General features: G+C 41.0%; 12 protein-coding genes and 2 long non-coding RNA genes across 35 annotated transcripts in view; 7 read left to right on the top strand and 7 right to left on the bottom strand.

The window, feature by feature from the left end:
* The window catches only part of LOC124953743 (Y+L amino acid transporter 2), a 2949-nt gene extending 2148 nt beyond the window's left edge, over positions 1 to 801 (bottom strand). The window contains exons 1-3 of one of the 3 annotated variants that reach the window (XM_047505574.1): positions 670 to 801; positions 155 to 343; positions 1 to 66 (exon numbers count right to left, since the gene is read on the bottom strand). The exon at positions 1 to 66 is cut by the window's left edge and continues 157 nt beyond it. In XM_047505574.1, coding sequence (XP_047361530.1) covers positions 1 to 66; positions 155 to 323 — 235 coding nt within the window. In that variant the 5' untranslated portion in view covers positions 324 to 343; positions 670 to 801. Of the gene's footprint in view, positions 67 to 154; positions 344 to 508 lie in introns of all 3 variants that reach the window. The other 2 variants (XM_047505576.1, XM_047505575.1) reach the window with 2 other exon arrangements.
* A 431-nt stretch (positions 802 to 1232) lies between these two features.
* LOC124953642 (SNF-related serine/threonine-protein kinase) lies at positions 1233 to 16481 on the top strand. 6 transcript variants are annotated; one of them, XM_047505323.1, is made up of 9 exons: positions 1233 to 2505; positions 7748 to 7949; positions 8370 to 8522; positions 8741 to 8987; positions 9083 to 9434; positions 9536 to 9664; positions 9853 to 9958; positions 10035 to 10460; positions 10539 to 16481. In XM_047505323.1, the coding sequence occupies exons 2-9, from the start codon at positions 7755 to 7757 to the stop codon at positions 12246 to 12248; spliced, it is 3318 nt and encodes a 1105-aa protein (XP_047361279.1). In that variant the 5' UTR covers positions 1233 to 2505; positions 7748 to 7754; the 3' UTR covers positions 12249 to 16481. The 6 variants fall into 6 exon arrangements, with proteins under 6 accessions (XP_047361279.1, XP_047361277.1, XP_047361275.1 ...); XM_047505321.1 differs by having other exon boundaries at positions 1234 to 2505; positions 9856 to 9958; positions 10077 to 16481; XM_047505319.1 differs by having other exon boundaries at positions 1234 to 2505; positions 9856 to 9958; positions 10035 to 16481.
* Positions 16482 to 17076: 595 nt separating this feature from the next.
* Positions 17077 to 24423, bottom strand: LOC124953646 (choline transporter-like protein 1). Of its 4 annotated transcripts, none has more exons than XM_047505335.1 (17): positions 23928 to 24423; positions 20803 to 20921; positions 20072 to 20185; positions 19792 to 19940; positions 19613 to 19690; positions 19446 to 19536; positions 19303 to 19366; positions 19032 to 19140; positions 18814 to 18937; positions 18613 to 18732; positions 18402 to 18524; positions 18229 to 18335; positions 17898 to 18154; positions 17627 to 17793; positions 17463 to 17555; positions 17301 to 17393; positions 17077 to 17192 (listed from the first exon to the last, which is right to left on the bottom strand). In XM_047505335.1, exons 2-17 carry the CDS (start codon positions 20851 to 20853, stop codon positions 17139 to 17141), a joined length of 1794 nt encoding a protein of 597 aa, XP_047361291.1. In that variant the 5' UTR covers positions 20854 to 20921; positions 23928 to 24423; the 3' UTR covers positions 17077 to 17138. The 4 variants fall into 4 exon arrangements, with proteins under 4 accessions (XP_047361291.1, XP_047361292.1, XP_047361290.1 ...); XM_047505336.1 differs by lacking the exon at positions 23928 to 24423 and adding an exon at positions 22269 to 22365; XM_047505334.1 differs by lacking the exon at positions 23928 to 24423 and adding an exon at positions 21784 to 22242 and having other exon boundaries at positions 17463 to 17552.
* Positions 24424 to 27939: 3516 nt separating this feature from the next.
* LOC124953649 (cell adhesion molecule 3-like) lies at positions 27940 to 40675 on the bottom strand. 2 transcript variants are annotated; one of them, XM_047505344.1, is made up of 7 exons: positions 39669 to 40675; positions 35870 to 36078; positions 31895 to 32030; positions 31174 to 31307; positions 30245 to 30636; positions 28612 to 30041; positions 27940 to 28368 (listed from the first exon to the last, which is right to left on the bottom strand). In XM_047505344.1, the coding sequence occupies exons 1-5, from the start codon at positions 39703 to 39705 to the stop codon at positions 30274 to 30276; spliced, it is 879 nt and encodes a 292-aa protein (XP_047361300.1). In that variant the 5' UTR covers positions 39706 to 40675; the 3' UTR covers positions 27940 to 28368; positions 28612 to 30041; positions 30245 to 30273. The 2 variants fall into 2 exon arrangements, with proteins under 2 accessions (XP_047361300.1, XP_047361299.1); XM_047505343.1 differs by having other exon boundaries at positions 30330 to 30636; positions 39669 to 40668.
* Positions 40676 to 48057: 7382 nt separating this feature from the next.
* On the top strand, positions 48058 to 58564 carry LOC124953643 (probable Na(+)/H(+) antiporter nhx-9). Of its 5 annotated transcripts, none has more exons than XM_047505326.1 (20): positions 48058 to 48254; positions 48320 to 48914; positions 48986 to 49682; positions 50126 to 50389; positions 50959 to 51155; positions 51427 to 51683; positions 52085 to 52302; positions 53206 to 53408; positions 53504 to 53593; positions 53916 to 53986; positions 54212 to 54427; positions 54575 to 54731; positions 54882 to 55022; positions 55192 to 55261; positions 55332 to 55436; positions 55544 to 55621; positions 55705 to 55869; positions 55971 to 56159; positions 56275 to 56433; positions 56688 to 58564. In XM_047505326.1, the coding sequence occupies exons 3-20, from the start codon at positions 49229 to 49231 to the stop codon at positions 56921 to 56923; spliced, it is 3270 nt and encodes a 1089-aa protein (XP_047361282.1). In that variant the 5' UTR covers positions 48058 to 48254; positions 48320 to 48914; positions 48986 to 49228; the 3' UTR covers positions 56924 to 58564. The 5 variants fall into 5 exon arrangements, with proteins under 5 accessions (XP_047361282.1, XP_047361280.1, XP_047361283.1 ...); XM_047505324.1 differs by having other exon boundaries at positions 48059 to 48254; positions 55523 to 55621; XM_047505327.1 differs by having other exon boundaries at positions 48060 to 48254; positions 55523 to 55621; positions 56275 to 56493; positions 56688 to 56831.
* A 127-nt stretch (positions 58565 to 58691) lies between these two features.
* Positions 58692 to 65220, top strand: LOC124953645. Its single transcript, XM_047505331.1, has 12 exons — positions 58692 to 59190; positions 59267 to 59344; positions 59411 to 59505; positions 59594 to 59671; positions 59737 to 59883; positions 60009 to 60084; positions 60174 to 60361; positions 60445 to 60589; positions 60660 to 60875; positions 60944 to 61062; positions 61129 to 61261; positions 61353 to 65220. Exons 1-12 carry the CDS (start codon positions 58849 to 58851, stop codon positions 61665 to 61667), a joined length of 1932 nt encoding a protein of 643 aa, XP_047361287.1. The 5' UTR covers positions 58692 to 58848; the 3' UTR covers positions 61668 to 65220.
* Positions 61773 to 66273, bottom strand: LOC124953647 (uridine-cytidine kinase-like 1). 2 transcript variants are annotated; one of them, XM_047505337.1, is made up of 11 exons: positions 66114 to 66273; positions 64827 to 65092; positions 64626 to 64726; positions 63993 to 64163; positions 63805 to 63911; positions 63544 to 63714; positions 63379 to 63450; positions 62940 to 63191; positions 62650 to 62859; positions 62385 to 62570; positions 61773 to 62315 (listed from the first exon to the last, which is right to left on the bottom strand). In XM_047505337.1, the coding sequence occupies exons 2-11, from the start codon at positions 64877 to 64879 to the stop codon at positions 61998 to 62000; spliced, it is 1641 nt and encodes a 546-aa protein (XP_047361293.1). In that variant the 5' UTR covers positions 64880 to 65092; positions 66114 to 66273; the 3' UTR covers positions 61773 to 61997. The 2 variants fall into 2 exon arrangements, with proteins under 2 accessions (XP_047361293.1, XP_047361294.1); XM_047505338.1 differs by having other exon boundaries at positions 62038 to 62290; positions 66114 to 66271.
* Positions 65205 to 68118, top strand: LOC124953650 (ras-related protein Rab-10). 2 transcript variants are annotated; one of them, XM_047505345.1, is made up of 5 exons: positions 65641 to 66417; positions 66538 to 66598; positions 66668 to 66806; positions 66920 to 67009; positions 67095 to 68118. In XM_047505345.1, the coding sequence occupies exons 1-5, from the start codon at positions 66291 to 66293 to the stop codon at positions 67278 to 67280; spliced, it is 603 nt and encodes a 200-aa protein (XP_047361301.1). In that variant the 5' UTR covers positions 65641 to 66290; the 3' UTR covers positions 67281 to 68118. The 2 variants fall into 2 exon arrangements, with proteins under 2 accessions (XP_047361302.1, XP_047361301.1); XM_047505346.1 differs by lacking the exon at positions 66920 to 67009 and having other exon boundaries at positions 65205 to 66417.
* On the bottom strand, positions 67614 to 72529 carry LOC124953648 (protein lifeguard 1-like). Of its 3 annotated transcripts, none has more exons than XM_047505340.1 (6): positions 72414 to 72529; positions 71074 to 71139; positions 70303 to 70389; positions 70045 to 70228; positions 69685 to 69955; positions 67614 to 69584 (listed from the first exon to the last, which is right to left on the bottom strand). In XM_047505340.1, the coding sequence occupies exons 2-6, from the start codon at positions 71120 to 71122 to the stop codon at positions 69225 to 69227; spliced, it is 951 nt and encodes a 316-aa protein (XP_047361296.1). In that variant the 5' UTR covers positions 71123 to 71139; positions 72414 to 72529; the 3' UTR covers positions 67614 to 69224. The 3 variants fall into 3 exon arrangements, with proteins under 3 accessions (XP_047361296.1, XP_047361295.1, XP_047361297.1); XM_047505339.1 differs by lacking the exon at positions 72414 to 72529 and adding an exon at positions 72048 to 72200; XM_047505341.1 differs by lacking the exon at positions 72414 to 72529 and adding an exon at positions 71278 to 71299.
* A 91-nt stretch (positions 72530 to 72620) lies between these two features.
* On the top strand, positions 72621 to 75337 carry LOC124953644 (U3 small nucleolar RNA-associated protein 4 homolog). Its single transcript, XM_047505330.1, has 4 exons — positions 72621 to 73007; positions 73079 to 74618; positions 74731 to 75033; positions 75115 to 75337. The coding sequence occupies exons 1-4, from the start codon at positions 72904 to 72906 to the stop codon at positions 75229 to 75231; spliced, it is 2064 nt and encodes a 687-aa protein (XP_047361286.1). The 5' UTR covers positions 72621 to 72903; the 3' UTR covers positions 75232 to 75337.
* Positions 72842 to 90000, bottom strand: LOC124953651 (uncharacterized protein C20orf85 homolog). The gene is made up of 10 exons (XM_047505347.1): positions 89537 to 90000; positions 88253 to 88373; positions 84881 to 85504; positions 83982 to 84789; positions 82836 to 83913; positions 80055 to 82442; positions 77606 to 79616; positions 76046 to 77432; positions 75870 to 75954; positions 72842 to 75788 (listed from the first exon to the last, which is right to left on the bottom strand). Exons 8-10 carry the CDS (start codon positions 76147 to 76149, stop codon positions 75516 to 75518), a joined length of 462 nt encoding a protein of 153 aa, XP_047361303.1. The 5' UTR covers positions 76150 to 77432; positions 77606 to 79616; positions 80055 to 82442; positions 82836 to 83913; positions 83982 to 84789; positions 84881 to 85504; positions 88253 to 88373; positions 89537 to 90000; the 3' UTR covers positions 72842 to 75515.
* An 11985-nt stretch (positions 90001 to 101985) lies between these two features.
* LOC124953702 lies at positions 101986 to 108225 on the top strand. 3 transcript variants are annotated; one of them, XR_007102308.1, is made up of 5 exons: positions 101986 to 102367; positions 103345 to 104020; positions 104206 to 105073; positions 105152 to 106024; positions 107957 to 108225. It is a non-coding gene; the product is annotated as an uncharacterized LOC124953702 (long non-coding RNA). The 3 variants fall into 3 exon arrangements; XR_007102309.1 differs by having other exon boundaries at positions 101987 to 102367; positions 104206 to 105014; XR_007102307.1 differs by having other exon boundaries at positions 104206 to 106024.
* Positions 108226 to 109013: 788 nt separating this feature from the next.
* The window catches only part of LOC124953806 (AF4/FMR2 family member lilli-like), a 52092-nt gene continuing 36105 nt past the window's right edge, over positions 109014 to 125000 (top strand). The window contains exon 1 of the mRNA XM_047505742.1: positions 109014 to 109748. Within this exon, the coding sequence (XP_047361698.1) occupies positions 109466 to 109748 (283 nt within the window). The 5' untranslated portion in view covers positions 109014 to 109465. The remainder of the gene's footprint in view (positions 109749 to 125000) is intronic.
* Positions 114940 to 123847, bottom strand: LOC124953821. The gene is made up of 2 exons (XR_007102349.1): positions 122257 to 123847; positions 114940 to 122194 (listed from the first exon to the last, which is right to left on the bottom strand). It is a non-coding gene; the product is annotated as an uncharacterized LOC124953821 (long non-coding RNA).

Raw genomic sequence — 125000 nt, 5'->3', positions numbered from 1 at the left:
ATATAATCAAGGAAACTCCTACGCTTCCGACCTCTTGTATTACACCTTTCGGGGATACAAATATGCCTACGGAAAGTTTTGAAACGTTTATATAGACAAATTCAATTTCCTTATATTATCCTTTACAATTTTCAATAATAGAGAAGGATTTTACCCGAGCCAAATATGATTCCTAAAATAATGGCAACACCTTCCAATAGTCCCAATTCTTTTCTCAGTCTTATTTTTTCAACATTGTTATATTCCTCTTTGGCATCTGTATCGTCTACAGAATTAATCAACTGCATTTCTCTTGGTGAATTGTCAAATATACCAGTTGTCATTTTATTTCACGTATCAATGGCTGTTGAAGTGATTACAATTCAAAAATTATTAAAAGTGTTAATAGTTAAATCTATTGTCGCGTAGGTGTGCAGATTTTGAAGAGGGAAGGAAAAAAAAAGAAAAAAAAAAAAGGAAAAAATCCGCACTAACAAGTGTAATTAATATAGAATTCTACTCGCGCTACCATTAAAGCATCCAAACATAGACAAAACATAGGGATTAATAATAACCCTACATCAGACACTTAGAAATATTCGCGAATATTGCTTTCTCAAACGAGTGGAAAACAACTACAACAGAATTAAACAGTTTATAACGTAGTCTTATTTAATGCATTCTTAATACCCGTTAAATATCTCTTTCTATCTATCTTCTACAAACTATTTATAGATCTGTTAGTTAATAATACATTTTAGGTTAAAATCCTACTACGTGCACGTGCACCGAAAGGATACACAGCGTGAGCGCCAGTATGACGCAATATGTCTTGACCCCTTCCCCCCCCCCCCCCCCCCCGCCGCCCCTTTGCTTGCTTCGATAAGATCAAAGACTTATCGATAATATGTATCGATAATTATAGTTTCGTTAAAGCGCAACTATTATTGGTCGAAACGTTGCATCGATTATATAAGCATTCTCAACGGTCCAATGAGTTTTCGTATATATCGTCGCATGATTTAAATTAACCAATCACGACGAGGTAGAAAATGGAAAAAGTATCGGGGAAATTTTCAAAATACTATCGACTATAGAAATCTCTCATTGCCGCTTTCGAAATAAATCGTATCGTTGAAAAAGTTTCAGTCGTTTTTAAAGCAGGCAACTTAAAGAAAGGAAATAATTGATTCTCGATGCGCCATCTGTACATTGAAGGGGAAACTTTCGTATACGCAACTCTCCTTCGGCTTCTTTCTTATTTCGCCGTTCTAGGAGGAAGCTCTAAGTTAACTTTTCAACGCGTAAATAGTTCGCGGCGAGGCGAGCTCGCTGCGCGAGTCTGTTTCGCGTCTGAAGACTTTTGATTGCGCATTTACCTCGAATTTCCAACAGATATCGTATTCTCGGACGAAGTATTTCCGATACAAAACGACAGTCGTCTCTATCGTTCTCGCGAATCTTTTGGCACGACGAATAAGCTCTGCCAGGCGAATAGAAATTTCAATAAATATCTCCATCGTCGAAGAGTGTTTAGTGTGCGTGCGTTTCAATTTTTCGCGTGTATGCGTGCGTATTTGTCTCCCTCGCGTGCACGAGACCGGAAGAGTCGGCCCAGAATCGGCCGAAAGAGAGAGAGACGGAACAACGCGCGTGTATGTGTGTTCGGCGGCGGAGAGCGTGTCTCGTCTCCTGGTATATGAGCGCGCGCGCGCGCGCGCGCGTTTCTGCTTGCTACGATTGGAAGTAAAAGAGAAAGAGAGGGATAGGCGATGCGAGAAGGACCGCTGACAAAGTTAGAGGAGAGAAAAAGAAAGATATAGAAAACGTTAAAAAGGTAGCTGGGTTGTAGCACGCGCGCGCGCACGACGGAGAGAGAAGTGTGTCGCGACGTCCTAAGGAGTAGAAGAGCTTTCTTTTTCCTCCTTTGTAAGAGGAATTTGTAAGAGGATCGAAGTAAAGAAGACGAAGACGAAGGAGGAAAGAGATAGAGAGAAAGCACGACTGGGTGGGGGTGTCGAAGCCGTAGAGGCGTGCGAGAGGGAGAGAGAGAGAGAGAGAGAGAGAGAATACCGAGCGGAAGAGTAGTGGAAGGATGCAAACGGTGCTGTGTAAACACGCGTCCTGGGTTGCGTCTGGGTTGCAGTTGGACGTACGAGAATCCTGAGTTCGATCCGTTTCTCTCTTAGGTTGTACCGAGGCACACCACAAAAGAAGGGAAAACGGTGAAAAGGAAAAGCGAAAAGTAACGGTGAAACGGGATAATAAAGGAGGAAGAAGAAAGAGGCGGAGGAGGAGGAAGAGGGAGTGGGAGAGGGAGAAGTCGGCCGAGCAACGGCGTCAGGTGACGCGCATTGCTCCATACAGCGAGTAAGCGCGCCTATATATGAATTCGTTTTACAAATGACGGTGTATCGTGGCGAACGACTTTGCTGTTGTTGTTGCTGCTGCTGCTGCTGCTGCTGCTGCTGTCGCTGGCTGGATAATTGGTCGTCGTCGTCTACTTAGCTGAGATCGTAAAAGCCTGTACGTATGATAATCGTTTAAGCGTGTGCGCGTAAGCGCGTGTCTGCCTTTGCTTCCATCCGTGTATATATAGATCTCAACCCTTTCATCTCGTTCCTCCCTTTTCTAAGGTTTAATAGACTCTTCTGTAAACATGGCTCCTGAAGCTGCCTTGGACCTGGTGAGAAAGACTTGTCCTCTCTTGTCCTTTCACCGAATTTTATTCTTTCTTTTGCTTTGATGATACTTTTAGATCCTTCTCACTTTTGCTAAGATTTGATAGGAGAGGAGAGGAAGATATCAATAGAAATGTTTTTCGCATGCGTTCACATGCACCGGACGATTGTTTCGTTCTCTCTCCCTCCTTCCCTCCCTCCCTCCCTCCCTCTCTCTCTCTCTCTCTCTGTGTCTCCTTCTCCTTCTGTCCATTTTCTACGATATGCCGTCTTTACACGAGTACGCGTGCACGAGGGTGACGCTTCGATTCACATTTGGAATAATATTTCTCCTTGCGAGTATGCGAACTCATCGACCGAAGGAAGAAAGAGAAAAGAAAGAGAAACCCTCTTTTTCTTTGTAGTTAACTCCAGAATATCGTTACCGCCATGTTTACTCCTGACAGGAGACTAACAGTCATTTAACCTTTTCGCGCCGAATATATCTTGGTAAGTCGTATTCTTGAAAAATGTTCTTTATGATCTCTTTTTCTCTCTTTCTTTCACTCACTCTCTCTTTCCTTTCTCTTGTCCGATGAGAAACATCGGTTGATACCTTTCTTCCGAGACGTATCGTATCAATAAACGTTCTCCACTTTTATAGACGCTCCTTTGACTTCCTGAAAAGCATGGAAAGACGAGTCTACGTCGTCGCGAATCAATGCGAACGATTTCGATGACGAAGAAGATTGGTAGATACAAAGATGGAAGCTTCAGCATTCTTAGAAAGAAATTTTTCTCAGCTTTTCTGGCAAAGGCCAAGTAAAGAAGAGATAGATAGATGGATAGATAGATAGAGAGAGAGGGAGAGAGAGAGAGAGAGAGAGAGGGGGGGGAGAGAAGAAGGAACATTTGATCTTTCTCCGAGAAGACGCTAACGCCTCGTTACGTCATCGTCTATCGACGAACCGAGGAAAAAGAAAAATGGTATGCAGAATAAGAGAGAGAAGAATAACAGAGAATCTTTGATTTCATGGACCACTTTCGTTGATCGCGTCTTATTATTCATTAGTTCCATGGCGCACGTACAGAGAAAACGCAAACGCACGTGCATGTATTCCCGTCACGAATGGTCACCTTTGACATTGAGAAAAAATTGCTCTAATCGTTTCTAATCGTTAGTGCGGCTTTAAGCCAGCTTAAACGGAACATCTTTAACTCTTCCACTCTTTTAATGCTTTATTGTGCGCCCTCTCTCTCTCTCTCTCTCTCTCTCTCTCTCGCTCTCTCTCTCTCTATTGTTACTTTTTGGTTTTCCAAAAAAATAACATTGATTTAGGAAAACGTTGACTTGAAATAATTAGAGTATTAGCGTGTAACGTTATACTCGTGCATTGTACTAAGGCCGGTTTCTCTTCCCATGTCCGTTCTTGTACAAGGTGTCCCGTTAAAATAGCCACACCCGTTAATCCATTCTACAGAAGAGGGAAATCGAAAATAATGTTTCGAAGGAGAGGAAAAAGGATCTCGCGAGAACGTGTACGTACGTGTACGCTAGTCTAACATATTACATAACTTTTCTCTCAGGGCAGTGCAAAGTAAGAGCAATAGGATTTTACTATCTCATTACTGTCAACGAGGCTACGCACATCCTCTGTCTGAGTAAAAAAAGCTTTTTTTTTTTTTCAAAGCTTTCCTACGTTTACCTGCGATATTTTTTTCTTTTTTTCTTTTTATTCCCCCCCCCCCCCCCCCCCCCTCCATCTCGAACTCACCTTCGAGAGAAAAAAGAAAAGAAGAAACATGGTAAACGATATACCTCAAGCTCGTATATCTTTCGCGCCTGAAAGAAACGAGAAATCTTTGTAACGGTACGCATCCACTATCTATTAAATGCTTACTGTGCGTTATTTTCAAACACGGCACACCTTACTTTGTATCTTGTAATTATTTTGAATCTCAAACGAATTGTCATTTTCGTTCGAAATCTCCTTTATCCTAGGATAATCAAATGACGACAATTATAAACGAAGAGAAATAATAGAATTCTTAAAGAATATAATGATATGATAAATGGTCGAACGTTATGCGAATAACTCGAGGATATAATTATATATCCGGTTGATAATTCATGCGATAATTTCACTTTTGTCGATGTTAATGTCACATAGGTTGCGAAATGAATTTGAATGATCATCGATGAGCATGCATACTCTATCGCTTTATATATTTTACTATCATATTACGTTATTTATCTTTGGACTTTCTTATTTATTCCGTCTCTTCTGATCTTTTCGTTATTAATTTTCTCTCTCTCTCTCTCTCTCTCTCCCCCCCCCTCCCTCCTTAATCACGAAGAAGGATAAAATAGTCTCCTCCGGAAGTTGTAGCAAATCGAGCAATCAACGTCGCCAATCCTGGTAATAGCAAGAGCTGCAAATTAATTTAACCCATGGACGAGAAGGAAATTTAGCTTCTTCTTCCATTTTCCCAAGGATATCCGATCAAATCTTATCGTAGAACTCCATCCGGGAGGAGAGACGAGAAAAAACGTTCACTATCGTCCAAATAAATATTTCTATGAAGCATCTTGATAGGATTCGCTTATATCGATAATCGAATTTGTTCGTTGTTTCGAAAGGATCGTGTCCGTGCTTATAGAATCGCATAGATGCGCATATATTTATAATGTGCCACCTAATCGAATTAATTTGCGTAATCCTACGTGATCCTATCGTCGTTGTCGTCATGACAGGATTAAACATATCTGTGTACCAAGTATGTGGATATACACATATCCGCAGATCCAATTTAACTTCTTTATCGTTATCCGTTTGCATTAGAACTCTGTTTGAATATCGACCTCATTGTAAAGTAATATAATTGAAAGAAAAGAAAAGAAGGAAAATAAAGCAATGAAAAGGATCGTGCACGTTTACGCGAAGATTAGTAGTTTTGTTTCGTTTCACGAATTCTTTTAATGTCGCATCGACGACGCTGATAGTAAAGTGACTTTTTTCGCGTTATATTATTCGCGCTTGTTGCACGCGGTACATCTGTATGTACTGATGGCAATGCTTCCCGTTGTAGTATGTACGTATATGTATATTCGATGTAAATATCAATGGCCGAGGCAAATGTTATCGACGAAGTGTCAAGCTTCTCCGATCGACCTTCTATCTAGATACTCGAAAACGATCGAGATTCACCACGACAGCTTTGCCACCGGCTTGTCCGGCTTAAAATCCCCTTGATATCACAATCTTTTTTTTTCTTTCTTTTTTTTTTTTTTTTTTTTTTTTTTTTAATTTAACATTTTTTTATTTTTTTTTTTTTTTTTATTATTATTTCTTTTTTCGCTACTGTTATTTTTTTGTTTTCGGCGCGTGACGCCTCGTCGCACACACGCGCAGAAAGAGATATCCGCGAAAGAGCTTACTCGACTCGACCGAGAAATTTCCATTCCACTCTCCCAGTTTCCTAATGCTTTTGCCACGTCTAGATAGCTATACATTCTCAAGAACGAAGTTATCGTAAGGGCACTAGTGGGTAGTAGCATTCATGCAACTTTGTTACTCGACCTCGAGAGACGAGATGCGCCCTCAGCCTTTACTCGATGATGCACCCTCTCGCTTTTATTAGACTCGGTTCTTTTGTCGTCCGCGTCCTCGAAAGCAGCACGAAATTCTCCTCTGGCACATACGTACTACGTGTCTATGGATGCTGAATATTACGCCTTTATATATGGCGTATATTATTCTTTCTCGCTCGCTCGACATCGTTCCGATGCCGGTCCAGCTCGGTCTCATCGTCCAAGATGAAGAGCTTCGAATCTGCCTGCCGGTGGTCTTTTGTTGGCACCAGCTATTTAACGTCTCTACATTTATTTAACGCTCGATTGGCGATCCTTCGAAATATCGCGAATTGAACGAAGCTTTTCTATGTAATACTCGACAGCGATCGTGATCTATGGGCCGTGGGCTTAAAATTGGGTCGTCCGCGTTATTTCGAACGGATCGCCAAGGATGTCTGCAAAATTCGACTATCGTATCTTTCTTCGCGCATTGCACGTGATCGTGACGATATTTCGCTTGAATGAACGACGATAAACGTAATACGCGCATTCGTTATTACGAATTTGTAATCGTATAGTTGAAAGTTTCGATTCTACATAATCGATCATCGTAGTGTATCGTGACGCGAGGGCGCTATATAACGTTTGACATCGGGAGCTGGTTGATCGGCCAACGACGTTCTAAGAGGTTCGAAGGTAATCTCCCCTTTCGCCCACGTTCTCTCTCTCTCTCTCTCTCTCTCTCTCTCTCTCTGTCGGTATAGAAAAAAGAAATTGCACGTTATGCGCATTGGGCGCATTAAACGCGACCCCTTTACTCCAACATACGTTCGCGTTTGACGTAAGCAAGCCACTTCGAGTATCGTGCGAACCGGAATTGGCTTTAAGACGATTTCAATCCATTGGAAATCTCGTCGTTTCCATCTTATTAATCTTTTTCAGAGGACATTTTTAGTTAGCACTTTCGAAAGGAATTTCTACATTCCTTCGATCAAATATCGTGCCCAATGTCCGAACGTGTTAAATGGCGCGGAATACAAATCTGCCCTTTCGAAATTCTTTGCGGCACTGAGATCGTAAATACGACTTGGTTATTCGCCATTGACCCTCGGTCGGCTGGTAAAGCCTAATTAATTATTGCCTTGGTGAGTTAAAAATAATCCCCGTGACCCCTCCGTCGATAGAGGCGAACTCGAGGACGCCGTTAGACATTTCCTCTTGAAATGATCGATTTTACCTATCTCGATGACTATTTTTTTCCTTTTTAACTTTTCCTTCTCTCTTATCGAACGAACGCGGACAGTCTGCCCCGCGCGCGTTCCATCTCGATCTATAGGACAACAAAATTTGGATTGTTTTCAGCCGATCGGCTTTATCGTCCGTTCGAAAGGCTATTAAAACTTATTTTAATTTGTAATATAAAGCGTTACACCAAAATTCATCGCTCGTTGTCTTTTATTTATTTATTTTTCTTGTAGTTGTTGTCTAAAAATGACGAATAAAATGTTATTATTTCTTAATTGTCTCTTTGCAGCGGCGAGATGCATCGTAGGGTGGGATACAGCAACTACGATGGCAAGATCGCGGGCCTTTACGACCTGGAAGAGACTCTTGGTCGTGGACATTTTGCTGTGGTTAAGCTAGCTCGACATGTCTTTACCGGGGAGAAGGTTGCAGTGAAGGTCATAGACAAGAGCAAACTCGACGAGATATCTAGGGCGCATCTTTTCCAAGAGGTGAGGAAAAAACGCCTCCAATTGATGCTTTTTCTCCCTGTCTTCCTTTCAACTTCTTTTTCCTTTTTTTCTTCTTTCTTTTTTTTTTCTTTTTTTCTTTTTCTTTTTCTTTTTTTTTTTTTTTTTTTTGTTTACCTTGTGTAAGCGCGAAATGTAGGAATGAAAAACATTTCAATGAGTAGACTAGACGGAAAGAAATCGAGATTGAATTAACGAGTGTATCCTGTCGACGAAGATTTACGATCTCCGTCAAGTTATGGATCTAGTTAAGATCAACGAGATAATCGTGTGGAAAGAGATAAGAGGTCGATGACCCCTCTCCCTTCCTTTTTCTCTCTCTCTCTCTCTCTCTCTCTCTCTCTCTCTTTCTCTCTCTGGCTCTTTCTCTACGGTTTCCAACAGTGTCGGTCGATTTAATAGGTGCGATGCATGAAACTGGTGCAACACCCGAACGTGGTGAGACTGTACGAGGTGATAGATACGCAGACGAAGCTGTACCTGATCTTGGAGCTGGGCGATGGCGGTGACCTTTACGACTACATCATGCGCCACGACAGTGGACTCAGCGAAGAGGTACGAATTATACAATACTTTCTTGCGATCTTCTTAAATTAGTATCTCGAGGATGTAGTTGCAAAGCTGCCAAACTTGTGTGCATTTCTATACTCATAAGAGAGACAGCTGTTTCCTCATGATTCACCTTTCGATTAAATGCGAAAGTTTCGACAGTTTAAACAAAGTTTCCCTTTTGTTGATAAGTTCTATCGATGAAAAGCTCTTTCGTTCAACAGGTGGCCAGGACGTATTTTCGACAGATAGTCCGTGCTATATCTTATTGTCATCGGCTGCACGTCGTTCACAGGGATCTCAAGCCGGAGAACGTTGTCTTCTTTGAGAAACTTGGTACTGTCAAACTCACAGACTTTGGTTTTAGCAATAGATTTTGTCCTGGTCAAAAGCTCGAAACTTCCTGCGGTTCTTTGGCTTACTCGGCACCCGAAATACTTCTCGGCGACAGCTACGATGCTCCTGCAGTTGGTACGTTGTCCTTATGTTTTTTTGTTTTTTTCTTTTTTTTCCTTTTTTCCCCATTCGTTCTTCAATCATTTCTCAAAATTTGAACGATCGTTTAGATGTCTGGTCGCTCGGAGTGATACTTTACATGCTGGTCTGCGGGCAAGCACCGTTTCAAGAGGCAAACGACAGTGAGACATTGACCATGATCATGGATTGCAAGTATTCCATTCCAGCACACGTCTCCGAAGATTGTAAACGTTTGATCGCTAGAATGTTAGTTAGAGAGCCCGAAGGAAGAGCCTCTCTCGAAGAGATAGCCTCTGATACTTGGTTAGCTATAGGATTGGACACGGATTCCGTGGAAGCGTTACCTCTAGTTTCTCGTCAACAAGTATCCGACGATCATCATAATCTTATTATTACTAAAATGGTTAACGGTAACATTGCCACCAAGGAAGAAATATTAGAGTGAGTATAAATCGCAAGGATCCGAATCGTATCCTACTCGCGTTGATCGTTACCATGAATTCCTCGAATAATCGTTCCTCTCTTTCTCTCCTTTCTTAAAGAGCGTTAGACAAGAACGAGTATAATCACATAACGGCGACGTATTTCCTGCTGGCCGAGAGAAAATTGCGAGCTCATAGACAGGAACAGGTGCAGAAGGCGCGCCCCGAGATACTTGATGTTTCTCCCAGGTATATATTATATCATCGTATCATATATATAGATGTGTGTGTGTGTGTGTGTGTGTGTGTGTGTTTATATATATATATATATGTATATATATGTATATATATATGTATGTATGTATGTATGTGTAGATAGATAAAGATCGAGCGACAGTTAATATCAAACAGCCTCATTTTCCTCGATTCGATTTCAGCAGACAAGAGGAGGCAACGACGAATCTTCACGCTAATCAAAATTTACTTGGTACGGTGAATCAATCGTTGCTGAGTGTTCCACGCACGCCTGGTGACGTACCTCAGGTACGTATCGCATGACTGCCATCTTGCCAAACATCGTGATTAACGTTCGAACGTACAAGTGACCTCCTTAGCTTAGCTTTCCTGCCGTAGGAAAAAAAGATTCCTATTCTCGTTGCAGAACGTACGTACGAGAAAGTGCAGCATCGTGCAAGAGGAGGAAGACGAGGACGACGTTTCCTCGTGTTCCGGAAGAGAAGAACGTGGTAGCAACTCGACCTTGAACTCGTTCAATCGTCGTGGCTCTCGTTCGGAAGGGAAGCTCTCTCATATTCTGCAGGAAAGGCTGGGACAACTCCCAGAGAAACATCCTGGGCACAAAGTAGTAGCGACAGCCAGGCTCGCGACTCAACAAGATTCCTCGAGCAATGCCGCTGTGCCTGATCGAGAAGAATCAAAGTTAAAGTCGTTTACGAAGGACGCCAAATTTGCCGATGCATCCTCGAATCGTCGTTCGAACGTAACCGTCGTTGTACAGCAGGACGACAACGTGGTATTCGAAAAAGTAATACCTGGTGCGACGAAAGTATCCTCGATCTTCGATGAAAGTTTAAAGTCTAAATTTAGTACCTCGATCGTTCAGTCGCCAGGTTGGTCGAAAAAGCCAGGGAGCGTCGAGAGTAGACCGAAATCCGTGACCGAATGTACGAGACCTTTAGGGCCTGTTCCAGCGAATAAATGGAGAATGGGTGCACAGCATAGATCGACAGGACATAATTTGGAAGCGTCCGCGATGTCGCCAGCTGTCTCTAGACCGTCTGATTTAATTTCCACGACGACGACAACGATTCTAACGGAATCGTCGACGGTCTCGATTCCTCTTCGTTCGAGCACGCACGACGATCATCAATCCTCAATGCCAAAATATAAGACGATGCCGTCGCCTGGTAGTACAGGCTCCATGTCACCGCCGCAATTAACGTTGAACGAGATACTTGAGGACGGAGACGCGATGCAGGCTACGGTGGGTTCGAGCGAGTGCACCAACAACAACGCTTCTGCCGCCAAGTGTAGGGTAGTAAGACGGACGGGATACGAGCAGAGAAGGAGCAAGTTCCATAAAACTAGAACGGCTTCGTGTTCGAGCTCGGACGCGAGCGACGACGACAGCGAGAGTAGAAAGAAGAGAGCGCATAAGCTCGGCGCGACGACGGAGAAGCCTCTGCCACCTAGGCGAGATAGTCACGACGATTCTAGCGATTCTCAGGATCCTGGAGGGAGCGGAGGTGGGGGCGGAGGAGGAGGAGGAGGTAGCGGCATTGGAAATGGGGAACATACTACGAGCGAAGCGCCATCGAGTACAACCGATACTAATCGTAACGATGGTGGTGGCACTACGAACACGACAACTAGCAATACGACGGCCGGCGGAAGGCACAGATCAACGGAAAATCAAGTGGCCTTCGGGAGAAGACATCGGGCAGGTAGAAGAAGAGCAGGCGAAACACGTTTGAGAGAAAGCCAGTCGTTGAATCGAATAACGGAGGTGCAAGAAGCCGAGGGCCCATCGGCGGCCTGTCACAATCATTCTCACGTATCTCGCAACTCGACGATTTTAAACGTCCAAAACGTTTCAACCTCGTCCTCCTCGATATCCCAAAGTAGCACCGGATCTCACGGTATTAATCAACCGTTATCGCACGCTGCTACGACCGTACAAAAAGCTAAGGGCTTTGGCGCTAGACTTTTGCAGGGTTGGTCCCTCGGTAAATCTAGTTTGTCGCAAGCTGTGAGTAGGCAGCAAGCGGATAGCAATTCCACTGCTAGAGAAATCAACAGAATGGATCAACGAACAAAGTGTCAGACTGTCGAAAGTTGTAACGACGATAGAAGAAAGGATCTAAATGGTGGTTTGATCAATAATCAAACAGCTCCGAACGAAAAGGAAAATCGTGGGGCCTCGGTAAACAGGAACGACTGCAAAAGTAGAAAAATTCGTTTGCTCAGCCGTTACTTTGCGGTTCACAAGAAGCTCTGCGTACCTCTACCGGGTCTCTTCGGGAAGGGTCGACTTTACAAGGCTCGTTCTTGCGGTAACATCGCACGCGATCGTGTCAGTCCGCCCTCACCAAAGTCGGTGCTACTATGTGCCGCCTCGGACGACAAATGGCGAGAACGTCATCAGTGGTGCGACACGAAGCATCAGCATCGTGGCAGCGACGGTGATATCAATCAGAATCTTGGTCTTGCTCATCTCGTGCAGGAAAGAGTAGTTGGTAAAGGCTGTACCGGTATGCCAGCCGTATGTCATATTCATTTGGGCGACGCCTCCAAATGTTGCAGTCTTTGTTGATGAACGCTCGATCGAGACGAGCTAGAAATTCCCAGTGTGATTTTTTTTTATTCTTCCTGACGGTAGGATTTTAATCTCAGGAGGAACCAGTTTGTTCGTTCTATCGCCGCACCCCATCCACAAACATCCACCCAAACATACACACAAATGTGCGCGCGCGAATCGCGAGTCCTTTTTCTACAAGGACCCTTCGTCGTTGCTGATGAATGATTACGTTGCTTCGACATTTTTAAACACACTTTGTTCGAACGTTCCAGAAATTTCTCAAATGACGAAGAACGTAAGATATATACGCAAACACATACACACACATGCGCACACACACACACACACACACACACACACAAGCATGTATATCTATATTTTTCCTCCCTCGTGGTGGTGACCCACGTAAAATAATGGCGGTTACGTTTACGACGCCAAACATCTATATCCAATCGTTCCTGAATTATCTTGATACGCGAATATAGCTGAACGTTGCTGTTAGCGTTGAGAAGAGAAGGATAAGAAAAAGAACAAAGAAAAAGAAAAGAAATAATGATTATCGAGCGTTTATCGCGCTCGATCCCTTCGTGGGAAGTGTATCTAGTCCGTGTGAACAAGCCTGTATTAAATATTGCAGAGTTTATTATTATTATTTTTATTATATATTAAATATTATATTATATTATTATAATAATAATAATTATTATTATTATTTGATATAGATGAACAACGTGGATATTAACTCGTATCGAGACGGCACGGTGTTCGAGAATAAATGAAAACAAATATTAAAGAAGAAGAAAAAGAAATATTCGTATAGCTTCGGTACGTTTTGAGTCTCGGCAATTCTCGAGGGTCTTCCTTCGTCTTTTCATTTTACACGTCTCACGTCCATTTTCCTATACCGTTATACGCCTTCTTTCCCTATTACATTCTCTCTCTTCTCCTTCTGTCGAGCTCGAATCGCAATTTAAATTTTCCCTTCCTCCTTTTTATCTTTTCCTATGTTATTTCGAGAGAAGAGAACCGAATCGGAAAGATAATGTTTTCTTAACCAAAGCAGGACCTTGAATTATAAAGCTGTCGTATTCAAGGGCAGGGGGGAGAGGGGAGGGGAAAACAAAAAAAGAAAAACATAACAATTATAGAAAAGTACGTGCGTTACAATTATTTCATTGGTGATGGCTATAACGACGCGCTCGAAATTGATTCTATGTTTGTTTTAATTTAAAAAAAAAAGAAAAAAAAAAAAAAAAAAAGAAAAAAATACAAATAATAAAAATTCGTAATTGTAGATATGCTTGCCGGCCAAGCACATTAGCGCAATAGTGTCTAGGTTTTCCTTTTTTGTTTCTTTTTTCATTGATCTTTCTTTCTAAACGACACTCGTAGCCGTCGTTATTGTTATCGCATTTTCGTGCTACGATCGGTTAAAAATTCCCGACGACGTGCTTACGATTCGATCGGCAACAGCCACATAGAAAACAATGCATAGATGATTAAGCTGCATTCACACCTAAAATGTTATATTAGATGTATCCCCGGCTCCCCTCTTGTGTCCTTTAGGCGCAATCGTGTAAAATGTATTTGTTTAGAAAGAAAGAGAGAGCATGCGCGGTGCTTCGAGTACGTAATTTGTACATACATATATATATATATATATATATATATATATATATATATATATATATATATGTGCCGAAGGCGAGGCCGATTTAAAATTTTTTATTAATTGACATTAATTTTTGCAAGGTGTCACCCGATACACACACACACACACAGAGACACACAGAGGACACACAGACACACCCATCGAGAGACGAGCTTGAAAAAATTGTATAACCATTCGCTTGAATTATCGAATGCTGGCCATTCGATTCAAAGGATCGAAATACAGACTCTTTGCTTATTCCAAGGGATAATATTATATAGTATATATGCATATATATGCGCATAATCAATTTTACAATCCTTCTAAACATAGTCACACATACACACGAACATTTATTATGTACAAGGAATAGTTGTTTTCCTTTTTATATATTTATCACGGAATGATCTGCAATGCTTATCTTTTTTAGATCGAAAATGTTTGCGTCTATTCCATTTTTATCGAGCGTGCGAATTTCTGGAATAGAGAAAGAGATTAGAATACAACAAAATTTGGATCTATTATCAAAAATGAACACACGAATCGTTTCTTATTTTGGCTCGAAGATCTCTCTAGTTTTTCCTTGTATAATTTCGATTAATGTACACATATATACGTATACATATACACACATATACTTACCAACTATGTACGTCAAATATTAACTTGGAAATATGCGCAAAATTATTCAACTTCCTAACGACTAAGACTGATGCTTTACGAGTTACTTCGAATTGTTTATTAATTTACAACATGTACATTTGTAGTATGTCGTGCGACGACCATGGCTCGATTGACGAAATCAATAAAAAAGAAAATATAGAGAGAAAGAGAGAAAGCGAACAAGAGTAGCGTCAAACGCTGAGTGCAATTTATCCATCAGAGGACGAAGAGCGTTCTTCTTAGTCGTTAATTTAGAGTTCCTTGGCCAAGAAAAAGAACAAAAAATTCGGTCTCGCAGAATTTTCCGGCCGAAGAAATTGTGGCCACCTCAGATCGACCAAGCAATGTGACTGGATATTAAAATATCGTTTATATAACTAATGAATACGTAGAGAAGACGATCTTTGCGAATCTCAAAGTTTTTTTTTCTTTCTTTTTTTTTTTTTTTTTTTTTTTTTTTTTTTTTTTTCTTCTTTTCCCTTTTTCATTGCATCGAGGAAAAAAGATTCCTCCCAAGAGAATTACTTAGTATTTTATTTATTTCTTTTTTTCTTCATTTCCATACGTCTCTCGTTTCGCAGCTGTGAAAAATCGCGAAATATTCTTTGAATTTACGAATAAAAACCTTAAATATATCGGACAAAAGTAATAATGAAAAAAGAAAACACAAGATAGAAAAACGTGTATTTTTGGTGTTGTCAAAATCGTGACAATATTTTAATGTTGTATGCACGTATGAAAAATTCAATGGAAACGATTTTCCAATGTTTTATTTCTTAAATTTTTATAATCCCTTCGACTTTTCAAAAGGAAACAAACAGCCTTTATCTCGTTCGTTCTCGTGCAGACATATTTTTTTCTAATTTTTCTTTCCACCGCGGGAGGACAAAATTGTTTTCCTCGCGCAGTTTTAACTTTTCCGTATTTACACAGATATGCGTTTTTTCTTCCGAGTTCGAACGAAAAGCTTTTCACTTGTTTATTATTTTTCGAGAGATCGAAAATCGTGTAAATCACGAACGTTCCTTTTTCCTATTTTTCTCTCTTTTTGTAACAGCAGATAGTGTTAAATCGTTCGAGATTTAAAGACGAATAAGAGGTGTTAATTAATCTACGCCCACGCGAAATAAACCTTCACGGATTAATGTCGACCCGACTCTTACTGCCAGCTTTATCATTGTAAAACGGATCCACTTACATGCGTGTACCGCTAAAAGCTGTAAAACACAACCCGGTATTCTCGTAATTCATACATACATACATGCAATAATTGTGTGCCCGAATCGAATGGAATAAAAGAAAATAAAAGAAAAGATACAAAAAAAAAAAAAAAAAAAAAAGGGAATAAATAAACCAATAAAAATGTTAGCTTTTATGCTAATATAATACGTTCAAGTACATATGCGCGTGTCCTATTGTCTCTTCGTTCGTTCCTCCTTTATTCTTTTTTTTTTTCTCTCTCTATCAATTCAATATCTTCACTCTCCTACAATTAAAAAAAGTCTTTGGATATTCATATTAATCGAGGAAAGAAAACGTACACGTGAGTATAGAAACAAATCGTATAGAATTGTATTTTCCTAAACGTACAATAATAATAGACGGCACTAACAGTAGTAGCTGTAACTCTATAAAGTATAAATAATAACATTCTCTCAATATGCTCGTACGATTCCAGAGTCTCAATGTCGTATTCTCACCCATGAACATGCAGATGCAATGCAAGAAGAATTATACCAATTTATTCTTTTATATTGTAGTATCTAGATTCATGGAATATTATTTATTTACAATGCAATCTGTATGATCACAATGGGCTGTTTGTTATTAAACATATACTTAAATGTAATATAACGAGCATAAAATACTCTCGCGGTAATACCTTGCGAATAACGAGGTAATCGATTTCGCTTTAACGAATGCCTATTTAATTTGAGGAAGGAAAAAAGAGGAAATATAAATATATATATAAATATAAATATATATATATATATATATATATATATATATATATATATATATAAAAGACATATCCAAAACATTTGCGCGCTTTTAAAGTTAATGGAAAAAGTATTGCGTTTGTGAAGATTGTAACTTTGTCGTATAAAAATGTGATTCATTTTTTTTTCTTTTGTTTCTTCCTTTCACTGATTCCGGTTTTGGTTTCGATCTCTTCTCTTACGTTGTACGTAATATGTTTAGGAACAAGAATCGATGTTTTGTACCTAATCTATGTTCGTTGATGTGCGAGTTAAGAAATTAGCACTGAACGAGATCTCAACGAAATCTCGCGAAGCGTCGAACGTGACAGAAATTCGAGGAATTAATTTGCAGTCTTTTTAGCATTGAAAGAAATCTCTTGTGACTCTGTTCGATGATTTATAACATTTGCATTGTCCGTACTTCTTTCATTTTAACTTATTTCCAAAAAATTCCTAGAACTCTCGACACGATTAAAGAAAAAAGAAAATAATCTATTTTATCAGTATTGGAATACGTCGCAGACATTTCATTCTTTTCCTGTTTTTCATTTTGGTTGTCTCAAAGAAGAAAAAGCAATTGAAAAGCGAGAAATCACGATGAACGTTGTTTCATTGAGTTTCGTCCAACTGACGTAACGCCTTCTTGCTATTTTCCACAAACTCCTGTAATAAAAAGAACCAAAAAAAAAAAAAAAAAAGAAAAAAAAACAAGAATAAACATATTATTTAAAAAGAGAACGATTAAAAATTTAACGTAAGAAATAATTTTACCATCAGTCCACGGCTCATGAAGTACGGCCTACTAATGCCGTCATTTTTCGCACAATCCTCGCAAAAACAAAGGAATATGGAGTCTATGATCATCTGAAATAAATCGATTAGTCAAGTTTCACGGTAACGTCTCGAAATGTTTCTAATCTTTGTTAATCTTACTTCGTAAATCGAAATGAAGCAATGCGAAACGAGAAAAGCCAATACCCCAGCCAGGGCAATTGGCACCCAGGGATGTTGCAATCCTTCCTTCTTCTATGCAAATAAATACGTGAGAGAAGGGAGCATAGAAAAAAGAACAGTTCGAACGAATGACAAAAATGTACCTGTATCAAATAAATTCCAGTGATAACAGTCAACACAACTACCAATACTTTTCCCAAGAACAAAACGAAATCTCCAACGCTGTTAATAGCTGCGACCCTCAAAATATTACTCGAGAGTGCTTGGAAAGCCTTTTTCCCGCCGGAACAAAAGTTACATCCGTATATAGCTGGAAAGGAAGAAAGAAAAAAAAAAAAAAAAAACAACACGATGTACAAGACTTTGAAAAATGTTGATAAGAAGAAACGTTTAATAAAAGTGAACAGAAAGTACCTGTCTCGATATAAGCATTTCTAGTAAGAAACTTGAGAGCACACTCGAAGCACCAAAGGCAACATTGACAACACCAAAGAATTCCTCTCACTAGGTCGTTGTCGAACTTCTTCAAACGATTCTGTACGAAGGAGATCATAGCTCTGACCAAACGAACGATTCCGATTATCAGAGCACCAAAAGCTATTGTACCCAAATGATATCTTATGAGATATCCAAATCCTTTAGTCACAGTCAACGATAGTCTCTTCTTATCTCTATTCAAAATATATCAATCCATTAAAACTGTGTTCGGTTTTGTTAGTTGGAGAAGCGAGTTGGAGAAGTTCACCTTGTAAAAAACCAACGGGCTACAGCGAGCGCCACGACCATGTGCTGACAACCAAGGAAAAACTCACACATGACGAAGAAAACAAAGAGATTGTACCATCTGGCAGCCTGAAAATTATTATTATATTAAAAGGTCCTTTATTCTAGAATAGTTCAGAATGACACGTTACTTACTATCAAAAGAGCATCCTTCCTAAAGTGAATCCCCGTTTTATTTTTATAAATGGTACCGGCGCTTTCGATCCAGAGCATGCAATAAATAAAAGCGAACATGCTCAGACCAATGAGCAGGTACGTCTGTCGAAATGATGATTTTTTTTTCAGTGTCTCAATTTCGGTGACTCATAAAAATTGATAAAACAGAAACGTCTACGAATATATTTACATAGATTGGTTGAAGAAGTAGAGCGGGCATCGAATAAACTGCCTTTCCTGCTTCACGAAAGAGCTGCATCACCAAAGCGATCCTTTTTCTCATTACTAAAACGATCAATAGAGTGATCACCTACGAGGAAAAAATAGGAATACTTTTTCTTTTTCGTTTTTGCAACAACGTCTTCGACGGTAAAATATCGCGAGGACTGACCGTGACAACTGACATGACGATGGCGTAAACGAAATATGCTTGCAGACTCGAGTCTTCTTCAAAGTTTTCTTTCTCCGACGTATTTTTCGAGTCCAATTCTTTTTTCTCTTGATACCAGGCCATCCTGAATAGAAAAAAAAGAAAGAAAGAAAAAAAAAAAAAAAGAAAAAAGGAATTCCATGAGAATAAGATTCCGGTAGAAGGACGATTGGACTCACCAGAGATAAGTTGTACCGCCGATACAGGCAACGATTACACCAATTAAAACTATGTAAACGATCCATTGTACCATATAACGGAAGGCTATCAGAATACCGAGAGAAAATGCTGAAAACGATTGAATAATTAATGAATCGTCGAGCGATATTTCAGAGATTGAGTTTGAGACGATGACAGCAATGATATATTAATGACTATGATGATTGATGGCTGACGATGATGATAATGAACGATAAGGACGATGACGATGTCGTTGATGATGTCACTAACCAAGCGCAATTAAACAGAGATACATCAGCTCTCTCCAAGCTACTCTGAGATCAGTCGATACTTCCTAAAATACCAATGAAAAATCCAATGAATCATGTCTCAGAATCGTATTGCAACGTTAAATATGTATGTCAATTAGTTACTTTATAGAAATTTTCTAATCCGAGACGTTTAATCAGAGATATGGCGGTGTCTGTTAGTTTTTTTGGTATACAACGATTTAGAAAGAATATTCTGCAATGTAGAAAACATTAGTTGGGATGATCCTTTCTTCTTTCATCCGTGTTACGTCGTTGAAAGTTCTACTTACTGATACTCCAGGTCGTCGCATTTGGCGACACATCGCCGAGTTTTTGTACCGTTTAATTCGATCTGCATTTGTAGGTACCTACGAGTGTTAAAGGAATGATGCTACGATTGCATGCTCTGTCACGTGATTTCTTGTCTTGTCTTTTCTTTTCTTTTTTTTTTTTTTTTCATTCTACTTACGGAAGATTTTTGTAGTCGCCACCCTTGCAACTCAACGCTGGATCGGTTTCCCTTGGCGTGATACGACCGCAAACGTTACCGCAGTTATCGTATCCATATATTATACGATATATGTCTCCATTTTTTACCGCATTTGTTATTATAAATGCCTTTTGTTTTTGTTTTTTTTTTTTTTTTTTTTTTTTTGGAAAATTGCAACAAAGATACAATAAAATTAACGTGTCTGATTCTATTAATAGTATACGTACGTAGCGTTATATGAACGCGAAGTTACACTTACGAAACCTCCGAGCAATGCAATTAGTATAATTAGAGTTATTAAATCGGTACAGGATCGATCGATCACGAATATTCTCTCGGATCTCCTCGCTGCCATCTCTTCGTTTTCCGGAGTCTGAAAATAATTTCAATTTTAGATTTAAAAACGTAAAGGTAAACGACAAAGAGAGAAAAATGAAAAATGTAAAATAAAAGAGGTTAAAATTTATTAAAATAATTGATGGAGAGTAGCGAATTTCGAATAAGCTCCGCTTATTATTTTCTTTTTTTTTTTTCTTTTTTTTTTTTTTTTGCTATTGAATTTCTCAATAAACTTTTCGTTTAATTTCATTTCCCTTTTGGAAATACGAAATGCATGAGATAGCAGTCTGGTCACGTTTATAAATCGACATTGACCAGAGGCTTTAAGAAAGGGATCTCGCGTCGTGGATATTTTACTTTTCATATCCGCTCGCGACTTTCACGTCTTGATGGAATCAAAAGGCATTCTTGCGACAGGAACGTGCCAGCCGATAATAATCCTGTTAGATTAATGAAATGACTTAATTAAATTCTCTCATTAGCCGTGTCCGAATAATACGTATGTGTATAGCGAGTGATGCATTAACTTTATTATAAGATATTATCGTCGTTGATTATATATGATAGGAGCATGTAACTAATATGAAAAATGCTTCGTTAAGAAAAATATAAATGAAAAGCGTAAGATAATAGTATTTGTTTGTGACTCACTCCGGGCTCCACCTTGGAGGAGACCTCGTCCGAACACCCGCAGCAGCCCATCCTGGACGAATCGATCGAGTCACCCACGTGTGCTCTTGCTATTTGGTGACGAGCGCCTGTCTCGTTACCTTTTCATTCGAAAAAAAAAAAACAAAAAAAAGAAAAGAAAACAACAATTTTCTTCTCATTTATTACATAGAGATTTGACGTAACAAATAATCGCATCGTTTCTTCCTTTGTATTTTCATTTAATCTCGCATATCGTTCCATGTATGTACGCTTTAGAGAAAAATTTCTTTCGAAGAAAACAATAGGAAAGTTATCGAGCGACACGTATGAAAGTGGGTTATTGGTTCAGCAGATAAGAATGCTTTTCCACCTATATATGGTAATACGTGTAAAAAGGGGCAAGCATCGAATTCTATCGCGTCGAGTCACTTGCAATTTCTACGAGACAATAGAATAGAATTTAATCGATCGACGAAACGGAAAGATGCGAATTAACGGTACGTAAAAATGTAGAAATTTTAGCGGAATGAAATTCGAGGCACGCCGACCGTAATGCATCGAGAAGAAGAAAGTTCGATTTTTAAACGCAAACGACCGTTTGCGGAAAACGCAGAAAAGAGGGGCTGGGGTGCGAGAGAGAGAGAGAGAGAGAGAGAGAGAGAGAAAGATAAAAAAGCAATGAGATCTCAATGACATTTCTATGGCACGTGACTCGCGTTATCGATCGATTTTCCAAGTAAGTGCAGTTTATCGCGGTTATCTCGTTATCCTAGCGCCTAGCGCAAATTCCTAGATCAAATTTTGCAACTCCCAAACTCATTTCTTATATTTTCTTGACAATTTTATATCGGACGAGACACGGTCAGAGTTCGTAACATGGTAAACGATAGAGTCAAGGGAAACTTTACCAGCTGGTACACAGAACGCACTAATTATACTCGAACTCGTGCAACAACGAATCCCTCGGTATTTCTGACTCACCGTTGTGCGTCGTCTGCATGGTCGTCGAAAATTCCAGACGAGAAGAAGCAGAAGAAGGAAGAAGAGGAGGAGAAGAAAAAAAAGTTGAAAAACGAAAGAAACTATATCACTGTTCACTTTTCGAAAATCATTCCCCGATTTTTTTCTTGCTATCAAAAACAGAGTGGCCGTTCAGAGTTGCGCCCCTAGACGATCGCGATCCAATTCGGTTTATATCGTTGAATAAGAAGTTTTTATCTACGAGCATACCGACGCGTAGAATTGCGTCCGAATGGAAGAAAGGTGATAGCTACGTTTGAGAAAACCGAGCGATAAGAGAAATCGATCGATCGTCTCTTGATCTATCAGAGAGGAGGGAACCGATGGTAAACATTTCTTGAAAAATATCAATGCGCGTTTATTCGAGGAGGAAAGTAATGGCCAAGAGAGGTTTGAAAGAAGACCGCAGGTAAACTGTGCACTGTCGTTCTACGAGTTTAACGTACCTGGATGGATCCAGGTTAAGCACGGCCATCACAATCGGCTCCCCTCCAAAGCCCTTTTCTACCTTTTACGAGCTAAACCCTCTTATTCCGTAAGAGGCTCCGAGGAGAGAGCGACGAGAGGGAAAGAAGAAGAACGAAAAAAAAAATATATATATATATATATATATATATATATATATATATATAGCTCTCGAGATAAAAGACGTTTCCGGGTCATTCGTTTTTGCGAAGATCGAAGAGCGTCGATCGATCGATCGATCGATCGAACGAACGAGGAAATGAAATACGCAAGCCATGTTATTAGTCGGTCCCGTAAACAGGGCCGACCGAGCAAGCGTTGATCCGATTAGAGGATGCGTTTACCGCTGGAACAAGTGCCCCTTGATGAATCAATATCACATCGACTCTAACACACCCAACGTCTAACAAATTGGAGTGGCTTTCTCTAGATGACGAGCGTTATCCTCGTCGCACGTCAATTGGACGAATATTTATTTATTATTATTTAAAAAATGAAAGAAAGAAAAGAAAAGAAAAAAGGAAAGAGGAAATTGTGCGCGACTCAACGATTCTGTAATCAGGGAATCGTACGAACGGACCTCGTAATCAGGTTGCGCAACGATCCCCTCTCCCCCCTCCCCCCCCCCTCCTCTCTCTCTTTCTCGCATTGTCATTGAAAAGAAACAAGCCGCACCGTAGGTAGTCCACTCGTGTAGAGTGAAAATAATTAACGTTTAAAACAAAGGATCATTGTCGGTCTACTCGCTTTTAAGTGGGCGTACGAAACGCGCGTGGAATACACGAGCATGGATTATTTCAACGAGTAACTCGGCAAAAGGCGTGCCACCGACAACCTGTCGCTCTCATTGGAGCAGAGGTACTCAACTTTGCCCTTGGGACAGGATTAGAAAAGAGCCGCAAAGAGTCTCCATCGTATCCCAACGAAAAGGATCATGAAATTGCTTTCGAAGCACGCGAGCCCTAAAGTTTCTAATAAATTTCAATGAGGAAACTATAGGGATAGGGTAGAAAGTGTAATTTCGATTAGACAAAGAAGAAGCAGGGCTTCTCAACTCTCATGATCTAGATCATCGAGAGAATTCCATTAACGAGAGAGAGAGAGAGAGAGAACGAATCGACGATCGAAATATAAAGAGAAACTCTCCAATAGGTTTTCGGTTTATGGCCAACAATGGAAATTATATCGTTTCGTCTCCTCTATACTACTGATCAATCGAACGGCAGAAATACTCTTCTTCTCTTTTCAATTCTCGCAATAAAACACGCAAAACGATCTTATCACTTCGTGGAGTATTCGTTCGCTCGAGTAAAAGTCATACTAATCCTTTTATTTTTCTTTCGATTTATCGTATCGACGAGTAGTAAATTTCAACGATCGAAGGATCCGAGAAATCGATCGAGATTTCGTCCTTCTTCGGCGAGCCCCACGATGTAAGAACGATGTTACGATTTTGTAATTTACTCGAACGAGGTGATTTTCGATAAGGAAAACAGAGAGAGAGAAAAAAAAAAGAACATTCGATATAATCACTCACTTTGATATCCTATCAAAGATTACATAAAACGTACGAGTTCCTCGATCGACCGACCGATCGATCGGTCGGTCGATCGGTCGATCGATCGATCGTTCGTACTAACCTTAAAAAGTTGTATCTCCCGCGTAGAACGTCGCCATTGTTTATTATTGACAGTTTTCACGATCACGTGACTTTGTATTTTCCTTTGTATTTTCTTCGAAGGCGCATCCGAGCTGCGTCAGTTTTACGTTGAAAAAGGATAACGACGTTGAATTTTTCTAAAACGATTAAAAACTTTGACTCGATACTTTAGTACGGAAAGGAAGAAGCGTTCTCGGTCGAGTACATTCGCGACACTAACCGCGGGAGAAAGAGAGTATATACAAGCTGAAAAACGATGCCACTCTCTTTCCCACTCTTTCTTGTCGATGTTTTTCTTTCTCTCCCTCTCTCTCTCTCTCTCTCTCTCTCTCTCTCTCTCTCTCTTTATCCCTACTAGATGAGACACGCAGGCCTGTGCCTTTATACGTTGACACGACTCCTTCCTTATTTCTCTTCTTTCTTCTCTTGGCTTTATCTCTGTTAGCTTCTATTCTCCTTGCACGCGATTATCTTTCCAGTCAGCAGAACACTGTTGATTATTCAAGGTTCCTCGTATTCCATCTATACGCCTATATGCGGTTACATATGTATCTATATAAGCTTTCAAGATAATCGTCCGACATCGCTTGGGATTCCATTAACGGATGTCCGACAATATGATTACTTTGTTCGCAAATTCGTTATATTATTCGTTAGAGCACCGATATGTATTTTCTGTCCTAGATTTTCTCACGCGAGAGACCGCGAATACTTTGTTATAATGAAATACCAATAGCAATTTAATACTATCGATTAAATTCGTAATATTACTCGACGAGTAATAAATAATACCGAAGGAAAGTCAGGTCGGACAATAAAATAAAGTCTTTCATTTCGATAAACGTCGACGTTCGACGATAACGTGTATGTTCGTTCCATTGTGGTTATAACCGTTCGCGTCTAACTATACCAATGAATATCATTCCAAAGGAACGATACTTTAACGCAAAACGCGGTTCATCGACCCAAGTCCAAACAAGTTTTATCTATTAGCCGTAGGATCTAGCCTCATGCGTGACATATGCCGACGATCGGTAGTATCCTTATGAATCTTTTATTTCGATCGTGCACGCATGCACTCTTCAAACGACGCGCTCCATACACTTTGGTAATGACATTTTACCTCTTTCGATTTTAAAACCACATCGATAATATCATTTCGAACGAACGATATAAGAAAATATCCTTTCGATGCGCGAATTCGCACGGACTTTGAGGTTAGTTCGGAGATCGCTTATGACTTTATACGCGTAGCTTTCTCAGACAGAGATCATTAGTTTTTTCTTTCTTTTCTTTTTTTTCTTCAACGAGAAAAAATTTGTTCGTAAAATTTGTTCGATATCTTTTTGGATCGCGTGGATTATCGTTTCTCTCTCTCTCTCTCTCTCTCTACACGTTCTACTCGTTGGGTCTTCTTCGAAGACCGATAAAAATCTATCTTTCCTTTATTAATGCTTTTCGTTGCAGCAACAACGTCGAAACCGTCAAACTGTACGTTTGACGTACCATATGGCTCATAGCCAAAGTTAGCTGGTCGAAAATTAGAACGTTTGAGATTGGAATCGTCGACGCAACGAGTACTTGCTACGAGTACGCGCATTTATCTTATTCTTACGATCATCATCTTTACGAGTTTAGAGATCGATCCGTTGTTGTTCGTGACGGCTCTGCGAGAAATAACGTTACGTACCATCTACTTTTATATTATTATGATTTTAACGAAGAGAAGGCATTATTGTAAAATATTCAAATCGCCGTTTACGTGGATAACTATGCAGCAGCTAAACGACATTTATCGATTCCGTCTCGGGCCATGCTTCGTACGTTTTACAACGATGATAACCATCTTAATTGTAACGCGATTCCATCGTCGCTGTCTCATATTCGAGGGAATTATTATTTGTCGATCACGATCGATAAGCGTGCATACTACACACCGTATATCGACACTTTCGAGAAGAACGATAACGTGCCTTGACATTTGCTAAGCCAACGATCAACGTTAAGAATCTCCAAATCAAAAATCATATCGAACGCGCAATTTCGAACAAAATTAATCTAATAACGATCGAATACGAGAAGGATCTAAAGAGTAGGAATAAAGAAAACTTATAAAATTTTCGACTCGTACTGCGACCTAGCGGAGAAATTTTGTAACATTGCTCGAAATTTCTTCCACCGGTCGATAAAGTCAACGCATTTTCGATTCTCTATTTATCCATCGCGTAAGAGAATACTCGTGGCTCGAAAATGTGGAAGCCATAGTTCAGGGGTACATGCCAAGAGTACTATTGCTGCGCAAAACCGTTCCCTTTCGTCGATGCCAAAGAAATATCGTCGGTTCGATTTATTTACAAATCTAACGGCATAGAATTTATAGGAAAGAAATAATGCTCGGTGAGACTTCATGTTCGCACTTACTGTTCGTTAAAGTCATCTCCATGGTGAATCGGGTAAGCTCCCTCTCTTTCTCCCTCTCTCTCTCTCTCTCTCTCCGTCTCTCTCTCTCTCTCTCTCTCTCTCTCTTCTCCCTTCCCTCTTCCTCTCGAGGACGAAAGAATAAGAAGAAAAACGTATTTTCTATTCACTCCCTTTTTATGGACATCCTCTCGATAATTCGATTCTTCCTGACAGATACGAGAGAATTTGCTTTTCACGTAATCGCGTTTGGCGATTGGCGGAACGACCGCGTATCCGTAAAAATAAATAGTTACGGGAAGGGTCGAATCGAAAAGAAAGACTCTTCTCAACCGTTTGCCCCTCGCTGGACCGTGAGAACATGCTCAGCTTCACGAAATGTATTTCTCACGATACCAGCGCGGTTCTTCCTACGATATATCGATTCGAACACGACTACGAGTTTCCTTCTTCTTACCTTTCGACGTATCTTTCCTTATATTATTCGATCACGTATAACGACTTGGAAATAATTAAAGAGCGACGAATTATTGATATAGGAAAAGGAAAGAACGTGTAATTAATCTTGGAAAAAATCAATCGCTCCTCGACTTGCCGTTTGTTTTTCCTAGTTGTTGGATAGGAAAAAAAAAAAAGAGAACAAAAGAAAAGAATGAAAAAGAAGAAAGAACATAAGTTATTAATATCAGAGGAAAGATTCGATAGCGCGTAACTCTCTCTCTCTCTCTCTCTCTCTCTCTCTCTCTCTCTCTCTCTCTCTCTCTCTCTCTCTCTTCTCGTCGAGGCCTTGCGCTACGACGAAAGAATTGAATCGCTGCCAATTAATCTATAGCGAAGTGATGAGTTGCGTCAGGAATTTTGGTCGGTCCTCACCGATTCGTACTGGAAATTTGCGGAGGAAAACGTAATCTTTACGTAAGAGCAAACTTTTCGATACGAAACTGCGCAAGGAAGACGCAACGGAGATACAAAGATAGACATGAGGATCTTAAAAAGCGCGCGTGCATGTGCGCGAGAGAGAAAGAGATTAGAGTTTACGGAGCTTACTTAACAAGATCGAAGGAAAATCTTATTGGTTAGGTTCGACGCGAAACGGATGGCTACTGGAAGGAGCTACGAATTTTCGTCTATATGTATTTGTTCTTCTCTCTCTCTCTCTCTCTCTCTCTCTCTCTCTCTCTCTCTCTCTCTCTCTCTCTCTCTCTCTCTCTCTCTCCCACCCAGCTATCCTCGTTTTTCTCGTCTCCAAGCAACAAACGAACGGATGAGCGCGCGCGCGCGCGCGCGCTCTCTCATCATCAATCGATATTGCAAACAGCGTTTAACGCAACGCAGACTCCAACGAGCCGACTGGACCAAATCTCCGAAATTATCTTCGTCCGTTTAGGTGGCGTTGATTCTTCTTTCCTTTATACTATCGACTCCGATTGAATCCTTTAGGATGCGGGATCATAGATTTACGACGGGATATAAAAAATTATTATAAAAAAACAATGTCGAGGATGAAGAAGGAAGAGAGCATGATGAAAAACCCCTGAGGTATTTTCGTTCGGAAGAGAAGAATGAAAAAACGATCACACTTTGAAGATTATTATATTAATTATATTCAGTCGTTGCAATCACCTTATTAATCACGTTAATCATTTTTATTCAGTTTGTCTTTAAACGTATGTGTGTGTGCGCGCGATCGGCACACGTGTAGCTTCTCTTTCATTTTCTTTATCATTTTTGCCTTTCCGCTTCGTCAATTTTTCTTCTTTCGCATTCGTTCCGTCGCTTTTCCCTGCTAATTTCGCTGCAATCTTCCTCGTTGAAAAAAATATATGCGTATGCTAGAAACAAAGCCGGCACGAAACGTTTTCTCTCTTTCTCGAAAAATTTAAATCATCTTCTCTCGTCCTCGGCTTTTACTCGTCGTCGAACCTCGAAAGCGGTCGTCGATCCTTCATCTCTTCTCCTTCCCCTCATCTTATTATATTTTCGTTCCTTTAACGCGTGAACGCCTATATAATAATAATAATTAAAAATAGTTTGATAATACGTTAACATGGTAACATCGTTACTGAATCGCCATTGTTAAAGTTAGAATATTTCAATCTGAGAGTGCAGAGGAATCGAATCGGGCGACAATGCCGGCTAATTTAAAGGACGCGAACCGAACGCGAAATAACGTTCATTTCTATCGTAACTCAACGATAATGACAATAATAATATATTAATGCTAATAATAATAATCGTATACGTACGAGTACGTGAGGACGTTTGAAATTGAAACGAAACGCGAAAGTTGCTTCGTTCGGAATGAACGGAAGAGTTTATCAAACGTCGAAGCGTCCGTGTCGTGCGGAATGTACGAAAAGCCAGTTTCAGCTTGCTCCTCTTTTTCCTCTCCTCCTCGGTCTCTCTCTCTCTCTCTCTCTCTCTCTCTCTCTTCCTCTTGGTTCTTCATCGACGTTGTTCGTAATTTTTATCATATCGACAAGCGTTTTTTAAGAGAATACTTAGTTCGCTAAATTCGTCACAGAAAACACAAAAATATTTCCGTCGAACATCCGCTTCAGGTACAATCTTACGTCGCATTAACGGTGTTAATCGATTAATTACGTGCCTCTTCTTTCATACTTGTTCCTCTTTTCTTTTCTTTTTTTTTTTTTTTTTCTTTTTTATTTATTTTTGCCACTTCTTCCCTTTCGCATACCATCGAGATAATCGTACGGAGAAAGAGTACATTGTATACGTGAATGCTCGAGTGTGAACGTTGTGTGTCGTTATATGTATATAATATATGTTGTATACGTACATAGCTATATACACACACACATATACGTACCGATACATGTATATGTATACGTATGCATAGAGCCACGCTAATTTTAATAAGTTATAGTCCCTCTTTTTGTAGTTTTATAAAAGTACGAAAAAAAACTATATCGATTTCACATACGACCGCGGCGTTAACGATCACGCAAAACTACACCTACGTATTCGCGGAGACATACGTTTTTGGATCTCACCGAAAGGAAGCAAGTACGGAGTCTAATAAAATACATTGTTTCATTATGTCTTTTTCTTTCTTTTTTTCTTTTTCCTTTTTTTTTTTTTTCTCTCTTTTATCTCTTTTTCCTTTCTATATACTTTTTCCTCTTTGCTCTTTCAGTTGTCTTCTCGTTTCGAGAATTCGACGAACCAAAACAAGCCGCAGCACCATCTTCGGACGTTCGTCGATCGAATCAATCAATTTCAGAAGATATCTCTTTCTCTACGTCTTTGCCGAGGACGGCGATTTCATAATTTTCATTTTCACAAATCCCTTCTTCTATTTTTTTTAGGCCTTTCCGACGTGTCCAGAGATTTCGTTATGTGCGCCCGAATCTTTTGCACCTGTCCCACTCTCTCACGACAGGAGAGAAGTCGCGGATTATGGTTGCCACTAAGCACAATCCACGTTTCTCTTTACAAGCACGTCGAATATTTTCTTTTTTTTTTTTTCTTTCTTTCTTTCTTTCTTTTTTTTTTTTTTTTTTTTGTCTTTTCTTTTTCTTTATATATAAAGAGCTCCAAAGCGCGCGCTTAATATCATACGGTTAACGAATGGCAATTAGGAGAAACACGAACAATTCCAAAAGTATTCGGAGACTCGACGAGGATCCCAGTGCCATCGCCGACGAGCCGAGTACTGCAATGAAAAGTGCGATATCTAAATGAATTTATGAAAATATCGTGTATCTCGGTTTTATTAAGTTTTAATATAAACTTTCAAGAGCGCGACCATTTATACGTGTGAATTTATTTTAAAAAGTCGTTTTGAAAACGTCAAAGTGACACTTAACGTCGTTTTAATGTTTTAAGGATCGAGAAGGAGGATTTAAATGTTCGTACCTTAAAGTATGTCGTTTGTTAATGCAACGTCATACGTACTTCCTTCGAACCGCAGAAAGGTATAACAACAAAGAGTAAAAGTCACCTTTCACGCCGACTTGACCATCGGGCTTCCTCTGGCCGGTTTGAAAATTCGGAGGTGGCTGAAGATAGTTGATACCAACTATAGTCGCCGCGGGTTCATAGTGTATAACCCTTGGGCGATCCTCCTCGGCGCTCACTTCCGTGCTCTGCCAATAAATGTCGTATATCGAGGCGCTGCAACGTATTTTCAGCTTGCCGTTCACGAAGTGGTCGTGCGTCACGAGAAATTGAAGGCCGATCTGGGACACCTGCCATTCGGACTCGTTCGTGTCCAACGGACTGTACGTTTTCACGTGGGATGGAATCGGCTGCAACGAGATAGAGAGAGAGAGAGAGAGAGGGAGAGAGAGAGAGAGAAAGAACAATATTTCTTTTTACTCGAAGATAAATGTATGAACGAAGAAGAGCATCGCATTGATAAACACGCGTTATACGCACGGGACCATTCTATCTTTAAAGCTTACGAGAGGAATAAGCTCTCGCGTATTACGCCCTATCGTAAAGAAGGCGTACGACTAGATAGTAGCCTAGTAATAACGAACGTTCGCGATATCTAGTCGAGGATTTAAGCTTTTTCTATTTTCTCATGCATTGCTAAACAATCTCTTCCCCCACCCAACTTTGTTGGATCGCGAAAGAGCTTTAAATCACGTTTATATGCTTTTTGATACTCCAATCAAACTTGATATCTACTACTTGATATCTACGATAGAGAATACGTGTATATTCGCGGGGAATATAGAAAAATTTCAAACCGAAATAGATATCGTCGATATAAGTGTTATCCAGGTCGCCAGAGAACAATGTCGCACGAAGATCGAAGACCGACATTGACTACCGCATACCTGTCGATCGTTGATGTACCAGGTGAGATTGGCCGCCGGCTTGCTACGTCCGGATGTGCAGTTCAAACGAAGTCTATCGTCGATCCGGTATTTCCTCCTTAGTCCGTGTATCGAAGGCCTTTGAGAGGGTAATTCTACAAAGCAAACGAACCAACGTCTACATGTATGTACGTATGTATGGCAAGTATGCGAAGCACGTTTGAAACGTAGCTTTGACGTTAGCCAAAGTCTTGAGACTCGAGCCACCCCTACATACCATCTATCCATCCATCCATCCATCCATCCATCCATCCATCCATCCATCCATCCACCTATCCATCCATCCATCCATTTCTCTCTTTCTCTTACACGCAACCCACTCCCGTGCGATTTAACTTTTTCGAAACTGAAGCGAGAGCGCACGATATAGGAACAAGTAGAAAAGATTTTTCCCTTATTACTCGACGCATCGATGCGTCTGCATCGATATTTCGAAATACCTATAAACGATATTGGATGCACCGGAGCATCTCTTCTCTCTCTCTCTCTCTCTCTCTCTCTCTCTCTCTCTCTCTCTCTATCTCTTCTCTTCGTATTCCTTTTTCTTTATTAAGAGTAACGCCAAACATTAAGCTCTAGTCAAATTGTACAAACGAGGTTTGTTGGCTCGTTTAAACGGGGATCGAAAGTTGCCGGGATTTGCAGTTGGGGATTAAGAGAAACTTTGAATATTTATGCTTACCGACGACGTTCATGGTGGCCGAAATCATGGCCGTGTGGAAGGAAGGTGCATCCGCGGATACCTCGCAGCTGTACAAGCCTGCAGCATCCAGCTCGAGATTGGTCAATGCTACTTGCGTCGCGTTGCTCTCCGATTTCTGCGAAATAAAGGAAAACAGAATTTCGATGGCACTTTAGAAAAATAAAAAGGTATTTCAGACGATACGCGCGCGCGTGCCCCCCCCCTCCTAATTACACCCTTTCTCTCTCTCTCTCTCTCTCTGATTTCTCTAAAGGCGGGAAATTCAAAAAGAAAAAGAAACGTTTATCTCTGCAGACGACACATTTATCTCCGTCAATTACACGCTTTAACGCGTACGACCAGCCCCTTTATTACTTGGAGAACTTTAAACGGCCTTTCTAATGGCGCTCGTTTCAACCCTTTCCTCCCTCCCTCTTCTCGTACTTCTTTCATCGTCGAATTAAATTAATACGAACCTTTGAAATCATCTCTTAAAGTTCAATCTCACCCTTTTGAGAGTTCGATCTACCGATCTACTTCTCTTTTCAACTTTTCTTTCTATTTCTCTTTCTTTTCGTGGCCGTTACATTAATTACCTTCTACCTTAGTCTGCTCATTAATTTATCTCGCACGAATATCTCTAGGAAGACTTTCTTCCTCTCTCTCTCTCTCTCTCTCTCTCTCTCTCTCTCTCTCTCTCTCTCTCTCTCTCTCTTTCCTTTTTTCATTTTCTTACACATACAGACACACGCACATACGAACCATTGAACACGAGCTTTTGTACGAAAAGTCCCAGACTCTGCTCGGAGCTTATTTTTTCAAGCGCTTCCGAAGCACGAGCGTGTCATTAAAGTCAAGAGATTGTGGCCTAGCTGGAGGGAAGCTCAGGGTGAAAACGCTAGTACGAAAGTACGGGGAATATTAAATAGCGTTTTCATCGATTTTCTTTGCTTAAAACGTAACTTTAAAGAGGGAACGATTAGACAGTAGTAGAGTGTGTGTGTGTGTGAGAGAGAAAGACATATCTGCCGATGAAGTTGAAAGTACGACAGTAATCTGCATAAAATATTTTCCTAACAACTTTCGGACAGGTGCTTTAGCAACGAGTGCTCCCTTGGCGCCCTTAAACCTCTTGTCAAAGTGGAAAATCTTTCACGATCATTGAGAAAACATCGAAAGAATTTTTAACGACGCTCAGATATACCACAAAACGCTTGCCACGACTAAACGTTTTCGCACGAACTTTCCTATTCCCTTTGCGAGTAATTTTTTTTCTGAAATAAAAAATCAACAAACTCGGTAGTCCAGAAACGATCATTTCGTAATCGAAATACAATCAATGTCGAAATAGATTATTAAAAATTGCAAGCGTAGAATTCTGACCCTTTCTAATTCGCGTGTTCGACAAACAATATAATATCCATATAAATTTAATCTGGCTTTTACGTTTAATAATATTCCCCGGGGATTGCATCGATCCCGAGCCGACCACCGTCAGACTCGAAGCAGAGAGAGAGAGAGAGAGAGAGAGAGAGAGAGAGAGAGAGAGAGAGAGAGAGAGAGAACTGGATCATACGGGCTTCTTTCTCTTGTCTTTCTTTCTATTGCGAATAATATCGACCGACGTAGGAGACGGTGTCTTCTAGATGCAACGTTTTATGTTTATTCGTCGTAGACGATATCGTTTATGGGATGCGTTACGTGCAACACGGAGGAGCCAAGGTTGAAAGAGAGGATGGCATCGAAACATTCTGATTTAAACGTTACACAAGAGTCCTTTTGTTTTTCGCAAGCTCGATAAAATTCAATCGAGTGCTTTCGAGAATTTCCCCGTGTAGAAAAGAGAGAAAAAGAGAATGCGCGCGCGGAGAGAGAAAGGGAGAGAAGGGCGAAGAAAAAGGAGTAGATTAAATGCACGCGATCAAAGTTATCAGTTATTTGGGCACGTAGTTAGATAGATCTTTTGTTATCAGCTCGATAACGCGCCAACAATTTCGGCCCAATTGTTCTCGAGCTTCGATACGTGCGCGCATAGGTTTACCAAAAATATTCCCTATAATCGTCTCGAAAAATGATCGCCCTTTGCAAATATTCTCTTTTAGTAAGAATGGCCATTTTTTGTAGGACACGCGTTCAAATCTGTTCGAAACAATGACGTGAATTATTTAATGACTCAAAGGGATGTTTTTTCCTTTGCGAATGTAACTTAATATTTTGCTTTCGCTCGACAAAAGCGATTACAAAAAAGTCTCTCCTCTCTAAGGTTACGAGAGTTACAGCGGATAAAAATGAAATCGATCCCCTTTCGTCACCGAATAGAGTGATAACACAAAAAGAAAAGGAAAAGAGAAGAAAACTAAAATAAAACAAAAGCAAAAGAGAAGAAGAACTCGCGACAAAAATATCTCTCGCGTAATTTTATCGCAGATATTGTTATTCCTGTTCGTGAGAAAAGTAGAAAAAGAAAAAAAGAAGAAGCAAGAGAAGAAGCGTATTGCCTCGTGAAACGTTTCGTGGAAAAGGTTTCCCTTAGAGTCGCGGTACCGTGGTATTAAACGAAGCTTGCGGTGAGAGAGGTTGCGAGAAGGGTTGGAAACGACAGAAGAATAAGAAAAAAAGAAAAAAAAAAAAAAAAAAAAAAAAAAAAAAAAAAAAAAAAAAAAAAAAAAAAGAAAATAAAGGAATAATAATCAACTCTCGTCGTTCGGGGAAAAGCTTCATCGGGAAAGTGTCGAGAATAATTTTATAATACGTTTCGCCCTAAGATAAGATATTTTTCTGTCAATGAACTCGTTCTCAGAGCAATCTTACGTACATAGCTATGCCGAGTTTCCTTTTCTTTTTTTTCCTTTCTTCTTTTTTCTTTTTTCCCTTTTTCCCTATACAGGATTCACTATTGAAAGAAAATTGTAAGGAGGAACGTGCCAACGACGACAGAAAGTTCACTTTTAAGTGTAGCGCAAAGTGGCCCCGATCGCTCGAGCAATTAATTTACAACATCCATTAGACTTCAACAAGGAAAACTCTTCGAGTATCGCCGAGAAAGAGGACGACGACAGTATATACATATGTATATGTATGTGCAGACTGGCCCATGGTGTAAAGCGTTACAAACTATGCATAGTTCCATCGAGATCGTTATGAACGGTGTTGATTTATAATAAATGAGAAATAGAAAATAGACAAAAGGTATTATAACAATATATTTTTACATTAAACAGACTCGTAGAGCTACGATTCAATTTATGACCAAATTCGAGAGACTGTGTTACGTGGACGATACAGTTGAATAAAAATTGTAGACTTTCTCCCTGGGGAGAGAAGGAAGAGATAGAAATTGAAAAAAAAAAAAAGAAAAAGAAAGAAAAATAGAAAAAAAGGGAGCGAATAAAATTAATCGTATCCTTCGTCGACAACAAAAAAAAAAAGAAAAAAAAAAAAAAAAGAATTACATAGGTACATACGCGTGCACGTATATATACAATCGAGATATCGCGTAAATCAAAAGCTCGCTAAATCATTGGACCGTGTCGTGTAAAACTACCCTCGTAGACCAAGCTACGATCCTCCTAAGGGCCATACCTTTTCCTTTCAAGGTCTTACGAGAAGAGAAGGACCCAAGAGGAGAACAGTTGCTCTCTCCAATTCGAAAACTTGTTCGCGAAATATCTCGATGCCATATTTTACTGGGTTCGATTATTGTTCTTCATCCAACTTCTCTCTCTCTCTCTCTCTCTCTCTCTCTTTCTCTCTTTTTAGGACGATAAATCCTCCAGGAGGTTTGCTCCTTCGGGATATACCTGCTTTTTCCTTTCTTTCCTTTTTTTTTTGTTTTTCTACTTTCGCGAAAAAGAGCTGTTTCTCGAGATTACGCGAGAGTGAGAGATAAAAAGGTGTCGGTAAGTCGATTCGGTGCAAAGTAAATGGGAGAGATATAGGCTAACTAGAAAAGCATAGGCGGTGTTGCAAACTCACCTTTACCGTCAAGTTTCCATTGGGAAATGTCTTGACGACTGGGTTCTCGTTCGGAGCATAACGATAAAACTCTCGACCCCCTTTGTACCACTTGACTGCATACAACGGGTCTTGTTCTATATCATACCAACAATTCAGCAAGGCTGTGTCTCCTTTCCTTACGGCCGTCGGTATCTGGACACGGACCTCTCGCAGACCAGAACAGATTCCTGACGATAATGAGAAAGAATATTAATATTTTTCTTATAATTGGCTTGACTTTATCGTTAATTATTGATTTGTATTATTTTTCTGTAGTACAAATTTGTTTACGGAATTGAATCCGATAGCGTCAAGTATATGCGGATAAATGTGAACTTTGACTTTCCTGTGTCAATGAAACCGGGCCAAAGATGGGATGGGAAGTGGGATAAGTGAGGAGTCGTTAAAATTTGAACTCGGCGCGTTTCGACGAATGGAATCTCTCGCGTAATTAGATCAACGCGATTAAGTGTCGGAGCGGGGAGAAGAGAAGCGATTAACGCGATGCGACTCGATCGCGTTTCCAAGCACTTGCCACGGAGGAACGTTCGCACGCTCGCGATCGGTGTCGTTAAAGCGCACTGCGATTACCTCAAGGATTTCATAAATTACCTCAACTCCTCCGGTATTTCCTTTTAGAGTCCGGCACTATGCCTGTTCTGTGTTCTTTTTACTTTGCGACCTTGAAACTCGTACAACATTAGAATATTTCTATTACGCATTAAAAAGTCTATTAACGCGTCTCACGTCAGATCGCACAGATACGTAGACTCTTTCGAAGGTGAAAAGAGCTCGGTATGTGGTCGCAGCCATCGTTGGAATTTTAACGCTGATCATGAATAAGATTTCTTTTGATATTCTTCGGGCCGCAACGGCGGAAAAATTTTTGCTCGTCCTTGAGAACGAAGACGAAGAAATCGTTCTCGCACGAAAAGGAGAATGGTCTTTGGAATAAATCGGGTCGCTTGCCACGGAGAATTACACTACGTTCTCGTTATAAAAAGGCGACTCGAGTTTTAAAGCGACGGTCTATTCAAGACGTTCTTGCGGATAGGACAAAAAAAGAAAAGAGAATGAAAAAATAAACGGACGAATCCAGACGGGACGAACACCGCGCAACAGAATGAAAAATGACACGAAGGCATCGACGTGGTTTGAAGGGGGAAAAAAAAGGAGAGAAAAAAGAAAAAAAAAAAAGAACAGGGATGAACATTAACGCAAGCCCAAACGAAAAGCTTCAAGTATTTGCAGCCTGTGTCGTGTTTCTCACGAGTAAGCTCGCGTGCTTCGATCCTTAACACCTGTGCTACTGCGTGCATTTTTCATCTGTGCAACGAGAGCGCAAAGGTGCTACTCGTCCGAAGAATAAGGTGAAAAAAATAGAGAGAGAGAGAGAGAGAGAGAGAGAGAGGGGGGAGAGGGAGAGGGAGAGGGGGAGGGGGAGGAGAAATTCAATTCGTTCTGAAATACGAGTACAGGGTACACCCGTTTCGATTCAACGCTTTAACGTCTCCGTTGGAATAGCGATATCTATGATCAATCGTATTTCGCCGTGCATTTCTCCTCTTAACATGTAAGTCGATTAATGACGAGCGACATTTAAAATGATTAATGCAACGATAATCCTTTTTATGTACAAACCTCGTGGGATCGTAGCAACGGAATCGACAGTTCAATGACGCACGATACTCGCATTTTATACTCGCGTAGGAAGGAACGAGTACGTTGCTTTTTCTCCAATTAAGAAAATAAAAGCATATTACAAGAGGGAAGGGGAGGGTGAGAGTAAAAGAAAATAACGTCTGCTCGACGATAAAAATTTCCCTCTCACTCGATACGATTTATTAGAACGCTCGAATCGAAACGAGAGACAACGAAACTCATGCTGTTTGCGTATCGTACGAGAGATTAGATCTTCTCAGAGAGAAAGAAACCACTGAGACGTTATAAAAACCCCTCTTTTTATTCTCTTTGCATTCTCTTTTCCATTTGTATTCGACGTTCGTATTATCCAGAAGTATGTGCACGAAATGTAAAAAAAAAAAAAGAAGATGCTCTTGGCAGTCATGCCTAGAATGAAAAAAGACGTTAAGGCCGAGTATATTAAGTTTTTGTTAAAAAAAAGCTCGTGTTATCGACGATACGATCAAAGCTACCATCTTCTTTTTATTTCTTTTATCCCTATGATACTCTCTCTCTCTCTCTCTCTCTCTCTCTCCCTCTCTTGATTTTTCCTTTTTTGTTTGAAGAAAGTACGCTTACAGAAAGACCGTCTAGAAAATAAATCCCCGCGGTCTGTAAGCCGAGCCGAAAGCTCTGTTTGTCCGTCTTAAAACCAAAGCCGGGAATCCTTCTATCGTAGCAACGTTCTCGAGTTCGGTCGATGAAATACACAAGAGATGGAAAAAGAATAGAGACAGATAGATAACCGATATCCGTGATCGAGTTCGACGTCTTTGTTGGCGGATATTTCCTTTTATCCCGCTCTAAAGGAGGAACGTTTCGAAATTAAGAGATGGCTGATGAATATTTATGGAAAAAAAAAAAAAAAAAAAGAAAAAAAGAAAATAAAAAAAGGAAAACGTAAAAGAAAATGTTACGATCAGGAACGACGAATCGAACAATGTGCCAGTATCGAGGATTTAAGAACGTCCGGTTCGAATCCCTCCGGATGCAGCAGGGAATGTAACTCAAAGGCGCCAAGGATCTTCCGCATCGCTGGTAATTTTAACGTAACGATAACGATTGTTCTACTCGGTTTCTCTTATCGGAAAGGGAGGTCTGCACGTTTCTAACTATTACGTATGTGCACGTTGGAAAATGAGAGAACAAATACGTAGCATCCACTAAATACGTAGCAGGATTACGTAATTACGTAAAAAACAGATCGGCCTTTGAAAATAATAAATTTATTAATTAAAATTATGATCGATACGCTACACGGATAAACCCGTTTATCGATTTTAAAAAGAAAGATAAAGTTTCGTAGATGCAAAGTGTACGTCAAAAACGCTATTTAATTAGAGAAACGATGGCTAATGGTTTCTGTTATCATCAGAGATACTATCTTCACATCTTCTTCGTCGTGTAAGAAGGACTTAATGAGCGCCACGTGGAACGGCCCTAGTATTCATCTTTCTCCGATCGCACGTTCTATGCTTGCTTCCCTTTTTTTCCAATCCTCCTTGCATAAATAACGAGAGAGAAAAAAAAAATAAAGAAATAAAATATATAATAAAGTTTATAACGAACGAATCAATGTAAATGCAAGGAGTAAGATTTGGCATGATCGATCTCGTCTCGAAAGGCGAACTCGTTTCTCGCGAATCTTGGCACGATCCTCGCGAATGCTAATAAAAGGATCGTTCACCTCCTTTCTTTGGCTCATCCCGTTCGCAAGAGCATCCTCCAAGAGAGAAGATAAATTCAAGAAAATCCTTGCCAACTGCGAGAGGAGGGAGAGAAAGAGATACAAGCAGAAAATAAGACGCACGAAAGAAAGAAGAGACAAAAGGAAAAGACAGAGAATGAAAAGCTTTTATATCAATGTGTTTAAATTCGAAGCAAGGAACGAAACGAGTGCAAGGAACTCGGCTAATCCATACAGGATACAGGGGCAATGGCCCGGAGGGAGAAAACAAGGGAAGAAAGAGAGAGAGAGAGAGAGAAAGTGGGACAGAGGGATGCTGAGAGAGCAACAAAAATCGAAGATCGGGGAGAAAAAGAATTTAACGATAAAAAGAAAAAATATAAAAGAAATAGAATAATTCGCACTCACCCAAAATATGAGCGAGGATGAGAATTTTTCGATCCATCGAAGGAGGAGTATCCTCGGCAGAGTCCCACAGACCGCATTCACGTCCACTTCTCTTATTCTCGGTATCTGCTCGATCGTCGTCGTTGCTCTCGTCTCGCGTCCACCGTGTCTCTTCGCATATCGTTGCGAGAGGAGGAGTGAGTGTTTGCGAGAGAGAGAGAGAGAGAGAGAGAAAGAGTGAGAGATTCGAGATCCTCTCAACTTCCTTATTCTCAATCTTCTTGACACTCGGACGAAGAAGAAGAAGATAGTCTCTCTTGGTGATTTTGATTATCGTCGAACTCGAAAACACACGACGTTGGTGGACGATAGGGTAACATCCCCTTACATAATAGCGATCGAGTCACTTGAATGTGATTGGTTAAGAGAGAGAGAGAGAAAGAGAGAGAGAGAGAGAGAGAGAGAGAGAGGAAGAGATTATGTGTGAGGGAGAGAGAGAGAGAGAGGGAGTGGGAGGATATATATAGAAAGATCTTTCGGAGGATTTTCTTGAACGAAGGAAAAGAGGGAGAATATGTCGATGTGAGATCGTCGATCGTCCTCGAAAGAGTGTCGTCCTTTCGTGCTCCGAGTTTGTCTCTGTGTCAGCGTGCGAAGACCCCCGGCTCGTCGGTGGCTCGTTCTCCCTCTTGCTTTATCTCTCTCTCTCTCTCTCTCGCTCTCTGGGTATTCCTCTTTCGCGCAGAATCAATTTTCTCGCAAAACGACGTCGACGTCGACGCCGAGCCGAGCCGAGCCGAGCCGCCAATGCGCTCGCGCACAGAGTTAGAGGCACGCGCTTGCGCATTTCTAGTCAGCTACTATCGCGAACCATTCTTCTCCCTTTAGCTTCTTCTCATCCTTATACTCTACCACTATTACTACTACTACTACTACTACTACTACTACTATTACTACTACTACTACTACTACTACTACTACTACTACTACTACTGTGTACTCGGATAGATGGTGCTCCGCTTGAAGGGTAGAAAACGCACAGGGGGTTGCGTCGGCTCGCAAGCGTTTGCCTTCTTCTTCTTCTTCTTCTTCTTCTTCTTCTTCTTCTATGAGAGCGAGCGAAATCTGCTCTTGTGCATCTCTTACTGCAATTTTTCCAGGAGAAATTTAACCTTCTTCTTTTCTTTTTCCATTCGTATGTAGTCACGTAGGTACTCACTACGTTCCTATCCTTTTGCTTTTTCTCCTCGAGAGATTTGGGAATATGGCTTCGGTCGATGGCTAATTAATTGGTTTAACGTCGAGCTAATCGTACGAGAATCGATATATCGATTTCTTTTTTCAAGAATCTTGACAATGTCTCGTGTAAGATTGAAAATGTCTTAACAAATTCATACTCGATCAACGCTTAATTAAGGTATTACCTCTTAATCATCTATCTCAACATTTTTCTTTTTCTTCCCTTTTCAAATATAAAACACAGCCATCGAGCAACGTATTCTTTCCTATATTTTCTTTCTACAATATTCTCACTTGCCTCACGAATTAGTCTTCGATAGTCGGTTAATTAACGTCCTTTCTCCCCCCCCCCCCCTCTCTCTCCCTCTATGGAAAACAGCAAGTCATGAATATCTGACGAGTTCCACGGCGAGATCGAAGGGTGTAATTAATGGAAAAATTATTAAAGTCGGAAAAGAAGATCGACTCGAACCCTTCCCATACTTTCTCGACTAGCGTCGTTAACGATTCCTTTTCGAGGCTTCTTTTCTTCTTTCAAAGCCACCTCCTTTCTCTCTTCGGAGTTGGACGTACCTATAGACGGTGTATTTTATTCGTATCTTGTATCCCGGACGACCGCCGTTGCGTTTGATATTCCCGAAATAATTCCGGACGGAAACGCATTAAATCGATCGATGACGTAGTAGACGAGGACATATAACCGGAGAGCGTACGGCAGCCTGCAACAAATCCAATACTCCAACTAGAAACGAAATTCACGCGGCTTCCGATCGATCCTGCCAGGCTTTTATATCTGCCGATATGAAATTTATAACGCAATTCAGCAAGAGAGTAACAGCAGAAATAGTAGCAATAGCAAAGGCAAAAGCGGTAACAATGTCAACGTGCCCCGAGCTCGATTAAGTTCGTTTCTCCAACGATCGAGATTGAATCGTGCCGGTTCGCGGCTTAATATCCTTCCTTGTTTCCTTATCTTCGCGAGATATCGACGTTTCTTCCGTGCTGGCTGAACCTTAAGCGAGCCCTTTCCCTTCTCTCTTTCTCAACCCCTCTATCGAAGGAAACACGATTTTATCGCACGACGTTTCAGATCGTAAGATTATGTATATGCGAAGGGTGTCGAGGAATTTCTAGGCGTATACCGTTCCTTCGAACCAAGAGCATGCTCGTAATTGATAAGCTTTCGCGTTGGCTTTGATTTTTAGATAGGCGATCGCTTAATTATTTTTATTGTACGAATTATACGTAAGCATAAATCGTTTAAAACTCACTAAAAAGTCGGTGGAAAATATTTTGTCAGAATTTGTAGGAAGAATAGCACTGATAACGTAGAAATAAAAATCTCACTAATCGCAAAACAATTTTCAGCAATTGCATTTAGTTTCTTTTTTTTTTCTTTTTCATTCGCGATCTTCTCTGAATGATGGAAGAGAGAGAGAGAGAGAGAGAGAGAGAGAGATCGACGAACAAAGAGAAAACTCTCGGACGACTGAGAGAGAAAGAAAGCGTTTAAACCTCGATAAGTCTAGAGTGCCTGTAAGTTTGTCGCGCGAGAGCGCCTTCCAACTCGTAATTGCGAGCATTTTAGACAATTGTTAAGTTCTTCGTAACACGATGAATCAGTCCTCTTTTTGTCTCTCTCTCTCTCTCTCTCTCTCTCTCTCTCCCTTTCTGTCTCTCTCTCTCTCTCCCTCTAACCGTGCATATGAACATTTGTGGGTCTTCTTCTCAGGCATCCGACGAGAATGACGAACGGAAGTAACGATTTCTCTCTTGTCTCATCTTTTGTTTTTCTCGTTATGACAAAAGTTACCTCGTTATGACGAAGAAAGATAAAGAGAAAGAGAGAAAATGCAATCTACGATGATCCTAAAGGTGAAGATGAAGAAGAGGAGGTAAGTACTAAAAGAGGGAAACGCTTTCATCAATTCGTTTCATCTCCGACGGATCGATCGTACCAGTTTATCCGTAGATGTAGGACCAGACTAATGGCATGGCTCATCCGAGGACACGAAAGGATAATAGAGACGTCGCTCTGACTGGCTTTCACCGTCGCAACGACGTAAATGTTATTGAGGGCTGCTAATTTGGAAACGTTATGTCGCCATGCTACAGCACGTCCTTTCGTTGAGCTTTCGACTTGGAGAATGTCTCAAACGAACAGGGATTCGTCGAACCCCCTATTGAGTTTCTACGATCCTTTAACAAATCTTGGATACATCGAATGCAGTTCTCCAATGTATATCTTCTTTCCTTTACAATGGATTTTAGTTCCTGACGATGATGGAAACGAACGATTTCATTTATTTGCTAATGCAAGAAAATGCTTTTCGCTCGCTTAAACGAAGATATTGTTCAGATTTATTCCAATAGAACGGATTAGAATTAAATAATCTTCTTTTTTTTTTTTTATTTATAAAATATTTTTCTCTCAATGTACCGTCCAATTCCATTCGACGCGTCGATCGAAAGTATCATCGAAATACATTAGTAAAACTATTCTCAGAAGCATTCTCTTCCTTTCCCACTTTCGTGTGAATTCGAGGAAAGCGGTCCACGCCTCTCGAGATCACGAAAATGCCCATTATTCACTGAAGAGCCCCGAACAAATCCGGAAACGTCGAGTTACCTTCTCAATTTTTATTACCATTGTACGCCATACCTCCTCTCTCTCTCTCTCTCTCTCTCTCTCTATATATATATATATATATATATATATATATATATATCTATATATATCTATCTATCTTCTATCTATCTCTCCGTCTATCCTATTTTGTCACGTGTCGTTTCATTGTTAACGAGTAAAAGTTTAAAAAGATAAGCGATAAACGAATAGAATCGTCAAGTGCCAAGGACAAATAATAATTTTGGAAAAGATATATTCTTTTGTAACCGAGTCCCGTTTATTTCCGTTATCTTTTTTTCTCTCTCAGTTAATTCCCTACTATAAACGATAAAAACAATAATTTCACGGGTGTAAGCTCTGATTTATGAAAATATTCGAGTAACGAGTCACGGATAAAAGCCGAATTAAAACTCATTCGGCAAAGGTTTACCACTTTATTCTGGTTTTGTCGTTTCCACCCTCGTTTCCAGCACCGGCCTGGCACGGCCGTGAACAGGCACCCTCTTTTCGTGCGCGGCCGTCTCGCGACTCTTTGTCGTCGGTAAGCGAATGCCTCGGAGATAACGAGGGTTCTTCGGGTTTATTTCAAGTCGCCAAAGTGCGATTGCTTCGTGCTAATGCCTGCAATTTATTCGCAAGATCCAAATGTATGTGTTCCCTTAAATACCAACGTGCAGACCATTAGATACGATCTAATCTCTTTCTATCGTCAAACAACACGTTCCGAGTAAAATTAATCGATGGTGAATATATTAAAGAAGTGAATATATTTCGATTCGTTTGTGTTAAGATTTCGTTTAAACGAACGAATTAACTTAATATCGTTCATTGAAAATCGAAACTAATAAAGCATCGTAGAATTAACGTACCACGAGAGAAAACTCTCTTTCGAGCAACCCCCCAGAGATTTAGAATCTCGTCACCCTTCTCGTATCGCTCCCATTCTTATCCACATTTCAGCCCTCTCTCTTCCCAACGACGACGACGACGACGACGACGACGACGACGACGACGACGAACCATGGACCATCCCCGTATCGAGCGTCTCGAGAGCGGGGAGAAAAGGGTGTACTCGATGACGTGTCCTTCTCAGCGAGACGAGCCATCTCAAGAAGATGCGATTGCACGAGGGAGTTGTGTGGTGGCTTGTATCCCGTAACAACCGCATGACGAAGTAAATGTTTTTCAAGAGGGTTGCGTTGCTTCGCAATACGATTCGATCCACGCCTCGCAACGCGATCCGACACGGTGCGTCGATGAATTATCGTCTTGCGCGGGCGCAATCGCTTTACAATTTCAATACCCTCTAAATGATTCAGGAATAGCGCTCGGACCGATGGAAAATCGCTTGGCTGTATAATATGGACGGTACGGTTTATGCACGATGCATAATTTAAACGGGTATGCCAATGACCCAGACTAGTTTCATTGATTACTTCGCGGGCGTGCGTTCGTGTTTCCCTTGTATTCAGTACGATCCACCCTCTCTATCGACGTTCTCGTCGATCGCTCCGATTCACCGACGATGCTCTATCTTTTTCTATGCGAAGGAAAATTGCTAAGCAAAATAAAAGGCAAATTTACATTGAAATCGTTCCTAACATTATTCTTCGTTACTTTTGAAAGTCTCGTTGTAATGTTAATTCATAAGGACAATCGAACGAGTGGACATGACCAGGAACGTTCGACGTAGTCGTTGGTACGCTCGTGTGATTTCTACCGGTATAGAGAATTACGTCGCCGAAAGTAATTACCTTTCGACAAATGCTCGAAAGGTAATCGATCCTCTGTGTGCCGTTTCTACGTATACAGCGACATAACGATGCTACAAAATAGAAGCAAAGGTAATTACCAAAGAGAGGTTCGTTTGATTAGTAGGAAAATATCGTTTGGATTAAATACGTCGATGAGTCTACGTCAATATTCATCGAGTGAATCGATATGCCATGATTTTTTCGAAACGTAACAATGTTACAAAGAGAAAAAGAAAGAGAAAGAGGAAGAGAGAGAGAGAGAGAGAGAGAGAGAGAGAGAGAGAGAGAGCATATAATTATTATCGACTTTTGAACGTGTTAAAAATGGGAAAAGTGCCAAGGCTTTCGATTAGGCAACCTGGCGAACTCGAACGTTTCGTGTATGAAAATCCGATAAATTATACAGATATTTCCAATAAAATTGAACAATTTCAAGAGTGTCCTTCTCTTCGTCGAAATTCCATCGGATACGATCAAAAATGCCACTTCTCTTTTCTTTTAGAGAACATTTATTTTTACGATTTAATATGATTTATGGAAAAAGCGATGTACACACGAAAAATTTTCACCTCTCGGCCCCGTCGTTTAAACTCCATCTCTCTCTTGGTTCTGATTAAAGAGTACCAGGCATTACGAGTTTAGGTATTAAAGAAGCGAGCTTCGTTTTAAAGAAAGCTTTGAACTTCGAAATGGGAGCACCTTATAAGAAGAGCAGTATAAAAGAAAAAAGTTTTGCGCCTGATCGTTTATATCGCTCGTTAACGAAGTTAAGCCGAGGCAATGATTCTGGATATAAAAGATGATTGAAATTTTCTGAACATTTTTCTAATTTTCCTATTCCAATTCTACTATTGACAATGTCAAATCCAAATCTATTTGCAAAGAAAGCTGCATATAGATCTAGCCATATTTCTAGCCGTATTTCTAATCGTATGCATTAATATTTTTAATGAAGACTTTGAAAGCATACTTAAACGCTATGAAGGACTAACCGCGTAAATCCTTTTTATCCTTCGAGCAACACCAATCTTAGAAAGACGAGAGAAGGAAAGGAAAGCGTTTCACGGCACTTCGACCCAATTTGCTTGCGTAAATCCTTCGAACCTGTAAATCGCGGAATGGTTTTAATACACTCCACAGGAATAGAGATAGAGAATTTCGTCGTAACATGCGTCTCTTGAGAGAAACGGAGAGGGAAATGGCATTACGTTGTAAGTTATTCTCTCTATCTCTCTGTACGTGTTAAAGATACACTCTCAGAAGGGCCAAGAAAATTTCCATAAAAGTATCGTTACCTGAACGTTTTACTGCCTGTTTACAAGCAAGCACTCGGAAAAGAATAACTCCGCGAGAATTTTTACATGAAAATTTTCAAATTTTCTTTCACCTACCCATATCTGGCTTTAAAATCGTAAGTAGTAGAAGATAAGTCGAATCGTTTCGAGGATAAACTATATTGGTTGTGTATGAAAGGCAAAGAAATCTTTGAGACATCAACTACGATAAAGTTTCCTTGGAAATTAAGGATGAGGGGGTTTTGTATATAAGGTACGTCGTAATATCAACGGCCAATGAGCCATGCTCGATAGAATTCTTAGTCATTAAAGTGCCATTAGCCTGTACATGTCCGTCATGAAAATTAATGGCAGTTTGTGCGTATCGGACGAGACCTCCACACCATTCCCCGATTCCTCTTTTCTCTTCCTCCCTCCCTCCCGTGTTTACGACTTGAGTTTTCCCCAAAACGAGGACACGTTCAGCGAAGCGTCCTTCTGGTATAACTTATTTCGAGCGAGAGTAGCCATGCAAGAGTTATAATACTACTTGCTGACGACAGTAGCAAGAAAAGATATAGATAAAGAATGCCAATATAATTAAAAATATTTATTATATTTATATGAATTGATTCAAATGAGATTTTACTCTCTATATTTGATTTTCGCACCAAGAAAAAAAGAAATATTCGTCGAGATTAAAAGATCGGTGGAAATAGAAAAAGAGAAAGATAAGGAGATACGAAAAGCTACGATGAGCTTTCGATGGGAACGACGATGAGTTCTCAAGATTCTTCGAGCGAGTCTTACGGTTAGTAAAACGGTTATAAGGGCAGTCGAGCATTTTGCTGGCGCATCGACGACAAGGTCAAGGGTAAAAGGTGTCTCCAAGATCCGGCGACGTGACGCTGCCGCTTTAAGGTCGCTCTCGGCCAAACTCCGTGACCTCTGATATATCACATACTATACTCGTGATAAGATATTGATAGGCCATATTGAAGCATTTTCGAATTCTCTCACAGCGGCTGAGAAATTTGAAAAATTCAGAGTCTATTATTTGGAAGAGTATAAACGTTTTAACGTCGAACGAATTAAAGGACGAACGATCGAGGGAAATGTCGTCGAGAGGCGGTGTAGCAGGCGAGGAGCCGGCTACGTGCGTGTATATATATACATATATATATATATATACACACATATATATATATATATATATATGCACATGATGAACAATTAATACATCGGCACCTTAATACCGAAATACTCGCGAGAAAAAAGGTGGAGTAGAGCGATCTAAAAAAAGAACTTTAAGAATGACTCTTCTTGGAAAAATCCTCCTTGATTCTCAAATAAATGTCTCACCCTGTATATGTCTAGGCGTCGCGACGCTTGCGCGAGTTTCAGCAACGATCAGCTGGCTGGAAGCTTCTAGCTGGCGAGGGAAAGCGAGAGAGAGAGAGAGAGAGAGAGAGAGAGAGAGAGAAAGATGGAGCTATATACGTAGGGGTAGAGAGAAAGAGAAAGAAGGGGGAAGAGAGAGAGAGAGAGAGAGAGAGAGAGAGAGAGAGCACGCGCGTACACCCGTTTAAAACACATCAGTAGAGAAGCTGAGGGCGGACTAGTCGGGAGAGCTAGGCACGTTTTTGGCATTGTCCTCGAGCATTTCAACTCGTCTTCCTCCACCGGCAATACTCCTCTACAGTTAAAAGCGGTAAATCTTCTTTACAATGTTTGGTTGAACATCGTATTTATAAGTCTGGTTTACGTTCAACATAGATCGTGATCATCTCGTGGAAGTGGTAGTTGATCGTGCAGTGCTGCCGTGACGGTCGATCGAAACACGCCACAAGGTGGGTCGTATTCTTTAACGAACCCTGTTCACTTTGGGACACGATGCCGCAACGCCGACCTCGTCATCGTCGATATCTACCGTCCTTCTCTTATATCTCATCCTCTTTTTCGTCATCGTCACCGTCGTCGTTCTTCTACTACTCGTCGTCGTCGTCGTCGTCGTCGTCGTCGTCGTCGTCGTCGTCGTCGTCGTCGTCGCCGTCGTCGCCGTCGTCGCCGTCGTCGGCCATCTCAGCGCGACTCCCAGCATCTAAGAAAATTGTCTATCGGCCTGGACCGGCGTGAACCTGTCAAGATTTCCCTCGAAGATCATCGGCGAATTTTCTGACACGACATTTATTTGGTGTATCGTTCGATTTTTGTCCTTTTTTCTTATTTATCCGTTGTGTTGATTCATTCGCCCGTAAATTTCGTTCGAGTGCCTGAAGACAGACAATCGTACGGTGCGTTGAGTGTTCATCGGTAGCCTTCCTTGAAGAACCCAGCATTATACCGTACCGGGAAAGGAGTGATATTAGAGGTAAGATATTTTCTACCGCGTTCTCCTTGAACAATATACCGACTGCTTTAACTATATCGATCCTATTACAGTCTTACGAAAAACAAAATCGGAAGATGAGTATCACAGAGACAATGAAGTTCCTAAAGGCGTTCCTTCTCAAGTTTATGTCATCCGTTATTTTTTAATAAAAAGAAAAAGAAAATACAAGGTCTGGCTCGTCGTTCGCTTCTGATGGTAAAACAACCGAGTGAAAAAAAGTACGCGGGCGGAAATAGTGGCACGTCGACAGCATCAGGATCGACGTCGTTCGAAAAGAGACCATCAAAAGACCCATGGATTCGTCAAGAAGCCTATCGTTCGCTCGCCTCCTTGTCGCTCTTCTACTCCTTCTAAATTGTCCCGAGGAAAGTCAGGCTGGTATTATAAATCTGGCCAAACGGGATGTACAAAATCAAAGGAGTAGAATACCGAACGATCGATACGCCATGCACGGACCGATCGTCGACGACGAGGAACTCCCGAGAAACCTGCACGAACCCTATCCTGGAAGTAGTTTCGGTCCAATGGGGCCACTCTACGAGTTCTCGCCCGATGAAGTCTCAACAAGGAGTCTCTCGGTATCCAATACGGCCAATATCGACTCCTCTTCGCCTTCTGAAGACGATCGAGGAGTCGATAAACCAAAGTCTGAAGTAGAGTACCACATCATGTCGGTCGAGTTCCATCGCGTGGAGACACCCTTCGTTATTGGCATCTGGATATTTTTCGCTAGTATCGCGAAAATTGGTAAGAAAATAGACATCGATGAAAATCAATCTTTCGATCCTCTTTGGGTACCTTTCGAACGTAGGGGGCTTGACCGTGTTCTATTTGACTCGACGCGTCACATTATATTTTTAGTATACGAATTCTTCCTACGAATACAGTATGAACAAAAGCGATCGACTGAGCTGACTCTGCCAAGTAGAGACCGATGCCATTTATTTCCTTTGGAATTCCTTCAAATTTCCGAAAAACAAGTACGAATGAGTCGCGAGAGTATAACGTCGCGAATTAGTGACCTCTGTCCGCTTTGTTTTGTTTGCCGATTCGCAGAGTTCACTGATCGCTGAGCCGGCGTTAAGTAATAGCCAAGACATTATGCCAGTATGAATATAGAGAACCGTAAGTTCGTTGGCACGTTTTAAGGATCAATATATAATAAATAAATTTCTTTTTCCTCGGTGCAGGTTTTCACATGGCACCGAAACTGAACAAAATCTTTCCGGAGTCCTGTTTGTTGATCGTCGTTGGAGTCGTCGTCGGACTCCTCCTGTTCCAGGCCAGCAGCGTCCACGTATCGCCTCTGACACCCGATACCTTTTTTCTCTACATGCTGCCACCGATCATTCTAGATGCTGGTTATTTTATGCCGAATCGATTATTTTTCGATCATCTCGGCACGATTCTCCTTTTTGCAGTGGTCGGAACCATTTTTAACACCCTCTCGATAGGTTGGTGCTTCGAATAATTCTTTCTTATAAGCCGCACGAGAAGAAGAAATTAAAAATAAGCATCTCTCCGCGCATAATATCTAGAGAATAGAGAGGACCGTGAAAACACGTGTAAAAATAGACGCTCGCACGCGTGCGCACTTTCCTAGGGCGCCAAGAGACGAACGGCCTCTCGAGATACGACCTTTCTGTGTCTACGTTCTCTCAGAAACTTAGCAAAGCGAACTTAGGCGAATCTTCGTAACCGACAATAGTTCCTGTTATAAATATAAACGAGATGAAACAAAATCATGTAGAAAAATATCGAAATCGTATATACTGATTAGATCTATGGGAGAACGTTTATGATTCGTGACAATTCTGGCTCTGGTCCATTAGTTCGACGTTGAAGCATCCGAAGAAACAATTAAGATGATTAACGAGACTTCAATTAGAGAAAGATGATAGGGCTCTTCCGAGAAGTCAACGATGTCGCATCTCGTTTTATTTATCCGAATGATTCGTGCATACGATCGAGCGTGAAGTAAGCGTCCTCGTCGATCATCGCACGTGTGATATTTTTGTAACAGGTGCATCCTTATGGGTCGCTGGGAAATTAAATATCTTCGGCTGCGAGACACCTCTCCTCGACATGTTCCTTTTTTCGGCATTGATCAGTGCCGTCGATCCTGTCGCCGTGTTGGCCGTCTTTGAGGAGATACACGTCAACGAGATACTCTACATCGTCGTCTTTGGGGAGAGCCTTCTCAACGATGCTGTCACTGTTGTAAGTATTCCTCATCTTGGAAATAATGTATTTCGATTCATTTTCGAAAAATTATTACAATTGACATTTTGTTCGACTTTTAAGAGAGGAAAAATGCTTTAGGAAAACAATGAAAAGGAACGAATGCTTGAAAAGAAATTCGAAGAAAGTAGAGCGCGCAAATGATATATCTTCTACGGTCTAACTAACTCTTATCGCTTGAATTTCCTCGATATATTTCATTGACTCTCATCGAGGAGCAGAGTAACAGGAAATTTGCTCTTCTCTCTAGGTACTGTATCACATGTTCGAGACGTACAGCGAGATGGGACCTTCAAGAATCGTATATACGGACATACTTTCGGGTCTAGCCTCGTTTCTCGTCGTAGCGATCGGTGGCACGATAATAGGAGTTATATGGGGATTCGCCACAGGATTCGTTACTAGATTCACAAATCATGTCCGCGTGATCGAACCTATCTTCATATTCGTCATGGCTTACTTGGCTTACCTTAACGCCGAGATCTTTCACATGTCCGGGATATTGGCGTAAGTAAGAATGCTTTCTCGTTCGAATCTATTTATTTCTTGTTCTTTTTCTTTTTTTTTTCTTTTTTTTTTTTTTTTTTTTTTTTAGCACCCTCGCTCATAACTCGTTAAAATATTAAAGTGACTTACGGTAAACATACCATGTCGATGCTATTAATGTTAATTTAATGTTAAACGGTGTCTTGAAGTAATTTCCGGAAATAATCCGTACTCGAGTAAATGATCGATCGGAAAGCCCTCCTGGTCTTCTGTTTTGCTTTGAAATAGCTATTTTAAAAAGAAATTCTTTTGCTAAATATACGAGTGTCCGATACTGAATGACGCAATTAAACCCATACATATACATGTACACTTTGATCCATACTCCATAAATCGCGATCAAGGAGAACAATTCATTACAGGATCACCTTCTGCGGTATCACCATGAAGAATTACGTCGAGGCGAATATATCGCACAAGTCTCACACTACGGTGAAGTATACAATGAAAATGCTATCAAGCAGCTCGGAGACGATCATATTTATGTTCCTCGGTGTGGCTACGGTGAACAATAAACACAATTGGAACACATGGTTCGTCGTGATGACAATAGTCTTCTGTTCTGTCTACCGGATTGTGGGTGAGTTATGGCTTTAATGAAACAACCGATAGAGATTAGGACAGAACATTTCAAAATATTCAACTGTTCCAATGTTTTATCTTGCAAGATGATGCAACTAGTCCACTCTCTCTCTCTCTCTCTCTCTCTCTCTCTGCCAGCATGCCCATTATAGTATATCAAATTCTCCATATAAATTCCAATGTTCCATATAACGTAATACGGAAACGATTGGTTGATGCTTAAATAGATAGTCCGATAGAAAAAGGTTTACGATAGTAATATTTAAGTCATTCTTTATTTTTTAAACATCATAAAGGCTCTACCATCTTGTATGACGTTAGTAAAAGTCACTTGCCCATGATATCGCATTATAAAGGAAAATCAATCGAGTAGATCGTTTTCTCTTTTTTATGCGCTGCAACATTGATCAACCAAGCTGAAATTCAATTTGAAAGAGATAACGAGCAAAGACGAGCGATGTGTTAACACTTACAGAAATGATCCGAGAGCTAAATAAAGAAAAATGCAGAACATAAAGAGAGAGAGAGAGAGAGAGAGAGAGAGAGAGAGAAAGATGGGCATTACGAAACGACATTTATTTCATTTCTTCTCTCTCGGTGAACGTTATGTCACTTTGGCTTAATGTCACGCGCTTACGGCTTCCCGTTTTAACGATAGCTTAATAGATTCGATTGTTCGGAAATTCTAATCCATAATCGGCTCCTTATGCAACCAGTGTGTCAAACTGCGAGACTTTCCAAGCTCCACGAACAACGTGGAATTGGTTTAAACCGATTGGAGTCTTTTAAAGTTAATCGCTCGCTGCGTTCGATTAGTCGAGTCAAATTAAACCGAAATTTGTCTGAAAAAGAAAGGGCATCCAGCGTCGGAAGCGTTAGACGTTCTCTCGTTGATATTTAGGGGTCATTGTCCTGACTGCACTGGCTAATCAGTTCCGTCTGCATAAACTGGACAAGGTGGAGAAATTCGTCATGTCCTATGGTGGATTGCGAGGTGCCGTGGCCTTTGCTCTTGTCTTGCTAATAGATCCAAAACACGTGAAATTGCAACCAATGTTCGTTACGACCACTATCGCTGTCATATACTTCACCGTGTTCATACAGGTAAGTCTCTGTAAGGGAAGCACAAAGAGCTTTAACGTTCTAATCATAAATTACAAAGCGTAGTATACGGGATTACCTTGATCATTCGTTTTTAGGGAATCACCATTAAACCCCTCGTTAAGATACTGAATGTGAAGAGAGCGGAGAGGAGGAAGCCTACGATGAACGAGAGAATCCATGAAAGGGTGAGGACGACATTGGGTTATATCAAAGAATTTTTTGCGTTCCCTTAATAATAATAAGTAATATCATAAGAAATTGAAGAGTTGCTCGTTGGTTTCGCCCCATTGATCGATGTTCCTTTAGCCTTGAGCGAATTTCCACGCGAAGGTCGAGAGCCGACGGATCGTACTTTTAGATACGCGCCATAAAAATAATCCTTCAATTTTCAAACCTTCGTGAGTCATGTTCATTAGCTACACAAAAACGCGTGTCAATGCAAATATTCTGCCAAAGGATGACCAGCACAAACTTTTATCCTTCCTTTTACTGGCCTTTTTTATGCAGATAATGGATCACGTGATGGCTGGAATCGAGGACATCTTGGGGAAACACGGCAATTATCACGTGCGAGACAAGTAAGTGGAATGTGAAAGGCGAGTATATACGCAGGAAATTTTATTTTTGAAAGTGGCACGAGTCCAAATACATTTTTCTATAAAAAGAATGAGACATTAATCTTTCCTTATTCTTTTAAATTCGACTTCCAACGCTTTGAAAAATAAATTTGCTTCGATCGATTTACAAACACATGATCCGATCGATGAGCAAAGGGGAAAAAAGAATGCATGATATTTTTTTAGATTCAAACGATTCGACAACAAATTTATTCGACCGTATCTCGTGCGAAATCATTATGGCGCCGAGCCGAAGATTTTGGAGACCTACTCAAAGCTAGCGATGAAGGATGCCATGGACTACATAAGACGAAACGCTTCGACGATCGGTAATATCAGTGGCACCGAGAGTATGTCCGCCATATTTCGAAATTACAGCAACACCGGACAATTCAACGGAAGGTAAAAGAATAAATTCGATTCATATCATCGTAGATACGATATCGAAGCCCCGATTGTTGCTCATCGTAATCGAGGCAGCAGCAAGGGGTTGGGTATAATAGTATCTATCTCGAATTAGAAAGAACAGTTCGTAATCATAAAACGCAGTCTCGTTCTTCCTCGTTCCAGTCCGAGTTGCAGCCAGCTCGAGACCGGCTGGAATATCGATCTCCAGGAACTCGAGTACAATCCATCGAAGAAAGATTTGACAGACGCGAGGATACATCATCTTCTGGCGGAAGAACTCTGCAAGCCTTACAAACGGGTGAGCCTCGCGAAAAAGAAAGGCGCGTGCGCGAAAAATAGTGAAAAAATATAGAGACGAAAAAACGAAACGACCGCCTTGCGACGCTGTAGGGTAGCTGTAAGAAGGGATAGCCGATTTTAATTAAACTGTAAAACGTTACCGTCGCAGCACCGACGATTGAGTTACAGTAGACACGCGGTCAACGATCGGGATCTATCGACCCAAGTCAATTATAAAATGCATATGAACATACGACGTATGATGGGGGAGCACAAGCATCGGCACAAACGTAGCAAGAAGTTACTCAAAGTAAGCTAAAAGATTATATATACGAACTCCTTCATACTAAAGTATTAATATTTACCATGCACGCCTATTTCGCTCCTCCTCCTTCTTTCTCTCTCTCTCTCTCTCCTCCCTCCCTCCCCCCCCCCTCTCTCTCTCTCTCTCTCTCTCTCTCTTCGCAATTTTCGCGCAGGACGGTAAGCAGAATCACGTGAGTTTCCCAGAGTTCCAACAAAACGGTTCGACAAAATTATTCACGCAAGGTACGTATGAAACACGATCGATAAACGACTTCCGAAGAAGTAACTTAAAGCTGCTCATACCTCCTTACAGACTACATGAATGGCGTGCTGTACGAATTGGAGAACGGGGACACCTCGAAACCTTCGAGCAAGGAAGACTGGGACTCAGCTATAACTTTCACGGCTCGTACTTCCGGTAAAAATGTCGTTCCCCCTTCATCGACCACTTTTTAATATTTCTACCGATGTTCCTTTCGATCATTGACTTCGTTACCTTGTTAGATTCGTCGAATGCTAATCCAGACGCGCATCACGCCACGGCTACTACCTCGATGGATACCATAAACACCGAAGATGCCGATATGAAGTTCGCGCGTGACGGTAGGTAATCTGAAAAAAAGAAAAGACGAAAGAACGACGTCAAAGAAAGGTATTTCATAAGGATGTTCTTTTACGCCTAATAGGCGAAAGTTATAGGGTAACGACGCCAACGGCGACGGAAACCGTGTTACCTTGGAAGCGCGAGGACGATTACGATTCGGGACATCCATTGAAACAAAACGAATTTCCTGCTTGGTGCGCCAATAAGGAATATCTCCCGTACAGCTCGCCATCCGCTACCTTCTTAGGTACACTCTTCTTTTTTATCTCTCGACTATCTCTTCTCTATTATCGTCCTAGATGGTATAGTGCGCGAAGAGAAAACAAACGAAAAACTTGATTTCCAAAGGTGCAATAGAGCAGCCGAAAGTACAATCGGTGATCGGTCTGTTTCGACGCGAGAGCGTCGGCACGCCGGATCACATCGATCGTCAGGAAACGGTGTTGCCTTGGAAGCGCGACGACGACTATGAATCCGGACATCCGTTGAAACAAAACGAGTACCTCCCGTACAGCTCGCCTTCCGCCACCTTGCTTGGTACGTTTCCCGACGCAACCCTTAATAGCTCCCGATCTATTTGTTTACGATCTATAGATTGACGAATAAAATAGGTTGAAGAATAACCTTCAGGAAAAAAATTTCATTCTCAAAGGTACGATAAAGCAGCCAAAAGTACAATCCGTGATCGGTCTGTTTCGACGCGAGAGCGTCGGTACGCCGGATCACATCGATCGTCAGGAAACCGTCGACGAGTGCGACGAGTACACGGTTACCGGGATGGAAGAGTTTTCCACGCCCACGAGAAACACAGGTAAAACGGAAGAATCGAAAAGTTAACACGTTCGAGCCGGGGACTGATGTTAGGCAAAAGGTAGGCAGTCGATTATCATTTTCGAGCACGACACTTTTAAATTCGTTCTTTTTTTTTCTCTCTCTCTCTCTCTCTCTCTTTTTCTTCAATTAACGAGCTTTTCTCACCAAAACTTACTCTCTTTCTTTATTTATTTCCTTCATTCCTTTTAATCTGACTATACTCATATTCATCTCTCAAATGATCTCTCGCAGATAGTAGCAGCAAGAGTTCTGTGCGAAGAGTGTCGATGATGGAACTAGGGACGATGGAGAGAACATTGGAGAGAAACGAGGATGGTTCTCGTTCGCTTCCAGAATGCTGGAATCCTCATAGACTAAGAATGTCGTCGTACATCTGTTCGGCCCAACTGCCAAGCCTCTCGACAGCCCTGATAACGTCCTCTTCGGAATCTTCGGAGGAGATCGACGAGGAAGAAGAGAGAGCTTGACCCTTGCAGAGGATCGAGAAATAGGCTTCGTCCTACGAAGACGTGCACCGTTGTTTACGTCGTCCTTGGCGACGACAAGCACGTCCTCGTTCCCTCCTGTCGTCTCTATTACGACGACCCAGCACACCGCTATGAGAAAATAACGGAACCTCGGTCTAGATTTTATTTCATCGATTTGCCTTAGTTCGTCCAAACGCTATTGGACAAGTTCAATCCTGGGATGATTGCGAAAGAATTGAAAGAAACGAAATTATCGAGGATGCTCTACGGGCTTTCTTTCGAATGAAAAGAGAAATTAAATTTTCTTAGAAAAACTTGGTCCTACGAGATTTCGATACTTTTCCGTTAAGAAAACAAATGTTCCTTTCGACGACATACTATAAGGTTCCCATAGAACAGGGGAGAAGAATGATCTTCCAAATCTTCCGAGAGCAAATAAGTCGCGCTCGCTTATTGATCTTATAGATCTCATGGATCTATAGGCATCGATTAGGACCAGAGCAAGCGGTCCAGCTAATTACAAGGGATAAGCGTGTGTACAAAATTGCGATCTTTCGCACTCCGAACGCTGCTGTTGCTGCTGCTGCTGCTGCTGTTGCTACACGAAGGATCGAAAAAGAAAATGCGTTTATCTTCTCGTGTAATGGCCTTAAACAATTCATGTTGATAGTGAGAGAAATAACCGTGAAAACCTCGTACGTGAGTTGGCACTTCGCCGTGGTATGTAAGTACTTGCACGAAGAATTATATCTTATATAATATCTGTGTGTGCGTGTGCGTGTGCGTGTACATAAGAAAAGTTAAAATAATTCTTAGGAATCAAAGTAGAAACGCTGTCGTTACGATCATATTATATCATATGAATGATGGAAGCTGTAAAATGGTTAAACAAACGAGCGAGGGGATTGTCCCTCGAATTGTCCGACATTCAGATTTCTTCGGATTTCGAAGCAATGAGAGACGAACGATAACGACGATAGAATACGATGGCTATTATGGAATTGAATTTGAATTGGTTCGATTAGTTGTTTTTTCTTTTCACCATAATAATAAATGCGCCACGGTATATGAAATTTGTGAAATAAAACAAGAGCAAAATGTCTGTTAGTTAATATTTAAGGTTTCACGCATATAGAGACGATTGATCTCTGATAAAATCGAATATATCGTTCGTGCTTCGTTCACCCTTTAATATAAACCCGCAAGAACCTTTCGATAAGAGAAAATATATATATATATATATATATATATATATATATATATATATGTATATATATATACATATATATTAAGCGCAATAGCATATTTTATTCGCGTCGTGTGTTCCAAATGCCGACGCTTATCTTGCGTATCGTGTTTAGACTTTAGATTCAATGATCGAGCTGTTGATCTGATCTTCTTATTCGCTAACCAAGAGGATGACTCTAGTCCAATTTTCATTGATGATAATTCGTAGAAAACGAATTCAGGACTTCCCCTCGCACGAAAAATTATTCCTCGCGGCCTCTAGCTCTCTAGACAAACAAAAGAAAAGGAACAAATACAAAGCGAAAACGTCGGAGACTACTTGTCTGTAGGCGTTAGTCTGTACGCTGTTGATTTGTTAATGGAAAAATAAAATAAATGTTTATTTCGTAAAAATATGAAAAAAAGAACTGACGCAACCTTTCCTCCTTCCATCCTCCTGTCCCTGTTTTCTAAACTGTTTTCTCGATCAAAAATCACGTTGTAATCACGTTCTGGAAAGTCACAGACGTTCGTTCTCTCCATTAAGATTCAAATAACAAAACGATTAACGTTTGGCTAATTAAGTTTGTACCTACGTCCGAGAAACTCGAATGTCTCCGTAGAGAAAGAGAGATTCTTTCGAACGGACGCGAAATTCGACTCTTAGTAGCGCGCGCGAGATCGTACACACTATCAAAATGCCCGGTGGTGTAGTATTTTTAGTGTGCATTCCTACTTTGAGTTACGAGCACGAACTAGTTTTTGGTATCCCCGTGAAACCCCCGAAAAAATCTGAAGAACTTACTCCCTCTGTCGCCGGGCCTAAAGTCGATTTACGATTGAAAGAAGTGAAAACTAAAGCACAGCTACTCACGCTCGACAACAACGACGATGACGACGACGACGACGACGACGACCTGGAGAACGAGGTTGCGCTCGTTGGCGACGATGACACTGATTTGGACATTTCATCGCGAAAATATTCACGTGCTCGGGCTGCTCTTCGTTCAAAGACACCTATCTTCGTTTCCATGGAAACGGTCAACTTTAGATATTTACTCTAATTACTAATTAATATATTTCTTTATAATATTTTTCTTAAATTCGTTCTGGCAGGTGTTGACGGAATTGCTAAAGAAACTCAAAGTGGAGCACGTTGTATGGTGCAAAGACAAGGAGAACATGTACTACGAGGTAAAACAATGAATGTTCTTCTATTTATATTGAATTGCATCTCTATTTTCCTCTCTATCGGATTAGGTCATATTCCCAGTTCCTGCTGGCGATGCATGTGAAAACTGTATACATTGTCTTACAGAGATGGGCATAGGAGTCAAAATGAATTCCATCGTCAGGTAAAATGCATCTACGGCGCAAAGAAAAAGAAAAGAAAAGAAAAACACCAATAGATAGTAAAATAAAATAGTGAATTGATATTTTCAGTGTAATACCGACTCAGTGTACCTATAATAGCGTGGGATCTAACGGATCGGCAATGATCAAGGACGAAATAGCTCGCAGGTAATTTCGAACTGACGAGCCCTCTTTATTACTTCGTTACCGTCGTAACTCGCTTGGCGTTTCAGGAAAAAAGAAGCTCAGGATCGGAAGGATGCTTGGACTGATTTCGTAGATTCTATACGTTCAAAGTTGACGGTCAAGCAAGTGGTGGATGGTGTTCGAAGTGGCGGCGATCTTTCTTTCGATTACGTTCTACTGGTGTTAACGGCAGAGTAAGTAAAAGTATTTCGTATTATTGTACGATACAATGAATTTTTTTTTTCTTTCTTTTTTTCTTTTTCTTTTTTTTTTTTTTTTTCTTTTTTTTATGAAATAATAAAAAGTACAAAATCTTTAGTTGTTTAGCTGCGTTGGGTCTTGTTGAAAACAGTGCAACCAATGTGGTAGCAGCCATGTTGGTATCACCTTTGATGGTAAGAGAGATTCGTTGTTTGACGAACAGACAACGCGCACAAAGTACATATTTAGTTTCTTTCAACCCCTTGACTTTATTTGAATAAAGGGACCCGTTATGTCTTTGACCTTTGGCACGATAATAGCAGACAGAAGTCTTCAATTGATTGGATTGAAGAGTCTCTTGTTAGGTATATTCTTGTCTATACTTTTTGGATTTATATTTGGCCTTATCCTTGGCACGACAGAAATGCCTTGGGGTTTCAACGATTGGCCGACCGACGAAATGAAAGGCAGGTAAGCTGTCATTGATAGAATGAAATGAAATTACTCGAGTGAGAAAACAATCTCTAGTCTAAATAACGAAATATCTTCCATAGAGGTAACTACAGATCTCTTTGGATGGGTGTACTGTGGGCACTTCCTTCGGGTACAGGTGTAGCCGTAGCCTTGTTGCAAGGTAGTAATGGTCCTTTGATCGGTGTTGCTATATCCGCTTCGTTGTTACCACCGGTTGTTAATTGCGTAAGTAAATACTCAAACGAAATACGATATAATCGAATTGCATATTAACGTAAGTCATCACTTTTCATAGGGCTTGTTTTGGGCTCTTGGATGCATCTGGTTGATATATCGGCCTATCAAAATGCCACACATAAAAGGAGAATCTTATACCGATTTCAATAGTTCTTACGTATACGTTTATACAGATTATCTGCCCGTGGAGTTCTTTTGCAATGGGATTATCAGTGCATGCTTGACCTTTATTAATGTAATGTGTATTTTCATCACGGCGATAATAGTTCTCAAGGTAATCCACTCGAAGACCCATATTCGTATTATTCATCGTATTATCTATCTTTTATAATGTTATTTTAGATTAAGGAAGTAGCCGCGCCGTATACTTCTACACCGGAATTAAGACGATTCTGGGAACATGATATACGTTTGGTTCGTGATAAAAATATTTCCAGAGATAACAGTTCTCTTGATTCAAGGTGAGTGAGCGTGTAATCAAATGATACAGACAGATAACATTATATAAATGAATAATGATGTAACAGCTATTATGACGGGTTGAGTAAAACTAAACAAAAAGTATTAGAACGAACTCTAAACGAAGCCGTACGCGAGGCAATCGACGACGAGACCTTTAGAAAAGTTCAAAGAATGAGTTATGGGCATGGGGCAGAAGAGGTGAATGATGAAAATTTGTTAAAAAATATAATTAAACGTCAGCAGATCGCGGTCCAACGAATCAAAATGATGAGAAATAATTAATTTATAGATCACTCCGAAACTTGGCCTTCCTATGCACGTTGCCGTCAATAACGGAGATGGAAGGTCAAGGGACGAAATAATTGATCGTTCCACGAGCGTTGATCGTCCATCAAACGGTTTACCAGATTCTACAAGTACCAACGAAGACCTCGAGGCTCTTGATAGACTGATCACATATCTTCTGGGTCAACCAATTAGTACTGCTAACAATAACTTGGATACATGGCGCCGATCGCGTCAAGCGAGCGCTAGAGGTTACAGACAACTATATGGAACTGGTGCAGCCGCTGAAGCTGGTAACATTGGTACAACACCTTTCTAAACAATTCAATAAAGTGTATATGTGTGTGTGGGTGTATGCACACATGTACGCACGCACGCACGCACGCACGCACGCACGCACGCACACACATCATAAAAGATAAAATACCAATGTGATTAGAATTTATTACAAACTTATCTTCGACAAAGAAATCACGTAACAGGGAGATGATTAAGAAATCACTGTAACTGTACAACTCTCCGAACAGGGGAGAAATTGAAAACTTAAATAATAAGTTGTACGAGAGAAATGATTGTACGCGCTATCACAATAACGGAGGCAAGAAATCAGTAAGATTACAAACGATCGGTTGTAACAACATAAAATTCGTTAATCGTCTATGGAAGATGGCTCGGTACCGAAATATCTATCACCAAAATTACCGATACCTGGTAGTACGTAAAATTTATTATTTATCTCTGGATCCAAAGCGGAAGTAACTATTTTCACTTTTGGAAAAGCATAGGCGATAGAATGGACACCTGATTCCGCCATAAGTAAAGAGACTAGTAAAACATTTTCTTCCGCTACGTCGTGATCGAGAAGAATTCTAATGGCCATCATAGCAGCAGCACCGGTTGCTACCGTAGCATCCATTAATATGACTCTGTAATCCTTGATATCTTTCGGAAGACGCAAATAATACAGCTATGAAAGAAGAATTGCATCAAAATTTAAGAACAGCTTCGAAATGACGTTTACTAATATAATAAATACCTCAGGTTCACCAGTCTGTTGATTCGTTTGTATTAAAATTTTTCCTATCCTTATGTCTTTACATACATCTCGAACCGCCTGTTCCATCGTTTCTCCAGCTCGTAATATAGACACGCCACAGATCTTGTCTGTCGCACCACGTTTCCCTTGATAAGGTATTCCTTGCGGTGTCTCCACCGTGACTTCCTTCGTTATTAAACGATTTGGACGAATTATTACTCTTTCCCTTACCTTTATTTATTTAAATTTTCTTTCGTCGCCTTACCTCGAACGGTAACAGAGACAATGCGTACTCTATCACCAAGCGTATCAAACGTTTCGAATAAAATATAAATTCATCTCTATAGGTATCCTTGTTTCTTATAAACGTATGTAGACCTTTAATTTGTGGTGTATCAGGTAGTAAATACAAAGACGTTGGCAATGGTTGACCTATGTAAGAATGGGCTAATTGTTCTCTAAGCTTAAATCCTCTCTAAAATCAAGAGAACATAATTGCGCTTAAAGGAATTTGATATTCAGATCACGACAATAATGACATATACAAATGCATACCAATTGCAATTGCGTATGCACATGTTGTACAATAAGTTCTATAGCAACTTCATTTTCTCCGCCGCGAGGTACAATAATATCGGCATGGACCATAAGCGGTGCTATGTAATAATAAAAGGCAGGTTGTACCATAGTACAATATTGTTTCAGGACACCTTCCAGGTCTCTTCCTCTTTGCGATATATCTCTACGTAATCTTCGTGCAAGTCGTACGTCGGCATCGGTATCAACGAATATCTTCATATCGCACATCTTTGCGATGATTATGGAAATAAAAAAAAAAAAAAAAAAAAAAAAAAAAGAAAAAAAAAAGAAAAAAAAAGGAAAAAAAAAAAGAAAAAAAAGAGAAGGAAAAATTCAACATACGGACTCTTACTTTCTGTTTCAAGATTTAAGATATTCTGACATCACCTAATTAAACACTTCATTAATTACTTACCTTCAATACGTCCACATTATAAAAGGTAAATATTCCCTCAAATATAATGACATTGGCGCCATACATTGTTTTCTTATAAAAAGAAAACAAAGAGCATGTTACATTATAGGAAGTAGCACTGAAGAATGGGTTCGCATACTAGTCCTATTTAATTTAACAACTTACAGTCCTACTTTCTCTACGATGCGTTACAAAATTATAAATAGGAACTTCCACCATTCTTCCCTCTTTTAATCGTTGCAACGTAGTCTTAAGAAGTTCTATATCAAACGCATCCGGATGATCGAAGTTATATTCGTTGCGTGCCGCCATTTCATGCTGTTTTTCATTTAATACCTACACATCATTTAATTTAATATTAATTTAATTTAATTTAAATACTTTCCCTTTAATTAAAAATGGAAATATTAATTGTATACTGCATACTTTGTAAAACGAATCCATACTGAGAAGAGTAACCCATTGTACGCTCAACGATTCTATTATTTTTGTAGCTACTGTAGTTTTTCCCGAAGCACTACCACCGCATATTCCTAAAACACATTTATCGCTGTTTTCATATGAACTTTAGTTTATATGAACTATATTCTACTAGGACACGAAAAATTCCTTACCAATTACGAAGGGTTCTACCTGCTGTCCCGCGGAATTATACCAAGGCGGTCTACCAGCCGTATATATGGTTCCTCTCTTACTTCTAATGATAGATTCCGCGGATGTCTTTTTACTAGATTGCGTCATACTTGTAGTACGTTGTCTTCTCGAGCGTGGTGATTTTTGCAAATCTGTTGTATCAAATATCGTACGATTTACATCGATACAGGTTTGTGTCCTTAATAAATGGTGAAATTACCAATGATAATCATTTTATAATCGTACGGTAAATAAGGAAAGAGGAAAATAATAGAGGAGGGGAAACGGGAAAAGGAAGGCATTAGTACTTGTAGTGGAAAAAGCTGTCTTCTTCGAGAAGGTAAAGATATCTGTTTGGAATAAATGATCATCCGATTGTTACCATATGCGAGTACTCCATATTTCTTTGAAGGAAACTCTTTCGCAACCTTAAACGTTAAAAAATAAACGAGATAACGAGATCACACGGATAAATCGGAGACATACTGTTGAGGGAGGACGGATAGAAGAAGTGTTATTACTTACAATGTAAGAGGATGAATTCATCGTAAAGACTTTATCTTTGAAAGAAGATAAAGGATAAGAAAAACAAAAATAAGAGAATACGTTCGTACCAGTGGAAGGTGGTCTTGGCGATTGGGACGTGGGTGTCGCTTCGTCGCAAATTTCATCGACGAGACATTCACAATCGTCCGAATAAATTTCTTCATCCTCGCTAGATAAACGAAGCAAAGAATCAAAAAAAGGATAAACAACGTTTGTTGATTCGAAGACATGGAAGAAAGGAATTAAAAAGGAACGTTTGAAGAATTTACCTCTCTGAACTCGCCGAGCTGAACGGGTCGTAATGTTTTACCTTCGCAGCCATGTTCTCTCGTCACGTGTCGTCTTAAACCACGGTGCCCGGTGCAAAAGAGAAAGACGATATTTTTCAACGTATCCGTTGGAAATCCATCGACGATAAAACCCCCATACAGCTCGAGGAAACTGCATACTACGTTGTTGCGGGACAACAAATGACGACTAGCGTTCATAGCGCCGCCTTACGACGACATTCCGAAGCTTCTGCCCTTGTCCCTCGCTTGCGAGAAGAGAGACACGCAAAAAAAAACTCGTACACGTATTTCTTACGTCCTGTGCGACATTCGTATGCGTTCTTCGTCGATTACACCGTACTATATACTATAGGCTATAGAGGAGAACGATGGATGAAATTCAACGCGAAATCGATCGTTTCTATAGTATAGTATAGTATCGTGATTATAAAGTTAGCGTGCATTTGCAACAAAGGCGTAATATACTTTCCTATCGCGTTCCTTCGTCGCGAATCCCCATTCTCCTCGAATCTCTACAAGAATATAAACGAGAAAAATTCCAGAAAGTAACATAATTGATCTGCGATTAAATCGAATGACGCAAAATTAGAGAGAGAGAGAGAGAGAGGGAGACGACGACGACGACAACAACGTTGATGTTACTGGCAAAAGAAAACGAAGGAAAAACTCGACTCTATTTTTACGCTTTTTCTATGTAATTGTCAAACATGTGGATCGAACGAACGGGGTGACAAAAAAAGAACACAGATCGCTTTGTGCTCGGGAGGAGAGAGAGAGAGAGAGAGAGGGGGGAAGACCGTTGTTTAAGTTCCAAGATAAAAAAGATGAATAGTATGAGAATTGCTAGTGACATCCCGTGGTAACCAAAAGGATCTTTCTACGAACGATCGTTGAGACGCATCATTCGTACTTATACACATAGATAATACATAAATATGATAGGGGAAGTTGTATAATGCGTTAAAAAACATACACGTCGTCGTCGCCGTCGTCGTCGTCGTCGTCGTCGTCGTCGTCGTCGTCGCCGTCGCCGTCGTCGTCGTCATCGTCGACGAAACATGTCGCTTGAAAAAACGATATAGATATAATCGTATTCCGACGATCTTAGGAAAAGCAAATTCGTCATCGTTTCGCGAGCGCAAAACACGAAGTCACCCCAATGCCTTTCATTGCTCGCCGCATCGTCGTGCGTCGTCGCGTCGTCTTTTAATAGTTCTCCCTGTGACCGGTTTTCCCGTCGTTTTACCGTCGAGACACTCATTTTACCTCGAAGACGCGCCCTCGTTCGACCTTGAAATTCTTCTATATCGGCACGTAAGCGTTCGATGTTCGAAACATCCTCGATCCTCAGGATATCCTCTTCCTTTTGTGCACTATTACGAGCAGTCGTTCTTTTCCCCCTCTTCAATTCGAAGTATTCTTAACGAGAAGCAGCTCCGTGAAATGGCGAAAAAGACGTACGACCTGTTGTTCAAGTTACTCCTCATCGGTGATTCCGGAGTCGGCAAGACTTGTATACTCTTCAGATTTTCCGATGACGCTTTCTCTACGACCTTCATATCTACCATAGGTGAGATTTAAAGCGATTAATCACCTTCGATCAGTCGTTCTTTTTTCCATTCGATTGTTTCCCAGAATGATTTTTCTTCGATCATTTAGGTTAGACTTTAATCGTCATATTTTTTTACAGGTATTGATTTCAAAATCAAGACCGTCGAGTTGAAAGGGAAAAAGATCAAATTACAGATATGGTAAGAAACGTCGTAACTTGTTATACAATCCCTTTATACAATCCCTTTTAAATGGAGATCTCTTTGTAGGGATACCGCTGGCCAAGAAAGATTTCATACTATCACGACGTCCTATTACAGAGGTGCCATGGGTATAATGCTTGTTTATGACATAACAAATGAAAAAACATTTGAGAATATAGTTAAATGGTTAAGAAATATCGATGAGGTAAATATTCTTTTCCAAAGTTTTTTTCTCTCTCTCTCTCTCTCTCTCTCCTTTATAACGCAACATCAATTATTTCTCAATCCTGTCATATTTCATAATCAATACTCTTGCAGCATGCAAATGAAGATGTAGAAAAAATGATACTTGGTAACAAAAGTGATATGGAAGATAAACGTGTTGTTAGTACTGAGAAAGGGGAAGCAGTAAGATAAATATTATATACTTTAATCAATACCAATAGCATTCTAACAGTCATGTTGCTAACAAAAAAAAAATTATTTCTTTCAGATAGCAAGAGAGCATGGTATTAGATTTATGGAAACATCGGCGAAAGCTAACATTAATATTGATCGGGCATTCAGTGAATTAGCAGAAGCAATTTTGGAAAAAATTCAGGGAAAAGAACCGCAGGATGCTCCGGATAGAGTAACTGTCGATAGAAGGGTGGAGAGAAGTTCCAATCGGTGCTGCTAATTTTATATTATTTATTTAATGGCGCATAATAAACTATCTATATCTATCTATCTCTATACACATATATACATACATATATATATATATATGTATATATATGTATATATATGTATATATATATATGTATGTGTATACACACACACACACACACACACACACAAATATATATATATATAAACGCGTGCCACTTGAAATAGATTTGTGGATAGATATAGAACATAATTTAAAATATAATAGCATAATTAAACTCTTTGTGACACTGCCTGATCAAAACTGATTCAGTTAATTGGATGTCAATTGTGGTAATAACATTGAGTACAATTTAATGAAAGGTTGTCTACAAATTATCCAACTTTATTTTTCAATGTAAAATTCTTTCATTATAATCCACAGGCTTCGGAGAATGAACTGTAAAGGCTATTTTATGCATACATAAATATATTTGTAAGTGTGTCTAATGCACGTATACAGACTGAACCACCGTTGATGAAGAAAGCTAATATAAAATATCTATAAATATTAGCTTTATCGATAAGGCTTCATTTTTTCATACGAAAATATGCATTAGTGGTCGAACAAAGTTATATCATATCGTTTGTTACAAAGCAAAAATTTGTTACCATAAGAAGCATGAGAATGAATGCTAACATTTTAAACATTTTTATCTCTATTATCTATCTAAACATTAATGCTTTTTCATATGAATGTTGCACATCATATGGCTTCTTTACAATTAAGTTCCAATTGGATCCTTTTTAAGTTTAAATTAAACCAAAAGCTTTTATCCTATTTGTGTAAGAACAATTTACTATAAATATAAATATTCAAGATTTCGAAATTATTCTATTATTGCTCTATGATCCTTTCAGTACTAATATCATATATTATATTTCGATAAATCGAATTATGCGCTTTTTTACGAAATACTTAACAAATACGAATGAAGTCTTTACCGTATACAAATACAATGAAAAATAAAATAATAATTATTTTGTATCTGTAACTTTTATTATTCAAACATGAACAAAGATTAAACATATTGAGAAATATCTATATAAATACATAAAGAGTCTAGAATTTTCTATTAATCGCTAGACTGCATGTAATACTTACATATAATATATAATATTTTCCTTATTAAAGTAAGAAGTAATAGTATTAATAGCATCAGCAATTGTATCATTCAATTATAAGTCCTATATAAGGTGCATAACAGTAATATTACGAGTACCCGAAGGAACGGGCCGTGAAGGTAACTTGGTATCGGGGGGCGGGGGAGGGAAAAAAGAAAATACAAGTAGAGGTAGTTTCTAATTAAAATTTTCAACGGGTAAAAATTGAATTGTCAGAGATGAAAGTCGTCCCTGAGAGATGACATTTCTCACTTTGCAAGAGAATAAATAATCGGGTGGGGGGGGGGCGGGGGGAAGAAAGACTAATCGAAACGAATTAATTAATAAAACTGAAAATCATTTGCACGTTTTATACGAAATGACCTCATCTAAATAATCTTTATCTTTAACTTGATTGAAATTATAATAATGATTGAATGCGCAACAACTAAATTAACGAGGATAAAATAATTACCGATGATATTCATATCAAAGATCGAAAAGAATTACATAATACACATAATTTCAAGGTAACAACAAGATAATAAGAAATATTTTTCACTAAAGTGAAAGACTTTAAAACATAAAAAAAATTCAGTCAGATGGTAACCAATCTTTGTGTTCTTTCTGTTGTCCATGAATAGGAAAATATGTAAAATTCTCTTTAGACAATAAAGATTCGCTTTACACTTCTCCCTTCCCTCACCTGTGAATGTACTCTCTAAGAAAGGGTATATAGAGAGTCAAAGCGAGGTGACGATAAATTAAAGCCTACTAGCCGCATTTAGTAGAAAAGTTTAATACAGCGGAATGCTCAAGTATTTTCTTTACATTAATCCCGAGACGCGCCAATGATAGTAAGAATGTCCAAGAAAATGTTAATAACATCTAGATACAAATTCAATGCCGCAAAAATGTACTCTTCAGGAGAAGTCGAATACTTGTGTTTACCTCCGATTATCATTTGAGTATCATAAATCAAATAGAATGAAAAAATAAGGGCACCTAACGATGCGTAAACAAGCTGCATGATCTTACTAGGCCAGATCATTGCAATAATACCGAATATAAGTAAGACGATGACGGCTATGAATAAAATGGTATGACAGCTGGTAAAATCGTATTTCGTTTGAAACGCAAAAATTGTTAGCGCTAAACAAATAGCTGCTGTTATTCCGACTGCCATCAATACCTGCGAAGAGAAAAGATCGCATATTAATAATATATAATTAACTAGTACTAATAACTAGTTCTATGATAAAGGATAATTTCCTTCTTAAAATGTAACTTACTTCTTCTGATTTGTAAGTAGACGCAGCCATCGCTAATAAGACTCCCTCCGCTAACGTAAATAAGAAAAGAAAGATGAAATTCATCGGAGCCTTACGTCTAACAGTGGTACAACAAGCCATACAAATGATCAAAATTATTGTCGCGGCAAAACAAATCCAAAATATTTCTCGATGTTGCATCGCCCATCTCTGTGTTGGTTTATGATACAGAAATGTAGCTATCAATGATAAAGTAATCAATAGCTGAACCATTAAAATGGAATATACTTTTCTGTAAATAAAGAAAAAAGTAATTATTTCATTCCATGAATCATGATCGACAAGAACGCTGATCAATGGTTTAAATATTAAGATTAATACCTAATAAATCCATTTCGTATTGTTTTGTCGCTAAATTCAAATCCCTTTACATCGTCTTGTAAAGGATCTTCTGCGTAACTTGAACCATACATTCCTGGCTGTGGAGTTACACCAAATGGTGTTCCAGTGGTAGGTGGAACGTGACCGTAAGGTGGTATCCCTGGTGGTGGTACAAATCCTGGTGCTAAAATAATAGAAAATATAATGTAACAAATATAATCGTTTAGGCAACTTGTCTATTAAACGAAGTTTCTTTACGTGGCGGAACGTTTCCTCCGGAATACGGAGGTGGATATCCTTCCTGTGGCGGTGGATAACCAGGATTTTGTGGTGGGAAAGGAAAACCTATATAACAAATATTGAAAAACATGAATGAAAATATTCCAATAATATCCTCTATATTATGATATAAGCATGCATTATTGTGAAGAATTATTATTACACGATTGTGATAAACATTAATACATTGCCTGCCACATTATACAGAAGATATGAATGACATATTTCTTTCTTGCAGGACCACGTCAGTCATATATCTATGATAAATGTCGTTTACTAATCGCCCAAAATACTATGCCTTTACAGAGAAACTGTATTTGATTAGATTGATACGGAGAAACTTTTGGCACATATTGCATTAATATCTTTAATCTATATTTCCTACGGGGTCACAAGATGCTGGCATATTTTATATGCACATATATACACATATGTGTGTGTGTGTGTGTATATATATATATATATATATATATATATATATATATATATATATATATATATGCATATATGTATATATACAGATTATGAGTAATAAAAAACAAATGTAACAACTTCTTTGATGATATTCGTTAATCTTAATGAATACGGGATTATATATATAAATATCATAAAGATGAGATGAAACGACAAATGCCGCCTGAAGCATTATTGTAGTGCATTCTGCAGGTTGTGTTTATATGCTGTATTAATACAACAAATTAATATAAAAATGGAGTATAATTTTTGTTAACGTAAAAAAAATATTAAGACCTTGTTGCCCTGGATAGTATCCTGCACCTGGTGTGTTCCAAGTGGTCATCTTTTTGTTTGTATTAACTGAAAAAGAATCTATCATTATAACCAGTTGATATTGTGTAATATAATAAGAAAACGGCAGCATAAGAATGTATCAGCAACCTTAAAGACGTAAGGTAATAACACGCTAATAATATATAAACATATATATCGTCTTACATTATAATCGTGTGTGTGTGTGTGTGTGCAAGCGAATGTAGCTGAATAATAGAGTTAAAAAAACGATGAATACAGCTAAATTCTTCGAATAATGTACATCTATCTTATCTATAATAAAATCTTTTGTTATTATTTGATAGAGATAACAATTACTAACATATATACGATAGAATACGTCGTCCTAAGGCTTATTATTACTATAGATGCATTATAACCGTTAACTATAACAATTCGATGTTACGAAGAAAATACGTTCGTCGAAATGTTAAAAGGGAAAAAATAATTAATTAATTATTTGCTAATAAACAACGAAGAAGAATTCGTAAATAAACGAGGACAAGGACAATTATCCAAATGTTTAACATTCAAATCGATATTTACAAATCATAGACAAATCTATGTATTAGAGATATAAGACGTAGTTTTTTAATAATTAAAACGAAGCTTAAGGTAAGACGTCAATTTCAGATATTTTCTGGTTATTTCGGTTTTTCCGTGAAATTGTCGAGATAAGTCGAATCAGATACGGAAACAGTACGAGATAAGTATATTATGTGTACCGCTCGATCGTTACAACACTTTGGGCAATAATATACTTTTGTAAAATTCGATAAATATATTATAAAATGTTGATCGAACGCATACGTTAGCAAAATGATAGCAAGTACATGTCAATTGGATGTATTAGCTTCTAGAAGGTATCTTCTAGAAATAGTTATAATCAATAATAAGGCACATACGTGCGACGAATGCGATTTGTATTTATTTACCTTATGACTTTGCTTTTGACAACTCTTTCCCGTGAAAGAATAAGATGTAAAAGACCGAAAACTCGTAACTTGTACGAAGAAAAGTCTTCGACTCGATGAAAAGCCAATTTTAAACTGTTCTCACGCAATTCAATTGTTAATATATATATATATATATATGTGTGTATATATATATATATATATATATGTATATATATATGTCTTCCAACGTAGCAGAATGAACAACGCACTTCGGCAAGTTTTAATGCTTTTCTAACCAAAAGTAATTGATATCAAGTAGGATGAACTACAGGGGCGTGACGTTGGTTTCTTTTAGGTTAGGCGCCTGCGCGAAATGGATTTACCAACAAGAGAAAAGATACCTACCTTATTATATTTAGGTCATATATCCATAGAATCGAAGATTAACAATTAAAGAGTTTTCGAGCTGAAGGGTCTTCATCTCATTAATAAAAAAGAAAATCGATAAGAAGAAGTATTTCCAAATATTTCCAAGTAGCGACAATCTCTTTCTGTAATAGCTCTGTTCTGATTGGCTAACGAGTCGCGTCGAACTATTAGCACAATTATTCATTTATATAGTTTATGTTCGATCGATATCTCCTCGATCAATTAATTATTAAATATTATTATTATTAATTAATTGTCGTTTCGTTTTGTTAAAATAAATCAATGATAAAAATGAAGAGAAGAAATCTTCCTTTTCATTGGTTCTTCGGATGAAGATCTTACGCTACGCTAGTAATAACACCATTGTAGATTGGCGTAATAGTTCGAATACCACGTGTCTCTGATATTTTGTTTGAATTTAAAGTCTTTTTATAAATGAATGAAAAGTAAGATATTTTAATGAAACATGACAACGTTTAAAATACATAATGTTAGATTTTATAATCTTGAGCCTAAATCTGCTACTTGCTTGTGTCACGAACCAAAAACGAAGAAATTAGCACTTGCCAGGTTAGTTCGTTATATAGTTAAATGTCGTATGAAAATGTTTCTTACATATATTATTCTCTTGTTATTCGTAGAAACGATAATTCGATAGAGGTATGGAACGTTGGGAATGCACCGTTTGTCGAGTGTACAATCCTTGGTCATTCTGAAAATTCTGTGGAAAGCATTCTTTGGATCGGTTCAAGACTTTTCTCGACTGGTCTTCATGGTCTAATCGTGGAATATAATTTAATCACATTGGGAATGAAATATAAGGTAGCGGTCACAGGTGGAGCAGCATGGTGTATGGACGTTAATCAGCAAAAAACACTTATTGCCGTTGGTACAGAGGATGGATACATTAATACGTTTTCCATCGCAGAAGATACATTAATTTATGAACGGATATTTGACAAACAAAAAGGTAGAATTCTATGTATTAAATGGGACAACACAGGAGAAATGATATATACTGGATCCACGGATACCATTAGAGTTTGGAGCGCTGTTTCAGGCCATGCAATTCATAAAATGACTACTTCTAGAACGGAAGCGAAAAAAGAAACTATCGTATGGTGTCTCGCGGTGACAGACGATAATCTAATTATTTCTGGGGACTCTCGTGGTTATTTGTCCTTTTGGGATCCTCATATGGGTACTTTAATCGAGTCCCATGAAAGTCATACCGCCGACATATTGGCAGTGACATTGTCTCATGAAAAAAATGTTGTTTATTGTGCGGGAGTTGATCCTGTCGTACGAAGTTTCTGTAAAGTTACTTTAAAATCTAGTGGAAAACCACAGTGGGTAAAGGGTATCGAAAGGAGATTACATTCTCATGACGTTAGAGCATTGGTAGAGGCAGATGGTAAATTATATTCTGCCGGAGTAGATGGTTATTTAGCTCAGTCGAGTTATCCTCCAAAAATATTAGTGAAATATCCACCTTTACTTCAGCCACCTTCCGTTATTCTATGTAAGAGGTCTAGATGTGTATTGTTGTGTTATACCAATTATCTTGAATTATGGAGACTCGGATCGTCGGTCAAAGCTTCTTCAGAATCTGTAAAAGTGGGCACGTTACACCAATTAGATGAAGAACCTATAAAATTATTAGAACTTAAAACAAAAGGAGTTGAAAGTATTTTATCTTGTGCCATTAGTAAAGATTCAAAAACAATTGTCTATTCAACGGATACCCATGTCAGAGTATTCAATTTTGACGTAGTAGAGGGAGACGCTCTCTTATTAAGAAATGATACCGATATATCTGCGAACAGAATACAGAAAATGTTGTTCAGCCATAATGGTAAACTATTAGCGACAATTAACAACGATGGGAAAGAGAACGTAGTAACATTATACAAGTTGAATAAGAAAAGCTTGAGGCACATTGGATCATTCCAAACAACGAATGAATCTATTGTAAATGTTAGCCTTGTATGTTTTTCACCAGATAGTAAATATTTAATATGTGCGGATCGCCGAAGCAGTATTGCAGTATATAAAGTCGATGGAGATCTTACGCAAGAATCTCTTCAACCGTGGCAGCTACCTAAGTACAGTTGTCCACCAACAGCTATGGCCGTGCAAAAAGGTACACTAAACCTCGTCATTGTATACTCCGATCATAAGGTAAGAAAAATAAACTATAAAATGTGACACAGGATTACAGTCCTATATACATGGACTACAAGCTTTATATGACATATAAATTTAACTTTAATATATCGTGTTATATTTTTAGATCGTCGAATATAATATACCCAGAAAACAGTACACCCAATTTTCAAATAGCTTGCAAAGTCGTATTCCGAAACAATGGTTGGCACGTCCGTTTCCAATAATAAATATTTGTTTTGATCCATACAATGAGAACATTATAATAATGCATGATGATTCTACGGTATATATAATAAATAAAGCGAATGAATTGCCAGAAAAAGAGGCGAAAATACCAAAATGTGAAAATGGCGATATCACGGAAGATAGCAGCTCTGCATTAAGTTTGCAATCGCAACATGCTTTCAAAGTTGCCAAAAAGTATAAGGTAATTTTTAATATTCATCCCCGATTTATATCTCTTATCATTTATTCTTCTACAAGAAATTATATTATGTGGATTCTATAGCACCTTGTCTATTTGAGCTGGTTGAACAATGAAGAAATGGTCGCGGTCGAAGTTAATCCAATTGCATTGACAGAGAAATTACCACCGACTTTAAAACAGAAGTGGTTCAGCGTATAAACGGGGAAAAAACCGACGATACAGTACAATTGAAAACGTCATTTTTTATAAGGTTTTTCGACATTTTAAAATGCATTTACACATTAAACGAATCGTGAGAGTCGTACCCGCATTTAAAATCCTATATCATTATATCTGTAATACTTACCGTTACATCTTCATTTTAATTGATATTAATTGAAATTTATGTGTGTATGTAATACGCACATATACAGATATGTATATATGTATATATGTATATATGCATATATGATATATATACACACACACACACACACACACATTCAACCGAGAAAAATGAATCTCTGTTGGGCCAGATAATTTTCTATATCCGTGGACGAACGAACGGTCAATTTTGGTGAAATATATATAGGGCCGGTGAACTCTAGATTGTATTCCATGCGAGAAGATCTCCAGCCGACCATTGCGGACGCCGTTCTGGGAACGGTCGGCGAAGGTTTCAAGGGAATTGGTGAACATTTAGTCGGGTCTTCCGGCGGTTTTCGCTTGAAAGTATCCGCCGGAAGTGCTGCTTTTCTGCATTCTTCTGCCAGCACCTGCGGTCAGTGGCATTGGAACTCGTTGAAATTCGTGACCGGTCGGCCGCACGATTGTACGCACGAGTATTTTTATGGTACCTTTTGAAAATATTCTCTGGACAAACATTCGTATCTCGCCAACCATTTCCGTTCTGCCTCTCGTTCGGCTTTTATCACCTCTTTACTAAAATTCACAAAAATGTCAAGATATTTTATTTATTTATTTCTCCTTTAAAAAAGAAAAAAAAAAGTACAACCTAAACACGTCAACGTACCTAATCCTGTCGAAAATCACTGGATTTTTTATGTTATTATAACGTTTTATGCCAAGCGTTCTATCGACTTTCTTGCTCTCCTTGTAGTCTTGATTTTTCTCCATTATTTTTTATTCTTTAAAACGTCTCATTAATTAATTAATTAATTATTAAAGCGACTCTCTTTCTAACTCACCAACGAACATATTCTATCTATATTGTTTGTTCAATATAGTTACCACGTTAGGCGTTGCCAACGTAGAATTTGTCACGAGATTTAAATCCTATTCTTAATATTTTATACCAGGTCGAGTAATCGATGAAAAAAAGAAAAAGAAGAAATTTTTATATTCTCCTTTCACAAAGAAAATATCTTTTTTTCTCTCTGGGAAGCACGAAGACATCAGTTGTTTACATCGAATATCGACCAATAGTGAGAGCTAAATATAGATGAATCAAGCCATGTTCCTTAAGAAAAGCCGAAGGCTAAGGGATACCGCGGACTCGTAAATCGAGAAAGCGTTTAATCTTCGCCGCGGTTGTAACCCGTTGATAGCAGCGAGGCGAGCGAGGGCGTAGACTTGGCTTAAGCCTCTAGGAAATAATCAAAGCGGCGATATAAGCACCGACTAAGCTGGGTATGTGTATGTGTTGGAAGTTACGAGACTCGGTGTTATATCGGTGCGACTTCGTCGTGTAACACACGAAGGAAGCACGAGGAAGGTCGCAAAGGAGGAGAAGGAGACGTCGATAGAGTTCTCTCTCTCTCTCTCTCTCTCTCTCTCTCTCTCTCTCTCTCTCTCTCTCTTTCTCACGACGAACATAAATGGTGAGAGGAAGAGAGAGGAAGAGGAGAAGTGGATCTGCAGAGTGCAATGCGCCGAGATTACGACTAATCTGCGCCCGAGACCGCTCGGAAGCGTAGTTTCTGTAAGTTACATTGCTTAAAGCGTCAGCTCGTTGAACCCCTCGAACTTCGACGACGGCTACAACCTCCGAGCTTCCTCCTTTAACTCTCCTCTTCTTAGTAAGTATAACTTTCTCTCTCTCTCTCTCTCTCTCTCGCTCTCTTACTCTCTTCTCTGTTCGACTTTATGGTCGCCATGGCATTAGCGAGGACCGATTCCTCTGGGAAAATTGCGTTCTCGAAACTCACCAAGTTCGACGTCGTACGCACCTGACTCGTGTTCTTCCTTCCTACCTTTCTTCCTTAATTCTTGCCTCTCCCGAGTCCCGGCCGGAGAAACTTTGTGTTCTCTCCCTTTCTTACTCTAGGTACTTGGAGGTGGACAAGAGAGTTTCTTTGAAGGTCGAGTCTAAGGCGATTCGGTCGGTTTAATCTCGTAACGATACCGTCTGAGAAAGTGCGTGCTCTTTTCGTGGTCCCCAAGAGCTAAAAGTTACGATCCTGTTAACAAACACCATCCCAGAGTGAAATTTTCCAAGGAATTCAATTATTTTCTAAAACGATCAAATGGGACCGAACTCTAATTAAATTTAAAGAAACGACGACTAAAAGTTCTCATCAAGAGCATCGCGTAAAAGATTTATTTATTAGAATCTGAATCAATCCAAACTGACCACGATTGGTGGTTGCATCTTAGCGTGATAACAACAAAGTTGTATAACTATATCTTGTGGGGTGAGTTTACACAGGAAGACTAGCTAGATAGGAGAGAGTGTAACGAGACGGACCAAGATGGAGAAGAAGAGAAGGAGAGGAAGTTGGTAGGTTAGAGCGAGCGTAGAAAGACACGGTGGGGCTTGCTGTAAATTACAAGCAGTGCGCCAAGCTGCCTACAGTCTATCTCTCTCTCCCTCTCCCTCTCCCTCTCACTCTCTCTCTCTCTCTCTCTCTCTTTTCTCTGGTGTGGCGCAGGGGTGTCTAGACGTATAGATAATGCCGAGTTTGTGCGGGGCAGCGCAAGCTAGACGGTCCCTGGTTCATCCAGCCAGCCAGCCAGCCAGCCAGCCAGCCAGCCAGCCAGCCAGCCAACCGGGCTAGGCTAGACACATCGACCATGCTCCGTTTCTCTCTCCTCTTTCTCTCTCACACATATACGCATTCTAGCTCTATCTTTCCTCCCTCTTCCTCCTTCTCCTTTCGTTCCATCTCTTTTCCCTCCACGAGAGCTCGTCGTATTCGCGCATCCGCGAATATATGCCCAACCGGATTTACCATCGTCCTCGTTGCACCAGCACTACTAGCAGCAGCAACAGCAGCACGAACCAAGTTCCTCTGGCATTCGGCACAGACAGGAGATGTAAATCCTCCAATAGCATCGCCCGGGAGATCCGAGATCCCATTGGCAGCGATCGTGACGTGGATGATTCACGAGCCTTTCGTCTCTCACTCTTTCTACTTCCTTATTCTTCGTTTCTTCTTCTTCTCTTTAAGTATTCACCGAACGATTTGTTGCTATATCACTTTTTACCAGATTATTCTACTCTTTCTACGGCACACGAGATGCTAAAGAAAAATGTGAAAATTACTAATTAGAAAGAAAAACAATTCATTGATACCTGCCGATGACCAGACTCTACGGAAGTATAGTGCCTATATGTATATAATCGGTTTGAGGATTTTTACGAGTCCCGAGTTTCCAGTCGTGGTGAAAAAGATGGGAAGGGTGAGGGGTAGACTGTTTATCAGAGCAAGCTATTATGAAGGATTAAGGGTATCGTGCACTCCGCCAACCCTCTCGTCCTTGTCGGCTCTAGTCGCCACCGCTTCTCTCTCTCTCTCTCTCTCTCTCTCTCTCTTTCTCTCTCTGTTTCCCTCTCCATTTCTATCTCACTTCCACTCATAGCACCCAAACCTCATCGCCACCCTTTCGCTTGGTCCTCTACCACGCTCTCCCTACCCCCCTCTCCCTAACCACCGTAGTGTTTTAATCGGCAGACTGCAATGCATAAATCCCCGTTAAATAATACGGCAGTTAACAGTGCCATTAAGCCGTTCGAGATACCGCAAAACCGGTAGGGCGCCGCTATGCGCGAAGTCTGTATTTATCGGCGACCGGCGCGACGGTGCTAGGAAATATTGTTCACCGTTCGTTTTCCACGTTCGTTTTCTATGGTACTCGATTCGTTCTCCGCGATTGGGTTTAAAGAGAACGCAAAAATTTGATCCCATGTGTACATGGATGTTTGTCTATAGGAGATAAGTCTAGCCATCGTCTAATCTATTCTTTTTTCTATTTTTCTATCGTCTAGTCTAGCTAGACGCCATCTTCGATATATTCCATGTATGTGTCTGTGTATGCTTTAAGAAGACCTGGCGTACGCTGTAGACATTCTCTCCTTCTTCCTTTTTTTTTCTTCCTTCAACGAAGAAAGTCACCGGATTTAAGCACCTCTTTTACAACTTCGCAACCTCGCTTTATATGTTTCAAAGCGGAAAGGGGAAAGTATGTGTAATGAGCGCGAGGATTCCTTTGATACGCGTAACCAGGGCTTTGGAATATTTCAGAGAAATCTCTTAAGGCTTCAGACGGGATACAAATAAAAGAACGCGAAGGAGAGAGAGAGAGGGGGGGGGGGGAGAGAGAGAGAGAGGGAGAGGGAAATATATTTCCAATCTTCAAGTTCGCTGAAAAATAAAGAAGAAAAAACAAAGAAGTTAATTGGAAATTTGTGGTAACGACTGTAGAAAATCAGTCGGTATTTTAATCACTGGAACCTTAATTTACGTTTTTTAATTAAACTTCCTGTTAATTTTCGATATGTTTAAAATACAGGTACGTTCACTGTACGTGCGTATAAGAGAGAGAGAGAGAGAGAGAAGGAGAAAGAATTTAAACGTTAAGTTCGATCTATGCGCGCTAATGGAAGTATCCAATCATTGTCCGAAACGCATCAAGAAGGGTGCATACAAATGGAAAGCCATGCAGAATGCGTTTTTCTCTGACGCGACTCTGACGCAGTGTATTCAATTTGACGTTTACATTTCTAACATATTTTATCTATACTTTCAATTAGAAAATTCTCTCTCTCTCTCTCTCTCTCTCTCTCTCTTCTTTTTACTCACTTTTGATTAGGTAAGAAATAACACCAGTCCTTGTTTTCTTTGCCTCTTCCCAAGGCTCTTTCTCTAGTCTTGCCTCTGTTTACTCGACGCTCCTCTCAGACGCCGGCGGGTACACGTGCTAATTGCTACGGTATTCGGCCTACTAAATCACTTAATTAAGCAAATTTCTAATTAATTAACTGGCGCCGTGATGATACTTTGATTTAATCATCGAATACTATACTTGGAATTCCTCGATTTAAGACAAAAGCACTTTGTCGCTATCGTTGTTGTTGTATTGGTAATTATCGACGACAGAGAGACAGCGATTCACTCGATTGGTGCACGTAATGCCGGTATGCTTGTCGGCTCTTAAATCCCTCTAATTAACTCATCCGCCTATTACGATGCTCCTAACGGTTATCTATCGCCCACGCGTTACCTCGACGACTTTCATTGCTTTCTCTTTTCTCCTACCCAGTAAACAAAAAAAATTGCCAAGTGAAGTCGTAAATTATTAGATACAAAAAGAGAGATCCCTTTGAACATCTGCTTCGTGACAATGAATGAAATATCCATTGAAAAGATCTAAATGTTTATTTATTTATTTGTTTTTTTGACCGCGTGTCATAAATCGTTCAAGTCGCAAGCGCTGAAATACTAAATTAAATCGTTAACACAATTTTCAAAAGTAAAAATGATTTCAAGTAATTATAAGACGTTTTATTAAACACATCTAATTAGTCAATTTCTATTTAGGTATTCAATGTTTCTACCTACGTTCGAATACTTTTCCTCCTTTTAATGAGCGTAAAGACGAGTAGACGCAGCGATATATCGTCGCGAGTACTCATCTCACGACCCAATCTCGAAGAAGAAACTTTTTACGAGGAGAGAAACGCGAAGACGGCGAGTGTCTCTTTCACTGCAGATTACGTAGAAATGGCAGCTCCCTTCCAGGGACATTTTTCTCGTTGTGGGATATCACGAAATGAATCACCATTTCCTTCGAGCTCCTACTGTGAAACGTAACTGCTCGTGGTCCATTACTCTTATTTAGAGATGCGTTAGAAAAAGTATAACAGATCGGTATACTTAATCCAACTTGCCTAGGGAACGATCAAGATCGATCTTTGAGAAAATCACATAAAACGTAAAGTTTTGAAAAAAAAAGCGAGCGAGGAAATTTCAAACAAGCTGTGTCTTTTATTTACCAAGCAGCGTGAAGGAAAAGCCTAGACTTTACACTACGAGTACCTCTATCTCTTTCTGCAAGCTTTGTGGTACACACGAAACACGAGCAAACACACTTACACAAAGTGTAAGTATACACGTGCTCGAGGTTGCGACAAAACCTCATGGCACGCACGTTGCAGTATCGAGTCTGGATATATGGAGTATAGACGCGACTGTGTGCGAATGCATGTAGGGACCTGTATCTGTGTACAAGTTTGAGAGAGAGAGAGAGAGAGAGAGAGAGAGGAGCGTGCAGACGGGTCGAGCCGATGGTAGCGAAGCAAACAAGGCATCCAGGTCAGACCGTCTGCTCGCTGGCTGTGTCATCGACTGCTATGAAGCGCCTTCCGCGGGTACACATATCGACGTCTCGGTGTTTTGTCAACACCGGCTGCTACTACCTTTGGATATATCGTCTCGTCAACAACGTCTTTCTACGCTTTCCTTCGACTCCGACCAACCGTCGCTTTGCATCTCCTTCTCTTTCTTCTCCTCTCTCTCTTTCTCACCCCGTCTGAAGACGGTGTAAAGTGTACACGTTGTTCGCACTGTCGGGAAACGCCAGAGCGTTCATTTCTCCTCCTGCAAACTCAAACACCTATCTCTCGAGAGTTTTACATTGACGTTATGCAAAGACATGATTCACCTAGAAACTAATTCGATATGGGACCAATCCTTTCTATTTCGTTACACCATTATTCCACTTGTGTCTTTTGATCGACAGTTACGGTGAACCCATGAAGTCTCTCTTTTTCCACGAGTCTTTAAAAGAGTTTAGATTCGTTACTTTATATATATTTTCCAATATTGGTAATTGCGAGACACTGTAAGACACTTAACGTTTTTACCTCCTGGACGGATTTTAACGAGAATTTGTACAGGGAGGAATAACGGAATCGTAAGAAACACGATAGAAACGAAGTGGCTGCTTCGTCTCGTAAAACATACCGAAGAAAGAGAAAGAGACGGTCTCTCCCGTTTGTTCTTTCTTTCGTTCGTTCGTTCATTCGTTCGTGCTACGATAAAAGTTTCTTGGTAGATACGGACGAGATCGTAATTTGTAGCTCGTTCTTCTTTCCACATTCGCATTTGAATTTTTTAATCCAGCGTAGACACGCAAAGCTCCTCGCCATTGTCATCATCGTTATCCGTGTCAAACGACCCTTGTTGTTTCTGTTACAGAGTAAAATAGAAATGATAAAGAACGAGGTGAAAAAATGAAAAATGTTGAAAATGACGGGAGAATCGTAGACGCAACCTGGGCGTGATTTCATTCTCGAAGCGAGTCGAGCGCGATGAAAGGGTGGTCGGGGGCGGGAGGGGGGGGGGAGGTATGGGTAGAAAAGTTTTCCACGGTAACGCAATGAGAGAAACTGGTAGAATACGTGGGAGGAAAGATAAAAAAAAAGGGGGGAAGATAGGTGAGGACTGGAAGGGAGAAGGAAGAAGGAATGGATAACGCAGGCAGCAGACGGGCGCGGTCATGGCGAACGGCATTTTAATAGGTTCCCGTGGTTTCGACGAAAAAGTTGGGAAACAAAATAAAATCGGCGAAAGCGACGGTACCTCCTGGCTTGACTTCGTTCTTCGTTCGTACGTAGTTACGACGTTGGCTGGCTAGCTCGGTTGGCTAGTTCGGCTGGCCAAGCCAGTCGGGTCATGCATATTCACGCGTGCCATTCGTACGCACGGAATTAAGCGTCCAGGGAATTAAAACGCTTTTTGGTTCGCGAGCGTAACATCCCGTTTGCCTCCCTCTCCAACCGCCAACCTATTCCACGGCCGATTACGTTGGGGACTTTTCTGCAAGGACAGAACTTTTCTGCATTCGTAAAGAGGACAAAATTCTCATGGATTTCCACAGTCATTTCTCTTTTCTCTGAGATTTGCGAGATCACTGATATTCCTCGATGAATTTACGAGTTGTCAATAAAAACGGTGGGAAAGGGCATTGGAATCGCGAATTGGCAACGCGAGAGAGAGAGAGAGAGGCCTCAACGCGAACGTTTTGAACGTATCGCTATCAAGTAGAAAGCTGGGCATTGTTTTTAGATCATATTTTGTTATCTTTCAAAATTCCTTTTTTTTCTGCATCGATATATAGATTGCCTAGGCGAGAGGAGAAGAAGACGAGAAAAGGAGACGTCGGAATAAAGGCCGCGAAACCTCAAACCTCTAGGAATCTCCAGCAGCGTAGTATCGCGCGTCTGTTCCCTTCGGCACCGCACCCTCTGCCAGTGCAGGACCGTAACGACACCCCTTCCGCCCCTCTCCGAACCCAGCTACCGTTTTCATCTCTCCTTTCACCCTTCCTCCTACTCTTCCTTTTCCTCCCGTCTCGTCTCCAACTCTCCTCCTCCCTCTCTTCCTCGTCTCCAGCCCTACGAAGCCAGCATTCGCCTATCCGCCCTTCTCTCCTTCCCTACTTCCCTCACACACCCCCCAATTGCGTCTCCTGAAACTCGTCGGCACTCCAGACGACGGCGGCTCCGGTAACGGAGACCCCTTGAAAAGCCGAACGAGCGCGTTACGCCCGTTTTCTCCTAGACGATCGCATTAAGCTATATACTCGTCGCCGACCGCTGGACGAGAGTTTGACCTTTCGATCCCTTTTACTCACCTTCCCACCTTGCAATTTTGATTTCTGAAAGAAAAGAATATGTGGCCTCTCTGCAAAGGAAAAATAAATAAAACGCAGGATGGGGTAGCTACCTGACACGAATGAATAGAGATGAAACTTTATGCAGTAGGATGGATGGCGGGTCGATTCGAGTTGACGCAACCGTGACATTGAAACGTTACGTCAAAGTCTGCGTGCACTCTCTTTGGTAGAACGTCGGCCGTCACCGTTGTCGTCGTCGTCATCGTCGTCGTTGTCGTCGTCGGACAGACGGCTGAACGATTAGACAAGAGGGCTGACGTCATGACTCTTCGCTGCTTCCCCTACCTACGGTCGGCGAGGTTCACTCCCTTCTGCCCCTCGGCAGCTTTACTCTCGACGACAGAGCGCTACAACTCGCGGACCCCTTCGTTTTTGATGCACGACGATGGCCCTTCAGAATGCAACTTTATTCACCGTATCGAGAATCGAACAATGAACGAATTCAAAGTGTTAACGTTGCCCCTCGAGGCGTCGAAAACGTACAACAGAGTTACTCTTTTCTCAATTTTTCAAAATCAGTCTTCAAGTTTGATAAAAAAGAAAAAAAAAAAAAAAAAAAAAAGAAAATATTAAAAAGGGTGAACGAGTTCTGGATTCGGTCAGAAGGAAACGAAAACGCGCGAAAACTCTTGCATGATCCGTCCTATCTCGGACCGATGGAACCAGTCCAAGTGGAACGTTTCCAATTCATGCCCTCGCACGGTACCGCTTTGCAGGAAAATATCGCATAAATTATTCTCCAGTCGCATAGTTTTCCGCTTGCTCGAATCGATCCTTGAATGTCTTCCTTCCTTTCTTCTCTCGCATTCCGAGAGCTTGCTCGACCAAGAGATATTCATCTTTTAGATCTACATCCTGCTGTAGGATAAACCGTGCGTTAAATGATCTTCTTGGAGCGCAAACTGATCAACTAGATGAAATGAAAAGTAGCTAAGATTCAAATAATTACATGTTAATGCTGATGAGATAGATAGATAGAGAGAGCATTATTCAGTTACATCTCGTAGACGAGGTGTTACGCCTTGAGACAAGGGGTCAGCAGCTCGCTCGCGTTATATTCCTCCCGGATCTCGGGAATGTTCACTTTCGTATGCGAAAAGGGGGAGGAACAATGGCGTAAGTGGCATGCACGACCGCACAAGCGGACAGACGGCCCTGCGGGAAATTGCATTGCACGCATCGGGCGAACACGAAACTGTACCCTCTCTCTCTCTCTCTCTCTCTCTCTCTCTCTCTCTCTCTCTCTCTCTCTTTGACTTGTAAGCGAACAAGCTAGTCCATCCGTCTGTCTCTCGCCCCTCGTCAGAGCCCGGGTGTCCTTCCTGCCCACTTAGGATCGTCGAAGAGCCACCTGTCCCTGCATATCCTATCCATCCGTCCAACCATCCGTTCGTTCGTTCGCCAGACAGCCGACGCTTCGCACTTCCGGAGACTCGAGTAGCGTTCTCGCGATGCTTCGAATCGACGATATCGAGTTGACGCCATTGGCAAATCGGTTAAATTCACTTCAAGAAGTTCGAAATGAGCGATTAAACATCTTGATCTATCTGATCTATCTATTCTATCCATGATTCTGAAACAAGGTAAAACGGTATAATAAAAATCAAGGAAGTTTATAGATAGTATTCTGAATAAGGTAGACACGTTAGACGTGTTTCCAAGTCGGTGCTTGTCTTGACAAAGACCGAGAGAAAGAGAGAAATAGGTTGCTTTTATTCGTCGAGCTTCCGCGTAATCGGTGCCAAAGATGGTTTCAGGGCCCGTAACTGATACTAGGTATCGAGGCAGTTTTAACGAGAAAAAAGACATGTCCTTCTGTGGTGGTAAAGACGAGAACGCAAGCGAAAAAGGAGGGAGAGAGAGGGAGAGCCACGTAAGGCGGTGGCAAAGCAACGAAGGAGTCGGCAGGACTTATCTATAAGGAGGCAAAGAGAACGGCAGACGCCCGCTCGTCTAGACTCGCCTCGACTCGACTCGACTCGACTCGACTCGACTCGACTCGACTCGACTCAACTCTCTGCAGTCACTCGATAAAAAACAGTCCGCCGCTTTCCTGGCCGTCCAATCCATTGGCGTAAAGTATAGTGGCATCCTATACCTCTTTTTTTTCAACTTTCACATGTATTGAATCCTATATATCAATTTGGAAGAAATTGTCATTGAAGATTTTTTAAGAAAATTTTCTCGGAAATTTTTTTAATATTTCTTAACTGCAATGATTATTTGCAACGATGAGATTGCCGGGACAATATTTTCCAGGACTTTTGCGAATAGATGAAATAAAAAGGATAAGAAAGAAGACGAAAAAAAATGAAATAAAAATGTAGAGTAAGTGAGGGAAAATCATTTTGACCAACGAGGTTTGAGTCAATTTCTCACGGTCCGTTCGCGATCGACGTCAAAGAAGCGAGGAGACGGAAGGTGGTCTCTATCGGTCGTTTTCTTGTTCGCATCGAGCACGTAATCGGTACACGTGCGCGTCTGGCTAGTCGTCGGCAGGTGCCAGCTGTGGTAGGGCTTGCTCGATGACCTTTCCGAAAAGAGGGAGAGAGAGAGAGAGAGAGAGAGAGAGGCGGAGAAATATATATATATATGTGTATATATATATATATATATATATAGATTCTCTCTGTGTTCCCCCACCTTTGGAAAAGAGCTTCACGCGCACGAGCCGGCAGCTGCAAGTAGAATCGCAAAGTTTCCTCTTTGGTGTCGACGCCAATGCAGAAATTACCCCCTGCGACCCCCTGGACCGTCTGAGCGGTGTCTAGCCAGCGCCCCCTACCTCGAACACCGTGGTAGGAGTCTCCGCCCTCTCTCGCTCCGGTCTGCATCCCTTCTCACCCCTCCGAGCCAAGCCTCGAACCACGTCGACCTTCCCCCTCCGCCTACACTCGACGGGGGTGCAGTCTAGCCAGTGACTATAGTCCTCCAGCCATGCCAACGTTATATCGTGCGTCAGACCGAAGACTACATGGCATTCTCCCTCGAACCTGGACTATATAGCGTTTTAGCGAAAGCCCGAAAGCCCATCGACGAGACGTCGTCGTCGTCGTCGTAGTCGTCGTCATCGTCGTCGTCGTCGTCGTCGTCGTCGTCGTCGTCGTCGTCGTCGTCGTCGTCGTCGTCGTCGTCGTCGTCGTCGTCATCGTACTTCTGTTCGTCACCAAGCAAGAGAAGCAGGAAGAAGGTAGAAAGGTGGAAATTTTCTATATCATCTTCCTCGAATTTCTCAAAGACGTCTGGAATACTATTGAGATATGCAAATTATTGGAGACTTGTAGCTTCGAGAATGTTCCTTGCTCGACAATTTTCTTTCTTTTTCTTCCTACCAGTCAATTGCATTTGAATAAAAGTTTTTCTAATGTTTTGAGATTATTATAAAAATTTAACTACTTTAATCGTTGATATCGTGTGACTCTATTTGTCCTTTCCACTCGTTCTCTTCCTGTAGCTCCTCGTAGCGTGACTGAAAGCGATTAGAGCGAGCTCTACCATGGGAGAGGGAAGAAGTTTAGTCTCGATTTGATTGGGGTAGGTCTCAGACGTATAGTCGACGCTATAATATGGCTCCTTCCACAAAGAGTGGTGGCAAGGTCAGTGACGAGGGACTTGCCGTTAATTAACGTCTTGCCATTAAATCATTTCGAAGAATCTTCAGGGAGATGACCAACCGTGAAGCGACGATTCTATGCTCCCCGTTCATCATTGTCTCTTTCTCGCCATCGTCGTTAGCTAGCCCTTATCAAGAAACTCGATATTTTATGATCAGCTTCACGATGAACTCTATTAACGCATTTACACGCATTTCTGGGACAAATGAATAACGACCGGCTCTTATTCTTCTTGATTTAAGAAGAAAATTTAACGGATTTAAGAAGAGACCCAAAGAGCCAACGGTAAAATGTCAACAATAAATTTCTCAACAAGATGTCTTGATACGTCAGCTTCGTGTTTTCCAACGATTAAGCTATTTAGATATCGCTAAGCGCGATGTCGCTTGAAAAGTTCTTTTCCGGTTTTTATCGTATCTATTAGAATCTTGACTTATCGGGGCTATTACGAGTGCCTATCGTACCTCGATAAGATAAAAATGAGATAAAATATTTTTTTTCTTTCGATCGTGATTCCTTCCTTTTTTTACATTTTTTTTTCTTGACTTGAAAATTTACTGAAAAATATCGGAACAAACGGATGAAATAATAACCGTAATAGGCGAGACACGCCTGGCGATGATAATTATTCGCATTGAAATGGCGTACGGATATCTAAAGTAATTACTATTCATTTTGCGTTGAAAAGGATCGAAAGTACAACGAACCGACGGGGAAGCTTATGGAAAATCCCACAGGAGTACCATGGTGACACAATGTTCCAGACGTCGCGTTGTGTTTCCAAATCCTCGCGATGCCGATATCGAATTCATTTAGTTATCCAGCGATCTGTGAAAAATACACCGTCGTTAATCAAATTTCTATCGTATCTTGCTCGATATCATAAATGAACGTACGATCGAACGTACGTTCGAAAACGAAAAAACTGAGGAGGATGCGAGCTGGCAAAGGCTGGTCCCGTTAACAAGGTGGACAAGGGAAAACTTACGTTCTCGGGAGACTTTGGAATCGAGCTCCACCCCTATTACGTGTGCCACGATTAGTCGAGGGCCAGACCGGGCCAGATGGTTGTCGTAGGTTAGTAATCGATAAAAACTTATTTTCCGCCTACGTGAACGATGTAGCCGAGCTCGATTCTCCTACGAGCCATTCGAATGAATCATGCTTCTTATCGAAAATGCATGCTAATACAATTTAAATCCTTATCATAAGCCGAAACGTGACGTTACACTTTTTGAATTTCCGTCAATTTGAAATTGTCGCGCCTTGGCGATCCCTCCAACCATTCCGCAAGTAGTAATACGCAAATTTGTGACGTCATTCGCTCGTACTCGTCCGTAATCGCGTGCACGCGTGCACGTGAAAACGTAAACTTATTTCCCTTACGCACGCGCTTCTCTTCGTTTCTCTTTCTCGCTTGCTTCGTGGTATGCGCAGCCGAACGAACGAAAACATGCCACTTTCCAAAAATAACGGCCGCGTGAGTCAACCGTGGAGTCTAAATAGGAGCTCCGCTACATTTAGAGCTCCTATCTGAATTGTATGTGGTGCTCAACGCGCCAAATAATCCCGATAATACGTATTCGTCCGAGTACGACGAGGAAAAAAGCGCGCGCGCGTGTGAGAGAGAGAGAGAGAGAGAGAGAGAGAGAGAGAGAGAGAGAGAGAGAGACGTCACCATTTCGATACAATATATATTCATCGATCGAACGTATTCTATCGTCAACGAGCAACTCTTTTCCTTTTTTTTCATGTCGAAACATGAAGAAAAAGGAAGAACGTAGAAAAGAAAGAAAAAGAGATGAAAAAAGAAAATGCGTGCGACCTTGTACGCACGAGGTATACGCTCGAGTCACGTCACAACATCGTTTAGGTTTATGAGATACTAATATGCAAAAAAGGCGTCACGGCATGTCGCCGTTTTTTGAAGGTTATTGCATCTTTCCATGAAAGACATGATTATCGTGTTATCATGAGATATTGTACGGTACCTATGAATTTCCCATGTTTTCGAAGGCATCGATTCGTAAAGTCGGCTGTCCATAGAAATTTGAGGTTAACAACATATCGATGCGTTTGTACTTCGTACCTGATGCATTTCGTACTGATCGGCACGTGCCTGGCTGACCGACCAATGAGAGAGAGGAATAGGCTCAAGAACGCAACTTGGAACAGCCTCCTTCCGTTACATAAGAATTCGATATTAAAGTCGTGTATATATGTATGCATCTTTGAAAATAACCACGATAAGATATTTTCTAAAATTCTTGGATGATGACCAATAATGAATATTATTGCAAAACAACAAACGCCCGAAGTTTACGTCGTAAAATGTGAAAAGATTTCCCGTGCTATAAAGTAAGAAAGAGACAGAGATAAAACAAATATATATATATATGCGTATAGAGGGCAAGAGAGGAAGAAAAACATGCAAATAAAAAGGAAGAGTAGTAGGAAGGAATAGAAAAGGGAGATAAAGAAGGAGAAAGAGAAAGAGAAAGAGAGAGAGTTATACCTGTCCCTGAGGAAAACTCAATTCGCGGCCACTTTGACGCACCCTCCCATTTGGATGGATACGCACTATTACAAGTATACAAGGTATATATTCCTCTGCATCCTCTCTCTCTCTCTCGTCTTTGTCTCTCCTTCCTTCCCAGACTCTCTCTCTCTCTCTCTCTCTCTCTCTCTGTCTGTCTGTCTGTCTGTCTGTCTGTCTGCCTGTCTGTCTCTCTCGCACTCTACGAAGATACACGAGCAAGCGACACGAACACAGAGAAAGTCTGGCGCACACAGACAGGCGGATATCGCGACGGTGGTGGCGGCAGCAGACACGTGCGCGTGGGACCGGCAACAATTCCTGACCAAAAAGCCGGAGTCACCCTCGCTGGCCCCCCTCGTCCTCCTCTTTCCCCGGCACGCAGGAGTGTCTGGCTCCGACGACCGTCATCAGCGTGGCATCGACGGAACCGAGGGGCTCGGAACACCCGGCGCATTGGCGTGCGCGCACCGCATCGGGGGAACGCCGCCGACATTACAGGGAGGAGAGGACAGAGAAAGAGAGAGAACGAGGGAGAGAGAGAGAGAGAGAGAGAGAGAGAGAGAGAGAAGCGGCCTGGACGAGGCTACGTACTCGTGACGTTGCGTCTAGACGCCCCCTCTACCTCAACCCGAAACGACGCCCACACAACGAACCCAGCGCCGAGGGAACTTTTCTCTCTCTCTCTCTCTCTCTCTCTCTCTCTCTCTGTCTCCCTCTCTCTGTCGTGCAGCATGCACGTAAATCACCGACCGTCGGACCTCTTTGTTTCTAACTCATCTCCACAGATGGCGACGCAGGCGTTCGGCGCTCTTTCCAAGTAAACGCGCGAATTTGCCCCGAGCAATGTAATGTCCTCCGACTTGATTTTCCGCCGTTTCTTCGACGATCCTTCTAATCATACGTATATTTTTTTATTTCCTCTCAGACGACGTAGTGACAGAGAAGCAAAAGAGCAAAGAATGGGACGAGTAAAATGAAAACATATATATGATGCAGGTAAACAGATTAGTTAGCATTTTTGGTTAACTTTGCATCGCAAGATCGATGCAAAGTTAATCTTTTATACGAAGATTAATGTCTATTTTATTAAGACGATAGTGGTACGCCTTAACGAGTCGATCTTTATTAGCGACGTCGTTTGCTTTTATGCTCGATTTTGCTATTAAGGGCGATCTCGTTAGAAGGTTAGAATGCTCGATATCGAGTGTCATTTTCGTTAAACGTTTTTATCGCTTTCTTTATGTCAATGCTTCTCGACTAAACCACGATCTATATATATAATATATATATATATATATATATATATATATATATATATATATATATATATATGTATGTATGCGTAACGACCGACCCTTGAGGACGGTCGTAAATAATAAAGCACTTTTTGTAAATGTTTTTCATGTAGACGACGTCATGCGACAAGCTAATAGACGATAAGATGAACAAGTATTTGAAAATATTATTGAAAGTATTAGAATAGAAACCCGTTGAACCGGTATCGATCGTAATCAGGTAAGATTGATCATAGACAATAGAAATAACCTCACATTGATTATTTTGCGACGTGTCGCCTTTCAATGCGAAATTTGTTCACCCTCGAGAGCGAGAAAAGGAAGAAAGGAAGGATGGATGGATGGAAGAAAGGAAAAAAGAAGGAAGAAATTTGCGACGCATTTTCAGCGACCTTGAAGATCGCCAACGGGCGGTCCTTCCTTTCGAGGAAAGTAATTTTGCTCGAAGGTGAAGTAAAGTTTGGTAAGGGGAAGTGCGTAGTTTCCTTGGCGGTAAGCACGCGGGCTAATTAAATTTCATCGAGCTTGGCTCGATACGCTACCACCAGCACGGCAGTTCGTCGTGGAAAACAGGAAAGGAGTTTTAAATACCCTTTGTCATTAAAGCGCAAGGTAAAGTTCGTAATGGGAACTCGTGAAGCGAGGATTACGAGATTACCAGATAGACTCGTCGAAAGAACGACCATTGAACGGTATGCCGTTTCAAAATTATTTCTCTTTTATGCACACCATTTCTATGGAGCTTAGCGACTTCGAGAGAAAAAACTAATTTTCTATTTGAATTTACTTTTCCTATCGATACGAGTTTTCTCCTATTTTAGCTCGAAATACAAGGCGCCATGAAACGTTTAGCTTAACGATCGTCAGTCTCGTAATTCGATGATCGGTTCGTTCGACGTACACATACCCGAAGCATCAGGCACGAAGGAGACTGGCACGAACACGAGACAAAGTGTCTCATGAGCTTTGTTGACTTTGTCTTCCTCCTTCTCTTCTTCTTCTTCTTCTTCTTCTTCTTCGTAGTCTTTTCCTGTTCGTCTCGTCTTGCTTCAACAACTATGTTGTCTAATAACGATCGAATCAACGTCGTCGAGCGCGTATTTATGACGATCTCTCGCGGTGTGCATGCTCGTAAAAGAACGACCGTCCTCCAAAGGCCACGTCTCACCCTCTCTTTCCTCTTCCTTTTGCTCCTCTAAATGCTTCTCCTTCGTTCTCCTTAATAAATAAGACGACGTCGAGAGCTCGTACTCTTCCTTTCCTTCATCCTTTTTTTTTTAGCGAGAGAAAAGTGTGTGCGTCTTGTGAGACGCGCGGTCAGTATATGTATTTTCTTTTCTTTCTATTTATTTATCTCGTACTCATGATCGTTCAAACAAACGTTAATAATAAACTATTTTACTTTTCGGCAACGAGTTCAAAAATGATCATCTCCTTTCCGCAAGACGATAACCAGCAAATGTTCAACCTTCGACTACCTATGTAGTATGATCTCAAAGCGACAACTTGAAAACATGTAATGTTCTTACTTTATCTCTTCTTTATATATATGTATATATATATATATATATATCCAGAGATGAGCTACGCGGTGTCGTTTCATGCGTGCTGCGGTGAGACACGTATTTTGATGATCTCACTTAAAAACACAGCTCGAAGGAATCCTTCTCGAGGGTGAAGAATTGGAAGATTTCGAAAAGGAAAAGGGAAACTCTTCTCCGAAGAACGGAGAGAGATAGAGGTACTTTTGAACGGTGAGGAATAGAAAGACCGGTGAAAAGGAGGGACGAGCAAACTTTCTTCGTTTTTTGATTAATTTTAGTCGACGACCAAAAGGCACGTTTCTAAAATGGTCCCCATTCTTAGTTTTTCGTGTATATAACGCGCGAGTTTACGTCGTGAGCATGGCTACAGTACACGCGCCTCTTAATGGATACGTTGTGTTTATTGGATACGTTGGAAAAATTTGAAAATTATTTTAATAAAAGTAAGGCTCGACAGTTTTCCAGAAGCACGCGATTATTTTCTTTGCTGGTTGACATTAAGCCAAGATGCTTATTATCCCTCCTGAGTCGTACGACGCAACCCTTGCTTCACCCTTCGTCTTCCCACCTCTCTCTCTCTCTCTCTCTCTCTCTCTCTCTCTCTCTCTCTCTCTCTCTCTCTCTCTCTCTCTCTATCTCTCTCTTTACGTTACAAAGAAAAAGAAAAAAATGTAACCAGATGGCTTTTGTTTAGTCTGGATCCGTAGCCCTCCTAACGTGGTTTATATGTAGTTGCACGAGTCTCTCCGTGTACGGAGTGTGAAACCGCCTCTTGAAACGCTATTATTTTACATCCTGTATTACGATTCTCTCTCTTTTCCTTCTTATTTTCTGTTGATTGACAAAAAGCTTGATCGACTTTTTTAGCCGAACGAACCGTATTATCTTAACCGCTCCTACCCTCTTTTTCAGGCCATTCAAATGCGAAACTTGACAATGAAATGTCCTCGTAGTTCGGGAGAAGCAACGTTATACTTCCAAGCTTCTTCTTCTTTCTCTTCTTAAGTCGGAAGAAAAAGTAAAAGCTTCGGTTTTCCTGCTAAATTTCATCGAGCGGATTGTGAGATGCGCAACATAAATGAAAAAATAAAGTCAAGTTATTCGGCACGAAGGCATCATACATCACAGTTTTGCACCAACTAGAGAAGAAGGGATATTAGTCACCAGAATATTAAACACATTACACCGATGAAGATGAACGAATTTCTTTCTTTTCTTCTTTTCTCCTAGATTACGTTTGTCCTTTCGATTTATGGATAAGCGCGATGCATCAAAACGAACCTTTTGTGGAAAGAATAGTACTTGCTATTCTCTTTGAAATGAAAAAGAAAATCGAAATTCGATACTTTAAAAAATGGAGAAAGATCGTGGATTAAATCGTACGATTGGTGATGACAGCGATCCACGTGTCAGAGAATAGTAGAATCATACTCATGTATATACAAACGTTGGCTAGATGGCCAGTAAACGGCAACAGCCGTGCAACAACAACGAGCAAGCGCGTTGAACTTTGTATAAAACGCAATTAACATTAACTTGCGACAATAATTTTGTCGCATTAACAATTTATATCTCGTTCCCAGTTACTCGTCGCAATGCGGGTGCGACAAATTATTGCAAGAAAGGAGCCACGTGACGATCTGGCCTTTTGTTCGGCTCGCCGGTCACCATCTTTTTTTCTTATTCCCCGGCTTCTTTCTCCGACACGATTATCTTTATTATTATTAATCGAAATCGAAAGAGATAATGAAGAGAGAGAGAGAGAGAGAGAGAGAGAACAATCGTAGAATTCTTCTTGAGGAGCTATCGGTAAGAGCGCGACATCTGTAATGGCAGATCTCAATGGTTCGGTCTTTTGCCTAGCGTAAAGTGAAAAAAAAAAAGAAGAAAAAGGAAAACCGTAACAAAAATGTCTTTGTCAGGTCCCCGCGCATTCTTCGTCAGGCCGACAATTACATTCCACGCATCGCTTTGAGCTCGCTGTCCACCCCGCCCGCATATGTTTCTCCCTCTTTCTCTCTCTTGCTATCTCATTCTCACTCGTTCTCTCCGTTTGTTCCTCTCTGCCTTCCTACCGACCACGCATCGTCACGTTTTGCTCTTGCAAAATTTCAATACGCTTTACAAGGTGCCGGACAGTCGGATGGCAACATCAAAGAGATCCCGCGCGTATTTTGCGTTTTACTACCTTGAGAGAATTTGTCTTTTCGATACCTGACGCATTGCTCTCACCTTTGATTCGGCGGAAATGAAAAACGAACTTAAAAAAATGGACGAGAAAAAGGAAAAGAGGAATTTTGAAACATTTCATTTTTAGTTCCTTCGTTTCCACAATAATTTTATCGAAACTTTTCTTCAACATGTTCTTTTTTTTCTTTCAAATATTTAAAAAACGATATGGTATTTCGTTTGCAATAGTCATTCCACGTGAATTTAGCGATAACGGCATCATGCTTTCGACGAGAAGCAAATCGCAGTTTATCTAAACGACGAGCGCTGCGTTGGTCATCTTGAGGTCGTTGCACCATTGTTTACTCATATACGTTTATTGCTGTATTTTGTTCTCTCTCTCTCTCTCTCTCTCTCTCTCTCTCTCTCTCTCTCTCTCTCTCTCTCTCTCTCTCTCTCTCTCTCTCTCTCTCTCTCTCTCCTACATAGCGAAACAATGAATCGTTTATGCACACTCGTACCTAGACTAAAAGATTCGAAGAGATGAAATGTTTTCTATCAAACATGTTGTCCTGTAGCATCGTACTATGGTATTAATATCAATTGTTTCTAGAGAAATTTCAAATAAAAAAGAAACACTATATGCATACTTTGTATACGTTGAAAATAATTTCTTATTGGAATTTGATGATAATTATCAAAGAATCTTTGTAGACAAACTTAAACTTCTTAGCAGTATCTTTACGCTCATCGTCCTTTTCGTTTGCTCGTATTTTTTTTACGGCCACTCGTAGGATCGAGCGTGGAAGAACGATGAAGAAAAGAGGGGACGGTTAAGAGATTTTGGACGAGTGCATCGGCGAACTCATAGAGTGGGAGTTCGCTACGACATTGGTTGCAACTTGTCTGCTCGCAGTCTGAGTGCTGCTACTGCTGCTGGTGATGGTGGTGGCGGCAATGCTTCTCTCTCTCTCTCTCTCTCTCTCTCTCTCTCTCTCTCTCTCTCTGGGGTTGGAGAAGCACAAGAGGAAAGAGAGAGAGAGGGTGGCAAAGGGGTTGGGGTGACTCCGTCTAGACTAACCCCCGATTCACCCCAGCAGACAAGCCAACCAAACTGTTCGAGTGAACTGCTCCGTTCTCTCTCTCTCTTTCTCTCTTACTGTTCTGCTCGCACCCCCTTAAAAAGTTAAAATACTCTGTCCTCGTAGCTCTGCCACCCTCCTGCCGGGAATCCAGCAGCCCTAGCACCCCCTCTCCACTCCTTCAGATATTATTATTACCATTTCTAGTAGACACCTCTTTTCGCTTCTTCTCCTTCTTTTTCTTCCTCTTCTTCTTCTACTACTCATCTTACTCCTACCATCTTCTCTTTACCTCTCATTCTTATTCTTCCTCTATTCTTTCCTTTCACCCTCTTTTCTCTTCCTAACTCTTTTTCCCTTCAACCTCGTCCATCTTGGAATTTATTTCGCGACGACGTGGCGTGACTGAGTGCACCGTCTTTCAAATTGTTTTAAAGGTAAATGCATTGTGTCCTTCCTTTTCTCTTTTTCTTCGAACGAAAAATCTGTCATCGTCTTATCGATGTAAAGAAGAGATTTTTGATACGTTTTCAAAATGTACTCTCTCAATCCTTAGAATAATTTTATTGTCATTTGCATGCTCGAACGAATCATCATTTGGCTCCATTTAAGACGAATTAATTCTTTGCAAGTAGATCCTCTTTTTATTGCCGATGTCATCGCCTCGAGAATGCATACAGGTCTCTATCTCTGTCTGGCTAAAACGAGTCCCCTTATATACGACGATTCTTATATTTAACGATTCGACTCATTCGTTGAACGAATTAGAATCTAATTTATCTCCCTTTACAAAATTATAATCTTTACGAAGTGGTACTTAGGAGAGTTACTTGCGTCAAGGTTCCTCTGTCCGTATTCCAAAAAGCCCTCTTGGCCTGTCACGTGACTCCTTTTTATTACGATACTCAAAAGTGCGAGCTATAAAACGGGTTCTATTTTATCGAGTCAAGCTTTAGAATCAAGGAATATTTATTCGAATGACATACTCTCTCTTACTAAAGTAAAACTTTGTCCTTAGGAAGGAAGTAAAAATTTGGACCGATTCAAGTATGAAAGGAGTCGTCCTAATCTCTACGTAAAAACCAAAAGAAATGAGAAGAAGAAACGTGAAGGACGCGATTAGAGAACGGCAGGCCTGGTCAATTCTCTGCATCTGTATCCGAGTCCGTGAGCTCGAAGCAGAAAAGAGAGATAGAAAGAGGTGCGTGTGCAGCCGCGAAGCGGAGAGACCGCGCAGCGTTGCATTTAAACGACGATAAGTCTCTCGAGGCTTTGAAGACACCGGTCGAGAGTGACGAGAGGGGCAAGGGGGGGTTCAACGACCCGTTGACAGCCAGACGGGCGGACGCAGGCCAGACCGGTGCATCACCCCGCTCGTTCGAGGAAGGAGGGATCTAAAGTGCAAAAGAGAGACAGAGAGAGAGAGAGAGAGAGAGAGAGAGAGAGAGAGAATGAGAGATAAAGAGGAGGACGGCTAACGAAGGAGGGCCGGAGGGCGGAGTATATCGTCGTTATTATCGCCATCGACTTTTATCGCCAGACGATAACTCCCGACTCCTGCCGGTTACCTAGCTTCTGACGATGCCTTTTTCTCCTGCTCCTTTTTATTTTTTTCCCCTACTCACTCTCTCTCTCTCTCTCTCTCCTTCATTCCTTCCTTTACCATCCTTCTATCCGCTTGTTTTCTTCTTTTGCGATCCCCTCGCTTGGCCGTCGTTAACACTGCCTTCTTTCCCTCCCTCCCTTTCTCGTTCTCTCTCTCTCTCTCTCTCTCTCTCTCTCCCTTTCTCTCTCTTGCTCTTTAATATATCTCTCTGGGTGCTTTCTCGATAGCTTATCGTGACTGTCGAAACGTAGAAAAGAAACGGAAGAGTGAAAAAAATATCCACCGATCCCTTCGAAATGATTTTATTCGGATGTGGCGTTAATGTATCCGTCCAAACAAGGCAGGTTTCTTTTCTTTTTTCTATTTATTCGCGTGGTTCTTTTACATTCGTTTGTAGATATACGTAAAAGAATAAGTATAAAGCTATAGAAACGGCGTTGAACCGATAAAGATGAAGGATGAAGCCCCTTCCGAACGATTTGATCGGATTCCGTGTTTGATCGTCGATAATCCAATTTGCGCTCGACGCTCTCGCTGAGCTTTCGCACATAGAGGGTGGAATCGTGAAAGAGATACGAAGGGGGTGTTAGGCAGCTTGGCGATGGTGCATGTATTTTTCAACGATCTCCTTGCTGTGTCTGCCTCGTACAACTGAGTCGAATAGATGCTTCCTGTCATGGGGGAAAACCCGTCCAATTTTCTGAAATCATGCAAACCACCACCACCACCACCATCACCATCGCCGTCGTCGTCCTCGCCATCTTCTTCGTTTTAGCACGACAGGGATAAAGAAAGGAGCTGGAATTTCTTCTTTTCACTGTAATGTCTCGTCGTACCTCTCGCAAGACAGAAAATGAAAAAAACCAAGATGGAAACCGATTTTTCTTTACCTTCTTGGAAAACTTGTCAGTTTTCTTCCTTTGACTATGTGTTTCTTGAGATCCGGTATTTTGTTTCATGTCATCTAAGATTTGATAGGGTTTTTTTATGTCTTTTTTTCTTCTCGATGGCTTGATACTAAATGCATTCTCGATCTGCAGGATTAGGATCGTAAAGGGGTGCTTTATTGGGTGCTTACTCGCATCGATACGGTATCGTTCAACAGGTGCACTTATCGCATGTGCGAAACTATAGCCGGTAAGAATAAAGGTGGGTGCGCGATCGCACGAAACGGCCCGTTATTCGCTCGCTATAGAGAGAAAGAGAAAGAGACAAAGAGAGAGAGAAAGAGAGACAGACTCAACACTTTCGTGCTATGCTCGATCGTGGGGATAACGTGAGAGAGATAGAATTTGGTGATCGTTACCTCTTCGTTAATTGCCGCTACGATAACGCTTTATTAATTATTTCTCGAGTGCACCTACTTCTGGTTCTCGAATAAAATAACAAATTGTCTTCTTTGTTTTATTCTCTCTCTCTCTCTCTCTCTCTTTTTAATTCGTATATGAGGCACATCAGTTATACTCAGACGCATTGAGAAGATATGAAAGCAGACTCGTGCGTGACGATTACGATCGGCAGGTGCAAATGCAAAAAAAGTAGCCACAAAAATTCGAATTGACTTGAAAGAGGAGCCATCTTTGCGTTACGTTTACTATTTTCTTATTCCTCTTCTTTTTTAGATAGCCTCCGGTATTCGATGGAATAATAACAGGAGAATCCGATCCAACGACTTGGGAGACTCGTTACCGCAGGAATTATACGATGTTGGGTCCGTAGGAGTAAAAGTTAATACACGTATAAAAGGGACTCGAATGCATATGTAATACCAGTAACTTTTCATATAAAGATGAAATACAATTTTCGGATATTAGATGGATGGAAAGAAAAGCCTCCCTTTCCTGTCGCTTCTCCTCTGATCGGATCTTCGTATGCAGCCATCTTCGTGTAATGAGTCCCGAGGTAATCGATATTATTTGTGAATTAATATCCATATAAATATTCGTCTAATTATTATCCTTATTTAATATTACATCTCTCTTTTATTTTCTTAAAAAATTCTACAAGATTTTCACTCGAAGCAACCTTGATATTCTTCGCATGCGGTACGATCAAGGCTATTTGATCTTAAGGCCCTCCGAGCAGTTTCAGAAAGACAGAAAGGGGAAGAGAGACGATGCACGCTGAGTCGATGGCCAAGCACGATGGCCAAGCACGATGCCCTTAAGTTGCCTCCTTCTTTGCCTCTTCCTTCTCCTTCTCTTTCTACGTAAGTACGTTCATACGAATGGATGGAGGAAGGAACAGCGACTGTGACTGACAGAGTTGAACGCGCGAGCGCATTCGGCCACGGACGGAAAAAGAATGAGTCGAGCACGCGAGCCCGAGTCGAATGGCTTCGTTGAATGGGTTTAAACGGGCGCGTCGCGTCCCGTGAGAAATGAAAATCACCGACGGTGACGAGGCTCGTGTCTCGCTTTCAGCCGCTCGCATATTACCCGGGTATCCGCTTTATTATTTATGAAATATGGCCAGCTATATGAGAGAGTGAGAAAGAAGAAGATAAACGTACGTGGTTGTACGATGAGGAACTAGTCGTTGTCGACTGAACGACTTTGGTAAAACCGGAGAAGAAAGAGGAAGAAGATAAATAGGAGAGACCGTGCTTGAAAAAGAGCTAACACAAATTTGCCGATTCTTTTATTTACCTATTTATTTATTTTTTTTTTCTTTTTTTTTTTTTTTTTTTTTTTTTTTTTTTTTTCCTATATATCTTTCAACTCAGATCATTTTTCCTTTCTAATGAAAAATAATTCTAAACAGCAGGTCAACGAGATAGAAAAATCGAAGAAAATGAAATGCCAATTTCAGGAAAGTAGAGGAAGAATTCACATTAGGAAGGAGCATACCTTACATATTTAAAGCTAACATTAAGCTACTTCACAGAACAACGAGTCGAGTTCGATTCTTCGTGTCACGATCAAAGTTCAAGTCGAGACTTACACGTCGATTGTGTCTCGGGACCATCCCTGTTCTTTCTCATACATATGTATATACATACATACGTACGTCTGTTCGTTGTCTGTTGCCCCAGCGCACTCGAAGAGAACGCATAGCCGTCTGGCCCCGGTAAAGGGTCTCTGACCGATTATCACTTGGTCTTTATGGTCTTTGAGGTTCTTTTAAACCTCCGTCCCGTTTCTCCGCTCCTTAACCCTCCCCTCCCCCTTTCTCTTCATCTTCGTCCCTTCATCCTTGTCGGCCTTCTCTCGTTCTCTCACATGCACACATACGCACGTACGCACGCACGACGCAGCATGCACGCATGCATGTCAGCTCGCGTACGCTTCGCGTTTTTGTCTTTGTTCTTTCATCGACCGATTCTCCTTTCCCTTCGTCTCGTGATCCAGCGGCAGCTTCTTTTTTGTTTTTCTTTTTGTTAGCCACGACCCACAGTGACTGTCTTTTACGTTCGGCATTGCGAAAAGCGTTCCTCTCGCTTTTATAATTTTTTAATTCTATTTGAAATTTTTCAATGGTTTCCAAATGTGTCTGTAAACATTTTTTAAAGCTTCGATATAACACAAATCTTACACAAAATTTATTTACCATAGTTGAAAAAAGCTATTCGGTTGTTCAAGCAGCGAACTAATACATTTGTAATAGATAGGTCAAAGAATTTAGAAGAATATAATAAATGATCGATGTAATAAGAAGTCCTTTTTACGCGATTAAAGTTAGATAGTTTGTTATGAATGGTTGGTAACTCATGTGCTTGGTATTCATGTACATGTGTGCAATGTGGAAGCAAGCAAGAGAGTTTTTGTCGCCTACCTTGGTATTTAAAGCAGGTCTTTTCCAAGATATTATATAGGTTAGTTTGTCGACTTATATAGGTCAGTAGTATCCGCGCGTATGTAGGTTAAAGCCTTCATCGCCGAGCTCGATTCGAGGTATTCCCGTGGAATTGTCCTGGAAAATTTGTGCGCAAATAAGCGATAGAGATTTTTTCCCCTCTATTTTGGTATTAAAAGGAGCTTTTACCCAAGAAATTATATAAGTAAATGGATCAATTCCTTTAATCATGATTTATATAGGTTAATAGTATATAGGTTAGGATCTCGTTTCTCATCATATTCTTTTCTTCTTCGAGAAACCAATAGAATCCATAATAAATATTCCAAATTATTTACGAAACAATATTCTTTTGAAACCATTACAAGAATATATGGATTTACCATTAATGAATTAAATGTATTTTTTTTTATTCGCGATTATCGAGATTAATTGGGAATCTTTTTGACTCGCGAGGTTTATAAGATAGAGGAAGGCCCTACGTTCGTATCGCGATAATTAAAAGCGTATATATTTTAATTATTTTCATAGAAGTAATAATAGTCGTGCGTACTCCATCGTCATAATTCGAATTAATAAAATTATTTAAGATCGTTCCTCTATCAAATTTCATATTACAAAAGGCTGATTTTTAATAAAAGCTTGAGAAAGTAATAATTTACTTGTTGGAACGTAATTATCGAAAGTGGACGTAGTGCGCATGCCCGGCGTAGTGTTATCGTTTTGCCGGTAAAAACTACGCCATCGGTTGGTTTGTGCTAGAGTTCCGCGTATCGTTCTCATCAATTACAGGTAAATTAGCATATTTTTTTCTAACGTACACCTTCTTCCTCCATATCTATCGATTTCTTAAAACGCTTTTTTTAACACGTATCGTTAGCAAGTCGGACCATCGTCGCATTTAAGGGTTATTCGAGAAAATAAAATCGGCTTCTTGGCTTTTTCCCTGTCGTACTTTTACATCGTACTTTTTTCTCTCTCGAATTTTTTGTCCTTATTTTTACGATATCGATACTTTTCTCACCTTTTAACGATCGATCACATTTTGCCTTAATACCACTGCTCGATCTTTTACGGCTTTATATTTTCAACTTCGGATTTATCAATAATGCATTGCAGTGAATTTTAATGATAAATATATCGTAGTGATTATGAAATTCATTATATGTACAAGTTATAGGAAAAAATTAGATCGATTGATTATTTCGGAATAGTTGTGTAAACACTTTTTCGGGATAATAAAGGATCGACGGTTTTTTTTTTTTTTTTTTTTTTTTTTTTTTTTTTTTTTTTTTTTTTTTTTTTTTTTTTTTTTTTTTTTTTTTTTGTCGAATAGGTTAGGAGCAAAGTCTTGATCGACGAATGTAGTCCGATCGACTACAATCGAAAGAAAGCTCATCGAATGCGACTAATAATATTATACGATGCCTAGCCTATAGTTAATTTATATGCGGCAACCTTCACGTAGATAGATCATCTGCCTCTGTATTACTTGCGATCTATCGCTATAATATTTCGGTACGTTTATAAAATATCTTTTTCTAAATGTATCTACGCACTATACAACTTATATTACGTGCTATTAATTATACTTCAAGAAATATAATACTTCTTTAAATCGAAATTCGGTCGAAGTATTTACTATTCCAATTAAATTCAGGATTCATCTATTCTTTATAATTTTTGCGTGATATAGATCTTAAAGAGAGGATTTAGAGGAGAAAGTGAGCGATGAATAATCGTAAGAATTGTTATTGTTATTGGTGTAGGTATCAACCGTGAAATTTTATCCAGTGACCTCGAAGAGGATGACGCGTGGACCGGCTCGAAAGGTCGTCGAAGGTTGATAATAACGGGAATCGGTTGGACGGTCCTCTCACCACTTAACTGCTGCCTACGTTTCTTTAAATAGAGCGTAGTTCTCGGGTGACCGTGTCGGTTCCGCGAACTCGCCGGCCGATTCCAAGTACGTCGCTATGGAATGTCGCTGGCTTTGCTAATACATTTTTGCATTTGCTATCTCTACCAGCACTGAACGAGAAAAGGAAGAGGAAGTGGAAGAGGAAGACTACTCTCCCACCTTCAACGAGCCGATTCGCCTCAGGCGTTTCTATCGACGCGAATACTTACCGTCGTTGCATGAGTTGCTTCTCTCCCTCCCTCTCGCTCTCCCCCCCCCCTCTCTCTCTCTCTCTCTCTCTAAAGATGACCCCACGAATGGAAACGTAGACTCGAGACGGAGGTGATCCTCCTCTTCTTACGATTACGAGTCCGTACAGCAAGGTCAAAGTACGTTTATCGGCAAGAGATAGGATTTCCTGCTGTCGTCTGGCCAGACGAGGATTGTATTGCCAATATTTATTGCATACAGAGTGTGAACCGTGTAATACGATCAATTGGGAATTGTTTTTCCCGAGGAATTTGCATCGTCGACCAAATTCTTAGGTAACTTATAGATAATTTCTTTTTTCAAAATTATCAACCAAGTCAAGATATTCATATTACATGATTTGTTTTTTATATATTTTAACGAGTGTCTCATTTCAATTAAATCTATCGTTTCATCTTGATGAGTTTTTTTTAATATTCGCTCAACGTCGAAGCTAATGATTGCATTGATATTTTTTTAGAGACTCGTCAAAAGAGAGAAAACCGATGGAATCCTTCAATAAGCAAGAAGTTATCGAGACGTGGTACTTCTCGTCCGGTTGAATTCTCTCTCTCTCTCTCTCTCTCTCTGTCTCTTAGTCGCAGTGACGTTCTCGTTTTCTAAAGAAGGAATAATAGGAGCTGTGACGTCGATACCACCGGCTCTTAGAAAGGGTAGTAAAGGAGAGGGAGGGAGGCATTCGAGGGGTGAGAAAACAAAGGTTTTCATCCGTCGAGACCCGTAACCAAGTACGCATATCGTGTCGTGCGACTCCTGATATATTCCACAATTAACCTTACTAATAAATTATTGCTCTACCGACTTCTCGTTGGTAAGAAACCAATGAGTACAATCATATCACGTGACCCCAAGCCACGTTGGATTATCCGACTGTTCGCAGTGCCCTTGAAAGCAGTCATTTATAATATTTTCTTAGATAGACGCGTTAGCTGGTCATGTGTTTCGATCAATGAACTTTCCTTAATGCCTTCTATGCGTGTAAATAGTAAGACATACAGGAATCGAAGAAACTTGGCGAAGTAAATAATGAAAATAGAGAGAGAGAGAGAGAGAGAGAGAGAGAGAGAGAGAGAGAGAGAGAGAGAGAGAGAGAGAGAGTGAAAACAAGAAAGAAACTAAGGAAGGAAGGAAAGAAGGAAGGAAAAACGAATCGGGTCGCGTTGGGTCGTTCGCCAGGAAATCAGTCAACCGGTTTCGTTGTCGTCGTCGTCGTCGTCGTCGTCGTTGAGAGGGAAAGAGACGACGTAGATGAAGAGCTTGAAACATAGAGTAAGCATAGAGAAAGAAGATGGAGAGGAAAGAGAAGAGAGGAGAGAATAGGTATCGGCGTGAGTACTTCTCCCCTCTTTTCGCGTAGCGTCTCTTTTCCTCCTTTTCTCCCTGACTCTTCTCTTTTCTGTTGTTAGTTCCCTTGTCGAGGGAACGAAAAAGAGCGAAAAGCTACGAGGGTTGCCGAGTAAAGACGAGAAGCAACGAGGAGATACGAGGAAGGCCGAGGAGAGTCGCACACCGCGGCGCTGAACGCAGTGCCATCCGATAGGCAGCACCGCTTGCTCCGTGGATCCTTCGCTTCGCTCGCTCGTACGGAAGCCCTGGTTCTCTCTTCGTGTTCTCCCACCTTTTTTCTCTTTCCCTCTCTCTCTTTTTTTCCTTCCTTCTCTCTCTGTTTTTATCAGAGAGAGAGAGAGGGAGAGAGAGACGAGCAAGCTTCCTCATTTCTCGCGTCTCTTTCTCTTTCGATAGTCGAAGTAATATTATCGTGGGCCTTGGTGCGCCTTTTTGTTGTCGTTCGTTGCTCACACGCACGCACGTACGCACGCACGTATGCACGCACGCAGCGTGAACGATTTCGCACGATATACACAAACATATACATATGTATAGGAGTAATACATAGATGCAGTGAATCTTACGCGACGCACGTCTCTCTCTCTCTCTCTCTCTCTCTCTCTCGTCTCGTCTCTCTCTCCCTCTCTCTCTCTGTCTGTCTTTCTCTCTCTTTGATCTCTCTTTCGTGGCCTGGAAAACACGGAGATTCACATGGTGTGGACGTCATCGTTGTCATCGTCGTCAACGTCATCATCGTTATCGTCAGCGTCATCGTCGCAATCTATCTTCCATCGTCGTGCTGTGATCGTCGCTGTGTATCGTTGTTGATGATCATCGCCGTCCGTACCGTTGCGTACACGCACACACATGTATTACGCATCGTCGACGTGAGGAGAACCACCCCCTCCCCTTGCAGCTCATCAAGGAGCGGACGCGTGCTGGTCAACACGGTGCGTGTACCTCTCTTTTTCTCTTGCATGCTCACATCGCACATATCTCTCTCTCTCTCTCTTTCCCACAACGTAAATCATGATTCACCTTTAGAGAGCCTGTTTGAAAACCTTTCTTGCGTTAGGAGTTTAAGCTTTGGTTGGTTCGTTCGTTCTTTCGTCGAACGGAAAGAGACACCGCTTCTTTTCTCGGAACTCTTGTCGGAACGCGAGGGAGACCGAGCATGGCCGCCTAACGCGAGGCGAGTCACTCTTCGATGTCCATCATGTTAGCTAGTCCGGTGTCTTTTTCTCTCTCTTTTCTTTCCCCTCGTTCGCTATCACTCTCTCTTGTTGCGCGCTTGTGCACACGCATTACGCACTCTATTCATCTCCCTCTACGTTAACGCGCGCGCGCACGCTCTTTCTCTCTCTGCTTTGTCTCCCTCTCGAGTTCAGTCTGTCTCTCTTCTGCCAAGATGCATTCAGTCGGTTCCTCTATCTCTCTCAATCTCGACGAAGCCGTTCGTTCCTCTTCCTCTCTCGTACCGTTACCCTCCGTCGTATTCCTTCTCTTTCTCTCCTTCTCTCTTCCTCTCCACGAGGCTCGTTCTTGTCCCCTGATCGCGCGTTTCATTCGAAAATAGAACGTCAGCGCGCGTGCCGCGCACATTTTTCCCTGTGAAAACAGCAAATTCCCTCTAGCTGGCACGCACTCTCTCTCCCTCTCTCTCTCTCTCTCTCTCTCTCTCCCTCCCTCCCTCCTTCCCTCCCTCCCTCCCTCTCTCTATCTTTCGTTTTCCGCGAAGAACGTTGCAGCCACCTTCCTTGAGAATCCTGTCACGCGCGACTCGAAACACTCGACGAGCCCTTTGTTGGCCCTCCTCTTCTTTCCCCGTTACATTCTCTTCCTTTACTCTCCTCCTCGAAGAAAATTATCTTCGACGAACGAGCCACGTGTAAAAGGTTAGAGCAAAGTTCGAGGAGATACGCAATGAATAATAACAATTTTGATGTTTTTTCTCCTTTTTCTTTTGACAAACTTTGTCTTTTATTCCATTTTTTTTATCTAGAATATTTCGGTATCTCCGTACAATATCTATTTTGTATTAATAGAATTCTCCGCAACATTCTTATTAAAAACGAAAACATCTTTTTTTTACTCTTCGAGAAATAAGAGAAGAAGTTTCAGGCGAAATAAACGTGTTCTCTTCTCTTCGTTATCGTCGAGGTTAGATCGACAACTCGCGTTTTCCCTCGCGACAAAAATTGGAGGTCCTGCTAGGTAACGCGAGTACATGACTTTTGCATTAAGAGAATAGCAGCCCGATGAAAACGGAGCAGTTTCTCTCTCTCTCTCTCTCTCTCTCTCTCTCTCCTTATTCTCATTCTCATACATAAACTGTCGACGAGTCACGACGAGTAAGTACGGTTCCCCAAAGCAACAATGTTTCTGCTCGTGCACGAGCGTACGCGCGCGCGCGCGCTACGTGCCGTTTGTAAAAATAGGTTTTTCATGATTTCTCGCTCCCTGCGAGTCGTCTATACTTAGAGCCGTTCCTCGTGTCTCCGTGTAGTAAACAAATTTCGGAAGGAAGGCATGGACCTCGCGTAACCCACACCTCTTCTCTCACTTCAGTCTCTCTTTTCCACGGGAGAATCTAAATTTATTGCCCGAGTCTTCGCTCTTGCGAAGAGATATGGAGACCTCGCGGAGTATGGAGAGAAAGAGAGATCGTGGAATCCATAAAACTGTTTACGTGAAAATAGAACTAATGGTTCGAGCTAATAAACATCATTAATAACGGTTGTACGTACGATAGAAAACAAGTATATAACTTAGCCCAGTTTGACGACGAAGAAAGAGAAAGAGAGATTGATGAGAATTGTAAAAAAAAAAGAAGAAAAAAGAAAAGAAAAAAACAAGACAAATCGATATCTTTCCTGTTTCAGGTAAATTCTATAGATGCATATCCCGAAGGAAACACGTATCTCCCGTGCCATCGGAGAGAAAAGGTTGCAATAGCAATTGACGAGATAGAAGAGAAGGAAAGAAAGAAGGAAGAAGAGGAAAGAAAAGATCGAAGAAGAAAAAGGATGCAAAGTAGCAGAGGATCCTTCGGATTTCTCGAGGATCATCGTTCTATCATTCTCGAATGCATTGATCGTCTTTGTTCGCGATGATGGAGGAAACAGAGCCGATGCTTTTCTTAATTGTCAGAGAGACCGGAGGACGCAGGTATTTCGATATCGGCTCGGTGATAGATAAATGTCAGTTTTTATTCGGATAACAAGATCCTCGGGAAGAGGAATTGGAATAAGAAGAAGAGGAAGAAGGGAGAGTCGGTGACAAGTATTGGATGTAGATCGCGAGGGGTTGTTGTCGGTGGCGGTGGTGAGGGTGGTGAATCGAGGCTCGCGTGGGCCATCACGGGGGTAGGAGTGGCCTTACTCCTGCTTCTTCTCGTCGTCGCTCTTCAGGGCGATCGCACGACTACGGCCACGGTAACATTGCCGTCGTCCGATCACCGGCCATCCCCCACGAATTCTTCTTCTTCCTCCTCTCCTCTTCTTCCTCCTTCCGCTACTTCTCATCCCCTTTCGATCAAGTCACCCTGTTTAAGATCGATTCTTCTTTTGGATTCTTCGATCGGTCGGTGGTGGTGGTGGTGGTGGTGGTGGTGGTGTCACGAGAAACGAAGATCAACATCTTTGTCCTTTTCGGTCGATGGAAATGAGGACGACTCGAGGATAACAAATACGAAAACTGCTATCGTAAGAAGTACGACGGCGACAACAACGACAACAACAACAACAACAACAACAACAACAACAACAACAACAACAACAACAAAGACGACGACGACGACGACGACGACGACGACGACAATAACGACGAGGACGACGACGACAACGACGACGACGACGAGGACGACGACGACGACGACGACGACGACGACGACAACAACGACGACGGCGACGACAACGAGGACGACGACGAGGACGGCGACGGCGACGGCGACGGCGACGGCGACGGTGACGGCGACGACGACGACAGCGACGGCTACCACAACGGCGACGGTGACGGCAACGAGAACGAGGAAGAAGAAGAGGAGGAGGAAGAGGAGGAGAACAAGAGTCCTAGCAACTCGTCTTCCTGGAAGGACGAAGGACAAAGGGGGAGGTGGAAGAGAAGAGGAAGAGGAAGAAGAAGACAAAGAGGGTGGTAACAGTGGTACCGAGCAACTCGTACTCGGTGCTACCGTTGCTGCTGCCGGTGGTGGTAGTAGTAGTAGTAGTAAAAGTAGTAGTAGTAATAGCAGTAGTAGTAGTAGCGGTAGTAGTAGTAGTGGTGTTGGTGTTGCTACTGGTGGTGCTGCTGCTACTGGTGGTAGTGGTGATGGTGGTGGTGGTGGTGTCGTCGAGCTTAGCACTACGACGACGACAACAGTCGCCGAGCCGATGTCAGCGAGTTCGTATCCTGGAGATGAGGAGGAGCTGCCGGGAGCGGAAAATCACCAGCTAGCGAAACGGCCAAGCTCTGGAGAAAGAGAAGGAAAAGGAGGGGAAGGAGGGGAAGAGGAAGTTGGAGAACTGGGCAAGGACGAGTCGACGTTACGCGAGGAGGTCAAGGTCATCGACTCCTCGCCGTCGTCGTCCTCATCCTCGACGAACACCGGGACGACGACGGTACTTTCCACCACGCTGTTACCACCACCCAATCGGGACACCTCTATGGAAGCACGTGAGTAAATTCCCCCAGCTCCTATCCTCCCCTTATACTCGTCTCTTATACCCGACTTGTATATTAAGAGAATGATTTATTACGCTAACGATAATAAAGATCAATTCGAAAAAGTCAAATGCAACGTTTTGCCACAAATCGCGAGGTCGATTTATTTTTTCGATCGGGCCAAGAATTTTATTCTTCACTTTTTACATATCTTATTTATCTCCCAACGGGAAATGACAAAGGATTGATATTTTTTTTCGCGCCTTCTCCCCCTCTCCCCTCCCCCTCTCCAATGGTACGCCGACCATTATTTTTTCTTTGTCAATTGTCTGCCGTAACGATCGAGTTAGAACTAATCTGAACTAGCACAAAACACGTGATTCTCCTTTCGAAAGATCGTTTATTTCGTATAACTCGAAATATAAAAATAAGTTGAACGCGTGCCACTAAAGAGTGACAGGGCGTTCTGGTATTCGTATAAATTTTCCTCGTGTTATCTCCGATATACATAGACTCTATAAAACACACGGTATATTTGTCGTTCGGTAATATTTTTTGACCAACACGAAACTCGTATAATCGACCGTTAAGCTAAATTTAAGAAATTTAGATATCTCCGTCGCCGCCCGCCATCCTACTGTTTTACGACCGATCGACATTAAATTTTTGAATCTTATTGAACCTTAATTGAAATGTTTCAAAAACAAGTTGTATAGCTTTGAAACACCGATTAATACGACACAATGAAAAAAGCCGTTAATAGAGAATGCGGAAATTTTAATAGAAAAATTTCTCTATATTCTCTACGCGAATGCACGGAGAAAGTCACGAAAAAGGCGGCAAAAATGAAAGAGAGTCGTGAAACGAAGGGAGAGGAGCAACGGAGCGTACGCGCATCTCTCTCTCTCTCTCTCTCTCTCTCTCTCTCTCTCGTGTGTTTTTGATTACGCTTGCACGAGCGCGTGCATGTGCACACGCATGCACGCCGTACACGTCGTCGTTCTTGCCGAGCGGCTCGTGACTTTAAGCATGAATCAGAGACGGTCGGTTATTCTTTTCGCCCACTCCCCTCGACAATCGGACTGAATTTTTCGTTAAAAATTTTCCTTCTCAATTTCATTATCTTCGGCTTTGTTTCGGGTTTGTTTTCGAAATGACGAGTAAGATAGCAATAAAATCTCTTCAAACCTCACATTACCAAGCGGGAGAACATTGGATACTTTCAACGCTTCTTTTACGTTTTCTCTCCAATTGTTAATGTTACAATATAAAAGAGCGTACCGACAAACAATAGATATTATTAAATATCGTTCGGTCCGAAGTAAATAATCGTCGATTTGCCGACAGTTACTTCCTTCTCGTATTTTTCCAAGAAAAACACAATAAGAGACTAAGAGAGAGGGAGAGAGAGAAAACACGAACGTTCTTCAAATTAGAAAGGTCACAAAGAGTATAGGCGACCGTAAGTCTAGAACAGTAGGTAAGATACACTGCGATCGGTCGATGCGTTTATTTCCGTGTGCCGCTTCTCCGCAGGCGGCTTTTTTCGCTAGCTAATTCGCGATCTGGACAGTTACCAACGGTGAGTTCTCGGTGAGCGCGCGATACCGGGTACTCGGTATAAGAGGAATGACTAAATGCTCTCTGACTAACCGGTCAGGCATTCCGTAACTCGGCTGTCTTATTTTCGTTGCTCCAGAAAAGAAGAGTGAAGCCGAACTGACAAGTAATCTCTAATTTCATTTTGATTACGTACACCGTTCAATCACCTTTCTTTTTCATTATCGTCGATGCTATGCATGTATATTCACCCCTTTAGAAGAAAAGCAAACGTTTTACTCGTGGGGAACGAAAATATTATAGGCTTTCGTAATTGCTCAATCTTATAATTCTCCAATAATACGTTATCATAGGGCCAAACTTCTTTCGAATCGTCCGATTATTCTCGTTTTATTTGATCGTCGAGGTGATTTTACGCAAGGGACATTTCTATGAGAACGCGGTTATAACTTTGTCTTTATAGCTATGGAAAAGAGACCGTTTAATCGAGTCGTTTGATTCGAAGTGAACGATTCATTTCTATCATTTAACGAACCTGGAAAGGAAACCCTTTTCTCTATTATTTTCTTTCTTCTTTTGAATTTTTTGTTATTTCTATTTTTTCTTTCGGAATTTTCTTCAGTGTACTCGAGGAAACGCATGAAACGGACGTGTGCACGAAAGCAACTCGATCGAGTCTCTCTCGTTCTCGTCGTAGATTCGTGATTTTTGTTCTCCCCTTGGTGAAGGGAGAGAGCAGCAGTCGCACGAGAGAGGAGTGTGCTCGTACCTAGCAAGACCCAGAGAAAGAGAAAGGGAGATATGGAAAAACCGAGTAAAGCTGCGAGAGAGACTCTTCGGTGCAAAGGAGCTCTCCTGCGATGAGGAGGAACGAAGGGATGGGCAGAAGAGAAACAAGAAAAGGGTTAACGTCCTTTCGTTTACTCCTTGCCCTCTCTCTCTCTCCCTCCCACTCGGCAGTTCGTTCGGTTTCCTTCTCTCTCTCTCTCTCTCTCTCTCTCTCTCTCCCACTCATCGTACGTCTTTCGACCGTGACTATATACCGTATTGTACCCTTCTCTCTCTCTCTCTCTCTCTCTCTCTCTCTCTCTCTCTCTTTTCCTCGCACACTACCGCCATTTATTATTCATCGGCAAGGAAAATTTATATACGCCTTACCTCTCGGCGTCATATTTAATTCTCGATTTACGATTCCACGCCCCTACCTTTTTTCGACGGCGTTGCATGTCTGATGGAGCTCTCTTGGACTACGTACATATGTATGTACGTATGTTCTCGACTGTGACGATTTGCTTCTCTTTCTCATTTGTTTATTACGCCGACTGGAAAGAAAAAACAGGACTGGAGAGAAGAGGAAGTACTAACAATTGTATTCCTTTTTTATTTTACTTTTAATTTCTCTTATCGTAATCTAAATCTCTTCATTATTTTTCTTCATGTTGCCTTTTAATTATCTCTTTTGAATTTCTTCAAAGTAAAGTACAAATTTGAAACGGTATACGGATATAAGGTGTGCTTCGTCGTTTATAACGTTTAATTAATTTGAAGAATTTATTAGATTAAAAATAAATACAAATCATACGAGAGAAAAGAAATAGAGAGAATAGTATAGGTCAATGACAGAAGGGCGAAGAGGAGGAGCGTGGGGGGGGGGTGCGAAAGGGCTCGGTCGCTATGGAAACCCTCGCTGCGGGGTAGCTCAAGTTTTTTATGGCGTACTGGACGATTGTCGGGAGGGTCGGGATTCTAAAAATCGTTACACAGACCTAGATACTCCGCACTCTTCGACGCCATCCCACGACGGAGAGGAAGAAATCTCTCCACCTTCGATTCTCTTCATTCTTCTCTTTCTATTTTCCTCTCTCTCTCTCTCTCTCTCTCTCTCTCTCTCTTTCTCATGGTCCTCCTCTCGCGACCCTCTTGGCAACCAACCTCTCTCGCAAACTCCATCCGTCCTTCCCTTCTCTTTCTCCTCCTCTCCCTCCTCTGAGCGTAAACCCTTTTTTTATCGATCGATCTTTTCTCCTTTTGTAGGCCGTCAGCAACAAGCGATCGTTTCCAACCGAGATGTAAATTGCTTTGCAAAAATTTCCACGTATGAAGAGAAATTGAACGAACAAAAAAAGAAAACAGAAAGAAAAGAAAGAAAAGGAACAAAAAAAAAGAAAACAGATCAGAATCGTGTATATCCTGATAATAATTTCTAAATAGACGCGCATTGTCCGGAAATTTTTTGACGATAGTATACATTCGACTTGGCACGCACGTAATTTCTAAATTTGTATTGTGACGCACATAAAACGTCTCTATGAGTAACGCCCACGAATCGTGGCACGATGTTACGATTATACGCAAGTGTTCTCTCTGTGTGTTTCTATCTTTGTCTCTCTCTCTCTCTCTCTCTCTCTCTCTCTCTCTCTCTCTCTCTCTCTCTCTCTCCCCCTCCCCCCCTCTCTCTATTTATCTCTCTTTCTCTTATTAGCATGTAGAGTTATCGCGACGTTTCGTCGGAGAATCCTCGCATTACCGGTGATTCACTCTGTCTCTTTACAATAGACAATGCGTCTTTTTTCTCTCTTTCCTTCCATTGTTGCAAAGCGGATTGGCAAAAGTGACGATTCGTTACGACTCGCAATGATCTCATTGTTCTTGACTTTCTCGAAATCGGTCGAGTCGTTGCACGATTCTCTTGCCAATTCATTTTTATTCGATATAGTAATCTTTTTTCTTCTTTCGCATCTGGTAGCAGTAGTAATCGTAGCTCGTATTTGCCCTCGGTACTGTTTCTGCTAGCAGAAACAACGAGAGAGGAAAATGACAAGAGAGAAAGGGACAGAGAGGGAGGGTTTGGCACCCTTCGCAACTCTTCACAAGGTATACCAACGTAGGATCGGGGTGAATAGCAAAAGACAGAGAAAGAGTGAGAGAGAGAGAGAGAGAGAACCATGTGCTGCCGTAGCGTTACCACCGGTGTTCTCGGTTCGAGCCAAGTATTGACTGACTCTTCTACGGAGAACTATACGTACATATGTACTAACCCTATAATAGCAGGAGGTTGTTCGAAGGGCCTTAACCTGCAGCTTGAAAGCGAATGCAACTCTCGAAAGTGAAATACGCATTGCTAACATCTAGTAGGGGATTTTTCCAAAAGATGGATCGATCGATTTTGCTCTTTTGTAGAAAAATCAAAATACGTTTTAACATTAACGTCTACTCAAATTAACTAGACGTTAATGTGAAACCCCCCACTCAAATAATAATCATAGCTGTAGAGTTTGGCTAGCTATGGCGTCATACCCTCGTCTCTTGATTCAATTCTCTCACCCTCTTTTCCTGTCCTCTCCCTCTGGAATGCGAAAACATAGATGGAAGGGAGGAAGCAAAAGTGTGAGAGAGAGAAAGAGAGAGGTAAAGGTGAGGTGGGTAGGGTAGGAAAATGGTGCCAAGTACACAGCACTGGGTCATCGACCAGCCGTCGTTCGCGCCTGTCCTACGTGGAATACGTTTGGCCATTTTCTACGCTACGTGATACCTCATCGATAATATCGAAGCCGATTGAGAGAAGCCTTTCGTTATATTAGGTCGAACTGGAAATCAAATTAAAATTAAGTTCTCTTTTTTCTCTTACTTTCTCTGTCTCATCTCTCTCTCTCTCTCTCTCTCTCTCTCTCTCTCTCTCTCTCTCCCTCCCTCTTTCTGTCTTTGTCTTGAAAGTTTTCAATTATGAGGGTAAATATTATAACTAGCTAATAGATTCATGAATTCCATGTTGCGATGTCTAATAGTAGGAAAGAATGCCTTTCATCTGTTTTTGAAAGAGAGAGGATGGATTGTGTGGTACCTGTACGTAATTCCGAGTGCGGTGGCAGCGCTTTCGGGCGAGCAGACTAAACAAAAATAAGCTCGCTGCGTGTATACAGCCTGTCACAAAATCGGATCCCATCGTCTAAACACCGGATTATTCCTCTCTGTGAGCAACGATGTTAACTCTCGAGGAGGAGATACCCGAGTGAAATGTATCTCTTTCGATAGCTTCCTAAAGAGTTTTCATTTTCATAATATCTCTAGCAAAAGAGAATTATATTTTTGCGTCTCTGCTTTGTATCATGTCATTGTTTTTCTTTTGTTTCTGTACGCTTATATCCTCCTCTCTAATTTTCTATCTTTGTCCATCTCTCCGTGTCTATTTCCTATCTTTTTCTGTGCATCCGTCTGTGAATTCTCTGTCTTCCTGTTCTCTGTCCTCTTTCTCTCTCTCTCTCTCTCTCTCTCTCTCTCTCTCTTTGATTTCCGTATAACTGTCTCTACGTGTCTCTCCAATTCTACCTGTCTTCTTTTCCTCACTCTTTCGTTTCCTCTCTCTCTCTCTCTCTCTCTCTCTCTCTCTCTCTCTCTCTCTCTCTCTCTCTCTCACTGTCTACCATATTTATCGTAGCGCGGCCACGTCGATCGACGACATCGGCACGTATATACCCACCTACATACCCGCATCATACACGAGCCAACACTTTCCCATGTTCACGTCGCCGCGTCAGACATTGTTTTTCCTTCTTCCACTACGCGTGTACGCATCGAGCGTCACATACACGCGCACAGTTTGTTTGCACACAAAGTGCGAGGCAAACGAGAGAGAGAGAGAGAGAAAGAGAGATAAAAGCAAACGTGTACTCGCAAATAATTCATCGGATGGGATCAACACCGATGTTGAAAAAAGCATAAAATGAGAAAAACATCTAATTCGTAGACACGATTAAGATGTGAGGTCGTTCGAACGTGTCGTCATTGGCTCGTTTGTTGTCTCTTCTTTGTCGTCCCACTTTATTGAAGCGCGTGCGCGCGCATACACACACACACACACACACACACACACACACAACTGAGATGAGAACGCGCGTCGAAAGAGAGCGGCGAAACGTGCGAGGAGAAGACGAGCGTGACGAAATAGCAGAAGCTATCTGTACGCGTGCTGTCGAATGTCTGGCTCGCGTCTGGCCGGGATCCTTGAATGAAAGCCTATTTTTAAAAGGGTGTACAAACGGATAAACAAACGGCACGGCGTGTGCGCTCTCTCTCCCTTTCCCTCCCTCTCTGTCTCTCTCTCTCTCTCTCTCTCTCTCTCTCTCTCTCCTCGGACCGCGAAATGGAATTCGAAAGCTGGCTCGCACTAGCTCCTACGTGCCTTTCGTCAGCGTAACTCTTCTCTTCGTTTTTAGAGAGAAAGAGAGAGAGAGAGAGAGAGAGAGAGAGAGAGAGAGCGTTGCGACGTCGTCGCGTCGAAATTTCGAAAGGATTTGTCTCTTTTTTCGATACAAAATATTTCAACCGGTTGAATGAATATAATCTTCTGATCGATTCAGGTAGTTCAGATATGTGTTTTCATTAGACAAAATGGAATGACGCATTTAACAAGAGCAATAACAAAAAGAAGAGAAGTCAGGATCGCTCGTAGATACATATATGTATATATATATAATACCGAGTTACGTCGAGACGTTCGGCAGACAGAAAAAATGTTCGCTTCTGGCGCGGTAGCGAATTACGTCGCAACGTCGACAATGTCGTTGTTAGCTTTTACGTTCGCGCCGGAAATTACTTTACTTTTATCAGTGACTAATAATAATAACGAAGATGCTAATAACGCCTATCGCGAGATACGATCGAATGCGTTCTCGAAACTGGCTTGGTCGTCATCTCAAGATGAAAAATCAAACGCGTTCTTTCGATCTAATCAATTCCGATCGACATCGACTATTAATAACGAACAGGTCCAAGTACTACGGTCTATTTGTTTTTCTTTTATTTCCTTTAACAAGTTTAACGCTTATAAATAACTTCTTGAAACAGAAACACAGAGACACGTTTTTTTTTTTTCTTATGATGTATTAATTATTTAATTATTTTATTATTCGTGTCGTTCGTTAGTTAATAATTATTATTTTGCATTACAAGTATTATTATGATACTTAACATTTATTATTTCACGATATTACTATAGATATTAATAAACCTCTTTCTCTCTCTTTCTCTCTTACTACAGACATTTCGAACTTTTTCAAAATAAAATCAGAATCTCGTTCCAAGGCAACGCGTTGATCGTGATATATCGATATTGGCGAGACTTCCTTTCCTTTTACGATCGAACCGATGATCGTACGTTAGATTACACGTATCTTTTCCCCCCTCCCTCTCTCTCTCTCTCTCTCTCTCTCTCTCACACTCTTTATGTATGTAGCCCCTACGACGTAAATAAATCTGGCTTAGGCAACACGAATCATGCGAGTTGCTCTGCAACATTCTTGCGACTGGTTTATTTATCTCTCGCTCTCTCCCCCTCCTCTCTCTCTCTCTCTCTCTCTCTCTCTCTCTCTCTCTCTCTTTCTTAAAGCAGACTTCTATCTCTCGACACAAGTGAGAAATACACGTGCCGAATGATCGATGAGAACTAGTTTGGATTATGCGTATCGTCTCGCCACGATTATCCTTTTTTTTTCACGATTACACGCAACGCGTTGCGCTCGGCACCTGTGTCCTCGTTATTACAAACTCTTCTGAACGGCCTCGATTAAAGAATCTCTTCAATGTGGGAACGAAAAAAAAGATGTCAATTCCTTAAGAAGAAAAATCGGGCCTAAGCTCTTTATCGAAAGCTGTCTCAATTTTTCCACAAACGTTAATGTAATGTTTTTGCAAAGTTAAACCCTGAGAACATTCTTTGAGTGAAAAATACACTTGCCTACTTCTCTGATATTATTTGTCAAAATAATATCCGAGGAAATTGTCATTGCATCAATCTGATATAATTTAAAAAAAGAAAAGTGAGAAAACGGAGAAGAAGAAAATCAACGATCTCTTCCGTAACAGTCCGAGACGAAACCGAGTATTTGTATCGTATTTTAACATGATTTATTTCAAGTGTTAGAAGAAGAAAAAGAGAGACACGAGAACGTTGGCGCAAGCCCACGCATTATTTTCTTTTCACGTGTTCGTTCGATGACGACTACGACGACGATCGTACGAGTAAATGAAATTACGTGTATGTCGAATTTTCATTCTTCGTTATCGGCCGATAAAATTATAAAGGTATGTACGTTGCGTGAGAAGATAAAGACCTCTAAGATCGTTGTGTGCGTCTGTTTGTTTTCGAAGAGATATCCCAACCGAGGAAAGATTTCAGACGGTATAGGGTTTTATATAACTCGAGGACGCGTTGCACTTTCGACCCTGCGAGTCATTAAAGATAAGTCCTGCGTCGGTCGGCTTCTTAAAATACATTCAGACGTCGAAATCGTTGCGTTCGCCTAAGTGTGTGCGTGGAAAGAGCGGGGAAGAAGAGCTACAACATTTATTTTCCATGTCGATAATCATTATAAACCTAGTAGGAAGAGTCTGATATTTTTCAACTTGTAGCTCGTTTAAAAAGTATATAAGCGATAAGGATATCTAGTTGACTCGGAACTAGACTCTGATTTCAAGTATAAAAAAGAAAGCAAAAATAATCTAAGAATATGTAAGCATCTTTAATGCACGTAATCGAGGGGAGTAGGACTTTCTCGCGAGCGTTAGGGAAGAGAGGAAAAGGGAAAAAGGAAAAGAAAAAGAAAAAAAAAAAAAATAAATAAACAGGAGGCGTTCGTGTGGGCCAGCCGGCGTTGCGGCCATGCATGTGCATATGCGCATAGTAGCCTTGAGCCACTATTACCGGCTGTTTGCACCGTGATGTAATCGTATCCTACCCTATCCGAGACGGCCTAGGCTGCACCCAGTGCGCGAGAAAGAGCAAGAGAACGACAACGAGAAAGAGAGAGGGAGAGAGAGAGAGAGAGAGAGAGAGAGAGAGAGAGGACCCTCGTCGTAAATAATACTCCCTGCACGTTAGGCGAGTTAGGTGCATTGAAATAATTTACGATAAGCTTCGTTGCTCGTCGCGCGTGCTTCGCGATGGAACGAGCCAAGCATTTTCTCTCTTTCTCTCTCTCTCTCTGTCCTCTTTTTTTGTTCGTTCCCTTTTCCGATTCGAGCCTCCATCGTTGTTGTATGACCCCTCTCTCTCCTTTTATTTTTTTCTCTTTCCCTTTTGTATTCCTTGTATTTCGTGCTCGTGCCCGGGCCGTGGGATAATTAGGCGTATGACCTCTTTGCTTCTCTACGAGGGGGAGAAACAATGATCTCTTTCTTTCCGCCTTTCTTTCTTATTTCATCTCTTCCGAGTCTCTATTTCTAGGAGTTCTCGTCATTAAATTACTCTAGTTTTATGTAGGTTTAGACCTACATTACATTAGATGCGCATTAATGAAATATCGCTTATTACGTATTCGTCGAATAAAGTCAATGATTAATAACGATTCGATCGATCAACGAATTTAAACCGTCCAATGAGTAGAGGACGAATTGCGTACCGATTGTGAGTCAGAACTAAACGAATTTTGTTTTGGTGTGCCAGTGCAATGTCCGTACGATATACCTCCTTCTTATTCTCTCTTCACATCGTCATACTTGTCGAATCGTTCGGTAGTACGTTCACCTCGCAAGGCCAATTGCCTTGTATTACGTCGTCTTTCGCCCGTTGTTCCCTCTTGCTGGTTTGCCCCCTTTTAGGTTTGTCGTCGTCGTCGTCGTCGTCGTCGTCGTCGTCGTCGTCGTCGTCGTCGGCGCCGCCGTCGCCGTCGCCGTCGCCATCGCCGTCGCCATCGCCGTCGCCGTCGCCGTCGTCAGACGGTCCATTCTAAACGATTTCGTAAATAACGGACGTATTATTTTCCTGAATATGTGCGTTTACGTTTTGGTTCATGCGAGAGAACGCCCACTGAAAACGTGAGATCGTGATGCTCGGCAAAGTTAAAATAGGTCTCATGAATTTTCGGAGATACTTAATAGTTTGGCTCGTTTGGAATCTCTTTAGACTTATATCGAATATCTTATTTAAGAAATGATAATGTCAAAGTATAGGAGTGCTCGCGTTAGAGATTAGCACGTAGTATTAATTAGATCGATCGAAGTAAGAGCTTATCATTGGATCGGATCGATTTTCGGTATCAATTTCCGAGAAAAAATGGCAAATTTTTAATATCTCTTCCAGGCGTATAAAGAACAGTAGGTATATATACATCGTGTATCGTGTACGGACAGCTGCGAGACGAAAGCATACGTAAAACTACTTGGTACATAACTGTACGTCCTGTCGACTGGTCAAGGACGTACTCTTTAACGACGAGACAGAAGCAACGGCAGCCTCCACGAGAGACTTTAGCACATCGCCGATAACGTCACGCACGCGTTCGGCTTGTACGTTCGGGCCTCTTCTCGTTCTCCTCCTTTCTTTCTTTTTTCTTTCTCCTTTTCTCTTTTTCTCTGAGTGGCCTTCCTTCCAGGCAAGGAGTGTCAAGTTCCAATGTAAGAAACAAGACGTTCCCGGAAATCATGGCGAATCCACCGAGTCATCGCGCGTTCCAACGCGCTGTCTTATGAAAATTTTATCTAACCGATCGTTCAACGTTCGAGAAATTTCTCTAACGATAACATAATTTTACTTCACATTGACCTTCTTACGTCAAAAGAGAGTGATCAATTTTTTAATTATTGCTCTTAATCAGTTAATTTGTCTTTGCGAATCAATCGCAATAATAACTAGTTGATCGTTAACGACGAACGTACTTGAATATTTTCCTTCGGAAAGAAGTACGATTAAACGTTCGAAGTTTAATCGAAACAAGCGAAAGAGAGCAAAAGGAACAAAAGAAAGAAAAAAGGAAGAAAAAGAAAGGATGTACAAGTTTGTTAGAATTAAAACGATCGATGTTTGTATGGCGAAAGCATTGTACGTGACAAAAGGAACAAAGAGATGCATATCCGAAGCTTCTTTAGAAAGGAGAAACATTTACGTAAGCTCGCGCATTATCGTTCTTCCTCTTTTTTCGATCGATCGATCGGATTGAGATCGAAGGAATCTCGTCGATACGAGCATTCACTTTTTTGTTCCGAAATATCGCGAAATTTGACGGACGTCATCGCGAATCTTACTTTCCTTCGAACGGATGTTTTCTTATCGCGTAAGAAAAAGAAAAAAAAGGAGGTCGTTGGGCCCGGCATTTTTCGTTTCTTCTTTCTCTCTCTCTCTCTCTCTCTCTCTCTTTTTTTTTTTTCTTCATTTTTCTTTTCCATCTTCTTTCTTTTAAAAACGCCTCCCGTTCGTCTCGCGGCTTTAGCAACGACGCCTAGTTTCGACGGGGCGTTACGTAAAGTCTGACTTTATTTGCATTGTCGATATCGTTTGTTCGTTTTCGAATAATGCGATTCGATCGAAATCACGTTGTCATGTAAAACGTCATCGTTATCAGCGACTAACGAATGATCTCGCGATTACTATTGTAAGGAAGGGCTTGGAAAAAAAAAAAAAAAGAGAGAAAGAAAAAAAAAAGCAAAATGAAATCGGAAAAGAGAATGACAAAGATGAGAGAAGAATAAAGAAGGAAATATAAGAATGAAGAGTCTAGGAGTCGTTCTTTCGTCGTGTAGGGTCTTGGAAGCATCGTCTTTCAAACGACATGTACGATGCCGTCTAAACAGCCGGTTTATCCCAGTAAATAAGTCGGAGAGCACGAACTCGTACGCGGGACATCAGCGTGGTACTGATTAGTTGATTTACTTAAACCTTCTTTTCCTCCTCCTCCTCCTCCTCTCCCTGCTCCTCCCCCCCCCTCCTCCTCCTCGTCGTCGTCGTCGTCGTCGTCGTCGTCGTCGTCATCGTCGTCGTCGTCATCGTCGATAATGATCGTGCGATAGTAGTGGTGGTAGCCATCATCGTGTCCAGAGCGAACGGCCTTTTCTGCAACTAGGCTAAGGCCATGCGTCGTATTCGACGACGTGCTGCTACCGCACGTCGAATGGAATCTCTCGAGTATCTAGAAAAAGGCGTAGATGCTTTTCTTTTTCCACTCACGTATGTATACGTAAATGTACGTACCTTCGTTCGTACTCGTTTTATTCTAGAAACGAGTCTCCTTTTCTTCTTTCCTTGATTTTTCCTTCTGGGATCAGAGGTGCTCAATCCTGAAAGAATGCCCAACGAAATGCCGAAGAAATACTTTCGTTTGTTTTGCGATAAGAGTAGTCCCGTCAGGATATTTCTCGAAGAAAAATTATAGTCTTTCGTTTTTTCTCTTTCTCTTTTCGACGTATCTCTGGGTTTTACTCTTTTAGGATTCTCGCGACGTTTACGTACCGTATTACGTACATCGTTTGAAATAGTATACCGGTTGAATATTTATGGCTTTCAAGGATAGACGCATCCCTGCGTTGTTGGGAACGTACGTAGAATCCTTCATGAAGTTTCTAACAGATCCGATAGACTCGTGCGGGGCGTTCTTTCCTCGTTCTTTTCTCATTCTTTCCTCGTTCTATGCACGTCGCGTCGATCGAATAGTTGCATAACGTGATTCTTTCGAGCGTCTGCACTTTCGCGATTTTTTTTCGAAGAAGCGCGATCTGATCCAATGCGTATGTCTCAGCTTATCTATAGCGAACGGCAGTCATCATCGATAGATCGAGTAGTAGTGACTACTCGTCGTAAAAGAGGAGTAGGAAGGGGAGTGTAAAATCTAACGGTGGACTCCCCCGTTAAAGCGAATCCCTAGACGCTTGACAGACTACTTGTGCTTTGCACAATAGTAGGAAGCGCTAAAAATAATCCGGCTCGGCTCCGCGACGTTCTGGCCTTGGCCAGCCTCGGCTTCTTGCAATCTGGTAGTACCACCTCTCTTTCTCAACTTACCCTCTTCACTCCTCTACACGAAGAATGCCCACCCACATATGCACAGCACCGTTCTGTATTCTTATACTTCCTTTTTTCCTCGCTCCTTTTCTCTCTCTCTCTCTCTCTCTCTCTCTCTCTCTCTCTCTCTCTCTCTTCTTTTCTTTTCCTTTCCTTTCTTTTCTTTTCTTTTCTTTTCTTTTCTTTCCTTTCCTCTCCTTTCCTATTCTTTTTTTCCCTTTCTCTCCTCGACCATCACGGACCATCCCCGCTCCAAAGGTCTCATTGGGGTACTATGTTCAGAAAATGTCCTTTCATTTTCTTCTCCCTTCGGAGATCGATGAATTTTTGCGATTTCGTAAAAAAGTTGGCGATAAAACTCTTAGGAAAATTGTTGTTGACGATGTTCTCCGAATAAAACTTCAATGATAGCGATGAATCGATTTGGGTTGGCTCTCACGAGTCAGAGACGAGGAGCGTGGCTGGAAGATAAACTAGGAGTCTCGTTAAGATCGACGATACGACGATTTCGACGACAGGCAGGACTCGTCGTTGAAGAGCGATCGTTAAGGACGCTTTAACGAGGAGAGCCATGCAGAGCCAGGACAATGGAGGACAACCATGACGACGACGACGACGACGACGACGACGACGACGACGACATTCGTCTAACGTCCTTTCCTTCCTCAACGACAACGATCATGCCATGTTTCTGGCCTCTTCAATCGTACAAACGACGCCTTCTCCTCTCTCTCTCTCTCTCTCACACACGCCTGAATCTTGAATATCGAACGACGCATTTAGCGCGAATTTCATTCATAGATTACTTTTTTTCTTATGCATACTATGGTTGCACGTAAAAGAGAAGAAAGAGAAAGAAGCTATAAATATTTATTTTTCTATTTTATTTTTTACTCGGGTTTATGAACTCGGATTTATTCATAAATAGAATTGCAAAAAAAAGTCAAAGATATGGCAGAGATAGAGAGAGAGAGAGAGAGAGAGAGAGCGAGAGTCATATGCGATTAGAAGTAATAACGAGGATGCTGATGAGGACGAAAAAGAGAAAAGAAGGCTCGTCCTTGGTCCGTTAGGTTCGTCTCGAGAGTACCGCTCGCGAGAAACGTTCGTGGGCTGCGGAAAGGTTAGCCTCGAAATCAGCGACGCGTGCAACAGTACCAGCCATCTCGTTTCTCCTGCTTCGTTATCCACATTCTCTTCCATCTTTTTCTTTCTCTTCTTTTTCTTCTTTCATTCAGCGTCCGAGTTTGTGCGAGCCTGGCGGCATCGATGGCGTCGGCGTTTAACGGTACTGAAAATCAATTAATGATCGCGATCATCATCGTACTCTTCCTTTTTATTCGTCTTTGTGTTCGACCTCCTCCCTTTCTTTCGATACTGATCTAGAATGATGAGAAAAAATATTGTTTCGATCGAAATCTATTCAAGTACGCGCGTATGTTTATCCGCATATTCATTTGTTTACGCGACGATTCGTAGAAGGCATGTTATCTGACTGTCTCTCTTTTTCTCCCTCCCTCTCATCCCCTCTTTGTCTCTCTCTCTCTCTCTCTCTCGCTCTCTTTGGATCGTTGAACGCTCTTCTCCTGCTTCACGCTGGCTTTCCTATCTAGGTCACAGGACAAAGAGCACGTCGAGTAGGCCTGGCTAGACAAGAAAGAGACGGATGACGTAGGAGAGTTAGTCAACTCGGCTCGCATTATCGAAGAATGGCACATTTTAACAAGCCTTCCTTTCTTTCCCCATTTTTTCTTTATGTTTCTTAATTTCGCATAGACCATCTCGACGAATAAACAGCTATTCTTATTATCGCTTTTTCTTTTTTCTTTTCTTCACTAATTCGTTGATAGTTAGACGAGAGATTAGAGGAACAGAGAACGTCGTCGTCGTCGTCGTCGTCGTCGTCGTCGTCGTCATCGTGGAGCGAATGGTCCTTA

The sequence above is a fragment of the Vespa velutina genome, chromosome 13, assembly GCF_912470025.1.
Source record: "Vespa velutina chromosome 13, iVesVel2.1, whole genome shotgun sequence".
In the NCBI taxonomy this organism is placed as follows: Eukaryota; Metazoa; Arthropoda; class Insecta; order Hymenoptera; family Vespidae; genus Vespa; species Vespa velutina.
Note: the sequence above shows the minus strand (reverse complement) of the source record. Positions and strands in the feature narration are given on the sequence as shown.

Bases quoted from the DNA above. Each gene is read 5' to 3' on its own strand.
- LOC124953645 (XM_047505331.1), top strand. From the start codon at position 58,849: ATGCCCGGTGGTGTAGTATTTTTAGTGTGCATTCCTACTTTGAGTTAC. The intron at 59,672-59,736 runs GTAATTTCGAAC...TTGGCGTTTCAG, and splicing joins AAGGACGAAATAGCTCGCAG to GAAAAAAGAAGCTCAGGATC. The intron at 61,262-61,352 runs GTGAATGATGAA...ATTAATTTATAG, and splicing joins ATGGGCATGGGGCAGAAGAG to ATCACTCCGAAACTTGGCCT.
- LOC124953646 (XM_047505333.1), bottom strand. The intron at 20,186-20,802 runs GTGAGTCACAAA...AATTATTTTCAG, and splicing joins CCTCCAAGGTGGAGCCCGGA to ACTCCGGAAAACGAAGAGAT. The intron at 18,733-18,813 runs GTCAGTCCTCGC...TTTTCCTCGTAG, and splicing joins TCGTCATGTCAGTTGTCACG to GTGATCACTCTATTGATCGT.
- LOC124953649 (XM_047505343.1), bottom strand. From the start codon at position 39,705: ATGGATCGAAAAATTCTCATCCTCGCTCATATTTTGG. The intron at 32,031-35,869 runs GTGAGTTTGCAA...TTTATTTCGCAG, and splicing joins ATGGAAACTTGACGGTAAAG to AAATCGGAGAGCAACGCGAC. The intron at 30,637-31,173 runs GTATGCGGTAGT...ATCTCGTTGCAG, and splicing joins GGTACATCAACGATCGACAG to CCGATTCCATCCCACGTGAA.
- LOC124953651 (XM_047505347.1), bottom strand. From the start codon at position 76,149: ATGGAGAAAAATCAAGACTACAAGGAGAGCAAGAAAGTCGATAGAACG. The intron at 75,955-76,045 runs GTACGTTGACGT...TGTGAATTTTAG, and splicing joins GTGATTTTCGACAGGATTAG to TAAAGAGGTGATAAAAGCCG. The intron at 75,789-75,869 runs GTACCATAAAAA...CACTGACCGCAG, and splicing joins CCAGAGAATATTTTCAAAAG to GTGCTGGCAGAAGAATGCAG.
- LOC124953647 (XM_047505337.1), bottom strand. From the start codon at position 64,879: ATGGCTGCGAAGGTAAAACATTACGACCCGTTCAGCTCGGCGAGTTCA. The intron at 64,164-64,625 runs GTACGAACGTAT...TTGATACAACAG, and splicing joins GCCAAGACCACCTTCCACTG to ATTTGCAAAAATCACCACGC. The intron at 62,571-62,649 runs GTAAGGCGACGA...TTAATAACGAAG, and splicing joins TGTCTCTGTTACCGTTCGAG to GAAGTCACGGTGGAGACACC.
- LOC124953643 (XM_047505324.1), top strand. From the start codon at position 49,229: ATGGATTCGTCAAGAAGCCTATCGTTCGCTCGCCTCCTTGTCGCTCTT. The intron at 55,262-55,331 runs GTACGTATGAAA...ACCTCCTTACAG, and splicing joins GACAAAATTATTCACGCAAG to ACTACATGAATGGCGTGCTG. The intron at 56,434-56,687 runs GTAAAACGGAAG...GATCTCTCGCAG, and splicing joins CACGCCCACGAGAAACACAG to ATAGTAGCAGCAAGAGTTCT.
- LOC124953642 (XM_047505317.1), top strand. From the start codon at position 7,755: ATGCATCGTAGGGTGGGATACAGCAACTACGATGGCAAGATCGCGGGC. The intron at 7,950-8,369 runs GTGAGGAAAAAA...TCGATTTAATAG, and splicing joins GGGCGCATCTTTTCCAAGAG to GTGCGATGCATGAAACTGGT. The intron at 9,959-10,034 runs GTACGTATCGCA...TCCTTAGCTTAG, and splicing joins CGCCTGGTGACGTACCTCAG to CTTTCCTGCCGTAGGAAAAA.
- LOC124953650 (XM_047505345.1), top strand. From the start codon at position 66,291: ATGGCGAAAAAGACGTACGACCTGTTGTTCAAGTTACTCCTCATCGGT. The intron at 66,807-66,919 runs GTAAATATTCTT...ATACTCTTGCAG, and splicing joins GGTTAAGAAATATCGATGAG to CATGCAAATGAAGATGTAGA. The intron at 67,010-67,094 runs GTAAGATAAATA...TATTTCTTTCAG, and splicing joins GTACTGAGAAAGGGGAAGCA to ATAGCAAGAGAGCATGGTAT.
- LOC124953648 (XM_047505340.1), bottom strand. From the start codon at position 71,122: ATGACCACTTGGAACACACCAGGTGCAGGATACTATCCAGGGCAACAA. The intron at 70,390-71,073 runs GTCTTAATATTT...TTTGTTATATAG, and splicing joins ATACTATCCAGGGCAACAAG to GTTTTCCTTTCCCACCACAA. The intron at 70,229-70,302 runs GTAAAGAAACTT...CTATTATTTTAG, and splicing joins CGGAGGAAACGTTCCGCCAC to CACCAGGATTTGTACCACCA.
- LOC124953644 (XM_047505330.1), top strand. From the start codon at position 72,904: ATGACAACGTTTAAAATACATAATGTTAGATTTTATAATCTTGAGCCT. The intron at 73,008-73,078 runs GTTAGTTCGTTA...TGTTATTCGTAG, and splicing joins AAGAAATTAGCACTTGCCAG to AAACGATAATTCGATAGAGG. The intron at 75,034-75,114 runs GTAATTTTTAAT...TGGATTCTATAG, and splicing joins AAGTTGCCAAAAAGTATAAG to CACCTTGTCTATTTGAGCTG.